The sequence below is a fragment of the Artemia franciscana genome, chromosome 5 (assembly GCF_032884065.1).
Source record: "Artemia franciscana chromosome 5, ASM3288406v1, whole genome shotgun sequence".
Taxonomy (NCBI): Eukaryota; Metazoa; Arthropoda; class Branchiopoda; order Anostraca; family Artemiidae; genus Artemia; species Artemia franciscana.
The window spans coordinates 54213034-54357212 of NC_088867.1; the positions used below are offsets into that span (position 1 = coordinate 54213034).

A 144179-nucleotide genomic window follows, 5' to 3' on the forward strand; every position below is an offset into this window, starting at 1 on the left:
CCTGAACGTTTTTGAATTAATGCATGTTTGATTGTGGCTCTCCACACATAAATTATTAAAATGAAATTGGCACATTAATTCCGTTTTTGGCTAAATGGCTTTCTCTTAGTTTTGATCAGACGATTTTGAGAAATAAGGGGTGGGGAAAGCCTAGTTGCCCTGCAATTTTTCGGTTACATAAAAAGGCAACTATAAATTTTAATTTTTAACGAATGTTTTTTTAGTAAAAAATATACATAACTTGAGAATTAGCTTACGTAACAAACTTTTATATTCTTAAATTTTTATTATGTATATGAGGGGGTTTGTACCCTCGTTAATACCTCGCTCTTTGCACAAAATCGTAAGTTTTGTCCCAATTCTTTAAGAAGAACCCCTGAATCCGAAAGGCCGTAGAATAAATAGTTGAAATTATTAAAAAAATACTATAGCATAAAGAGCGAGGTGTTTATCTCCTCCTAAATACCTCGCTCTTTATGCTAAAGTATTTTTAGAACCCCTCATATGCGTAATAATCTCTTTTCCTTTTAAGTTTCAATGCTACTCCTTACTTTCAATTGAAAAAACTTTTCCATGTTTAGTTTTTCATTGTTTTTTTATAGTAATTTTAGAAAATCCTGTGCCCTTTTCATTGAATTTCTGTTCCCCCAAGACATATTTCTCCAAGGAAAGATCCTCCCACATAGCTCCCTCCCCTCAACCCCACCCCCAAAACCAAAAAAAAATCCCCTGAAAACGCTGTACACTTCCCAATAACCATTATTATATGTAAACACTAGCCGAAGTTTGTAACTTGCAGCCCCTCCCCCAGGGACAATTCATCTCCAAAGACACAGTTATTATGGTTTTCGACTATGCGGAACAAAATGGCTATCTCAAAATTTGATCCGTTGACTTTGGGAAAAAAATGAGCGTGGGAGCGGGCCTAGGTGCCCTCCAATTTTTTTGGTCACTTAAAAAGGGCACTAGAACTTTTCATTTCCGTTAGAATGAACCCTCTTGCGACATTCCAGGACCACTTGGTCGATACGATGACCCCTGGGGAAAAAAAACAAAAAAACAAACAAATAAACACGCACCCGTGATTTGTCTTCCGGCAAAAAATACGAAATTCGGCATTTTTGTAGATAGGAGCTTGAAACTTTTACAATAGAGTTCTCTGATACGCTGAATCTGATGGTGTGATTTTCGTTAAGATTCTATGACTTTTAGGGGTTGTTTCCCCCTATTTATTAAAATAGGGCAAATTTTCTCAGGCTCGTAACTTTTGATGGGTAAGACTAAACTTGATTAAACTTGTATATTTAAAATCAGCATTAAAATGCGATTCTTTTGATGTACCTATTGGTATCAAAACCCCATTTTTTAGAGTTTTGATTGCTATTGAGCCGGGTCGCTTCTTGCTACAGTTCGTTACCACGAACTGTTTGATAAACGTAAATTCAGTGTGTTTTAGTTGCTGATGGATATTCTGAGTGTTTTAGTTGTCGGTTGAATAAGAAAAATTTAATGAACGCACTTTCGAGTAAAAAACTCAGCAAGTGGATCAATTCCAAGTTTTTTAGTTGCAGAATGAGTATAAAAAAAATCAATAAAGCCTTCTTGACTGCAATAAACTCAAGTATTTCATAGGTCCCGATTGTTTTACTTGGTTACTGAGTACCAAAAAAAATAATAAGAGTATTTTCGACAACTTGGTAAATTTCAAGTCTTTTAATTGGCAACTGAATATGAAAAAAATTAATTAAAAAGTACCGTTGAATAATAAAAACTCAATAGTAGTTCTTTCCCATTGAATTAGAATACTATTAAGAAAAATAGAACTCTAGCCTACTAAATTTAAAAAAAAACAAGTTGAAAAAAATTCCTTAGTTAAAACAAATTGGGGGATGAAAAAAGTTTGGGAAGGGTATTGGGGGCCCTTGGTGCAGGGATACGGGTAACCGTATGATCCCACTAAAAAAAAGCCATAGTGATTGGTTCGTTGGTGACATAAGTTTGCTGGTTTAGATTACCAAAGCATATGTCATAAAAAAGGGGGAGCAGATTTGTCGCTTTTCGATTCATTAAAATTCGGTTTCTATCATAAACTGTGTCCTGTTTACTTTACCCAAGCACGTTTCAAAACCAGTTTTATACAACCCAAATAAAAAATTTATTCATATAATTGTCGTGACCTGAATATGTCGGTCAAAGGCTCATGGTATATGCAATGAGGTTTTGGGTCTATTCTCTAGAGCTTCAGACCTAAGGTCTTGATTGTGATATACACCACTTTTATATTCTCAGGAAATCTGCCCCTTCCCCTCCACACAGAAATATTCTCCCCACAGAAATATCTTCTAGACAATTTAATCTCATTGAAAATTGACCCTGGACAATTACCTAACAACTCCACGCCCAAAATTGAGACGGGAAAGGGAATGCTAGACATAAAAAAATTTGCATTTCGCGCAAATTCTTCAATTGTATAATTTCCATTGAAAAGCTCACCAACTAAAAGTTCACCACCTGAAAACTTCCCTCCCCACGGAAAACTCCCCGTAGAAAAACCTCCAGCAGAAATTTTGTCCTATCCCACCCGAAAATGTACGCATGCTTGCCGTAACAAATACTACACGTGAAAAATCGTTGTACATTTTTAACTTAATGACCTTTTTCCTGGGGCTGTGGGGGTCATGCTATATCCAAAGGCAAAGTTATTGAGCCTTCCAACTATGACGAAAAAATGGCTATCTTCTAATTTGTTTCGACGATTTTTGGGGAAAGGGGCGGGGGAGGGAGCCTAAGGGGCGGGGGAGGGAGCCTAATTGCCCTTCAGTTTCTTTGGTTATTTAAAATGGCACTGCAACTTTTAATTTTCTTCTGAATGAGTCCTCTCGCGAAATTCTAGGATTCCTGGGTTGATACGATCACATCTGAGAAAAAAAAACAAATAAACACGCATCTTCTGGCAAAAAAATAAAAATTCTACAGTTTCACAGATAGTAGCTTGAAACCTCTTCAGTAGAGTTTTCTGTTACGCTGAATTTGATGGTGTGATTTTCATTAAGATTCTATAACTTTTAAAGGGTGATTTTCCCTTTTTTCAAAAATCAGGCAAAATTTTCTTTGGCTCTTTAAGTAAAACTAAACTTAATGATACATATATATGTATTTCAAATCAGCATAATAAGCCAATTCTTTTGACATATCAATTGGTCTCAAAATTCTGTTTTCTAGAGTTTCGGTTACTATGATGATGATGATTTTATTAAGTGATTAAACCTTTACAAGTATTTCACTGCTAAATGTCTACAAACTAACGCTACAAAGGAAGAAAAAAAAAACAAAAAACAATAGAATAAATGAAACTAATAAATGCTACAATCAAAGACAACAATCAGGTATAAATATCAAATATTAACATCAAACCAGTCTTCTAGTCGAATACAAAAATCTGTTCAAGCATTTCCTTAATACTTTATCAGAAATTACTGAGCCAGGACAAAATGGGAAATTAATTCCTAAAGAACGGAATTCTAGTTCCATACCAAAACGTTGTAAGAAATAAACAGGACAAGCAAACAGGAAGTGGCTACAAGTTTCACTTTCACCACAAATGCACTCTCCGCTTCTAGCTTTTCCAATTTTACTTAAGAAATAATTTAACCGACAATGTCCTGTTATAATTTGCGTTAGCTGGTGTGTAATATTCATTTTAGAAGCAGCTATTAAATGGTCTTTTGATGGAAAGAATTGTATGGGCCATGAACTCACTCTATTAGTGAAACCTTGATACCAATTTTCATAAAGAGCAATTTTCAGTTTACGTCTATCTAAGGGAAAGGGAGGTGAGCTATCATCGGATTGAATATCCAAATTTTTTTTCATAATCTCATCTGTGCATACACAATGTGATTTTGTTCTGCTGGATATTGGGATACCCGGTTTAGAAAATTCTGGCCAGATATTGATCCTTACTTACAGTTTGTTATCACGAATTCTTTGATTACAGATGCCTATCACTGCTAGTTCAAGTCACGCTGGCATTATATCTGAAAGCAAGGCAAGATCAAAAATATAAAGATCAGTCTGAAAACATAAGACAATTAGGTTTATTTTACTAATTAGGTTTAATTAGGTTTATTTACACAGAAATCGAAATTTTATGACAGTAGTGGTCCAAACTTATGAGTTTCAGAGAGTAGTGACTGTAGTTCGGTTTTTGTCGAGAACAGTAGATGAGGGTGGTAAGAAAGATCTTTAACGCGAATAAGAGTTTTCGGACACATTTTTTCGCCTTCAGATGTGACTTAACATCTACGTAAAGCGTAAGAAAACAAAACCTACGACTTGTTCACTTTACATATACTCAAGTCATACCTGAGCTTTGGCGCAGTGCAGGAAGGATTTTTCATTATATTTGTTTCCACAATGATCTTTAATGCCTTTTAATTGATTGGACTGCGTCTACTAAGACGCTTGGTTACGACAACGTCTTACATAGCTATATTTGAAAATATCCGGAGATAAAACAAAGCCAATCTAGTATCAAGGCAAACATCATTATCCTTAATGAATGGACCTTTCACAATTGAACAGACAAAACCTTCACTCTCTAAAAGCGTATACGGAGCTTAGATAACACCTGAGTACAAATAGAAAGCCTAATTAGTCCTAGCTTGACTAATGATCATTCCTTGGAGCTCCACTATTAATTAGCGCATTGATTAGTTAAGTTACTTAGACTGCAAACTGATGTCTCCAGATGCTCTTATTGCCAACCGTAACAGATTGATTGTAATGTCTTATTGAGAAAACGCCAACAAACCTAAACTAATTGCCTCGTAAATTTTAAATGGATTTATGCTACTGAAAGCATCACAGTGTGTTGCGACAAAATGGCTTTTGCTGTGTTGCGGGAGTAACAGTTTAGTTGTATATGCTGAATTTTTCATCTCCCACCAAGTTCAATTGATAGAGAGAAGTGGAGAGAGACTAAATTTTTTGGTTTTGTTGAAAGTGTGAATTGATGAAAAAGACGTCTTCTTTCAGGAAAGCTATATAAAATTTCTGTTTGGAGACAAGAAGAATGGTTTTTGGCCAGTGCCGTAACTAGGGGATGCGGACCGCCCCACGTGGAGCTTTCTAGAGGGTGACGCGGAGAGAAGAGAAGAGAACAAATAAAGTGAAAGACAACTTTTAAAATATATTACGACCACGGATGATCAAGCTTCTTTTTGTTAAGATATTGAAACAACAGTCAGAAACATTGTGGAAGAGCGTGGTCTGAACTTAGAACTGGAAGTTTTTGGTATCAAGGTCAAAATCTGGTATTGTGCAATCTTCAACCTTTCCTGATCAAACTTTTTGTAAAAAGTATCTGTTAAGATATTAAAACTACCTAATAATATCAATGTAACTCTATTTACTTATATATGTTACAGTAAAATAACTCTTGCTGTGTTGCGGGAGCACAGGAGCAAGCACATATGTTGATTATTCCCTGTCCCACCAATTTCAATTCACAGAGAGACGTGGGGAGAGACTAAAGCTTATGATTTTATTGGAAGTGTGAAATGATGAATAAGATGTTATTTTCCAGGAAATTTTTATAAAATTCCTGTTTGGAGACAAAAAGAATGGTTTTTGGCCAATGCAGTAACTAGGGCGTGAGGGCCGCTCCGGTTCGCACTTTCAAGTGGGTGATGCGGAGAAAAGTGAAGAAGAAGAGAGAAGATCACGGAAGATCAAGCACCTATTTACGAAGATATCGAAACAACAGTCAGAAACGTTGTGGTAGAGCGCGGTCTGAATTTACAAGTGGAAATTGTTGGTACCAAGGTCAAAATGTGCTACTGTCGAATCTTCAACTTTTCCTGACCCAAATTCCTAGCAAAAAAATCTATTAAGAAATTAAAATCACCTAATAATCCCAATGTAACTCTATTTACTTGTGAGTGTTACGACAAAATAAATCTTACTGTGGTGCGGGAGCAACAGTTTGGTTTTATCTGTTGATTTTTTCACACACCACAGATTTTGGTTCACTACGAGAAGTGGCGAGAAACTGACGCTCGGGCCGCATTATGCTCACGATTATTGGCATTCTTCGGTCCCAAATAGCCCAAAACGAAATTCTGAAAATGGTCCTCTAGGTTTTGTTGAGAAGCGTGGCCCTCTTTTGAAAGATGATCTAAAAAATAAAAAACCTCATGGACGTTGTTCCTGCCCTCAGTGAGGTTTGATTGGATCTTGAAAGGCATAACCAGAATATTACCTCTTACTTTCCACCAGGATTGGTCATAAGCCATTTTGGTCTATATTTTATGACCACGCACCATTTTCTCCTTCTTCTTCCCTTTCCCTCGCTAAAGCCAAATAAAGTTCAGCCACCACTAAACACTCGCTTTTAATTCAAATCAAGTTATGGTTGAGACCCGACAGCCACTTCTGGTACATGTGCAAGTTCCAGAAGCCTCCTTTTCTTGTCCTGCCCTGTGTAGCCATATATTTCGCTGTATTACTAGGTCTTTTATTTGCGTATACAAAAAGTTCAGAAATTTGTAACACAGTTCCAAATTTGGGAAAGCTCAAAAATCAAGTTTTGACTTCACAGAGACTGTATCAATTTTTGTTAGGGATACAAAGGAGTCCAAAGACCTGTGTATGCTTTTTTATAATCATGAGAAATATTTCCCTGATTGCTGCAATGATGTTGAACATTTTTTTTGATCGTTTTTCTCCTTCCATTTTCATTTACTCTAGTTTCCTTTTAGATTCTCTTCTGCTCGCCAGACAGTAAGTTTTTTTTCCTCGATTTAAATTGTGTTCTAGAGGTTTTTCAATATGGAAATATTTAACGAGTATCCCCAGGTTGCGTTTGAGCCTAATTATTGCTTTTCAGAAAACTACGAGCAGAAGTGTAAGAGTTTGTTTTTGACGTTATAATGACGTTTGACGTTTTTGACGTTTCACTATGCTTAGTGTTTAGACTTTTATTACTTGATGTATTAAATTATTTTTTAATTAAAAACTATGGCATATGAAACGTAAATGAACAGAAGAGCAAAGAAAAAACAACACTCTCGACAACAAAGAAATAAATGTAGGAATTACTTCATTAGAGAACAAGAAGAAGATGAAAAATGAAGTACACCTACTGGGTCAGTATTGAAGACCAAGGATGGCTTAAATTCAAAAATTAGAATTGTGAACAGATACTTGTTGTCAACAGAAACAAAGGGATCAGTAGTACTATACTTTCTTAAACAGAGTTATGTGTCCATGGGGGATGCCGTAGAAGATATTTTCCGACGGAAAAAAATACGATTGATGTTTTTGATTTGCCCGAATAATGCAATAAACTCCTGAACTTATTTATAATATATTTTATTTATTATTTTATCATTATATTTATTGTATTAAATTAATTTAATACTTTCCAGAACGGTGCTATACCGGGTACGAGTAATGTAGGAGAACTAATAAATTGGAAAACTTTAAAAGAATATTACATTTGAATGTGGCTTATTTTTAACAAAAGCCCAACATGCTCCATAAATATTTTCTGATTACCAATGCTAGTGATTAAAGCGCTTCCTTCAAGTTACTTTTTAAAAAGTAAAAAAAAACAAAATAAAAAATAAAAAAAAGACTCACACTGCGTACTCTTCAATAGCCTGCTGTTTCAAATATTATGAAATCCTCTATTGTTTGCGGTGACGAGAATATTCTGGTTGAGCAGTATTTTCACAAGCAGTGTTTCTCAAAAAATCTTAAATTTTCAAAAAATCTAAAACGTCAGTGGCATCGGGAATTAAACAAGCTTATATTAGGGATTGCTTAATTTAACTGCTCTGTCCTACTTCAAAGTAAGATGCTGGAAAACTCACCACCCAAATCAAAACCTTCCGGGATAGGTGGGCCATCAGATATAAAGAAAAAAAGGACGCCAACATCCTCTCTCAATATTCAACTTTCTGCAACGATTATGCCTCCATAAAGATGATAGGGATTTAACCATGTTTACCTTCCCACTTATTTATATTTTTACCATCACATCTCCATTCTTTGATACAACTGTTGGGTATTCTTTTATTTTTAGACAACTTCTGAGTGTAACTTTCAGTACTGCTACTGCTCTCCTATTTCAGAGCAAGACACTAAGAAATTTACTACCCAAATCAAGATTCACTAAGATAGGTAGGCCAAAACACTATACAAAAAAAAATGCCCGCTTAATATTCAACTTCCTTCCAGCAATTTTACTAATTTCAATGAAAAATCCTTCTTCTACTTTTAATGACAAATTCTTCTGCTAATTTGAATGAAATATTTTAATGAAATTTCTTTGTGCTAATTTCAATGATGAATCCTTCGGCTGCTTACAGTGATGAATCATTGTACTAATTTCAATGACAAATCTTTCTGTTAATTTCAATGAGGGATCCTTCTGCTAATTTCAATGAAAAATCCTTTTGCTATTTCCAGTGAAAAATCCTTCTGCTACTATTAATGACGAATCCTTCGGCTATTTTCAGCGAGAACTTCTATTAATTTTAATTAAAAATCCTCGTGCTAATTTCAATGATGAAACCTTTAACTACTTACGATGATGAATCCTCGAGCTAATTTCAATGAAAAATACTTCTGCTAATGTCAATACATAATCCTTCTGCGACTTTCAATGACGAATCCTTCTGCTAATTTTAATGAAAAAATCTTTCTGCTAATTTCAAAGACGAATCTTTCTGCTATTTTCAACGACAATCCCTTCTGCTGATTTTAAGTAGAAGTCCCTATACTAATTTCAATGATGAGTTCTTCAGCTGCTTAAAATGATGAATCCTTGTGCTAATTTCAATTATGAGTCCTCCTGCTACTTTCAACGACAAACCCTTCTGCTAATTTTGATGAAAAATCATTGTGCAAATTTCAATGCTGAGTCCTTCTGCTACTTTCAATGACAAATTCTTCCGCTACTTCCAATGAAAAATCCTTCTCCTAATTTTAATGACAAATTGTTCTGCTACTCTCAACGGCAAACCCCTCTACTAATTTTAAAGAAAAAACCTTGTGCTATTTTAAATGATGATCTTCTGCTACTTTCAACGACAAATCCTTCCCTTGCTTCCGATAAAAAATTCTTCTGTTATTTTCAATGATGAATCTTTCGGCTGTTTACAATGACGAATGCTTCTGCTTATCTCAATGAAAAATAACTCTGCTAATTTCAATGAAAAACCTTTCTGCTACTTTCAATGACAAATCCTTCTGCTGCTTCCAATAAAACATTCTTTTACCAGTTTCAATGAAGAATCCTTTGGCTGCTTTCATTGACAAATCCTTTTGCTAATTTCAAAGAAAAATCTTTCTGCCACTTTCAATGACTCATCCTTTTGCTATTTCCATTAACAAATACTGCTGCTAATTTCAATAAAAATTCTTCTCCTAATTTCAATTTAAAATCTCTCTACTAATTTCAATGATGAATCCTCCTACTTATTATAATGTGACGAATCCTTATGCTAATTTCAATAAAATATCCCTCTAATACTTCCAATGAAAATGGTAGAATAATTAGTAGCAACAATCTTCTCCCTTGTTGGGTTTTACTATGGCGTCTTCATTCTTTGATGTAGAAAAAAAGAATTTTTCCACTGAAAGTAAAGAGTTGCATTAAAACTTAAAACAAACAGAAAATATTCTTTATATGGGATGGGTTACCCCGCCTCAATACCCTTTTCTTTACGCCAAAGTTTTTAAAATACTTTTAAAAAAAGGTTTGATTTCTAATTACATGGCGATTGTGTTTCAGAAATCGTGGAAGAATTGGCACGAATGTTCACGCCTTAGCGGAAAGAGTGGGGTATTGTGAAGGGGACAGTCCCACCTATATATGCAATAACTTCTGTCCGTTTTAAGTTTTTATGTTGGTCCTTACTTTCACTAGAATAAACTTATTTTTTTAATTTACTTTTTTTTATCTTTTTCGAATAATTTCAGGAAATTCACCCCCTCTGTGGAAAATTCCCCAAGAAAAATTCCCCAAAAGAAAGCTCCCCCTATAAATTTCTTCCCGAGGAATTTACCATTGGACTATTCTATCCTCCCTGCGAATCCCCCCAGAAATTCTCTTGGATTCCACTTGAAAATACTCCTAAGCATACTTTTATTTGAAGAAAGACTTGTTTTTTATTCAATTTCTGAAAGTTTTTCAAGTCATGGTAGGTATTTCCTCATGGTATTCCCTCAGCGTGGAAAATATTTATCGAAAGCCCCCCCTCCCCCTTGGAAAGTGTTTCTCTTGAAAGATTTCCTTATGGAGATTTTCTTATGATGATAATTCTCCCATGGAGAATTTTTTCCGTGGGAACCCCCCAAAGTCGAAATGTCAAATTTGACAAAATCGTGAAATTCTTTATTTTTAATCCCAAACCCTCTGAAAATTTCCCTTGGATAATTCCCCGCAGAGCATCTTTGCATGTGACATGGAGTCACCAACGAGACAGTAAGACAAATAAAACGAATTTCGTTTATAAATTCTGGCAAACTCTCCCTGCATAAGATTTCCTCTGGAAAGTTTACCCCGGAAACTTCCATCCCGATGGGAAATTCTCCCCGTAGATCCGTCCCCAGAATTCCCCACCCCCTGAAAAATGTCTGTACTTCCTGATTGCAAATGCTATATTATTACAAATGCTATAGGTACATAGTTACTGAACCTTTTAACTATACTAAACAAAATGGTATTTTAAAATTTTGATTAGACAATTCTGGAGAAAACAGGGCATGGGAGGGGGCCTTCTTGCCCCCCAGTTTTTACGTCACGAAAGAAGGGAACTAGAACTTTTAATTTTCGTTCAAACGATCCCTCTTCAGTTTCATACAATCACCCCTTTGAAGAACGAAGAAATAAAATACAAATGAACACGCATCGTGATTTTTTTTCTGGCAAAACATACAAAATTCCAAACTTTTAAGGTGGGAGCTTGTAAACTCTAGGGCGGGGTTTTCTGTTACGCTCAATCTAATGGTAAAAATTCCCATTAGATTCCCTGACTTTCGGGAAAGTTTTTCGAAAATCAGGCGAATTCTATCTGACGCTTAAATTTTGAAGGGCAAAAATAAACTCGATAAATTTTACATTCTTGGAATCAATATAAAAATCCAATTTTTTTTATGTATATACTATTATCAAAATCTTTATTTCCAGTTTCGCTTAATGTTGGGCCAAGTCGCTCCTTACCTACAGTTCGTTGCCCCAAACTGTTTGATAGTGTTGGTTTAATTATTACTGTTTGGTATTATTGGTATTAAAAGTGTCCTTATAAGGACACTTTTAATAGTGTAAAAATAAAGCATTTTTAGATTGTTGCTTCACTTTTTTTTGCTTAATTTGGCATCACTTCTGCACAATGAGTTTAGTTCAATGATTGACTGTTGTTTTTGACCTGAAAAGGACATTTCATGATTATTTTATAGACAAGTTCAAAGTGATCTTTATTAGTACTAGGACTACAGACTCTCTTTGAAAAAACTGGATTTCCAGAGTTCATATTACGGTAGATATGTTCTTCATTTCGAATAATGCTTGGTGAGAGCAAGATGTTACCTGATAAATCAATTCATTATTTTATATTCTGTGTAATGACTTTAAACTTATTATTTTTAGGCCTAAGTTTTTAAGATAGTTTTAATAGTAGACTGAAAGTTACTGATATCACAGCTCCAGTAGAACTATGAAAAGCATTATAAATTAGTTTATTATCGTGAGGCTACGTATTTACTTTTGACTTCTAAATCAATATTCTTGTTTTTTATGCTAGAGTTTTATGTTTTCAATAAAGCGCTAGTTTTCTATAATGCTAAAAGCATAGGGAATTATCAACAGTCGGTTTATTTACACGTGTTTTATTGATATATGTTAGATAGGCTGTGGAGATAATTTTTTTTGTTCTAAGTTTCTACTTTGCTCTCTACTGACCTTGGGAAAACCTTGTTTTTTAAAATTACTCTGTGCTCGTTTTTGATTAAAATTTAGTTTAGAAACAGAAATGCTATGACCTTTTTTATTCATACAGAATAATTTCCGTTCGTTTTAAGTTTTAATGTTGGTCATTATTTTTAGCTGAAAACTTATTTTTGTTATATAATTCCTAGTCACCTCCAATCTAAGGGAAATAATGCATCTCAACTCTTATTAAGCAGTTGAACTAAGAAGTCATGCAAGAATTGAAAGGAAAAATAAGCTTAGAGTGGGAAAAAAATGAAAACATAGCTTCGTTTCTTTTTATAAAAAAAAAAAAGGAAAAAAGAAGAAATAGATCCTTAGTTCTTTGTTTACAAAAATTTAATTTCGTCTCAATTAAGAAAGTAGCTCCAGGCGAGTAGCTTCAGCAGACAGGTTTCTATATTGACACACTTGCAGAAATTTTGGTAGCTCATCAAAAATGTGACTTTATGCTTAGTGATTCAATTGACCTGTCCCTAAATAAAAAGCCACTCATTACTCAGAAATGATTGTATTTTTCAATAAAAAGACCCTTTCTTGTTTACGTACGACAAATGGTATTATAAACTAAGTTCGTTTTCATTTCAAATTTTGGGAAGAATTAACTGAATTCACCTACAGAACTGTTATCATTTGTCGTTCTTCCTCTTTGGATGCACATTCTTACATATGGAGAGAATATTACGGTAAAATTGTCAGGGAAATAGTTCGAATAAGTAAGTATAACAACAAGTAATCCTTCTTTTAATATACAACTTTGAGTGGTTCTAGAACCACATGCCTACACTTCTCCAACCACCAAGTGGCAAGGCGTTAGGGTCAGGGGTGTAATTTGCTATGGGGCAGTGGAGGCAGCTTCCCATTCCAGAACTCATTTGTCCTCTAGACCCCAGTATGCCCTCCTCCCAGCTGAAATTTGATTTCTCCAAAACGTTGTCAAAACTAACATAAGCCTGCATAATTCAAGCATCCCCTGAAACAGGTCCGTTTTTTTTTTAGCACATCCTTGCCTTTTGTATTACTATGCGACTAGTTTTTTAGTTTTCTCTGTCATTTTCACTTGATGTGGTAAAATTGGTTTCATCTTTAACCACCCCCACAGGATTTTGACAAAATCATTCTTTGGGGTATGAATTTAGTAATCTACTCAAAATGTCGTTGAAACCATGAACTGAATGACCTCTACCGTTTTGAGTCAAAATGCTTGACCAAAGAGCTTGCTGTGACATGCTTTAAAATATAAGTGTATCACATTTACAAAACTGTGTAAATGTGGTTACAACCGTGGTAACAAAAAAAATAAAGCAGGAATTGAACGCAAGATACTCTAATTCGGAGTCGCCGCCTCTAATAACCTATATATTAGAATTTGTGCCTTAATCGCATAGCTTATTAAGGGGGCTTGGAAGAGAAATATATGACAAGTGTCCCTGCAAACCTCCATTTAAGGGTTTTGTACCATAATTATTATAATGATGGTATTGTTTTATACTTCCAAGCTTTTCTGCTTAAGGAGTGACATCAAAAGTGTTGTTTTTAGTGCTATATCACAATTACGAATGGTATAATTCATAAACATCACGCAGATCTGAGCATTATCTTCAAATGAGCCATTAAAAGTCACTAAAAGTTCTGGTAGCCCAATAGCCCCAGCTTTTCCACTTGAGAAATCGCACCAAAAGTGCCGTCTTTAGTGCAAATTGGAACTTGCTGATGTTTTGAATTTATAGGAAAGACGTAGATATGAGCAATTTATTTTATATGAACTATCAAAAATCTATCTAGATACCGTACCTGCGATACGCCCAATAACAATACGCCAATACTTATGCGTATGATATCAGTGCGTACGGTACCGATACAGTGTGCAGCCCTTTCCCAAGGGACTATGGAGGGTCATATGATCATAAAAGCCAAAGATTGTTGACCTTTAAACTGTTTTGAACGAAATGGCTATCTAAAATTGTGATTGGATGACTTTGGGGAGGGGTTCCTTAAGTAGGGGGGCTAGTTGTCCTCCAATCTTTCTGGTCACTTAAAAAGGGCACTACAAAATTTAATTTTCGCTCGAATGATAATGTTTGGTCAACCCCTTGCCTAATTAAAAAAAAAAAAAAAAAATGGGAGACAGATCAGTCCTGCCAATGAAAAAAAAAGCTATTTTCCTTGTTGTTCAAGGAGGGGGGTTGTGATTTCCCATAGCTAGGTTTTCGATTGTGTTGATTCTAATTGTGGACTTTCATTTTGATGTGACACCATTTCTGAGGGGTTTCATACTTCCTTTCGAAATCACCATTAATTTCTTTTCGCAATGAACTTTTACTTTTGAGACGAGCCGAAATATTAGTTACCAATCTCAGTGTTAGATGGCATTTTTTTACTTGGCTTTTTTTCTAAGCGCATTTCTTAACTTTTGGTTACTATGGGCTGTGGATCACTTCATTTCATAGGGGATCTTGGGCAAACTTGTTTTCTAATATTGGGAAACCATAGAAAGCGTTAGAAATATTGGATAACCATGATCTTAAAAAATACCGGTACTGACATGCCCGATCACGATACCTGCGATATCAATACACCCAATAACAATACGGCCGTACCGATACGTTTGATATCGATACACCCGATACCGATTCAGCATACAGCATTTTCCCCAGGGACTATGGAGGGTCATAGTATCACCAAAAACATACATACTGACCTTTGAACTAAGTGAAACAAAATGGCTATCACAAAACTTTGATTGGATGACTTTGGGGGAGGGGGCCTTAATGGAGGGGTGCTAGTCGCCCTCCATTCTTTTCGGTCACTTAAAAAGGGCACTATAAAATTTAATTTCCATTCAAATGAGCTATTAAACACTTCTCTATGATGCTCTGGTCAATCCATAGCCCTGCTAGAAAAAAAAAAACACAAGAAAACGGGAAACAGATCAGAGCTACCCATACAAAAAAGTGATTTTCCTTGTTGTTACAGGAGGGGGACTGTAGTTTCCGTTTACAATGTTTTCGACCATGCTAATGTCAATGGTACCATTTTCATTTTGATCTGATGCCATTTTTGAGGAGTTTCAGGCTTTTTTTGAAATCATCATAAATTTGTTTTTGCAATAAACTCTTACTTTAAGACAAACCGAAATAATAGTTACCATTCCTGAATCAGTGTCACATGGCAATTTTTTCACAGGGTAGTTTTTTCTAAACACTTTTTTCAATTTTTGGTTACTATGGACTGGGGTTCGCTCTTTACTAGGTTGCAGCTACGGCTGCAACAATGATGCAACTCCATTTGGTTCTACACGTCTTCTTCGACTCTGCAGAAGGGCAAATTCCTTTTCTACTTGAAATATATTTAGATCGCTAGTCTCCGGATAGATCTATAGAAATAGACTATAAAGATAATTATTTCTTTATCCCTTATATTGACGCAGATACAAGCAAGTGGATAATTGGCCAACATCTGTTCAACTACAAGGTTCTTTCATTTTCCTCTTTATAACCATTTACTAAACATCCCCTACATCTTTGTATCCCTGACAGAGGTTCATAGCCTGCCGTGCAAGCGTATTTCGACCATAAAATTGGAGCCTATTATCGTCACATTAGAAGAGAAAAGGCGCACGGATTGTAGATCTAGTATTTTTTAACAATCATCGTTGCTACTGACAACTGAGGAGACTTACTAAATAGCCTAATTAACCTGTCTTATTAAAAATAAGAAAAGTATAAGCCTGAATTGGAAAATATATAGGACATAAATTACATAAAAAGTAACTTTTTCGTTCTAGCTGACGTTTCATAGCAGCTGAAACAACAGAAAAGTAACTTTGAACTTATTTTTTTAGTAACTTTTACTAAAGATAGTTAACGGCCAACGTTAGTGAAGTAACTGTGCATCATTATCGTCATTGCTATTCATACCAGTCTAAAACATACTGAAAGCATCATTAGACTAAATTATCTGAAAGAGTAATGAAAACAATAAAAACTAATGAAGTTTAAACTCTTAAAAACCTAACAAGCCAGTAATAACTTTACAACCAATCCCCATGGACGTCATTTTAAGTTACTACTATAGTTAAAAAAGACGGTTTACAACCTGGAATACAGCCTGGAAAATAACACTTGACCTTGTGTCTCGGGCTTGACCCTTTTTTATATTGTGTGTGTTGTACAGAAGTTTAAATTAAAAAAAAATCTTGAAGCTTGAACAGGGAGCAAAATTTTTCGTACATTGGCCTAATCAAAATTACACAGCTCTTGGGAGAGGAGGTGGACGAAAAAAGTTAATATTTGGAGGTGACATTTAGACAACAAAACTTACCCCTACTCCATTTTCAAAGAATACATACTTGCTTTAAATGCCAAAATTAAATCAGCTTTAGAGGGAGTCAATTTTTTTGTTTAGTTATGTCAATGTTTGTATGCATTCCTCTACTATTTAAACAAAGCAAGGCACGATCAGCATCAAATTTTAATTGAATGGTCTTATTGCTACTTTTTGGATTAAATGAAAAAACAAGTCTTTTTTTTAATTTAAAGTAAGGAGTGACACCAAAACTTAAACGAACAGAAATTATTCTGGATATAAAAGGCGCTGTAACCTCCTTAACACCCCGCTCTTTACGCTAAAGTATTGAGAAACAGAATTGAGATAAAGAGTTAAACTTTAGCGTAAAGAGCGAGGTGATGAGGAGGGGACAGCTCCTTCCATATATGGAATAATTTCTATTCGTTTCAATTTCTGTCGCTCCTTACCTGCGGTTAAAAAAAAATTCTTAATATAATTTCTGAACGTTTTGAATTAATGCAGATCTTGATTGCGGCTCACTGTACATGAATAATTAAAACAAAATTTGCATATTAATTTTGTTTGTTCTAAATGGGTTTCGGAAAATTTCGATCGGACGATTTTGAGAAAGGGGGGTCTGAGAGGGAGCCTCCAATCTTTCCTGTAAGTGCACTAGAACTTTTAATTTTATTTACGAACGTTTTTATTAATAATAAATATACATGACTTTTAAATTGACTTACGTAACGAAATTCTATATTCTTATATTTTAATTACGTATATCAGGGGGTTTGACCCATTGTCAATACCTGGCTCTTTACGCTAAAGCTCAAATTTTGTGCCAATTCTTAGAGGAAGCTCCCTAAATCACAGAGCACATTAGAATGAATAGCTCTTATGAAAATACTAAAAAAAAACTTTAGTGTAAAGAAAGAGGTATTAACGAGGGGCCGAGCACCCGCATGTACATAATAATTTCTCTTCGTTTTAATTTCTAATTTTGCTCCTTCCTTTCAGTTAAAGAATTTTTTTTATTAATTCTTGATCGGTTTTTAAATAATGCCGGGAAATCTGGCAACCCCTTGATAGAAAATTCCCTTCCCCATGAAAAAATCATCTATGGAAAGATCCTCCCACGTAACCTTCTCTCCAATACCCCCCACCAAAAATTCCCCCTGAAAATGTCTGTATACTTCCTAATAATCAATACTAAATATAAACAATGGCCAGGATTCACAACTTGCAGCCCTCCCCCAGGGGGCTGCGGGGGATCAAGTCATCCTCAAGGACATAGTTATTTGATTTTTCGACTACGCTGAACAAAATGGTCATCTTAAAATTTTAATCCGGTGACTCCGGAAACAAATGAGCGTGGGAGGGGGTCTAGTTGCCCTCCAATTTCTTAAAGGGCACTAGAACTTTTAATTTTCGTTCGAATAATTCCTCTCGCGAGATTCTAGGCCCACTGGATAGATAAGATCACCTATGGAAAAAAAACACGCATCCATGATGTTTCTTGTGGCAAAAAATTCAAAATTTCACATTTTACAGATAGTAGCTGGAAACCTCTACGGTAAAGTTCTCTGATACACTAAATCTGATGGGGTGACTTTCATTAAGATTCTATGACTTTTAGTTTTTTTTTCTCCTTCTTAGAAAATCAGACAAATATTCTCAGGCGCGTAACTTCTGATGAGTAACACTAGACTTGGTTAAACTTATATGTTTTGAAATCAGTATAAAAATCCGAGTCTTTTGATGTATCTATTGATACCAAACTTCCGTGTTTTAGAGTTTCGGTTACTAGTGAGCCGGGTCGCTCCTTACTTACAGCCTGTTACCACGCCCTGTTTTATGTAGGCTATAAGATGTGATGTCTCTACAAGCCTAAAAACCCGAAAAATATTATCAAGCAATTTCTTTATAGGCTAATAAGGAAAACCACTTAGGATATGTATACTAATCTAGCGAGCATACTGGCTCAGACGGATACTTATGTAAGAACGTTAGATAAGCCACTAGGGACTGCAAAGACTAGTGGTAAAAGTACATGGCCGTAAAAATACGGCATCTTTTTTTGTTGCAATCGCTTACAGGTACAAGATTCGAATTCCACCCAGATATGAAACTTTTTTCTCTTTTGCTGACCAATAAGGTTCTTCAACATTTCTTTTTTGGTAAGGGCACTTTCCTCTTTCTGTCATTTCTATGGTGGTTGCTTTTGCAAAACATCAGAACTTGATTTTTCGGCTATATCAATTATCGACTCTTCAATTAATTTAAAAAAACAAAGTTTTCTGAGGGAAGCAAAGAGCGAAGTTGAAAATAATTCGAACAAAACTATTCCCTGACTGTCTATCTATCATATATCAATAAGACCAGTGCAAACACACCAACTAATTATATTTTCCCTATATTTGACGGATTATAGAAAACCAGGGCTTTACTGAAAACACAAAAGCCAAGTATTAAAAAACAAAAACATTGAATTTGGAGTCAAAAGTGAGTACGTAGCCTGACAAGAACAAACTAATCTACACAGCCTTTAACAGTCTTAAACCAGCTGTGTTATTAGTGATATAACTTGTGTGTATGGTATATTTTTCTGTATACAATTGAAATTATAGTAAAAACTTAAACATAAAAATTAACGTTTTTTGTAGTTGTTAACTTTTTTTTAAATTAACAACAGCAAAGTCATAGAACAGCATACAGAAACATTGGATTGAATTATCAGGTAATATTTGGTCTTACCAGCTGTAATGCCAATAGTGAGTAAAATAAAATATTAAATTTTAAGAAATACGCTTTAGAAATTCGGTTATTTCTCTCTATACCACAGAGAATTTCAAGATAGATTGTGAAGCAATATTTTTTGTTGGTCTTAAGTTTCAACTTCGCTCTTTACTTCCTACAGAAAAACTTTTTCAACTAATATTTGCCCATTTTTAATTTAAATTTAATGTAGAAGCAATATTGCAATGATTCGGAGGAGGGGGAGGAGGTCATCCATCTCATATACGAAATAATTTCTGTTGAAGTTTTAATATCACCTGTTTCATTCAATTGAAAAACTTATTTTTATTTTTTTAATTTCTGATCATTTTTCAAATAATCCCGAGAAATCGTTGTTACACAAAATGGTGTACACGATTTTTGAAGGTGGACAACCTCGACAGTTAGGAAAGAGTAACCATCTTTCAAAAGAAAATTTTTAAGGTTTTCCAATGTTTGTATGTCTAACTTATTTCACTAAGCATCTCCCCCCTCCTAGTAAACACACATTTTTTCGATATACAGGTAAAAAATAGCAATAAACAAGAAAAAATTGGAAAGTAATGAGACAACTAGAAAATTGTCACAGAAAGAAAAATGCAAACAGGGTTTTGGTACTATGATTTCTATACATTACAAATAATTTGAATAAGTAAATATAGCCTAATAATGGGTAGCCCTTCTTTTAATGCACAACCTCGAATGGTTCCAGAACCAATGCAAACACTTCTCCAACCCCTAAGTGGCAAGGCATTGGGGTATGGATTTAGTATTCTACTAAGCATGTCGTTGCAAACCATCAAACAGAATGACCTCTATTCCCTTTTGAATGAAAAGGCTTGACAAGTTTAAAAATAAGTGCATCACATTTACAAAATAGTGAATTACCAGAAAAATAATTATATATAAGGCAAAAGACCATGATACTTATTGATAATTTAATCTAACCTATTGGTTTCTCTAGGACCATAAATGAGTAATATACAGCCCTTTCCCAGGAACTATGGAGTGTCCTGTCATCACCAAAAGCATAGTTATTGGATTTTATTCAACAAATACATTTGTAATTGGCCATAATAAAACATCGAGTTAATTAAAGTTTCTATTGTAAAGAGTGTGAATATAATACCGAATAGCGTCACCGAATATAATACTATATTCGGTGACGCTAACTTTTGCGAACAGGAGGAAGGGAGGAGATACGACAATAAATATTCATTTAGAATTTCGAAATCCAATTATTTATTCTGTTCTTCAGAAGCCATGTGAGATGTTATTCCTACTCTTGTTAGTTTCTGCTCGTTTTGAGTTTGACTCGGTTTTTTGTTGTACATTCTGTTCGCTTTTGGGTGTCATTTATTTATTGTTGGTGATTTTAGTAGTTTTACGCTTGGAAAATTATTTGACTTAATTTCTGTTCATTTTTGGTTTAACATAACTCTTTAATTTCTTTGAGAAACACACTTTAAGGAAAAAGTTTTAAATTAATTTTTGTTTTATTTTTAACTGATATTAAACAAAAAAAAACAAGTTTGTTTTTAAATGGAAGTAAGGAGCGACATTAAAACTTAAAACGAACAGAAATTACTCTGTATATGAAAGGGGCTTTTCGTCCTCAACGCCTGGCTCTTCACGATAAAGTTTGACTCTTTCTCTTAACTCGACTTCTTAAAAATTTAAAAAAAACTTTAGCGTAGGAGCGAGGCGTTGAAGACGAAAAGCCCCATTCATATACGGAGGCAATTTCTGTTCGTTTTAAGTTTTAATGTCGCTCCTTACTTTCATTTAAAAAAAAAACCTGTTTTTTTTTTTGTTTAATTTCTGGACGTTTTTAAGTTAATGCATTTTTTTATCTTGGCTCTCCGCGCATAAATAATTAAAACGAAATATGCATATTAATTTTTTTGGGCTAATTGGGTTTTTCATAGTTATAATTGGAAGATTTTGAGAAAAAAGGAGCGAGAGAGGAGGCCTAGTTGCCCTCCAGTTTTTTGATTACATAAAAAGGCAACTATAACTTTTAATTTTTTACTAACATTTTCATAATTAAAAAATATACGTAACTTACGAATTAACTTACGTAGCAAACTTCTATATTCGTATGTTTTATTGCGTATATGAGGGGGCTCACCCCTCGTCGATGCCACGCTCTTTACACTAAAGCTTAAATTTTGCCCCAATTCCTTAAGAATGACCCCTGAATCACAAAGGCCGTAGAATAAATAGTTGAAATTACTAAAAATAATTTAGCGTAAAGAGTGAGGTATTACGAGGAGGTAAACCCCTCATATGCGTAATAATTTCTGTTCATTTTAAGTATTAATGCTTCTCCTCACTTTCAGTAGAAAAAACTTTTCATATTTATTTTTTCATTGTTTTTTTAAATATTGCTAGAAAATCCTGCGCCCCCTCCATTGAAAGTCTCTTCCCCCATGAGAAGTTCCTCCATGGAAAGATCCTCCCACATAACCCCCCCTCAACTCTCCCCCCAAGCCAAAAAATCCCCCTGAAAACGTCTGTACACTTCCCAGTATCCATTACTATATGTAAACACTGGTCAAAGTTTGTAACTTGCAGCCCCTCCCACGGGGAATGGGGGGAGCAAGTCGTCCCCAAAGACATAGTTATTAGGTTTTTCGACTATGGTGAATAAAATGGCTATCTCTGAATTTTGATCCGATGACTTTCGGGGGAAAATGAGCGTGGGAGGGGGCCTAGGTGCCCTCCAGTTTTTTGGTCACTTAAAAAGGGCACTAGAACTTTTAATTTCCGATAGAATGAGCCCTTTCGCGGCGTTCTAGGACCACAGAGTCGATACGATCACCCCTGGGGAAAAGAAAAAAAAAATAAATAAACACACATCCGTGATTTGTCTTGTGGCAAAAAATGCGAAATTCCACCTTTTTTTGATAAAGGCTTGAAACTTTTACAATAAGGTTCTCTGATACGCTGAATCTGACGGTGTGATTTTCGTTAAGATCGTATGACTTTTAGGGGGTATTTCCCCCTATTTTCTAAAATGAGGCAAATTTTCTCAGGCTCGTAACTTTTGACGGGTAGGACTAATCTTGATGAAATTTATATATTTAAAATCAGTATTAAAATGCGATTCTTTTGATGTAATTACTCGCATCAAAATTCCATTTTTTAGAGTTTTGGTTACTATTGAGCCGGGTCGCTCCTTACTACAGTTCGTTACCACGAACTGTTTGATAGTCTTTTTTATGGAAAACTAATAATTTTACATCTTTTGCCTTTTTTCTGTAAGAATCTATAGTTTGGCTTTCTATTTGTAGGTCGGAGAGATTTTTCAACAATGTTTAACAACATACGCTCTGGACACATATAATATTGTTTAATTTAGGTTTATACTTCAATTTGACCTGAAAAATAAAACTTATTAGCATTTCTAAAACATTGTACCTAATCTCTTTGACATCCTGGATACTCGTAAATTCTTTTACTACTATACTACTACTAATAACCCACCACGGCACCAAGCCATCTGAGGCCAACACAGCTAAGCACGCTTCTCCTCCATCCCACTCTATTCAAAGCCTCCCTCTTTACACCCTCCGATACATTTTCATTTCCCTTAAATCTTTCTTTATGACATCCTCCCACTACCCCCTCCGGATGGGGGGATCACAATTTTAACTGTGAAAAAAACACCCTGAGCCTTGGCTATTCTACTTTTAACATCTTCGCTGCTCCCACCGTCTCTACTATTAATTACATAAAAAAAACTAGTTTTTTTTAACTGAAAGTAAGGAGCGACATTAAAACTTAAAACGAACAGAAATTACTCCGTATATGAAATGGGTTGTCCCCTCCGCAATCCCTCGCTCTTTACGCTAAAGCTTTTAATTGTTTTAAAAAGGAGAATTGTGACAAAGAATTAAACTTTAGCGTAAAGAGCGAGGGATTGCGGAGGGGACAACCCATTTCATATACGGAGTAATTTCTGTTCGTTTTAAGTTTTAATGTCGCTCCTTACTTTCAGTTAAAAAACTAGTTTTTTTTTATGTAATTTCTGAACGTTTTTGAATTAATGCATGTTTGATTTTGACTCTCCACACGTAAATTATTAAAATGAAATTTGCATATTAATTCCTTTTTTGGCTAAATGACTTTCTCTTAGTTTTGATCAGACGATTTTGAGAAATAAGGGATGGAGAAGGAGGCCTAGTTGTCATGCAATTTTTTGGTTACATAAAAAGGCAACTATTAATTTTAATTTTTAACGAATTTTTTTATTAGCAAAAAATATACGTAACTTTAGAATTAACTTACGTAACAAACTTTTATATTCTTTAATTTTTATTATGTATATGAGGGGGTTTGTACCCTCGTTAATACCTCGTTCTTTACACTAAATCGTAAGTTTTGTCCCAATTCTTTAAGAATGACCCCTGAATCAGAAAGGCCGTAGAATAAATAACAGAGAACCTTTTTGTAGAGATTTAGACCTTACTTTTAAGCGTTTTTTTTTTACCGTGAAAATTCGTATTTATCCGAGAAGAAAGATAATAAATGCGTGTTTAATTGTTTGTTTATTGGTTTTTTCTTTGTAGTTTTCTTTCAGGAGTAATCGTATCAAACCGATGATCCTAGAAGATCAGGAGAAGGCTCATATAAGTCCTAGTTTCTTTAAAGTTCTAGTGCCCTGTTTAAGAGTCAAAAGCTATTGGAGAGCAAACAACTCTCCTCCCAAGCCCATTAATTCTCCAAATAAATTTAATCAAAAATTTAAGATAGCCATTTTGTTCAGCCTAGTTAAACAGTTTAGCAACTGTGTCTCTAGGGATATTGAGTATGTCAAGCCCCCACAGTTATGCAATTTGCCCATTATACTTTAAAACTAAATGTGACTTAAAACTAAATAAAAAGGCACAGCGTGTATCCTGGTTGATAATAAGACGTCTAAGCATTAGACGTCTTATATAGACGTCTTATATAGTCTATTAGTGTAATTGCCATTCAGGTCACTTTCTTTTAGAGGGTGTTTCCCCACATACCAAAATCAGGCACATTTCTCCAGGCTTGTTATTTTGATGAGTACGAAAAGCCAATCCTTTTCATGTATTAAATAAAAAAAAACTAGTTTTTTTTAACTGAAAGTAAGGAGCGACATTAAAACTTGAAACGAACAGAAATTACTCCGTATATGAAATGGGTTGTCCCCTCCGCAATCCGTCACTCTTTACGCTAAAGTTTTTAACTGTTTTAAAAAGTAGAATTGCGGCAAATAGTCAAACTTTAGCGTAAAGAGCGAGAGATTGCGGAGGGGGCAACCCATTTCATATACGGAGTAATTTCTGTTCGTTTTAAGTTTTAATGTCGCTCTTTACTTTCAGTTAAAAAAACTAGTTTTTTTATTTAATTTCTGAACATTTTTGAATTAATGCATGTTTGATTTTGGCTCTCCGTACATAAATTATTAAAATGAAATTTGCATATTAATTCTTTTTTTTTTGGCTAAATGGCTTGCTCTTAGTTTTGATCAGACGATTTTGAGAAATAAGGGATGGGGAAGGAGGCCTAGTTGCCCTCCAATTTTTTGGTTACTTAAAAAGGCAACTAGAACTTTTAATTTTTAACGAACGTTTTTATTAGTAAAAAATATACGTAACTTAAGAATTAACTTACGTAACAAACTTTTATATTCTTATATTTTTTATTATATATATGAGGGGGTTTGTCCCCTCGTTAATACCTTGCTCTTCCCATTAAATCTTAAGTTTTGTCCTAATTCTTTAAGAATGACCCCTGAATCAGAAAGGCCGTAGAATAAATAGTTGAAATTACTAAAAATATTTTAGCATAAAGAGCGAAGTATTTATCTCCTCCTAAATACCTCGCTCTTTATGCTAAAGTATTTTTAGAACTCCTCATATGCGTAATAGCCTCTGTTCGTTTTAAGTTTTCATACTACTCCTTACATTCAATTGAAAAAACTTTTTCATGTTTATATTTTCATTGTTTTTTTTTTTTTAATAGTAATGCTAGAAAATCCTGCACCGTTTTCATTGAATTTCTCTTCGCCCATGAAACATTCCTCCAAGGAAAGATCCTCCCACATAGCCCCCTTCCCTCAACCCCACACCCAAACCAAAAAAATCCCCCTGAAAACGTCGGTACACTTCGCAATAACCATTACTGTATGTAAACATTGGTCAAAGTTTGTAAATTGCAGCCCCTCCCCCTGGGACTGTGGGGGAGAAAGTCATTCCCAAAGACATAGTTATTATAGTTTTCGACTATGCGGAACAAAATGGCTATCTCAAAATTCTGATCTGTTGACTTTGAGAAAAAATGAGCGTGGGAGGGGGCCTAGGTGCACTCCAATTTTTTGGTCCTTTAAAAAGGGCACTAGAACTTTTCATTTCCGTTAGAATGAGCCCTCTTGCAACACTATAGGACCACTTGGTCGATACGATAACACGCACCCGTGATCTGTCTTCTGGCAAAAAATACGAAATTCCACATTTTTGTAGATTGGACCTTGAAATTTTTTTCTATAGGGTTCTCTGATACGCTGAATGCATTGGCGCGATTTTCGTTAAGATCCTATGACTCTTAGGGGGTGTTTCCCCCTATTTTCCAAAATAAGGCAAATTTTCTCAGGCTTGTAACTTTTGATGACAAAGACTACATACATTTGATGAAACTTATATATTTGAAATCAGCATAAAAATTCGATTCTTTTTATATATCTTTTAGCATCTAAGTTCCAATTTTTAGAGTTTCGTTTACTATTGAGCCGGGTCGCTCCTTACTACAGTTCATTACCACGAACTGTTTGATTAATAGTTAATAAAATTCCTTTTTGAGAGTTCTAGCTACTATGGGCCCGAATCGTTCGAAAATTAGAGTCGGTTGAAAATTATAAGTTCTTGGGTCTTTTAAAGGCCAAGAAACACTCGAGGACAACCAGCCTCCCTCTTGGTTCCTTTTCTGCTATTTGGCCTTCCTCTAGCCTCTATGATATCGAATCAAATTTTGTGACGTATTTTTTGTTCAAAACTTCCAAAATATGTAATAATCTTGCCTTCGGGGTTGAATTATCCCTATAGCCCCAATGCTAACCTTTATCTTACTATGCTATGTAACTCAACCCCAGAATCAAAATAAAATAGAAGTGCAAGAATTAACACGACAAGATATTTTACACCAAATATTCTGCCTACGTTTTGAAATTCTTCTAGAAAATCCAAAAATTGCTTCTTTCTTCCTTATTTTATCCGTTATACTTTCTCTGTGGTTTTTTCAATTTTGTATGTTGGGGGAATTTTCCATGGGGGAGGGGGAGAATTTTCCGGGGGGATTTTCTACAAGATGAGGGGATATCCATGGATGAGGGGTAACTTTCTAATGGGGAACCTTTTTGTTTTTTTGGAGGGGGGTGGAAGATTATCGACTGGGAGTGTCTCAGGGGAAGAATAAGCCTAACATCTCCAAACATTTAGACTCAAATTTTTTAACCAGCTGTGGCCTTTTTTCTATGAAATCACGACGTTCCCAGCTTGAAAAACTATGTTAAAATGATACATATACACCTGCGGATCCAAAAAAATTGAAAAGATACTTATGTGATACGATACCTATTCAAAATGATACCCTCGCTCTTTATACTAAAGTTTGACTTTTTCATCACAATTCTTTAGGAACTGCACAAAAACAAAGGGCGTGCTTTTTTTAAAAGAATTTCATACCTTAATCGTAAAGAGCGACGGTTGAGGAAGCAACAACCCCTCTCACATACGGAATAATTTATATTCGTTTGAAGTTTAATGTTGCTCCTTACTTTCAATTGAAAAAAAAACTTGTTTGTTTTAATTAATACCAAGAAGAAATCATCAATGAGCACAATCGTCTTCTGGTGCAGTCATCCAGGTTGAACCATCTATTGGTGCAATAGTCCTGGAGCCGCCTAGGAACCAACTGAAGATGATAGGAAATAACCGAAACTACTACTACTACTACTACTAATAACTCACTGCAGCACCAAGCCGCCTGAGGCCAACACAGCTACGCACACTCCTCCTCCAACCTAATCTATTTAAAGCCTCCCTCTTTACACCCTCCCAGGAAGTTCCCATTTCCTTTAAATCTTTATTTATGACATCCTTCCAACCCAGACAAGGACGACCTGCTTTCCGTGTAGCCCCAGACGGTTGGCCAAAAAGGACAAAAATCCTCATAAATAGAAAATAGAGGCACTGTAATACAATATTTGAATCAAACAAAATAAAAATATCAATATATTAAAATAAAAATTTATAAGTAGCTTATAATTAAAATAATTGAACTAACAGTATATTACAAATAAATTAGCAAAAAAATTTAACAAAACCTGACTTTCTCATAACTTTGGTTTCCAGCCACCGCCTTATATGAGCATGAAAAAAGTTAGTTTCACGTGAAAAATGATTCTAATTGGTTGTCACTTTCCATTGATTGAAAATACTACAAATTTTGGATTAGGTTTAAATTTATTTAGTGGTACCAGTTCTAAAGCAATGTAGGGGAAGGGACGAAGATTCTTTTAAGTTTTCTAATGAGAATGAAAAATAAGTTTATCTTCAAATCTAGGAGGGATATTGGTTTTCTCGATTTTTAAATAAAAAACAAAAAGTGCATTTTCCGAATCTTGACGGCTTTCTTATAACACCCCCCTCCAAAATTTAGCGTCCTTGAGTTCATACTAAATCATCTTTTTTTTACAGCTAATGAATGTTTAGGCCTACGCGACAAAATCAAGTAAAGAAAAAAAAAACAAAAAAACAAAAAAAACAGAGAAGCATTAAAATCGAAGTCTCTGTTCATTTTGTTCCTATAATTATCTTTATCTCTTTTTAATTTCTTTTCTTTTACGCAAATTTTATATGGTTAGAATCAGTCAATCAAACCTTATTAAGATACGGGTCATTAATCATCATTTTAAATATGGAAAAAACTTTGAGTTGATAGAAAACTAAACCTAAATCAAAAACAACTTCAAAGTCTAAACTTCGACACTAATCAGATTATCTCCAGTGTTCCGTTTGAAGTTTATTAGAAAAGAAACCATTCATTACTAACACGTTTCACATAAATCTTTTGACAAATTTTCAGTCATTTACCAATATTCATACCGTGGAAAATAGTGAATTCATTTACTGTCCCATTTATATGAACTGAGTAAATTAAATGAGCGATTCAAGTGATTAATGAGCTACTGCTTATCTAAAATAGCCACAAAGAAACGACTTGAGTTTGAGCTCTTGTCCAAATTAATTCTCTATTCCCCTGTTCAAACAAAGAGGGGATAAGAACGTCCGTCATACATTAGCAGGAGTATTATGATCCTATTGACAAGCGGAAAAAACAAATTTAGAGTGTTTTCTTTGCTTAAGTCATTTGTGTATGTGCCAAAAATCTAAATAATTACTGTCAACAAAAAAGTCGCGTCTAAATAAAACTGAGAATAACAATGAAATAACAGTGAGAAATAATTTTTTTTTTGTCTGGCTCGAGGGCTGAAATGTACGATTCCAAAAATTCGAGGGTACTTACGTGATATACCAACCTCAATCAAGAAATGACTTAGGTTAATCATAATAAAATGTTCCAACTTCCGATGAAAACTTAATACTTTAGTAAAAAAATTATGGAAATCATAACAGAGAATTATGGAAAGCAAGCCGCCCGGAACGCATTATATTAAATACCTTACCTAGCCAGCTCTATATATTAAATATTTAATTAAGATATAACTGCATAGTGGTTTATCACACTCAGGCTAAGCTAATTATGTCTGAATGCAGACAGGAGCACTAGTTTTACTCAGATCAAGAACTTGAGTGTGCCCGGGATAACACGTAAGTCCCAAATCGACTTTAGTTTACTATCTACGGTTTCTGCAAACTAATTTCTTATGATTTTTACTGAATTTGTCAAGGATATATAAATTGTTGGGACAAAATTGTAAATGAATCTTTTACGTTCTATATAATATGAAACAAGGCTAGTAGCAACAACAATCCTAATGTTTTGGTTTCTTTCATTTCTTACGTTCCAGAACAAAAAAGAATCACAAATTTGAATAGAAACAGTATAAAAAATATAACTACATATTTTTTTTCTCCAGAATAAAAAAATATGCGTTGGGGATTCTTAAAGCGATTAAAATATTCCACGTAAGTAGCCTATTGAGGAAAAAAGTAAAGCTTTAGCTTTTGCCCAAAATTGCTTCGAGAAAAAAACTTCTCTAATGAATTTGAATTTCAGTTAAACATATATATATATATATATATATATATATATATATATATATATATATATATATATATATATATGTGTGTGTGTGTGTGTGTGTTTATCAGGCACGTACGCATGAATGTTACCATGAATTTCCGCAATTTGCTCAACGTTGGCATTCACCGGAGAATGTCGGAAATAGCTTTTTTCTCCCTGGAATTAGTCAGTGTTGCCGGTCAACTTTTTCAATTTAATGCAAGGTTTGATGATGACTAGCTAGGTTAGGTGAGGCTAGATGGGGTTACCTTAGTTTAGGTTTTTCTGATATTACCCATTTCTGATATTTACAACCAAATTTAACCTAATCTAACCTTACCTAAACTAATATAATCTAACTTAACTCTAACTTTTACCATCACAGCTTGCATAAGACTGAAAAAGCTGACTCGTAAAGCTAATTGAATCCAAGCAGAGAAATAGGAATTTCGCAACATTCACCGGTGAATGTCGACATTAACCAGAATTCGGACATTCATGTTAACAAATATATGTTATGGCGGAAGACCAAAGTTTACTGAATGTTGACATTCGACAGTCAATATCATCAAAAAATCGTCGCTTGGTGTTAGTCAGAAATATTTGTTAAATACCCCTGTTTCGGACCTTCCCGGTGAATTTCGACATTCATCATGCACTAATGGCGAATATTGAGCATTTCTGAGAATTATATTTTTCTTCCCATAATTCAGATTCGATAGATTTTTGCTGCTCTTTCTCCGTGGAATGACTAAGAATGTAAAACATATAGTACATTCAACGTGAGCAAGGGAAATAATTGTAATAAAATCCTTACTAAATTGTGTGTTACAAATCTTATTTATTGCAACAACTTAAACTATTTTTAATTACTTTTGATTGCAAAGAAAGCCATTGTTCTTACAACTGTAGCAGTTAAAGTTGACATTCTCAGGTTTCGCTCTTTCACGGTAAAATTAAATAAAAAACAAGTTTTTTCCACTGAAAGTAAGGAAAAATATTAAAACTTAAATCGAACAGAAATAATTGCGTATATGAGGGAGTTACTCCTCCACAACACTTCGCTCTTTACGTTAAAGTTTTTGAGTACTTTGGAAAAAAAGGTTCTTGTTAAACGAATACAGTGTTTTAGGAGCCGTTCTTAAAGGGTCGGCACAGAATTCAAACTTTATCGTAAAGAGCGAACTGTTGTGGAGAAGTAACCCCCTCATATACGTAATAATTTCTGCTCCTTTTAAGTTTAAATGTTGCTCCTTACTTTCAGTTGAAAAAAACTTTTTTTTTTGTTCAATTTCTGATCGTTTTTTAAATAATACCAGGAAATCTGGCTACTCCTCTCCTGAAAAATCCCCCCTCTCAAAGCATTTATTCTCTATTCTCTACCCCGGACAATTACCCTTAGCATCTCCAGGTCTACAATTGAGATGGAAAAGAGAAAGCAAGACATAAGAGAAGTTTCATATAGGAATTCTGACAAATTCCGTGAAAAGTTACCCTAAAAAAATCAACCCCTGAAAACTTCCCTCCCCATGGAAAATTATTCCCGAGGAAAATCCCACCCACATAGAAGCTTCCCCCCCCCAAAAAAAATGTATGCACACTTCCCAGTAACAAATACTATACGTAAACAATTGTCTAATTTTGTAACTTAAGGACCAATCCCCAGGGGCTATGGGAGGGTGATGATATCCCCAAAGGTATTGTTATTCAGCCTTTCAACTATGCTGAACAAAATGGCTATCTCAAAATTTTGATGGCAAAATTTTTAGAAAAAAGGGCATGGGAGGGGGCCTAGTTACCCTCCAATTTTTGGTAGGTGAAACGGGGTATTAAAACTTTAATTTAAGTTCGAATGAGCCCTCTTACATTATTCTAGGACAACTGGGTCGATACGATCACCCCTGGAAAAAAATGAAAAAAATAAACACGCATCCGTGATCTTTCTTCTGGCAGAAAATGCAAAATCTTATATTTTTTCAGATAAGCGCTTGAAACTTTTACGGCAGGGTTGTCTGATATGCTGAATCTGATGGTGCGATTTTCATTAAAAACAAATCCACAAATTTTAGGGGGTGTTTTCCCTTTTTTAATAATCAGAAATTTTCTCAGGCTTGTAACCTTTAATGGGTACGATTAAACCTAATGAAACCTATATATTTGAAACTAGCATAAAACCCCGATATTTATTGGCATCAAAATTCCAATTTTTAAACTTTCGGTTACTTTTGAGCCGGGTCACTCCTTACTTACAGCTCCTTCGTTACTTACAGAGGCCAACACACCCGCGCACGCTCCTGCTCCATCCTAATACATTGAAATGCTCCCACTTTAAGCCCTCCCAGTCATTGGTATCGCAGATGCCACGTTTTATTAAATCAGGGTCACCAAAAGGTTTTCAGCATCAACAACTGAGTGGGTCTAAACTGATGCTTTTGAGAGCTATGTCACTCTCCGACAAGCTACTGTCTCCAATTCCACCCATATAGAGCAGCTGCATCTGTTTTACTTACGGCAGCTACATCTGTTGACTTACACAAAATTATTTTGAGTATTGTTCAATTTCATTCAATTTCATTCATTGATAATAACTAATTTTGAATCACATCATTCCACAAGAAATTACACATACTTTTTCCATCAAAGTTTGTATTAAAGACTTTCTGGCCCAGCTGTTAATCCGGGACTAATTAAATAAAAAGCGAGTTTAAAAAAAAGTTAGGAGCAACATTAGAACTTAAAATGAAGAGAAATTATTTCGTATATAATAATTTATTGTTATCCTCCGTACACAACAAAAATGCACTAAAGAGGAGTTTAAGGAAAAGAAAAACAAAAGGGTCACTTCAGCTACCCCCCGCTAAAAAAAAAACTGGACACGGGGTATCCTAAACCAAAACAAAGTGCATATTTAGATTTTGGGCCAAAAGAACAGTCCTTAATTCCTACAACAGATGGTAGTTCAAGGTTATTGACCTTACTGATTACAAATCTGACTCTATGGCATTATAGAAGTTGAAAATCAAATAATATTTAGTAGATATTAGATAGACAAATAAATACGTATCCATGATCTTTGTTCTAGAAAAAAAATACTAATTTCACATTTTTTGCAAGCATCTAATTTTTACAAAAGCAGCTGTTTGAGGATTTGTGAGACTGTTGATTACAAACCTGAGTGTAATCGTAATATAGAAGTAAAAGATTCAAACAAAATTGTTATATTTATTAGAAAAAATGAAAAAAGAAAAAAGAACATGAATTTCCAAATAGTGGAAATTTCCAAATTACGCTAGTTTTGATACTAGCGTAAATTTCCCTCTCTACAGAAGGAGAAGTTTAAAAGTGTAGCCAGAATTATGAATCACCTATTGTTTTGTTCAATATCCTTTTAAATTTTGTTCCCCAAAATTTAAGAGTTTATAAGCTAAAAGTAAAATTAATAGAGCTGAAATAACCAATTCCACACATATAGAAATGACGCATCTGTTTGACTTACGATCTGCCCAAAATTATTTGAGTATTGTTCATTATCTTTCAACTTCAATCATTGAGAATAACTAATTTCGTATTAAATCTTTCCACAATAAATTTAGTAGCCTATACTTTTTCCATCTAGTTTCCATCAAAGTTTCTATTAAAGAATTACTGGCCTAGCTGTTAATGTGAAACGAATTAAATAAAAAACAAGTTTTATAAACATAAAGTTAGGAGCAATATTAAAACTTAAAACGAAGAAAAAATATATTAATTATTTGTATTGTATTATTATATATTAATTATACACAACAAAAATGCACTAAAGAGGAGTATAAGAAAAAGATCAACAATAAGGATACAGACAAAAATTAAACACAATTACAAATATGACGCACAATTATTGACAACTTTAACTTTTAAACACTCATTCAGCATGGATCAAATACTATAAGCTTCCACAACTAGCGACGCTAGGCATTTGATAAAAGGCAATTCAGAGGAAAATCGACATTTCTGTTGCAGTGGTCAGCAAACCTAGGTGACAGTTCGTACATTTTTTGACACATCTCAAAAACACCGAACCGTCGAGAAATGTAACTATTGCGAGTCCAAATGAGAAAAAATTTCAAAAAGATGTCAAAAACAATATAGAAGGGACCCTCGCCCCTCGCGCATCACACTGAAGTCTTAAAGTTCTTGAAATGCTTCTCATTCAAACTTAACCACCCTCGGGTTTGAGCAGTATGTTTCAAAGAATTATGACAAAAAGAATAGCTTTAGCGTAAACAGCAAGGGCTGAGGATTGAATAGCCCCGATCATAAATGAGATAATTTCTGTTGGTTTTAAGTTTCAATGTAGCTCCTTACTTTCAGTTGAAAAAAAAACTTTTTTTTCTCACCTTCTTATAGTTTTTCAAATCATTCCAAGGAATCCACTTTCCTCCCCTCCCGTGTAAAATTTCCGCTGGAGACTTCCCTCACTACAAAAAATTCTCCTCGAGGAAAATCTCACCCCGGAAAAACTCCCCAAGAATTCCCTAATAACAAACACTATATGTGAGCTATGGGCAAATTGCGTAACCTAAAGTTTTCGCCCCATTGACTATGGGGGAGGGAGCATTTAATCCCCAAAGACATATTTATTGGGATTTTCAACTATACCGAATCAAATGGCTACCTCATAATTTTGATCGGCTGCCTTTGGGGGAAAAAACGTATGGAGGGTGGGCTAGTTACCCTCCAATCTTTGTAGTCACTTAAAAAAGGCACTGCGACTTTTAATTTCCCTTCAAATATGCCCTCTCCTGATCCTATAGAACCATTGGTTCGGTAGTTCGGTATGATCACCCGTGGGGAGAAAACCAAATACACAAGAATCCGTTATCTTTCTTCTGGTAAAATACAAAATACAATATTTTTTTATATAGGAGCTTTGAATCTCTGAAATAATGTTCTCTGATATGCTGAATTGGATGTTGAACATTTCATTAAAATCACTTGACTTTTTAGGGGTGTTTCCCCCATTTTTTTCAAAAAGCAAGCAAATTTTGTCAGGCCCCTAGCTTTTAATTGGTTACATTAAACTTAATAGATTTCATATATTTTAAAACAGCATAGGCAGCCAATACTTTGTACGTATTGGTTTCTATCAGAATTCTTTTTGTTAGAGTTTCGGTTACTATTAAGCCGGGTCACTCCTTACTTACAGTTTGTTAACACGAAGTGTTCTATAGGTGGGATCAAGACACGCCAGTCGCACGTGTTACATATTTAAAAAACTTCGAACGCATGAAACCTTTCTGAATCATACAAGAATTATTAGGTTGTATGACCGGAATCTTGGGTCTTTATAAACAAACCAACAGCCCCCCCCCCCTCTCACCCAAAAAAAATCATGTATATAGAAATATGTTTACCTCTTTTGACTCTCGCAAATTCTAAATGAGACAATATTAGTCGGAAAAAATTATCATGATTGTAGCGAGACCAAGATTGTATCCAAGGGGCAATGGTTTGAGCCCCCCCCCCTCTGTCGAAGTTTTTTCTACTACTACTAGCAAGAAATCACTGAAGCACCAAGCCGCGTGAGGCCAGCACAGCTACGCACGCTCCAACTACATCGCTATATGTTCAAAGGCTCCCTCTTTACACCTTTCCAGGAGATTCCAATTCCCCTTAAATCTTTCGATAAGATATCCCCTCTTCTAATATTCAGACGACCTACTTTTCGTTTGACCCGAGATGGTTGGCTGATGAAGACGATATTTGGCAATCTGTCATCTTTCATCCGCAGATATAATCACATTTTTCAATATCTATTGTTTTGTTTAATTTCCTTTTACATTTTGTGCCCTCAGAATTCGAGTTTTTATAAGCTAAAAATAAAATGAGAAGAGTTGAAATAATCCCCTTTAAAAAAAAGCACTATTTTTGGAAGTTCCAGTTATTCCAGATTTTTCTAGTTTTAGTTTTTAAGCTGCGAAACTTAATTAATTAAGAAAAAGAAAACTACTTTGAGTCATGTAAAGGGTTTAATCCTAATAGAAAAAAAGATTTTTTTACGGAATTTCTTTTAAGCTAGCACTGGTAATCTAATGACTTCTAGAATAGACTAGTATCAATAAACTTGGGCTTGTTTTATTCCTAGCCTCCCGAGTGAGACGTTCTGAGGAGCAATTTTTCAGCCGACTGCGTCCATTCTTTTCTGTTTAGGATTTAGTCTAGTTTAATGACCCTTGTTATTGGCAACGGGTATTAAAGCACTAATCGCAATCCCTGATTCTAGAGAAAGGCCGTCCTGCCTCATTCCGATAAAAAGGGGGGTAATCGTTTCTAAATTAGAACAGTTTTCTTGCAGGGGATTTACCGAAACGAATCTGTATGTGACTAGAAAGAAAGCTGGCTAATGGGATTCTATAATTTGTTAAAATGAGCAGACGATTGGGAGCAACAGGCGGAAAATTAGCTCAATATAACCTTCATTACGTTTGCAAAGTCAATTCAAAAATTAACATGAGAAGTAATTGGCATTTCTTTTAATTTAACTTCGAAAGTTTAATTTGAATATGTATCTCTCAAAAATACGAATCTAGATTTGCAAAGAAGTACATACGGACTTAGTCATAATTTTGATCAAGAAGTGGGGGGGCATAAGAAAAGCAAAACTATCCTCCAGTGCCATTAATGGTGCATATGGCCGCCAAGCAGCATACCAGTTTCCTGCTTTTTTTTTTTTTTTTTTCTTTTTTTTTTTTTAACAACACGTCGACAGCTGGTCGTCCAACCTTGCGGTAGCTAGAACCAAGCTTTGAGTCCTATATTACCCAGTAGAACGCCAATTCACCGTCGTGCAGCGTAAAATTCACCGTATAGGAGTAGGAAGGGGAAAAGCTCATATATTCCTTGAAGATAAAACAAGACTATGAAATACTTAATGCCCAATTTTCAAAGAAATTGCTTCTTTTTAAAATGATCTAGAAAACATCTAAAAACTGCAGTACATTCTTTCTACTTTCTACTATTCTTTCTAAATGTTTCCTTTCTCTCCTAGTCACTTTCAAGTATACTTTTAAATGCTCAGTCTACAGAAATTATGATCAATGATGCCATTGGAGAGAAGACCAGGACAAGTTTAGATGTCGGCGTCAGGGGGGGGGAGGCTCAGGCTTGTGTTTTCTTCTTCTTATGTACATATCAGTTTGAAACTGTATCCCATTTTTTTTCATTTAGGCCTAATTTTCGTATTAAGGGGCGCCAAACTATGAAAAAAGAAAGCGTGGCTGGTAAATCAGCAATGAATATGCTTAAAAAATATTGTAAAAAACAGCTTAAGCAGGTGTGGCTTTCCTTCGAAGCGGATTTGCTTCGAGAATCAACATATTATTAATGTTAGAATTTTCCCTGGCGAAAATCACTACCAAACTAGTTTTGTTATTTTGAAGGTTCAACGTGGAAACACTGGCGAAAATAAGATAATACCCAAAAAATTTACAATTTAAAAGAATTTTTCAAATATTTTTAAAGAAAAATTTTAAAAACGGCTGTTTCAAGGTAAGACCAGACCTTGAGCGGGCTCAGGGCAAAAATAATTTTTAATATATTTTTATATTCTTAGTACCTTCAACGAAATGAGTGCCACGGCCCCGTGGTGTGGGACTAGAGATAACCAAACTTGTAAATGAATTTTAGAAATAAGAAAATCCGACAAATATTTTCCCCTGAAGGGAAACTATTGGGATTCAAAAATTAAACAAAAAACGCGGATTGACTTTTCTTAGTTTTCCGATATTTGACTTACAATATTCAGACCATACCTAGCATGAATCAAGTCACCAGCCAAGGCCAGGAGAACTTGATAGAAAAGAAAAAATCAGCCTGAATTGTACTCATTATTGTAACAACTTACCTTTTCTCAAAACATCATCTTCTTCCCGAACCCTTTACTGCCCAATAATGAGAGTTTTCACGTAACCACCAATATCTTCTTACCAAGTATATATATATATATATATATATATATATATATATATATATATATATATATATATATATATATATATATATATATATATATATATATATATATATATATATATATATATATATATATATATTTACTGAAATAGAATATGTATTTAGTTACTTGTATAGCTTGCAATTGTAATTGTGTCCTAAAACTTGGATCTTCTGCTTTCTCAACCCTTGGACCATTATTTCTTCCTTTCCTTAGTAAGGCTTAGATTAGTATGAATTAGTTGTTGGCTAACAATTTTTTTTGCAAAACAATCTTAAGGCCTGCAATCAAACAGTTCGTAGTAACGAACTGTAGTAAGGAGCAACCCGGCTCAATAGTAAACAAAACTCTAAAAAACGGAATTTTGATGCAAAAGACACATGAAAAGAATCGAATTTTCATGCTGATTTTAAATATATAAATTTTATCAAATTTAGTCTTTGTCGTCAAAAGTTACGAGTCTGAGAAAATTTGCCTTATTTTGGCAAATAGGGTTAAACACCCCTTAAAAGTCATGAAATCTTAACGAAAATCACACCATCGCATTCAGCATATCAGAAAACCCCATAGCAAAAAGCTCCTATTTACAAAAATGTGGAATTTCGTATTTTTTGCAAGAAGACAGATCACGGGTGCGTGTTTATTTGTTTTGTTTCTTTTCCCCAGGGGTCGTCGTATCGACCAAGTGGTCCTAGAATGTCGCAAGAGGGCTCATTCTACCGGAAATTAACATTTCGAGTGCCTTTTTTAAGTGACCAAAAAATTGGAGGGCACCTAGGCCCCCTCCCATGCTCATTTCTTTCCAAAAGTCAACAGATCAAAATTTTTAGATAGCCATTTTGTTCCGCATAGTCAAAACCATAATAACTATGTCTTTGGGGATGCCTTACTCCCCCAGAGTCCGTGGGGGAGGGGCTGCAAGTTACAAACTTTGTCCAGTGTTTACATACAGTAATGGTTGTTGGGCAGTGTACAGACGTTTCCAGGGGATTTTTTTGGTTTGGGGTGGGGTTGAGGGGAGGGGGCTATGTAGGAGGATCTTTCCTTGAAGGAATATGTCATGGGGGAAGAGAAACACAATGAAGAGGGCGCAGGATTTTCTAGCATTACTATAAAGAAAACAATGAAAAAATAAACATGAAAAAGTTTTTTCAATTGAAAGTAAGGAATAGCATTAAAACTTAAAACGAACAGCAATTATTACGCATATGAGGGGCTCTAAAAATACTTTAGCATAAAAAGCGAGGTATTTAGGAGGAGATAAATACCTCGCTCTTTATGCTAAAGAATTTTTTTTGTAATTTTAACTATTTATTCTACGGCCATTCTGAGTCAGGGGTCATTCTTAAAGAATTGGGATAAAACTTAAGATTTAGTGTAAAGAGCGAGGTATTCACGAGGGGACAAACACCATCATAAACACAATAAGAATATAAGAATATAAAAGTTTGTTACGTAAGTTAATTCTCAAGTTACGTATATTTTTTACTAATAAAAACATTCGTGAAAAATTAAAAGTTCTAGTTGCCTTTTTAAGTAACCGAAAAATTGGAGGGCAACTAGGCCTCCTTCCCCACCCCTTATTTCTCAAAATCGTCCGAACAAAACTAAGAGAAAGCCATTTAGCCGAAAAAAAAATTATATGCAAATTTCATTTTAATAATTTATGTGCGGAGAGCCAAAATCAAACATTCATTAATTCAAAAACGTTCAGAAATTAAATTTAAAGAAAAACTGTTTTTTTAATTGAAAGTAAGGAGCGACATCAAAACTTAAAACGAACAGAAATTACTCCGTATATGAAATGGGTTGTCCCCTCCGCAATCCCTCGGTCTTCACGCTAAAGTTTGACTCTTTGCCACAATTCTACTTTTTAAAACAATTAAAACAATTGGTCACTTAAAAAGGGCACTAGAACTTTTCATTTCCGTTAGAATGAGCCCTCTTGCAATATTCTAGGACCACTTGGTCGATACGATGACCCCTGAAAAAAAAAACAAATAAACACGCTCCCGTGATTTGTCTTCTGGCAAAAAATACGAAATTCCACATTTTTGTAGATTGGACCTTGAAATTTTTTCTACAGGGTTCTCTGATACGCTGAATGTGATGGTGTAATTTTCGTTAAGACTCTATGACTTTTAGGGGGTGTTTCCCCCTATTTTCCAAAAAAAGGTAAATTTTCTCAGGCTCATAACTTTTGATGACAAAGACTAAATTTGATGAAACTTATATATTTAAAATCAGCATAAAAATCCGATTTTTGTTATGCATCTTTTAGCATCGAAATTCCGTTTTTTGGTGTTTCGTTTACTATTGAGCCGGGTCGCTCCTTATTACAGTTCGTTACCACGAACTGTTTGAAAAATAAGAAGATGCTAGATCTAGCAGTTGTTGTAAATGTTCTTTGCTTTCTGCTACTAATGCTATGTTTTCCGCAAAAGTAATGCCATAAAGTTTGCACTTGAAAGCTTAATTTTTGGGGCGCCTCTGCCTATCAAATGTTCTTCAAAATCATTAATATACAATGAAAATAGCCTTTGGGAAAATGTACATCCCTGCTTAGCACCAAGTCTACTCCTAATAGCCCTAGAGAAATCCTTGCCTACTCTTACTACAATCTTAACTATATTACACATAGATACTATAATCTTAACAAATGCGCTTGGTAGTCCTAGTGCTAACAACGACTCTATCATTAAACTTCTATCCACTCCATTAAACGCCCCTTTTAAATCCAAAAATGCAACAAATAGCCTGTCCTCTTTTCTCCTAACCTGTTTCCTAATCATCCCCAATAAAATAAAAATCTTATCTATAGGACTATAGCCTTTTCTGAACCCTACCTGCGAATCTGATAGAATTCTTATTTGGTCTATCCAATTATCTGTCCTATAGCCGTCCCCACTTCCAAAGTGCGATTGGTATTCCATCTATACCTGGAGCAGACCCGCCTCTCATTCCTTTCATTGTCTCCCAAACTTCACTTACTTGGATGGGAGCAACCAAATCATAATCACATTCTTGCATTGGCCTATCAACTACATCACGTAAAGCAGATACCAGATCTACGCTTAAACTACTTTCTCCTTGGTCCCTAATCACTTCGTTTTCTCTCTCCTCTAAATATGTAGGCCAAGAATCTACTGCTGGAATACCATCACAAACCTCTGTTCCTCCTATAGAATTTTCAACTATACGCCAAAAAGTTCTAATATCTCCTTCTCTTTAATCTTTTTTCAGTTGCTCTCCTGTCCTAATTTCATGCTCTTTTTTCTTAATCTTCCACATTTTCTTATACTTATTCCAAATCAACTTATAATGCATATATAATCTAGTATTTCCCCTACTACCTATGCTATCCCTCGCTTTCCGCAGTGCCTCTAAAACTTCCTGGCGTTTTCTTTCACAATCGTCATCAATAAAGCCATTCTTAATATCATTCTTAACTCTGCAATTTAACTTTGAACCTACCTTATATACAACATCATTTACTAATGCTAACGGCTCCTCTATTTTTCCATCACCTAGTAAAACCAAACATTTCTCTAATTCCTGCTGAACTTCTTCACTCGTCATCATACTCATACTGAGGAAAATTTCATCATACTGAGGAAAATTTTCCTCATTCTCTCCTGTTACTTTCAGTGCCTTTCTAATCCCTAATCCTCAGTTTCTCTGCGTTTTTTCTTCCTATCACTATTAGTCGCTAGTTTCTTAGAACTAACCAACTCAAAAGTAGACCTAACAGGCAAGTGATCTGAACCTACACCTCCCATCACCTCGAAATCCGCACATAGATGTCAAAGAAGAGTATCCACCAAAATATAATCAATTACACTTGGAGAAGTCCCAGAAAAACAAGTGAAATTTCCCACACCTCCATCCTTTCCAACTCTTCCATTCAAAATAACAAAATTTTCCTTACCACAAAAATCCAAAATTTTACGACCCCAATTATTCTTTCGTCTACTATGGTCCGTACTTACCCTCAGAGGGAGATGGATTACAAAATCATCCCAAACCTCCTAAGCAGCTTCATCCGTACAGGCATGAGGTGATAAAACGTTTTCTATTTAGGAAAAAAACATTTTTATAAAACGTAAAATTTACGTTTTCTAAATTTACGGAGGATACACCAAGTATCCTCCTCGATGTACGAGCTCGACTCTGGAGGGATATAAATTGCGCAAAAAATAATAAACCGTCAATCGGCTTTGACTCTTACCCAATCAAATTATCAAATTACAAGAAACACTCTTCAGCCGTTGGACTTTATGCTGAGACAAAAAATTTTCAGATACAAAAATTGCAACTCCACCATAAGTTCGTTCATTCTTAGATTTTTTTTCGATGGACACCGAAATACTGAAGCCTTTCAAACTGAATTTCTTTTTCCAAACAAGTTTCAGATGATGCTACAATATCAAACATACACTGCAATACCAATAGACTATTAATTTTCATTTCACTCCACCCTTGAATGTTCCAATGCACTATATTTATTCTTTCCTGTACAACACAAGGGCCCTAGTCTCCCTATTCTTTCGGCCGATTACTTTGATCTTGGAAAGATAGCTTATGAGGTGCGATCTGCCTTTCATTTATTGTGGCCCTACCTTTAAGAAAGGGTGGCTGTGTTGTAATTCGCGCACTATCATTCGGGCTAATAATTTCAGAATTTCCTCTCTTTGGAGCGCCCCTTTCAACTTGTGGCGCAGCAACAGACAAGGGTGTTTTATGTACTTCGATTTCATTCTGCGATTTTACAGGATCACTAAATGCGCTACCGAATGACTGCATAGATATGACGCTTGAATTTGATAACTGCGAATCCGCTCTTGGTCTTCCACCATCTTTCAACGTTATGTTTGACCCACCAACAGCCAATACCTGGTACGCACTAGCAACTCCCCATCTATATTCATCACCAGGTACTGTGCGCTCCTCTATCGCATCAGTTTCGAAATTGTATATATAACCATTGTTCTCTACAAACAATTTCATACCACGCAACTTCGCCTCTTTTCCCGCTGATTTCGCTGCCTCAAGGGTAAATTTGCATTTTCTTTCTTGCAAGTAATTCTCGTGTTGTGTAGTCAGGTGTAATCCAAATTTTTGCGTGTCTAAAATGTTGACCTGATCAAACAGTTCGTGGTAACGAACTGTAGTAAGGAGCAATCCGGCTCAATAGTAACCGAAACTCTAAAAAATGGAATTTTGATACCAATAGTTACATCAAAATAATCGCACTTTGATGCTGATTTTAAATATATAAGTTTCATCAAGGTCGGTTATACCCATCGAAAGTTACGAGCCTGAGAAACTTTGCCTCATTTTAGAAAATAGGGGGAAACACCCCCTAAAAGTCATACAATCTTAACGAAAATCATACCATCAGATTCAGCGTATCAGAGAACCTTATTATAGAAGTTTCAAGCTTCTTCAATGCGAAATGTGGAATTTCGCATTTTTTGCCAGAAGACAAGATCACGGATGCGTGTTTATTTGTTGTTTTTTTTTGTTTTGTTTTTCCCAGGGGTGATTTTATCGACTAAGTGGTCCTAGAATGTCGCGAGAGGGCTCATTGTAACAGAAATGAGAAGTTCTAGTGCCCTTTTTAAGTGACCCAAAAAATTGGAGGGCACCATGGCCCCCTCCCACGCTCATGTTTCCCAAAAGTCACTGGATCAAAATTCTGAGATAGCCATTTTTTTCACCATAGTCAAAAAACCTAATAACTATATCTTTAGGGACGACTTACTCCCCCTCAGTGCCCGTGGGAGGGGCTGCAAGTTACAAACTTTGACCTGTGTTTACATATAGTAATGGTTACTGGGAAGTGTACAGACGTTTTCAGGGGTATTTTTTTGGTTTAGGGGGAGAGTTGAGGGGGGTTACGTGGGAGGATATTTCCATGAGGGAAGGGAATTTCAATGAAGGGACGCGGGATTTTCTTGCATTATTTGAACAAACAATGAAAAAATAAATATGAAAAGTTTTTTCTACTGAAAGTAAGGAGCAGCATTAATACTTAAAACGAACAAAAATTATTACGCATATGAGGGGTTTACCTCCTCGTTATAACTCACTCTTTACGCTAAAGCATTTTTAGTAATTTCTACTATTTATTCTATGGCCTTTGTGACTCAGAGGTCATTCTTAAGGAATTGGGACATTTAAGCTTTAGTGAAAAGAGCGAGGTATCGACGAGGGTTGAACCCCCTCATTTACGCAATAAAACATACGAATATAGAAGTTCGTCACGTAAGTTAATTTGTAAGTTACGTATAATTTTTACCAATGAAAACGTTTGTAAAAAATTAAAAGTTCTACTTGCCTTTTTAAGTAATCAAAAAATTGGAGGGGAACTAGGCCTCCTCCTTCACTCCTTTTTTCTCAAAGTCTCCCAATAATTGCAATTAATTAATATGCAAATTTTTGTTTTAATTATTTATGCGCGGAGAGCCAAGATCAAAACATGCATTAATTGAAAAACATTCAGAAATTAAATAGAAAAAAACAAGTGTTTTTTAAATGAAAGTAAGGAGCAACATTAAAACTTAAAAAAACTCCGAAACATTAAAAAATTTTCAACATTAAAACAGAAATTACTCCGTATATGAAAGGGGCTTTTCCTCCTCAACGCCACGCTCTTTGTGCTAAAGTTTCTTACTGTTTTAAAAAGAAGAGTTAAGAGAAAGGGTCAAACCTTAGCGTAAAGAGCGGGGCGTTGAGGAGGAAAAGCCCCTTTCATAAAGCGAGAAGTAGATTCTCTGAAAACTGAACTGGAGAAGATGCGAGTTAAAATGAGTAATATGGAGGCTGATTCAAAACGAACAAATGTAATTTTGCATAACTTTGATCCGACAAGACGAGAAGAGACATTACTTGAAGATGTAGTTGCCACTTTTAACCAATTTATACCGAATGCCTCGATACATCTTAGCGACATAAAAGACGTTTTCCGTATTAAGTGTAATCAAAACCCCCGCCCCGTTTTGGTTAAATTTACGAGCGCTCTTTGCCGCGATCTTGTTCTGAAATTAAATAGAAAAAACAAGTTTTTTTTAAATGAAAGTAAGGAGCAACATTAAAACCTAAAACGAACAGAAATTACTCCGTAACATATTTATATTTTCTGCCTTAACTTCAGCGATCGCTCCCTCCAACTTAATTGATAACTGGGCCAGTCCCCCATTTATTCCCGCTATTTATGATGAAATTGGGTCTATTTTTGCTAACTGACCATTTATTAGGGTGAGCATTGCCATTATTCGAGATTCTGCATCATTAGAGATATGGCTATCCCCTGAATTCTGGCCTTGTGTAAACATTCCTTGGAATGAAATGAACAAATTCAAAGCTCTACTTTCCACAGGTCTTGCCAATACGGATACAATCTTGGGCCACTATAATCCTTATTATTGCCAAACTGGCACACCGCTCTTTGATTTTATATGAAACTAGCTGTTGGGGTGGCGCGAACCACCACCTAGTTGGTGGGGGCGATTCGCCCCCCCCGCGCGCGTAAGTCGTTACGCGCCATATTAGTTACGTGCCATTGTAGTTGTGTCCCTATGTCCCACCTGTGAATATAGATATATATATATATATATATATATATATATATATATATATATATATATATATATATATATATATATGTGTGTGTGTGTGTGTTACTACGTAAAACTTGCGAATATACAACATTCTTTGCTGTCCCATTGTCTGTGCATATAAATAGATTGTCAGGTTTACCGACTCTTGAACATGCAACATATAATGGTCCATGGGCAAACAATCCGTATTCAGATCTATACCTCATGATTCTAATGATTGCCCTTGAGCTTTGTTGATGATGATTGCTAATCGACCATTCCCTGTGTCGCCGTCGTCATTTATATATCCCCCTGTGCCCCCCGACGTCCCCGTTGTAGTTGTGCCCCTGTGTCCCGGTCGTCATTTATATTCCCTGTGTCCCGGTCGTCATTTGTGTCCCAGTGTCCCAGTCTGTGATTTCTCTTTGAGTGTCCCGGGCGTCATTTATATTCCTTGTGTCCCAGTCGTCATTTGTGTCCCGGTGTCCCGGTCTGTATATACATTCGTTTTTGAATTGGTCTTTTTTTTAGTTTTTTACCTTTTTTTAGTTTTTTTTAGTTATACCTCATGATTCTAATGATTGCCCTTGAGCTTTGTTGATGATGATTGCTAATCGAACATTCCCTGTGTCCCCGTCGTCATTTATATATCCCCCTGTGCCCCCGTCGTCCCCGTTGTAATTGTGTCCCTGTGTCCCGGTCGTCATTTATATTCCCTGTGTCCCGGTCGTCATTTGTATCCCGGTGTCCCGGTCTGTATATTCATTCGTTTTTGAAATGGTATATGATGAAATAAATCTTTGTATTTTTCCCCTTTTTTCTTTTTAGTTTTTTTATTTTAATTTTTTTTAGTTTTGTTTTTCTACTGTATTTTTCATTTTTTTTTCCTTTTTTTATTTTTTTTTCTCTTTTAGTTTTTTTAGTTTTTTAGTTTTTTTATTAGTTTTTAGTTTTTTTTTCTTTTTAGTTTTTTTGTAGTTTTTACCTTTTTTTTTAGTTTTTTTTTTTACTTATGTCCTGGTCGTCATTTATACTCCCTGTGTCCCGGTCGTCATTTGTGTCCCGGTCTGTAATTTCGTCAGTCGAAAACATGACGTCAGTTGACACACAAACATGACGTCACTCGACAGACACACACACACGAGAAAGAGAAAGCGACCGGGACAAAGGGAATGTTCGATTAGCAATCAACAAAGCACCGGGACACAGGGAGTATAAATAACGACGACCAGGACACAGGGACATAACTACAAAGGGGACGCCGGGGTGCACAGGGGGATATATAAATGACGATGGCGACTCAGGGAATGGTCGATTAGCAATCACCATCAACAAAGCTCAAGGGCAATCATTAGAATCATGAGGTACAGATCTGAATACGGATTGTTTTCCCATGGACCATTATATGTTGCATGTTCAAGAGTCGGTAAACCTGACAATCTATTTATATGCACAGACAATGGGACAGCAAAGAATGTTGTATATTCGCAAGTTTTACGTAGTTAAAAACATATATATATATATATATATATACATATATATATATATATATATATATATATATATATATATATATATATATATATCTATATTCACAGGTGGGACATAGGGACACAACTACAATGGCGCGTAACTAATATGGCGCGTAACGACTTACGCGCGCGGGGGGGGGCTTGGGGGGGGGGCGCGAAGCGCCCCCACCAACTAGGTGTTGGGGTGGCGCGAAGCGCCACCCCAACAGCTAGTAGTTTATAAGACTTAAAAATGTTCTCACTATTTCGTAACTACTGAAGCAATTCAGTGTCTAATTAAATCAGAATAAAAGTCCTTTACCACAACCGGTTTGAAACTGAGACTAATCCTTTTTAAAAGAATATATAGATCTTAAATGTTCAACGATTGACTGATATACACATTTGAGGCAACTGGTAACTGATTTGAGGGTAACTGGCCCCCTCATATTCCCTTTTTCTCTAAAGTTATCTCACCAAAATTTTGAGATAGCCATTTCTTTCAGTATAATTGAAAGATCAAAAAACTATTATTTAGTTTTTAGTTTTTAGTAGTTTATTATTAGGAAGTATAGACATTTTTCAGAGGAGGGAAATTTTGTACCTGGGGTGGGTTCCATAGGGAAAATTTTCCTTGGGGAGGGAAATTTTCGGAGGGTGAATTTTTCAGGAAAAACTTTAGACCGGGGAGATTTGACCAAATTCCAAGACAAAAATCTTCCTAATTGTCTTAAATTATCTTTGCCAACTTAATTTTCACGTGGGGATTATCCGAGGGATTTGTCCGGGAGGTATAGATCGCGTGTTTTGATTTCCTTGAAAAAAATTTCACGGAAGGATGCATTTTCAGAAACCGATAAGAAATAAAAAAATTTTTCAAATGTAAGTACGCTAAGGAGAATTTTTCAGGCTGTTACGTCCGCAAAAATTTTACGGCAGGGAAGCGGGATTTTTCAGCGAGGATGAAATTTTCTGGAGAGAATTCACACTTTACATGCGATGAAATTTTCACGGAGGAGTTCCCGTGAGGGAAAGGGGAATTTTTCATGGAAGGTGAGCCAGATTTACCGGCATTATTTGAAAAAACAATCCAAGATTATATTTAAAAAACAATTGTTTTAACTTAAAGCAAAGAGCAGGTTTGAAAATTGCCATGTAGCATTGATACTTTGTTACCCCATTTTTTCCATGGCGGTGTAAGCGGTCAGAATAGGCTGTCGCCGCGCGTGTAATTCTTTGTTTTCGACTTGCACTCTTTGAGTGAAGATTCCCCTTTCCTTTGCCTTGGTTTATACCCTTTTTAGAAAATCGCATCTGGCAACTTTGGTAATATGCTAAAAGCATGGAACAAAACATTACAGAGTTGAATTTTTTGTGTCTTATTTGTAACTTAATCATTTGGGTGCGGTAAATCCGGAATCTATGGTATGATATAATACTTATTACGTCACCTCATAACACCTTGTGTGTACAACCATCATTACATAAGGTCATGCCACCTTGGGTGTACAGGCCGTCATTACACAAGGTCATAACGCCTTGGACATAAGGCCGTCATTAAATAGTCACGACGCTTTGGGCGTAGAGACCGTCATTACATAGTGTTATAACGTCTACAGCGTTGCCCTAAAGGTCTGTTCTGATGGTAGCAGCCGAACTTAGTTCCAGCGTCTCATTATAAATATTTTATAGTTGGATAAAAAGTATATACGTATAATACTGAAGAACATGTCATTTCAAAACACGGTACTTTCTTTGACCCTCTCAGGATCCCAGGCCGAGCGAGAGCTTATAAATATCACGACGCACCTTTAGCTTCACTGGCGCCACGTGTCAACCCAAAATTTAGTTTGTTGTTACCAACTTAACAAGTTTAGGACAGAAAGTTCTTATTAGTTGACAGAGTCATTCTTGGCCTTGGAGTCTTCTACACGAGTGGCTCTGAGCATGCTGTCAGACAGTGACCTCATGTTAGGCTCTGTCATAAAAATGTTAAAGGCAGAGAACATCTATCCTGGCACTATCCCAAAACTGATGTAGTTCTTGGAATCTCAATAGATATCAGCAACATCTTTAAAATATTCTTTCTATAATGTACTCAAATTTGATGCTCATGAGAAGAGATATTATCTTGAAATCTATTCGTGACTTGGCTCAGGAGATTACAAATGAAATGAGATCATCATCTCTGGAAAGTGAGTTCATGTTTTTCGCCAATCTTAAGGACCTAACTAACAAAATGAGGTGGCTGCAACGGCTACATGTTGTAGATGATGATAAAAATGAACTGCAACTTGACCATCGAGAATGTCGTGGTCCAATCCAAAGTTATGAAGAAAAAAAGCCATTTCTTTCGCAGCAAGGAAGGGAAGGCTTTAGCAAAAAACAAAAGGTAGTACCTACACTTCAGCCACAAAAACTGGAGGAAGGAAACAGTCAAATACTCAATGACTTGTTCCTGGTGCCAACTCAAGACCCTCTTCCCGGAGGACATCGTTCATCTCACTTTGTTGAAAGCTGGAAAAGCATAACAGACAACAAGTTCGTCATCAACGTCATCAAAGAGGGCTACCGTCTGAGCTTCAAAAAAAAATACACCCTCCCCTAGTATGCAATCAAATCAAAGGATCAAATATGTCAAGCAACCAATTGCTAATTTTAGAATCAAAAATTGTCATAATGCTCGAGAAAAGTGTAATAAAAGAAATCCAAACTCAGTCATCTCCAGGATTTTACAGTCGGAATTTTCTGGTTCCGAAGAAGTGAAACAAGGTTTGGCACCCAGTAATAGATTTATCTTGCCTAAACAAATCCTTGGAGGTGACAACTTTCAAAATGGAGAACCAGGCCAAAATATTACCTGCATAGCAGGAACCAAATTGGGCAGTGCCAATAGATTTGAAAGACGCCTACTGGCATATGGACATTCACAAGAGCCACTGGAAATACCTAAGGTTCACCTTCAAAACCAACCGATCAGTTCACAGCAGAATTCCATAAGCAAGTTGCGTTGCAAAGCCGTGACCGAGTATTATAACATGGTTTCAAGAAAACAAAGGTAATATAAAAAAAACATGGAATGTTATACGCGAATGTATTGGTGGAAATAAAAACAATAGAAATGAACTAATCCAACTTGATGGTTGTGATAGACATGATGAAGAGGGAACTGTAAATAAGTTCGTAGTTTTTTTTTTTTCTATTATTGGTTTAAATGTTCAAAATAGTATAAAAGACAGATGTGAAGAGCCTGATGATTCTGGAATTGATGACCGATGCAAACGACCTGATTTTAAATTTGAACCCTGTACTAGTGAAGAGCTTCTGAAAATTGTTAAATCTTTGAAATCAAATTCTGCTGGAGTTAATGGATTGTCTCTTAGTGCATTCAAAGTTGCTGCCGGGTATTTACTTCCTTGTCTACTTTTAATTATTAATCTGTAACTAGAAATAGGAAAATTTCCAGAGCAACTAAAGACAACAAAGGTAATACCACTACATAAAGGTGGTTGCAAAAAAGAAATCGAAAACAAGAGGCCGATGTCTATTTTTCCCTTATTCTCAAAGTTACTGGAGAAAGTAGTACACAGTCGGCTTTATACTTTCCTTTAAAATAATTGATTATTAAGTGAAAGTCAGTTTAGCTTCCGTAAAGGGCATTCTGCAACGCATGCTTTGCAACACCTTGTTGATTTTTTGAAAAATGTGGTTGAGAGAGAGGATATACCAATGTCTGTTTTTATTGATGTCCGTAAAGCGTTTGATACTGTGGATTTTACAGTGTTGATTTTACAGTGAATCACTAGGTATTCGTGGAAATGATTTACAACGGTTTAAAAACAACCTAATAGGGAGATCGCTTAGAGTTGTAATTAATAATGTTATGTCTTCGGCGTTTTCGGTTAGGTGTGGAGTACCTCAAGGGTCAGTGCTCGGTCCAATATTATATTGAGTTATGCTGATTCCATGCGTTTTTACCTCAAGGATGCCTGCACTATATCGTTTGCTGATGACACTGCTTCGATTTTATTTGGAAATTCTATAGATGAGTTGGTAAGTAAAGCAAATCGTGTACTGGAAAGACTCAAAATGTTCATGAATTTAAGCTTTCTATGTGATAATGTGAGTAAGACATTTTTGGTGACTTACAGTAGAGTGGGCTCTACTGTTGATCTAAATGACCTCGTTACACTACACAGAAAGCCTGTTTATCAGGTTGGTAAACTGCGTTACCTAGGATTCATACTGGGTTGTCATCTGTCGTGGAGAAATCATAGTGAAGATATTTTTGCTAAAATTGTCCATGGTGTAGGCATACTTCGACGTTTTTAACATTTCCTGTGACAGAAGATTCTTCTTACACTTTATTATTCATTAATTTACCTATATATATAGCTTATGATTTCTTTATATGGAGAAACAATTTTTTTTAATAATTATAAGCGAGTTCAAGATCTTCAGAATAAAGCGATTAGGATTATTGATAAATATATTCAAGAGGTCCACGAAAATAGTGCTTGTTATAAATTCCTGAATCTGTACAATGCTGGACAAATTAGAGATTTTCAAGCTTCTACATTTGTTACTCAGTGTATGAATGACCTAGTCCCTACAATTTTTAAGAAGTTTTATTGTTTGAATAGCCAAGTGCACGATTATGAAACGAGAAATAGAGATGATATACCTATTGAGTCAACAGGTACATTTAGATCAGCATTTACGGTAAGATATATGGCCCCGCTTATTTGGAATAAATTGCCAGTGAGTGTTAAGATGGCTGAACACCTGCTTTCATTTAAGAGAAAATAAAAGATCATTTGTTAGAAAGTAATTATTTTTTTTAGGTAGGAGGGCAGAGAAGGGTTCTGTGGTATAGGGTGATTTTTGGGGCTGCTAAGTGTTTTTTGTTGGGGGGGTGGGGATGGATGTTGTGTTGTTTGTTTAAATGAGAGAGATTGATTTAAAGTTTGAGTTGATTATGTTGTGATTTGTAGTGGAATATATATTTTTACTTTTTACTGCCATACGTCTACAAAACTGTAAAGTTTTTTTTAGTGCGGCAGCATTTTGTAAAAGATGTGTTTTGGTTTTGTATGTGAAGAAAATAAAATAAAAATTAATAAAAAAAAGTGCTCCCCTTTCGGCCAGCCTAATGTCCGGCCGTTTTCTTGTCGCGTGATCGGTGCCATCGGGAGCTACTGCCTCCTTCAAGCCATCCAACCTGCATGCTTACATGAACAACTGGCTTCGGCATATCTACCAAAAGTCTGTAATACGGAACAATGTAAGGACTATTATAATCCTCCTGCACTGACTTGGGTTCATGGTCAGCGAGAATTCAGAATTGCAACATATGTGACGGATAGTATTTATCGAGTTCTGGTGGACCTGGAGGTAAAGAGGGTGTACCTAACTAAGAAAAAGATTCAGAACTTGATCTATGCAATCATGACAGCTTTAGATAAATCGCATACCTCAATAATACAACTGATGAAGATAATTGGACTCATCAATGAAGCCTCGAGAGTAGTCCGTTTCAACAGACTGCATCTCAGTAAATGTCAGTTACTAATGCTCTGGTTGTGGGAAACGTCTAAGAACAAAAAACATTTAAACATTCTGATTACGACAGTGAAGGAAGAGGGATTTTCACTACAGCTGAACAAAGATTGGCTTAGTTATGGCCTTCCTCTGAAGCTCCTATTGTTTCCAAAAAATAATTCACCGACAGCTCAACTTACAGTTGGAGTGGCTATCTAAAGAACCCAACTCAAGACACTTCGGAGACTTGGTCTCCAGAAGAGAAATTTTTTCCTATAAATTGCCTCAAGACGAGAGCCGTAACCAACACAATCAAAACCTTTACGGAGAAGCTAAGAAACGAGGTAGTCATGGTAGAGACAGACAACTCGACAGTAGTTAATTACATAAAAAAAAGGGTGGAACCCATTCTGTCTCTCTAGGAGTAGGATTCCATAAAGCGCCTTAATAATTATGATGGCACCGAACGTTCAGTTGTGGGCAAGATACATTACCGGGTATACTCATTCTAGTAGTCAACACACTGACATGAGAAGGAAAAGGTCTGCCCACGGAATGAAGCCTCAACAAGAGCGTCTTCAGAGCCCTGTCAAAAGAATGCGAATTGCCAGAAGTCGATCTATTCGCGATTAAATTAACACAGGATATCAAGTTATATTTCTCACTAGTTCCAGATTCTCCGGCGATCGGCAGATGCCCTAGTCCACGATTGGTCGAACAAATATAGCTATAGCTTTCCTCAATTCACACTTATCTTAAATGTTTAGAAGAAGGTTCAAAAGTCTGTGAACTACCAAATAACACGAATTGATCCAAGACGGCCTCGCGAAGCACAGTACACGAACCTTATCAACCTGCTAATAGACTTGCTATACCCCTTGGGGATCAGACAGATCTTCTCCAGCAAGGTCGACTCCCCTACTCAACACTAAGCAATCAAAATTTAAACAGCAAGAAGGTCTCGAGTGTGAACTCAAAATAAAGAGGATTTCTAAGAAATCCGCCTGTGCAATTACCCGGCCCCAGCGAAAATATGACATTGAATTGTACATTGGAAAACGTCCAGGGTTCGTGGGTTGGTGCAGTGAAAATGAAATTAATCTGCTCCAAGCCAATGCTCAGACAGTAGCAGAATTCATAATATATCTCAAGACTAGTCGAAACCTTGCCCCATCAACAATAGAAGGATATAAAGCAGCAATATGCGGAACGCTAGCTCTAGCTACAGGCCATTTTTTGTGGAGTTCCCCAAGGGACCACTTTTGTTTCTTGTCATGATAAATGATTTGGCAACAACACGGGGTGACCGCTGGAAGCATGTTGACGATCTGTCACTCATTGAATGTTGTCGAAAAAACCTCCCAAGCAGAGCAGGTTCACTAATGAATGATATATGTCAAGAGGCAAAGGGGGACAAAATGAGTGTCAATTTTGACAAATCTATAATTTTAACCATTTCTTTTGTAAATTCTACACCAGTTTTTAACCTACTTATTCCCAGCACTAGTCACGTGACCGAAATTAAACTGCTTGCTGTTCAGATTACTTCGGATCTGAAGAGGAACAAACATGTTGATGGCATGTTAAAAAAAGCTAATTTAACCATCAGGTTCTCTGAAGTTGTTGGCTCGCCATGGAATCCCTGCACCACCCCTCTTACGCATCTATTTCTCTTTCATTCGTTCCACTCTTGAGTACTGTTGCCTTGTATGGCATTTCGGGCTGACTAAGAAACAGTCGGACCGAGTTGAGAGGGTGCAATACCGTGTCCTCCTAGTAATCTCAAAACCCCAAAATTACCGTACATGTCCCTCCTTAATCAGTTTCAACTTCAAATCCTTCACTCCCGTCATTTAAAACTAGCCCCATCCTTTGGTAATAAAATACTGCCCAGCTCTATACACCGAAATATCCTCCAGCCCCAACATCAACCGGCACGGGTAAGGTCAATCAGGTCCGTTGCAGAGCCTGTACCGAAACTTGAACCTGTGACTGTGTCACATGTTCGTTTTGAGCTTATTTTTTTGCCCTTGTTTGTTAATTTGCTTAGTGCCGGGTCGACTTTTTAATCCGGATTACTGTTGTTAATTGTATATATTATAATTTTGTGTATGTTAATTTTTACTTGTCGACTGGTTTTCGTTTGTATATGACAACAAAAAATAATAATCGGCTCTGTCCGTCGCATGTTTTTTGAATAAAGTGAATTGAATGAAATGAATAAAGATACTTGTTGGACTAAAATGATCAATAATTTTTTTGCACGAGTCACTAATGACTCAATAGGTCTTCCTGTCTGGGATCTTGGCCTTGCTCTAAGGTTTTTAATATCTTAAGGATTTCTTGGCGTGTAGGGCATCAGTGTTGAAAGATCTTGCTCTTAAGGCGGTATTAATTACTACCATAGCATCCGGTCGTCCAAGGAGTGAAATTCATGCCTTGTTCTTCAGAGCAGCACAATTTTTAGATAATTTAATGCCTCTCTGATTTCTCCCTTTGTTAAGACCCCCCCCCCCAAAAAAAAAAAAAAAAAAAAAAAAAAACAAGTGAAGCCTCATGAGAAGCCTTCTCCAATCATTTTGTCCATGCTAGATGTGGATCCAGCCTTGTTCCCAGTAGGATAATATCAACCTACGCACAGCGAACGGCTAACATGGCGATCAGAAATGGGAGAAAAAGGTTCTTCATTTCTTTTTTCAAAAGATAACACTACGAGAGGTGGCAACGGGAATTTTCTCTTCTTCAATATAACAAGCCATAACTGGAATATGATCCAGCAAGAGAAGATGCACAAGACACAAGATCCATGGCGGCGTCATAATGCTATCAAAATCAGTATCACTTGCTGATATAAAGAGTGCTGCTGGCTGACCTTCTGAGACTACTCCCAGACAACACTATCTTCATGAAATGGAAGATCGAACCGATACTATATTTTTGTCGTAGTTCAGACAATTATGTAGTTTATGCATTTGAATATTTGAGTTTGAATATAAAATATATTTTAGCTGATCTAGGAACACCCCATCAAATCGGTTGGAATCTAAGCTTTTGTTAATAAATGTACCAGCGTTTGAGGTAAGGTGACGGCAAAAACGAACTTTCGAATGAAAGTTCAGTTTAGCTAGTGAATACTTACCTCAAAATAGGTACATAGAGTCCCTCCCTCCAATGGTACATAGAGAGCCATGGAGTTATAAGGGACTTGGCTCAAAACACAAACTGGCTTAATCATGTCATGTGAGTATAGTTTTTGGCCGTAGAAACGTTTTTCGTAGAATTTTGTGGTATGTTTAACTTCGCCTTCGTATTACGAAACCAAAGAAAGCTTTTGTAAATAAATATAACAAAGTTTGAGGTAAGTATTGGCTAGCTAAACTGAACTTTCATTCGAAAGTTCGGTTTTACTTAGGCAGCATCACGCGGCCAGTGATATTTCATATTTTCCATTTACCTACATGCTTTTCAAATTTTCCCCCATCCCCAGAATACATTTGTGAACACGTGCCAAATCAGAGCCAATGAACAAATGATTTGCAGAAAAATATGACAAAGCTGCCATTGGCTATTAGTTACATTTTCTCCTGTCAGTAGACAGTGAAAAGAGGGATACAGTCCTTTCTCGACTTCACCTTACACTCTCTTGGGCCCAGTTTTGCTCATGATGTATGCCAAATAAACTGATCTCATACAATTAGTCAATTTACTTAAAATCCTTCATTAGATGCACAAACTTACCAAGAGAGATTAAGCATAATTTATTCAAGCGAAAAAGTACAATCAAACAACCAACAAAAACTGTGAGCAAAATGAAAATCTATAAACTTTTTTTTTTTATATATCTACAACCATAAATAATCATTCCATATAAACTTAGAAGTTAAAAACGAATAGTATAACAGAAACACGTGGAATACTCTGGAACTCGATACCTGACTTGATAAATTTTGGGTACTCGATGCCTTTTACCCCTTTTTAGACTTTAGCGTCAAAAAGCTTGAGTGAAGCTCACCCTTATATTTTTTCAATGATACACCTCAAACATTAGGAACAATATTTAAAAAAAGGACACAAAATTGGGCTGTCGAATGTTAAATAACTTTTTTAAAGAAGCAAATTTCAACAAGTACATCCTTAATATGCATTGAAACCCGTCATCAACTTAAGACACAAATGCAAACATCCAAAATCAGTAATTTTTATTTATTTCATTATTCTAAAAAAAAAGATTGTGGCTTTCAGATGGATAATAAATCTTCTCTTTTTTACCTTTTTGGAAAAACAAAAAAAGAAAATGGGAACTAGCATACAGAAAGAGAATAAAGACAGTGTAAAGTTTTTTGCTCTTGTTTTGTATTTATCTTTAGCTTCACATTCCTCTGAAAGCGAGCCCGCATTCAGGATTTTAACTGAAAGGGGGGTGAATAAATAGTGAATAGCAATTAAATATCAAAAAAGTATATTTAGAGATGGGGTTAATTTAGTCTCCCCCTGAGTAACAAGGTATTGTTCGTTAGACCATGAGCATTTAGTTTGTCTTCCTAAAAATGTACGAGGCTCATAAGAGAATTTACCAGAGCAAAAAAAAAAGAGAAAAAAAGGTTAAACTTTAAAAAAATTTTAAACACAAATAACAAGATTAAGCATATAAAAAACGAAAAGAGAGTAGAACAGTAAAATTATATAAAATATAAATTATGACCAATATATTATATATATATAATATATATAATTATGACCAAGACAACCGGCTACTGAATATTAGTTTTTCAGATATTCAGGCATGCGTTTTACAGATATTCAGGAAAGCTCTCATTGTTAGTTAATAATGACGCAAGACCCACGATGAGAAAAAACAAGCACTTAATCAAATTCATAAACATATTAATACCACTGATGAATTTGCACTTATTTTGTAATTATTTGGTTAACAGAATCACTTAGCGATTTATTTTCATATTTGCAGCTAATATTTTACAACTAATAGTTTTAAAATATTAACTAAAATAGTTTTAATCACATTTTAACATATTTTAAAACTAATAGTCAACTACATGCTTGCAACACCGGCTACCATGTCACCGGCAATATCTCGTTTGTTGGGTTGCCACCTAGTGACGAAAATACTCTAGATTTGGTGATTTTTTGGTTGATTTAGCGTTTTTCTTCAATAATCGAGCGATTTATGTATGATATTTTTGTTAAGGGAGTATAAAGAATCATTAGAAATAGTGCTAAATCACTAAAGGGGGCAAGCCTACTCATCTGCGCCTTTTACAGTCACTTACTGGTAAAATACCATCGTTTCTTGATAGTTTTGAGGGTTTAAAACCCAGATAGCAATATTTTTAATATCAAAATTCCAAATTATCGGAATCTCTAACGCTTTGCGTAACAATAGGATAAACTTAAAAGAAAAACAAAGAAAACCGAGGGCAATTCGGTCTACTTCGGGGAAGTTGGAAATTAGCTGCCCTCAGACCTTTAGAATGTTCATATTTTAGACAGTCTCTGTTGGCCATAAGTACTTGATTCACCAAAAGAAAAATGTTAGCATAAGAAGCAAATTTAACCGAAGCTTTCTTTTCCAAAGAGATTGTAGATAGTAAACTATGTGGTAATTTTGATAATACAATAAGAAAAAATACCTACAAAAGACTACGATGAAATATTGAAATGATCCATAAGCAACTTTTTTTATTACGCACAAAAAAGCAACAATCTACTGCGAAAAAAGAGATTCCACAAAAAGTTAAAACAAAAGCTTTTGACAATATAGCCTTTCCGTGACTAGCTGAAAAATTCTTTGGGTCTACTTTTAAAGAAACCCTGAGCAACATGAGTAATATAAGTTCCCCCAATATCTACAAAAAACTTCCAAGACCAAAAAAAACTACCACATTACAACAAATACAGCACATCTCTAGTTCCATTTCTTCCTAATTTGGGTAGTGGGTTGATGTTGACAACTTTCTCGTGGCACAAATATAGGCTACTACTACGAATTTCAGTCACTGTCCACCAACTGAAAGTTTTCCCAGTATTCGACCATGCAGCAAGCTATTTTTTGGAAAACTTAAGGGGTCAATCACCCTGGATATGTAAAGCGCCAACCGTGGCGCAAGAAAGGATTCCTGGAAAATGAATTTGAAGTAGGAGAACGAAGTTCTCTTGCTCGTGCCAGTTCTGAGAGTCTGGTACCATTCGGTGCTGACGAATGAGTGATGGATGATCTACACCTCCCTTTGAGGGGCAAGAGATGCCTGCCCAAAGAAATCTAAATCTAGTGGGTGCAGTTCTCGTGATGGGGGAAAACAAAGAAGGCGACCATGACACTAACAAGGAAAGCTCTTCAACAAAAGGGAAAAGGAGATGGGTAAGTCTTTCTCAAAATACCGTGTCCGAGGGGGCACCAATAACACAACGGTAATTGGTCCTATATTATTTTGTAGGGGGCTGGGGGCAATACACCATTGTAGCCAGAGACTTCACTTAGTTTTAAAGTCCTCCCAAAATATCCTAATATGAATAATAATTCATAATTTCTATTCGTTTTTCAGGAAATGAGATACCTGGTACTATACAGTAAGAGCCAATGACAATTCGAGTTCTGCCACTGACTAATCCCCCCTCAAAAAAAGTCCTATCATCCTCTGAAGCTCCTCCTGCCACTTCATACCATTTTCTGCCACACAAAAATATATCCTTTATGGTCAGAATGACATAGGGTAGAGCCAATTTTAAGTTTAGGTGTTAATGCACACAATAAAATCAACAAAGATAGTTAAGTATCAGCTCCCCAGGAATCTCTCTTGCTTCCTATGGGGTTTTTGATGGAGGATTTTCACTATTTCCACTGACACTCCATAGCTTCAGACAAGTTTTTTGAGCACTTTTACAACAAAATACCGTATTTGTTAGTCACTTCTACTACATGACGAATTCTAGCGGTCGATCTTTAGGACCAAATAATTGGCTACAAACTATTGTCTATAGTGACAACCTATTTCTTCATCAGAGATTACCCCCCCCCCAAAAAAAAAAAAAAGATTGATACAATTAAAGAATTTCCCATCATCAAAATAGCGTATCGTAGCCTCAGGCTATTCTGATGATACTCAACAATAGTGAAGAATTCTTGAGTTACGAATTTTGGAATTCTGTAAGAAACGTTATAATCAAAGTTAATATTTTCGTAACGTTCATCTTTAATATTTAGGGTTCATTTTAAAATACACTGAATGGAGATGGTGACAAAAAACGTCTATGTTTGAAAAGAAGAAACAACAACACAAATACATCCATGTTTTTGGACACTGTCCTCACAATTTATAACTGGTTAAAAAGCGAGGGTGAGAGACATCTAGAATAAACATGTGTTAGAACACGAATATAAATTTGAAGATTTTTAAAAATACACAGAGATGGGATCTTCAGATGGATTTGCAGAAAATTGACGACAGAAATGTGATTTACGATGTTATTAAGGTGAAGATGTTGATTCTCACTTCAACTCCTGTAATTCCGAATTGCCCGACTCCAATTACTTTAAATTTCGAAGATACAGCTCTCTCCTCAAGTTCCAAGTCTTTTTTGTCAACACAGGTGAATAGGTTGTTTCGTTTGTCAGAGGTCGAGATGTCACGACAATAACAAACCATTAAGCGTAAGAGATTGAGAAGGTACTACAGTTGGGGAGGTTTTGTTTCCAGCTCTGACTCCACGGCTTTGAAGTCGGGCAACTCCTGCTCCCAAGCCTTAGTTGGCAACGACTGAAACATATTCAGCAGTGTGTTATTACTAAATCAATTTAGTAAATCATCATTAAATTGAGGGTCTTTTCTCTTATTTTATAAGATGCTCACAAAGCTGAAGTCATTTTTGTATGGAAGATGTTGATGAAAGACGACAAAAGGCGAAAACAATGAATGTAAAAGCTTGAATAGGTATTAGAGTCGGGAGATTTTTTTCTCAGAAAGGGAAGGAGATCAGGTAATAAATCTACTCCCTTAAGATACAAGTCTGAAGACACACCTAACTTTTAGCAAAAATAAACCGAGAAAACTTAAATTTTATATTACGCATGGGATTGAACTTGCTTGCCTCAAGCGGGGGTCACATACACATTCTAGTAGAACTTAACATATTTGTATAGACGTCAACATCCGAGCAGTCAAGGTTCACAAGTAAAATTCTTTAATTGGCGGTAACAAGACACTGCTCGGCATTCAGTTTTACTGTCATGATTTTCATAGCTGGTGAGTTGAAACCTTTTTTTAAATGTGGATATTGCCAATCGCTATTTACTGCTTATTCACATGGTCAAAACAGGAAAGAAAACAGACAATATGCCCAATAAGCGATTTCAACAATTTCATATAGTTCTAAACTGATTTCACAAGAAGTTCTTGGAGAGGGCTTCTAAGAAAAACTTTGTCGGTGAAATTTTGTTTTGCTTTATTTATATTTTTCTATATCTATCTCAAATGAAAAAAATTAAAAACTTGCCCTCCCTTTATTTAAAAAAAAAGATTTGCCCCTCTCCTAAATTTGAATGAATTAACACCACTGCTTAGAAACGCCATCTAGGAAAAGAATAAGGAAATATTTTCTCTATATTAGATTTCAAAGGATAAGTAAGTTTGAATCACTTCTCATATAGTAAAACTGTCATAAAGCTGTTTAACTATGTGGACATCTAGGACATGGGTATTACTGATTCATATTGTACTGAACTCGTATTTTTTGTATTTTCAGACTTGTAAATAATTGCAACGCGTTAAGCATAACACCTCTCTGGATGGTCTGGAGACTGAACCCTACATTTATGTAGATAAAATGTTTTGAACGACAATCCGACTTTACCTTTGCAGGGGAGTTGTTCACTTCCCCCTCCCCATATTATTCTAAAGGAACAAATCCTCCAGGAAAAATGGAAAAAACGGCAGAAACGTGAGTTTTTTCTGCAGTTCAGATCCTCTCCCCAAAGGAATTCCCCTCTACAGCACTTATACAACAGAATACAATAAGCATATAGTGTCTCATTCTTTTAATAAAAAGTCCATGGAATGGTCTTTTAGAAAGAAACTTTCATCTATACGATTCAATTCTGTTTTTCCTGTATATAACCTTTAACAGGATCTAAGTAAGTTCCAATAATTTATGGTGCATTAAAATTGCGGTGATTTCCCTAGCATCTATTCAGTGCCTTTCTAGTTCTACTTAATCGAATATATATATCGACGAAAAAAATGGATAGTCCATCCAATAAGTGATTTCACCAAAGAATATGGTGCTGAAAAAATTTGAGGGAAACTGCTCAGAAGGGCCTTCTAGGGAAAAAGTTCATCTGTGAAATTTCAGTCCGCTTCTCCCACATTCTTTCTATATCAGCTTTAACAGGATTTAAATAAGTTTCAATTACTTCTGTTATGGTAAAGTTGTCGTAAATCTTTTCCAACGATGTAGTAATTTCACTATGAATACTCTCAGCATCTATACGGTTAGAATTTATTTCGCCGATAAAACGATCCAGAATTGCAGGACTCGAGTATTTGTGATTCATATTGTATTCAGACAGCCAGCCACGCAGACCTTGAATTTCTTTCATATTAGAGTAGCGTCGCTTGAGAATCAGTAACTTCTGCATCACAGAATAAACATCTGAGCCAGGGAAACTGCAGCGACTTACCAAATCACTTAGATAAAAAGGGCCAACATCTAAGACGAGAGGTCCATCACAGTCTAATACCAATCCGGCATGTTCAACAATTGCAATATCTGTTAGCGTATAATTGTCAATTAGAATCAAGCTTGCTGTAAGAGACGGGAGTCCAACGGGTAAAAGCTCACATAAAACGGAAAAATGGTCATACCTCTGCCATCCAGTGAGCACAATTCCTGAAAAGTGAACTTGATTGGAGTAGCTTAGAGCTAAGTCTGACCAAGATCTGTGGTTTGCTAAGTGATGACCCACTGGTGTCAGGAAGCTATCTGCCCCTGTGGCACCTTTAAAAGCAGAAGCAGCCCAAATTTTTTTGAAAGCATTTGAGTATTTGACAAAAAGGTCAGGTCTGAGATAATCCAGAACATTTCTGGAATATTGCCAAACAACAATTTCAACAATATCTCCAAGACCAGAAGCTTTTATATCTTCTTCTGTTAGCACCCGAAACTCATCATCCCACATCATTGGGGAAAGACCTAATTTAGTTTTAGCATAACTTGCCACATCAAAAACATGACTAAGGAAGAGATTCATTTTGGTCCATCTATTCTTCTGCAATTTAATAGCACAGTCATTACACTCTCCAAAATTGTACACTTCATCCGACCCAATGTGGATCCTTTTTGACTTAGGGTGGAGATCTTTAACCTGCTTTAACATTGCAAATATCAATTCTTTGCTTACATTCCGACTTGGACATATAACTTGATGCCAGTTTGGCACTTCTCTAAGCAGAACATATTCTTCCAATTTTAGCACAAATTCGAGATGTCCAAAAGTTTGAACTAACGGTATAAGTTCAAGGTCATTCTTTTCAGCCAATAATACTAATTCTTTAATATCACTGACTGAATAAGCATTTTTAGCAGGGATATTGCCCAGCTTACCGCTATATGGAAACATGTCTTCATATTCAACAAGAAGCCCAGTTGCGCCAATGTTCTTTACAAATGGAATAAATTCTCTAAGGTAAGCGAGACTAGGAGGAGCACCTTTGAGATCGAGATGTACGATCTTCTCTTTAAAAATGACTGGCTTGTTTTCAAACATATCTCCTGAAAAGGTTCGGCTCATCTCAGCTGCCACAGAAGCCTTAGGAAATTGATTATACATGTAAACAGTAACAGATAGACCGAGTGCAGTCAATATTACTATAAGTTTGGAAATAGTTTTCTTGATTGTCAGGTTTTTGACCGTTGCAACCATTGCCACCTTCAATCAGAAGGGCGATGAGATGACTGCCCTGAAAAAGAAATAGCAAATTCATTTGTCTATGAAGGTAATTTGAGTCTCATCACACTAAGATGATTCTCAAAATCAATCAACAATAAAATTTAATATTATTATAATATTTAATATTAATAATCTTAAATTAATAATATTAATAATTTAATATAATGTCTAATATTATTATAAGTTTGGAAATAGTTTTCTTGATGTCAAATTTTACAATAAAACTTTTATGGGAAAATATTCCTATAAAACTTTTCATTTAACAATGAAGGTTAACATATAATATGATTACTTAAAATCACTCTACATGTTATAAAGCAAGAATTATATTGTTTAACTGTTTTTAAGTATTGGGCATTGTGCAAACATATATCCTAAGGCTATATATGGGACCATCAGGGGGGGGGGCATTATACTATTTGGAAAGAACATTAAAAAAGAGGCACCAAGTGGGTATTATGTTCACCTTGTCCCTGTGTCAGTAATAAAATCATGTATATATTTCCTAGGGCCCAACCAATATATAAGCAGCTGATATTGGGGCCAGTGTCATTTTTGGATATCAGAAAAAAAATATCTATTTTCGACCGTTTTTTATGTGCGACTTATCCAGAAGATGGTGCCATATTTTCGCAAGTAATTTTGGCTTATCCAGTTTTTGGGAATGGAGCCAATAGCTATGTCTGACCACGGTGGAGAGAGCAGCCGAGGTTAGTCAAATGAAATCAAAGTGTATTTGTTGTAAATACTTGTTAACACACCTGGTATAGATATGTTCAAAATGCATGGTAAGTTTAAGAACGTACGACCAGAGAAATTGTTCTTGCTTGTCTCCTGGATCCCAGACACAACCACCAGCCACTAAATCGAGGCACTCAGTAATGCTAAAACGCATACAACTCTAAAAAGAACTTATGCTAGATTTGCCTCTCACCTGGACTATCTTTCTTGGATTTTCTACAGTTAGCCAAGGCTAGATGCCCGCTTGAACTACTTAATTTAATTAAATACAGGAAGAAACATAGAATCAGACATAAGAATAAACAAAATTAGCCACTTCAAGAGAAGAAAAGGAAAACACAAAACAAAGGAGAGAAGGCACAGCAAGTTGGATTGACTGTCTATTCAATAATATGCTTGCAACTTAAACATTTGAGGAAGAAGAGTCAACATATAATATTGATCAGGAATTGGAAACGGACGCGAGTCAGGCTGTCATTGACAGGAAAAAAAGCTGTCCGTCAGAGTGGTGACAAAATAACAGCAAACGTTTCAAGAGACTGACATTGCTTACTCAGAAGTATCTCTACTTTTCACCTTCTTCTGTCCCAAGTGACAGAGTTTTCAGCACAGTTGAGAACATTTATGATGACAAACAAAGGTCATTGAAAGGAGAAAATGCTAAAATTTTTTGCTTTCTACTTTACAACTAGCCCAAGTTGGACTAGACTAATTTAAGCACTGTCCAGACTAGAACTTGATTTTGTTTAAATGTATTTCTAAATCTTTATTGTATTATTTGGAATACATAGTAAATTATTCAAGCTGTTCTTTAGTGTGTAAAAACCAGGGAAAATATGTGAGTATGAATATGACCAGAGAAAGCAGGGTTTAAACTTTAGGTAAGTTTAAACCCTGTAAGTTTTATTGGACAAAGCCCAACGAAACTTATACTTTATGTGCGCAAAGTCAGCAAGAGAACTATTGACCCCCCTAAAACGAATAATCGAGGGGAGTAAAATTTGGTATTGTTTTGGTCCAATGTAATTTCATAGCAGACTTTCGCCAGGGAAAGAAAAACAAAACTTACTGTTTCATCCACGCAAAGTAGACGGAAGCCGAATTGCCCCACTAGAAAACGACTTGTTGAGCAGAGCCCTACAAAACTTGATATACAGTCAGTCCAATCTAATGTCATTAAAGACTTCCGTCGGGATGAGGACTACGAAATTTGCTGCTTAATCTGCACAAAGTCGACGGAAGCCGAATTGCCCCACTAGAAAACGACTTGTTGAGTGGACCCCTACAAAACTTGATATACAGTCAGTCCATTCTAATGTCATTAAAGATTCCCGTTGAGATGAGGACTACAAATTTGCTGCTTAATCTGCGCAAAGTCAACAAAACTTAATATTTTGTTGGTCCATTACTGTCATAAAAGCCTTCCGACGGAAAAAGACGACGGAAGTGACTGCTCCTTCTGCGCGAAGGTGACAGAGACCAACTTTCGACCTAGAAAACGACTTGTCAGGTGGAGCCTTACAAAACTAGATATTTTTCAACACGTCGATTAGCCAGGACAATTCTAGTGGCATTATTGACAGAAAAAAACTTGTTTGGGAAATATTGTTGTTTCTTTGCAAAATATCGAAAACAGCTGACATATTTCGATAATAAATGAGCCCATAGAATTGCAAGGTTGTACTAAACTTATTTAGAACTAGACCTCTTCCACTGTTTCTCAAAAGCCTTATAACAAATCATATAACCGAGGGTATGACAAATTAAAACTGCAAAAGAAAGAAACAATTTTTAAGTCCAGATTCTTATTTGTTTCTTTTTTGCGACATTATACTTATTTTTAAGACTTTATTTTTTTTTTAAATGAAAAAAAGGAAGCCCAGTAACCTGGGTTGTACTGCTACTCCGAAAGAAAATTCCGTAATACATACACATCGAAATAAATTGATCCCAAGCTGTAAAATACAGAATATTCTCTCAGAACCCCGCCCTAATTAGAGTGGAATTTCTCAAGGAACCTTGTTAGGACCAATCATGTACTTTTGAGTGATGAAATTGGTAAGATTCCCTCAAAGGTGTAAATATATAGATGTCCTGCTTATCCTTGAAGTGTGTCATAGAACTATCAAAAATGACCCCATCAAAATCCTAAGCAGGTTTAGGACAAAGCTATGAATTTACATATGAAAGTAAATTCCACTAAGTCAAATATAATGACTTTAAACTTCTTAAAATCCTTGATATCACTCCCGTTTTCTTAGACCCTATCCCATCCAAAATGCTAACGAAACATGTCAAACTCATTAGTGTCACAAACTAGTAATCATTTTAAATAGGGCATGCATATTTCACGAATTCTGGATTTTCCAGACAAAGAATAGTCGAAACTAAAATTTTATAAAGTGGAATAAAATGGAAGATCAACTTTGAGATGGCCAAATATTGACAACACTTTCACTGTGAACAACAAAGAAATCTTTGCTGGACCATTAAAGCTGAGAGGAAGCAGGCCATTTCAGATAGTGATTAGAGAAAGACCTACATCAAACTACTATAACACACATTATATTATAGAGACCTAGGTCACATGATTCCACTCCATATGATTATCTAATTTCATCCCTATACTTGAGGCATTTTTTTCAGTTTTTTGCTTCAACTATCTGAAATAGTGTTTTATACATTTACACATCAAAATAAGTTGAAGAGAAACAAAGAAATAAAGTAAAAGGAATAGGCATGTCAAATGCACCAGGATCAACTTGCAAGTATTCCCCAAGTATTTTGACATGTGTCGAATTGGGTTTCAACTTACATCAAAAACAGGTAACTTTTTTGTTCTGTCCAGTTTGTAGGTGAAAACGGTCCGATTTCAGAAAATCAGAGTTTTATACTCTTTTCTGATAGAACTTCAATCTCTAATCAAACAGTTAGAATTGTAGATGTTTTTCCTATATATTAAAACCCTTTTCAAGGCAAATTTTTTAAAATTAAGCCTTCCAGAGTAGAAAAAGTGTTTTTTACAGAAGTATCAAATCATCAGTAGCCTACCTTTACCCAACCTATTATAACATTGAAATTGAACATAAAAATTACAGTCCAATTAAATTTTGAACTAACGAGCTTTAAGCAATTAATATCATTATAGCTCACATATTTAGTATAGTTTTATTAGTTATTTCCAAGACTATTCAAGACAAATATTGACAAAATGGTACAAAACTATATAGACGAAATGGTACAAGATAGAATAGTCTGCAGAATACTGAGCCCACATATCAGAGAGCACCTGCTTGTACAAGGGGATGCCCTAACCCTTAAAACAACTATAGAGAAATGTTGCATGTTTGAAACAACCTAGGTACAGTTAGAACGTTTGATGAAAATAGCATAAAAAAAAGAAGTTGATTCCATCCACAAAATCAACCACTACCCAAGCTGAAGAAATTACAAGTTCAAGACCACTACCCCAAGATCTAAAGAATGATACTTCTATCATGGCAGCTACAGCCTTACTCATGCATGTCCTACAAAAGGAAAGACATGTGTCAAGTGCTGCGGCTAACCATTTTGCATGTGTCTGCAGAAGCAACAAGGTTGAAAATCTAGTTTCAAGCACGAACAACACACTTGAAAACCCTGATGATTAGGATGAGATATTTCTGCATAAAGTCTCCAGAACGAATAATAAGGAAGAAGCCATAGTCTCCCACACAATAGAAGCCCAGTAGTGCCATTTTTACTTGAAGAATGGAGCCATCCTTAAGGTTCATGCTGCAAGGAAAATTCCATTTGCTCTTTGCAACAAACTGAAAGCAGACCTTGATAAAATGGAGAAAGACAGCATCATTGAGAAGGTGAGGATCCCTACTAAACGTGTCAACTCCATGGTGGCAGTCCAAAAGAAAGACGGCACTCTCTGCCTCTGTATTTCCCTGTGGATCTTAATAAATCCATCAGAAGACCCCACTACCCTATTCCAACATTAGATGACTCTACATCCAACCTGCATGGAGCAAAGTGCTTCACAAATCTAGACGTGCATTCAGGATACTGGTTGTTGTTACTTGACAAGGAATCCTCAGACCTAACTACTTTCAACACTATCTTTGGAAAATACTGTTTCAAGCATATGCTCTTCAGTATTATACTGGTACAGGACAGGTTCTAGAAAAACATTGAGGAAATTTTTGAAGGTTATGCTGGCTTTATAGTTATCACAGACGATCTGCTAGTTTTTGGTCCAACCCTGGAAGAGCATAATCAGTGTCTTGTGCCACCTTAAGGAGGGCATGAGCAAAAGGGGTGAGGTTCAACCTCAACAAATGTAAATTTGGCATATGAATATACAACAAATGTACATTTGGCATATGGCAACATACTTTGGCCACATGATTGGCAAAAAAAAGGGATGAATCCAGATCCAGAGAAGCTACATGCAATTAACACAATTCCTAAACCAGTGAACAAAGAAGAGCTGGCCCCTCACCTAGGAATGCTGAATTACTTAGCCAGATACATCCCTAATCTGTCAACAAAGTATAAGGATCATCATGATGTCTGCAAAGACAAAGACTTTCTTTGGGAAACGAAGCATGATGTTGCCTTAAAAGAAATAAAGGGCTCCTGGGTATCACAACTTCATCTCTTCTATCACTGAAGTACATCAATCAACCTGACAGTTGATGCCTTGTCACACAGCCTACAAGCATACATCTCAACAAACAGACAGGCAGTAGCCTACACTTTACAAACCCTTATGCCTACTGAGCCAAGATATTCACAGCTAGAAAAAGAGCTTTATGCCATTGTATTTGGCTGCCAATATTTCCACCACTACATCTATGGAAGGTAAGCCAATGTATTCAGAGACCATTGCCCTCTCAAAAACATCTTACAATAGCCTTGCATAAGGCCCCAGAAGGACTACAGAGGATAATGCTCCAGATTCAGCCATACAAATCAAGTTTCACTTACCAGCCTGGTGCTGAAATACTAGTTGCTAATGCATTATCAAGGCTCCACCAGCCAGAGGTCAACAAGCCTACACAGAGAGAACTCAAAGAATATGTACACCAAGTTGTCAAGCTACTTCCAGTGAGTAATTGAAAACTGCAAGATATCCACAAACAATCTGAAGAGGATCGCCAGCTAGTTACACTCAGACAATCGCCAGCTAGTTGCATGTCCTAATCATGTCCTGCCATTTTGGGGAGTCTGACATGATCTGTACATCCATGACAAAATCATCTTCAAGGGAGACAGGATAGTGGTACAAGTATGTTTGAGATCTGAAACATTAAAACAGCTACATGTTTCCCATCTAGGGGTGGAGAAAACAAAACAGGGAGCCAGGATGCTCATCTACTGGCCTTGACTGAATGCAGACAGAAAATCTGATTGTCAGCTGTTACACATACCAAAAAATAACAGGAGTCTACAAAAAGAGCCACTAATCTGCTCACCAGTATCAGTTCTCCCATGGCAACAAGTTGCCTATTATTACCTGGATTGGAGCCAGCTACCTCCTAGTGGTGGACTACCATAGCCCCATTTATCTAAACTGATCTCTTGGGTAATTAATGTCAGCAGAAGCCATTTTAAAACTGACGTCACATTTTGCCCATCATAGCATACCATGTTTAATAATGGTAGCCAATTTGTGTCCCAAGAATTCAAGAGGTTTGCCAGAGACTGGGGATTTGAGCTAAAAATTTTTAGTCTAATATACCCCAGTCAAATGGATTAGCGGAAAAGGCTATTCACACTTGCAAGAGCATCATGACCAAGGCAAGTGAAAATGGATCAGAGTCATGCCTCAGAATTATGCCATAATAACCTGATTGACAAATTAGCTTCCCCCCACAAATACTCATGAGCCACCAGCTCTGCTTGAAACTGCCATGCATGGAAAAGCACCTGGAAAAGAGAATGGTTCAGACTTCTGATATTCACAAGTTCAGAAGTTGATAGACAAGCTAGCCTCCCCCTCACAAACACTCATGAGCCACCAGCTCTGCTTGAAACTGCTATGCATGGAAAAGCACCTGGAAAAGAGAATGGTTCAGACTGTTAAAATTTTGGCCAGCTCAACACAGGCAGAAATCTTATCATGACCAGCATGCTAGAGAACATCCCAAACTCAGAGGAGGCAACCAGGTTTTCTTCAGAAAAAAAGCCAGAAGTGCCATAGAAAAGTGGGGAAATAATAAAAGATGCAGATGAGCCTAGATTATTCTATTTGCCATCTAAAGATGGTTTGATGCTTTTCTGGAACAAAAGACACTTAATCAAAGCAACTTCTCATTCCATGCCTGATGCTAAACCTGCCATGGACTAACCCCTCTAAGGGCTATAGCAAGGTCACTAAGCCTGAGTTGAGCTATGGATTGCCTGTACACCACTGTAAGCATGAGTCTGCATAGATCATTGCAGGGATTCTTGACCACTGTCACCAAGCCTGGTATGGCCATAGCCCCATCTACCAGCAGGTGAACCATCTAGCACAATTCCAGCACAAGCCACAGCTGCTCAGGCTACAAGATCTGGCAGAGTGGTGAAGCCACCAGAGAGACTAAACCTATAAGGAATAACCAAGTGACAGTGTGGCATTCATGTCTAGTGTTGTTCTGCCAAAACCCATTGGCAGCTGATGGGAGCTAGCCTTGTGCCTCCCATTTTAGTGTTCTGTTGTGCCCTGCAGTGAGTGATAATTTGCCAAGTCATTGGCAGTTAGTAGAGTAAGCCTTGCAAGACGTAAAAGGTGCTCATCCTTTTGGAAATAGCTGAAGGAGGATGTAGCATTATGTGATGCCTTGCTCTCATGCTTGTGGTTAAAAAACCAGCTTGCTATTATGTGCTTATGCTTATTTGCCTTAATGCTTATGCTTGCTTTGCTTATAATGGTTTTTATTGAAAATTCCTGGGTTTTAAATAAAGATTTATCTACCAAACATTGCAATGTATAGTTTCCAGTAGAGTGTGAATTATGCTGAAGGTTTTAGACTTTTATAGTGAGAGAAGGAGGCAAAACCCAAACTCTTGTTTGCAGTGATTTTTTTTTTTTCATTTCCAGCTTGATTTGCATAATCAATCTAAGTTTTTGCTCATTTTGAGATTTATTTATTCATTTATATTTGTACCTATTAAATGTTTGTTTGCTATGATTGTTTATTTAAATTCGACTTATTTTGGGTTTCATTTATTCTTTAATAGTAATTCTGGCTGTTCTGAGTTTTAGTTATTGTAGTTATTTATTTTTAAGTTTAGTTATTGTTACTTATTGATATAATTTTCATTATATTTTGACTGCTCTTCTGACAATAATAATATAGGGGAGGGGGGTCTCCCCACCCCTCCCCTATATTATTAAGATATAGTCTTAATAATATATTTCTCCATTGACTAATTCTTGTAATCAGAGGCAACAATGGCCAAAATTTTAGGGGGGGAGCTAAAGGACTTTACTGACTGGCTAATCATTTTTACCAGCTATTTTGGATCATTTACTATTATAAATGCTTTAGTTTTTTTCTATTGACTGAGACCAATTATTTTCCATTATTCACTTCTATTTACCTAATAACAAAAACATGACCCAGTAAATAGTGGTGCATTGAACTATTATACCAATTGAATTTGGTAAACTTCCAGACATGCTACTTTTTGCTACCTTGGAAAGGTGTTAGTTTAGGAAAAGGAAACTTTCAGTAATGAATCCAGGGCTAAAAACCTACTCCAAGAAGGTATTACCAAGCTACTAGGCTATGTTGACCTTCTTCTGATTTCTAAGTTTCAGAAATTTGCCTATTAGACCTGTTGGAATTTTGACAATCAAACATTTTAGCTTAATTTTCAGTTTCTTTGGTTTTAGCTTTGAATTTATTTGAGTAGAATTTTAAGCCATATCAATGGTTTTCTTATCTAAATTTAGGAAATGTATTAAACGATTTTTGAAACCTCACAAATTGGGATCAGGCAAAGCTAAAAATGCTTTGATTATATTTCATTTCCACAGAAGATCTATTTTCTAAAGTTTCACTTTTATTATAGAAGAATCTGTAAAGTTAATCAAAGGTCAGTGCCCTCAAAAAAAGTGGAGGTAGGTACTTAAAAACACCTACCCAGGACATGCTTTATTCAGTAGATTCATCCCATAAAATTTCACTTTCCCAACCTAACCCCTTGAACAGAAAGAAAAAGGGTAAAATTCTAGTTAATTGACTTCTTGCTATCTCAGAAAGGGTTTAGGTTAGGATAATGAAACTTTCAGGGATGAATCTACATACCAAAGTGTGTCCTGGGAAGGTATTTTAAAGTACCCACCTCCACTCCTTCTTGCTCTAGAGGGCCCTGACCTTTGATGACCTTTAAAAATATGGGTGTTATAAAAGTGAAACCTTGCAGAATACAACTTCTGCTCAATTGAAGTACAACAAAATTGTTTTCAGCTTCATAACTTTGCTCAATTACATTTTATAAGGTTTTAAAGATATGCAAATACGTTTCCTGAATTTTGAAAAAAAAAACATTGATATGCCTTAAAATTCTACTCAAATTGGCCTAACACAAATTGCATTTTTCAGAACTAAAGGCAGAGAAAAAGCAACTAGTAACTGAAAATTAAGTTAAAATGTTGTTTTGCCAAAATTTCAATATGTTAGAGGGAGAAGGAGTAGAGGTGGGTACTTTAAAATACCTTTCTGGGACATACTTTAGCCTGTAGACACATCCCTGAAAGTTTTATTTTCCTAACCTAAACCCTTTACAAGACAGCAAGAAGTCAATTAACTAGAATTTTACCCATGCTTTATTCAGTGGATTCATCCCAGAAAATTTCATTTTCTTAACCTAACCCCTTGAAAAGGTAGCAAAAAGAAGCTTGACTAGAATTTTACCCTGATTTTTTTACTATCTGCCTGAAAGAATCAAAGAGTGACAGCCTTACTCTCCCCCTCCCTCATCTGTGATACCTCTGCTTGTGATAGGCTACAACATTTGTTCAAATGAGTCTCTGTAGGCCTAGTCTTAACTTAACAAATATAGCTTTACCAGAATAATTGCAACAAAACGTGAACAAAATATTATTTGAATGGACAGAAACATGACAATCTGATTAACAGGCTAGCCTATAAACATCCTACAAAGGCCTATTATAGTTTGATTTTTATTGTTTTAGTACCTCCTTTAACTTTTTTTTGTCAATTTTAAGGGCTATATCTTGGAACACCAGGGGAAATAGGGTGAATTGGCAGAAAAACAACCATGATAGCCTACATGAAAAATCACAGCCTAAATAAAGAATCTACCTGTGCTATTTTTATGGCAGACTCACTTCATGTGCAGCCAACCATTCTGTGTTTACCTAATTTTCTATAATGGCACTCTAGCTACACAATATAAGACAGCGTCATGTGATTTCAAATTTGTTGCCATATTTATGTCAGTGAGGAGACAAAAGATTAAAGTGAAAAATTAGATTATAAATTAAAAAATAATATTAAAAGAAGTAAAGATCAAAATGAAAACCTACAAAAAATATTACTCCATAGCATATCTAACATATACTAATTAAAATAGTTCAAATAAACCAACTGATAATAATTTCCTATGTTTGCAGGATTATAGAAAACTAGCGCTTTACTGAAAACACTAAAGCAAAGCTTAAAAACAAGAATTTTGACTTAAGATCCAAAAATAAGTATGTAGTATGACAACAACAAATTATAGTACTTTTTATAGTCTCACACCAGCTGTGATATCAGTATCTTTCAGCATACAATCAAAATTATTTAAAAAACTTAAGCAAAAAAATAAATATTACCTTAATTACTGTAAAGTCATTGAACAGCATACAAAAAAAATGGGTTGATTTATCTGTAATCATTTTGGCTCGTCAGCTATAATCCCTATAGCGAGTAATATATAATTCTAAATTTAAAAACACGCTTCAAAATTACTCGAAATAAAAACCATAATATGAACTCTAGAAATCAAATTATTTCTCACTGTAAAACAAAGAATTTGAGGATATGACGCAAATTCTAAAGCTATTATGTATAATTTATGCTATCAAATTCCTTCACCTCGAATTCACCAACAAAATAATCATGAAATGTCCTTTTCAAATGACAGCCAATCATTGAACAGTAAAGAACGAAGTGAAAACTAAAACTTAATTCGTACTTCACAAAACATTTACCTGAACAATTCTTCCAAATAGACTCACTTGTGATATTGTCCTGTATTATAACAATCTTATAAAATTCGCACTTTCCTGAAAACTGAGTTTGCTTTAGTTTTTAAAAGAATTTAATCTGTATGCTGAATTGTTTTCTAACCCTTTGTTTTAGAATAGAGTAGAATATATTTATTTCACTACAATAGCCAGAGCTAGCATTAGCATGTCATGACAAAAATAATTTATACCTTCAAAAACACCCACAGGAAAATTTACTCAAACATCATATTAATCAAACACATATTAATCAACATTAAATATTAGTCAAGTCAATACTATTAAAATGACAGGTAAAATATGGGACAAATGATTTGCGATATCTCTCAGTACTATAGGCTGAGCAAATCAGTAACTGTGGACAATTCTTTTTTATTTGTCGGAGTATAGTAACTGGCCCTTCAGTGGGAGGGCTCTCGAGGGTGAGTAGTAGAAGACAATGAGTTGGGGAATTCAAACAATTTAGTCCAAATCTATATGTTAAATCATGTAATGTCTAAGACTATCAAGTGAGTCCAGATTGAGGTGTTTCAGTGCATCCTCGTATGCTGAGTCGTTTTGTCTAAGTATAATTTTTCAGCTCTTTTTTGTATCGTCTCAAATCTATCTGTTTGATCTTTTGTTAATCCCAGATGCCAAGCAGGACTTGCATAATCAAGAGGGGGTCTAACATAGCTGCAGTATACAGACTTTAAAACCTCAGTTTGTATACCAAATCTTTTTAGGTTGAAAAATGAATGTAAAAGTGAGGCGCCTTTTTTAGTCAGATAGTCAACGTGCGGATTTCATCTTAAATCATCGTCCAAAAGTAACAATTATTTATACAGTTTCCTTTGTCGGCAGTATGGAATTATGAGAAGAGTGGTTGTTACCCTTTAGGAAGGAAAACGTCATATAAGAGCTTTTAGTTTCACTGACCGTCAGTTTTACCTTTCCTAATTCAGCTTTTAGATCATAATAGATTTCGATCAAGTCAGACTGTTCAGTAGTCGGAGGGCTTAGTCGCAGTGATAAAACGGTTAAATCATCAGCAAACTTAAGACGCTCACGAATTTTTGTTAAAATACGGTTAAAAACAATAAGAAAAGAAAGCGGCCCTAATTTAGGCCCTTGAGGCGAACCACAAAAAATATTTACAAATTCAGATGGCTCATGATCAGGAAGTTGGACACACTGAGATGTTTTAAAAACAAAACTAGCAAGTATTCGCACAACAAATGGATGGGCACCCATAGCCTTTGCTTCTTCCACAACTACATTATGATCAAGACTATCAAAAGCCTTAACTATGTCTGCAAATAATGCATCAACATAGGCCCCATTATTTTCTAAGTGCTTAAGGATAGAATCCAACAATCCAATAAAATAATGAACAGTACTATGCCCGGATCTAAATCCAAATTGTTGGGAATCAATATTATCATTTATGTCCTCAAATAAACAATCAAAAATAAAACTTTCAAATACTTTTGAAAGAGCTGGTGTGCTTAGTCGCAGTGATAAAACAGTTAAATCATCAGCAAACTTAAGACGCTCACGAATTTTTGTTAAAATACGGTTAAAAACAATAAGAAAAGAAAGCGGCCCTAATTTAGGCCCTTGAGGCGAACCACAAAAAATATTTACAAATTCAGATGGCTCATGATCAGGAAGTTGGACACACTGAGATGTTTTAAAAACAAAACTAGCAAGTATTCGTACAACAAATGGATGGGCACCCATAGCCTTTGCTTCTTCCACAACTACATTATGATCAAGACTATCAAAAGCCTTAACTATGTCTGCAAATAATGCATCAACATAGGCCCCATTATTTTCTAAGTGCTTAAGGATAGTATCCAACAATGCAATAAAATAATGAACAGTACTATGCCCGGATCTAAATCCAAATTGTTGGGAATCAATATTATCATTTATGTCCTCAAATAAACAATTAAAAATAAAACTTTCAAATACTTTTGAAAGAGCTGGTGTTTTCGAAATTGGCCTCATATCGGTAATATCTTTAGTTGCCTTGCATTTGGGGATTGGCGTTACATACGCCTGTTTAAAAATACATGGGAAAATACCATCAACAAAAAATTGCTTAAAAATTACCGTTACAGGAGTAGATAAAAGATTAGCACACTCAATAATCAATTTAATCGGTATCTCAATAGGATAACTAGATTTACAAGAATCAAGTGCCTTCAACTTTTTAGCAACTGAACAAATCTCTAGTATAGGGATATTTGTATTCGGTGGTAATTTTATTAGTTGCGGATGAATTTTACAAATTGATGCAAAAAAGTCATTAATTTCACTAGGTAACAGGGGTTTACCATTGACATCTCTCACTTCAACTTTGGTTACTTTTTTGCCGATAATGTTCTGAACTAAATCATGGAACTTCCATGGATTGGATTTATATATTTTGCTTATTATTTTAGACCCATACTGCTTATGTGAACATCTTATTTTATATATAATTAAATTTCTTACTCTTTTGAAATCTTTTACAGGCCCAGTTAAATGCAATTCGTTTCTCACTTTTATCAGATTCCGAATCTCTTGAGTAATCCATGGTTTATCATTAGATTTCACATATATTTTTTTGCGGGAAAATTTCACAGTATTTTTCGAACAGTTCCTTACAGAATAAACTTGCCATTTTGTCACCTTGACACAAGTCACGATCTGTGAGCCATTTCTTGTAGATATTTACTAGTTCAGGTGTGAAAGGCCTGTAGACCACACTATTTTTTTTGTCTATTTGAGATAAAATGATTGGGTGTCCAAGCAACGCTTAGATGATCACTCAAACCTAAGGGGGGTAATGTAACGGGAGTATTATAATATTCAGGACAGTTGCTAAAAATGACATCCAACATACGGTTACCTCTTGTTGGCATGTTGACAAACTGCTTATATCATAGTGAATTGCTTAGCCATTTGGCATCTAAGTCACTAAAGTCACCACACATATGATACCAGCGTTAGGATACAAGGATCGTACATTGTCAGTGCAATTCTGTAAGTAATTCACAAGGTCTTTACAATAGAGGCCACGGGGAAGATAGTATACAACACATAACACCAGTGATGCTACTTCCTTGGGAAGCTTCTTAGGCCTGCACCACAACCATAATATTTCAAAACCATGCTTATTTGGTATATTACTGAAGGTGAGAACTCGATTTCTTATAGACGATTGACAAATAATACCAACACCACCACCATGTGTTACTGTAGTGTCATTGGGTGTCATTCTAGGTTTGAAATAGGTATCATATCCCTCAAATGCTATATCCTCTTCAGTCGTGGACCATGATTCACAGATACAAGCAATATCAACCAGTTCATTCTTCAAGCAAAGTTCAACCTCTTCTAATTTGTTCATAAGTGACCGGACATTTGATAATAGTATTTTCCGAAATATTTAGGGGTGAAAGAGGGGCTCTAAACTGCGGTCTCGAATCTCCTTGCAAGTACATAGAATCGGTTCCAAGTTGGGATACTCGGAAGACATGGTTTTACATCTTTGAAATTCCAAACTGGTTGGTTGTTAGTACCGGATATATTGTCGGAAGGCTGACAGATGTTGGTTCTTGCCAGTTTTTCCAAGGTTTCACGAGGAGTGGCTGGTATGTGGGGGGAGGGATCTGCATTGGCTGATTTAAGACAGGTCGTTGGAGCTTCAAGCTCATAAGCGGGACTGTAAATGGGACTATAAAAAATTACTTTTTATTAAAATTATATCATTTCAATAACGTTATCAAAAACGCTGTCTTATTCACCATTTGTATCTTATAGAAGAATCTATCCATGCTTAAATTTGAGATATTCCCATTGAGAAGGCAAATATTAAGCAAACCAAAATCATTTGATAATTAAATCTGGATAGTGTTTTCTATTAAAATAGGAAAATGGATCTGTTAGGCTCGATACTCAGTTCTATGGATAAGCCTCCTTCAATCAGTTCCAATGAAAAGCAACTCATGAAAAGTAGGTTCAAATGTTTGGCATAAGAAATGTATTTATCTGCCATCAAGCGAAAATATAGGTTATAGTTTACAATTATTCCTCCTTATTATTAAATATTATATCCAAAAACAACTTAAAGAAATTCTGAAATACTAAGGCTAGCCTAGCTATAGGCCTAGCTATCATTCCTAAAGGCATTTTGCTCTATTTTATTTCCACAACCCCCATATTTTCAAATATGTAGCCCTCCTTTGGCTACATCTAGGATCAGTGGGGAATAGGATTCATTGTCAGAATTAGGATTAGGCTAGCCTATTAGGGTAGGCTTTAGGCTATATAAAAAAATATTTGGTAAAATTCTAGTTAATTGACTTCTTGTTATGTTGGAAAGGGTTTAGGTTAGGAAAATGAAACTTCCAGGGATGGGTGTATGGGCTAAAGTATGTCCTGGAAAGGTATTTTGAAGTACCCACCTCCACTCCTTCTCCCTCTAGAGGGCCCTGAAATTTGCCTACATGACAATAAATCCTATTGAAATTTTGACAAAACAACATTTTACCTTAATTTTCAGTTACTAGTTGCTTTTTCTCTACCTTTAGTTCTGAAAATGCAATTCCTGTTATTTGAGTAGAATTTTGAGCCATATCAATGTTTTTTTTTTCAAAATTTAGGAAACATATTTGCATATCTTTAAAACCTTATAAAATGGAATTGAGCAAAGTTATGAAGCTGAAAACAATTTTGTTGTACTTCAATTAAGCAGAAGATCTATTTTGCAAGGTTTCACTTTTATAACACACATATTTTTAAAGGTCATCAAAGGTCAGGGCCATCTAGAGGGAGAAATAGTGGAGGTAGTTGCTTCAAAATACCTTCCTGAGACATACTTTTGTCTGTAGATTCATCCCTGAAAGTTTCATTTTCCTAACCTAAACCCTTTCTCAGATAGCAAGAAGTCAATTAACTAGAATTTTACCAAATATTCAATTAGAGAATCAATTCATACTCCCCTTTTTTATTGTTTGCCATTTCCTTCAGAAGAGTTATTAATCTAAGATGTTGCCCAGGTTTGATTAGGGGAGGGGGTTAGGATGCTTTTATGATGGCATTGATATATTTTTTTTTTAGTAGGCTATCAAACAGAGAATATAATGATTTTCAAGTAAAATTATAGCAGTCCATATAACTGGCTTAACAATAAAGTGAATATACCACTCTATGCCTTCTTTTATGTTCTTCATGAATATAATGATTGCTTCTATTGTAAATTCAAATTTATGCATTTTTTGAGGTCTTACTAATGATGAATTTTCAACAAATTATGACAGTTCATATAACTGACTTACCAATAAAGTGAACATTCCACTTGATTCCTTTTTTTATGTTTTTTACAAATATAATAATCACTTCTACTGCAAATTCAAATTTAAGCACCTTTTGAGCTCTTTAAAATGATGAATTTTCAGTTAGAGTATGACTCATCACTCATTTTCCACAAAAATACTATTTTTTCTCTGTGCCATCTTTTCCATTGTTTTGAAAAAATAATGCTACATTTTCTCAATGCTAAAATCTATATATATATATATATATAAATGTAGTGTCTGTCTGTTCATCTGTCCATCTGTCTGTCTGTCACTAAGTATGACATCAACATATAAAAAAACTAACTAAAAAAATTAAAAGAATTAAAAACTATCTTCTATAAAAAAAAAACTGAAAAAGAAAAAAAACTAAATGAAAACTAAAAAAGGAAAAAGACTAAAAATAAGAAACAAAAAAAAATTAAAAAAGAAAAAAAGAAAAAAATAAAAAAGAAAAAGAAAGAAAAAAAGGAAACTAAAAAAAGAAAAAACTAAAAAAGAAAAGAAACTAAAAATAAGGAGAAATTAAAAAACAATAAAAAAAGGAAAAACTAAAAAAGTAAAAACTAAAAAAAAGAAAAAGGCAAAAGTTAAAGAAAAAGAAACAAACTAAAAAAAGAAAAAGACTAAAAGAGAAAAAAAGAATAAGAAAAAAATTAAAATTTTTTTTTAAAAAGGTAAAAAACTAAAAAGAAAAAAACAAATAAAAAAGAAAAAACTAAAAAAAAAGAAAAAAACTAAAAAAGAACTATACATGAAAAAAAAAAAAATAATAAAACTAAAAAAGAACTATACATGAAAAAAAAAATAATAAAAAAAAAAACTGAAAAAGATAAAAATTTATAAATGACATCATGTTTGCAACACAAAACCGGGCTTGCAGCTGTTAGAGATAGTAAAAAAAAGAAGGTGTGTTGCTGTATTACAAAAGCAATGCATGTATTATAATTATCCTACATTGTCACAAAAAAGAGAACACCATGAGAAAACACCAGAGCAATGCAAAACCGGGCTTGCGGCTCAAAGAGAAAGAACAATATTAGGAATGTCCAATTTACATCATCAATTCAATCCAAAAATGACATAGCATTGACCCTTGTGTCATCCAGAATAGCTGCAACATTGCTGTTTTGTGAAAGAATTGCTCATTCTGCTTTTAAATTGCCTCTGAATATGCAGTCTACAGAAACTCCCATGTGCAACATTTCCAAATCATCTGGGATGGGTAAAGTATTGTGGCAATACAAACTTATTGTTTGGGACAAGTGCACAATGGCACACAAAAATTGCTCAAGGCTCTTGACTGATCATTTCAAGATTTGCAAGGAAATTCCAAACCCTTTGGCAGCACATTAATTTTGCTTATGGGAAATTTCAGACAAACAATACCTGTTATTCCTAGATCAACACCTGCAGACAAAATGAATGCTTGCCTTAAAATTCTAATTTATGTGTACATGTAAAGACATCAAAATTAACTATAAATATGTATGTCTAATTGCAAAACAATCACTCTGCTGAAATATTTTCAGATTAATTGCTGGCAATTGGAAAGCTCCCAGTTGACTTAATTTCAGGACATATACAACTGCCTCCTGAATTCTGTAATTTTGTGACATCAAAAAATGATTTGGTTGAAAAGGTGTTTCCAAATATTCTAACCAATTATAAAAATCATAAATGGCCAAGTAAACAAGCAATTCTGGCTTTAGGGGGAGGGGGACTAGGCTTGCAGCTCATAGAGAAATTACCAAAGGAAAACTTGTCAATGTATTAAAAGAGCAAGGCAATACCTGGCTTCCAGTTGAAAGAGAAAGTAAAAAAAGAATGCATGTCAAGGAATTACCAGTTTTGTATCTGCAAGTTTTATGCAGTTAAAAATTAGCACTTTGCACACATGTTGCTGGGGCATGTTCCAGAAAAAACTAAAAAATAAAGAAGAAAAATAAAATAAAGAAAGAAGAAAAAACTAAAAAAAAGGTAAACAACTAAAAAAAACTAAAAAGAAAAAAAAGAAAAAAAAAATTAAAAAACAAGGGATTACAAGAATTGGAAAACCTTAAAAAAGAAAACCAAAACTTTGAAGCTTAGTAGGTATCATTGTTAGAAATTGGACTTGCTTTAATAATCAGATATCTTTGAAAAAACTGCAAAAGAACACAAGGGACAGTGATAATCCATATATAGAAGCCTGTTGTGTGCTGTGCTGGGGCCCAGCAGCAAAGCAGCCAGAACCCAGCTATGTATACTGTCTGTGGTTAGAAAAGAAGGGACAATGAGAATCCATATATAGAAGCCTGCCACATGCTGTGCTGGGGCCCAGCAGCAAAGCCACCAGGACCCAGCTAGTTATTTAATTAATAAATAATAATAATTTGTTTATAACCCACAAAGTACATTAAACTGTGGAGTAAACACACAAAAAAACAAGACAAAAAACATAACAACATAAATAACATAGCAGCATAACAACTTAAGTAAATTACCTCAATTCAAAAAATGGCCAAAGGGGGTGAAAAGCACCAATCATTTGCCGAGTTTTAAGACATATATCTTTAGATAAATGTTTCAGTCATGAGGCGCATCAATGATGTCAAATTTAGAAATGACTGTATGATTCTGATACCACCAAGGCAGACGCAGCAAATACTTGCAATATTTGAAATATCCTGAGTGTATTTTCTTTGTATCCTTCTTGTGAAGGAGGAAAGCAAAACCAGAAAGATAAAAAACAGCAGGGGCGCAAAAACTAGAATAAAGACAGCATAGTCCTTTTCAGTTATACTGACCACAATTTGGTGAAATTTTTGCATATCCAACCCGCATACTTTTCAGTACGCTGGACATAATAGTAGAGCAAGTAGACAAAAGTGACATGGAAAAAGAGAGACCCAACCATTTAATACTTGCTGAACATGGTATAGTTGAAGAACCAAGCAAAGAGGTGATGCTGATGGAGGACTCCCAAAACACAAAACTCACATTTGGAGGCATTAACTGAAAGGCCTACTGTGGATAGTGTGGCTGAAAGCCGGTAAAAGTTGGTAATTAGACTATGTTTTGTCCAGCTAAGAAGCAGAACATCATCAGCATATGCAACATGACTAATGCCTAAATTATCATTGTAAAAAATTGATGGTTGAAGACATTGGAGACATGAAGCTTAAATACATTTAAATATGCTCTGGGATAACATGACACCTTGCCTAACGCCTTTTTTAACATGAATATACTCCCCTACAGTACCATTCCACTTCACCCTAACTGAAGAATTAGCATACCAATACTTAAGCATAGAAACAATTGAAAGGTTTATAATTTATAATAAGGTTAGGTTATAAAGTGCTTAAATTTGAATTTATAATAGAAGCAATTATAATATTCAAAAAGAACATAAAAAAAGCGTCAAGGGGTATATTCACTTTATTGGTAAGCCAGTTATATGAACTGCTATAATTTTACCAATTTACTTTTCTTATCTGATTGCTGCCTTCTACTATACCTTTACCAAAGTAGTCTATCTACCTCTACTCTTTTTTTTCTCCCAAAGGCACCAATTTTAAATGGTTGACTGACATTACACATTGGTTTTAAATATATTTTATTTGTAGTTAAGGCCCATCTTCTATGTTTTCCTATTTGACAAAAACACTCATGCTTCCCAAGTATGGCTTACAAAATATGGATCAGTTGTTGCAGTCCATTGCAAATAATATGAAAAAAACTTCGTTTTCTTAAAGAGTTAAAGAGGCTGCGTCCCAAAGTCGAACCTTAAAACGTACAGGAATTAGGAGAGGCAGTTGGGGGCTGCTGCCCCCCAAACCCCCCACTTTTGAAGACTCTTTTGTACATGTTTTTTGTTGTGGGGGGCTGCCGCCCCCCTAAACCCCCGCTCTTGGCTTCGGAAAGGCCCTCTTTTAATTAACAAAACAAAAAATCTGTACAAAAGAGTCTTTAAAAGTGGGGGGTTTGGGGGGCGGTGGCCCCCCAACTGCCTCTCCTAATTCCTGTACGTTTTAAGGTTCGACTTTGGGACGCAGCCTCTTTAACTCTTTAAGAAAACGAAGTTTTTTTCATATTATTTCTGTACGTTTTTCTACAATCCATGGTGGATGTAATTTAATAATTCCTGTACTCCTCATACAGGAATTAGGACTGCCTCTCCTAATTCCTGTACGTTTTAAGGTTCGACTTTGGGACGCAGCCTCTTTAACTCTTTAAGAAAACGAATTTTTTTTCATATTTTGTGATATGACGCTCTATATGTGATATGTGATTGTATGCTCTACCGACTGAGCTAACCGGGCATGTTTGAAGTCGAAATACCTGCATGTGTATAAATATAACTTTTAAATAACTTTTAAGAATTTCAAAAATTAATTTCTAAGCTAGAAAATCGGGGGGTTAAGATTTTCCGACGAAACTTTCCAGAAAAATTACTCGGAGAATTCCGCGTCGAATGAGTCTTTGTACACCCAGATCCGATGTCGGCTGTGACCTGTAGGCGTGGCAGAAAAAAAGGGTTTCTGTCATTTTTCTCAAATAAAAATTTTACGGATTAAGACATAATTTTTTGAAGCTTTCAGTCAGTCTCACCATGTCGAGCTGATCATTTTGATGTACTTGAATGTTGAAATTTGTAACTTTTAACAACAAAAAACTTAACATGGGCTCTTATGGGGAAATGGGGTTTTTCTAAGCTAGAAAATCGGGGGGTTAAGATGTTCCGACGAAACTTTCAAGCAAAATTACTCGGAGAATTCCGCGTCGAATGAGTCTTCGTACACCCAGATCCGATGTCGGCTGTGACCTGTAGGCGTGGCGAAAAAAAAAAGGAGAACATGAACATTAAGTGGCTATGCGTGGTTTCTGGAAAACAGGGAAGGAGTTATCATATCGAGCTGAAATTTCGCGGATAAGCTCCTGGGCCCTAGGGGACCTTAACTTGTGAATTTCAGCCCGATCGGACAACGTTAAAGGGGGGGGGGTGGGGTTGGGGGGTAGAAACTTTCGGCCAGATTTTCCCCATGAAGGAAAAGTCGGAGGGGGATGGAATTTGGCAGGTTTCTTAGTTGGAGCTCAGGCTACAAAATGCATCCCTCCCCATCCCTCTGCGACCACTGGAACCAAAGATCGCTTAACATTGTCGTGGTTTGCCTCTTTAAAGAGGCACAAGTGTGCCTCCTTGATCTAAACTTGCCATTTGGTGGGAATACTTTAGTTACTGGAGGTGATTTCCAACAGTGTTTCCCAGTTCAACCCTGAAGCAACCACAGTGAAACACTTGACTTATCAATAAAGAAAAAGTTGACAAGAACTATCTAAATAGGTCAGGACTTTAAGGAAGTCTTTAAACTTTAAGGAAGTCATATTGTTCCCACAACAAACCTGTATTGCCATCATGACATAAAAAGAGGATCACATCTGCAGTTAGAAGACAAGTGTCAATGAGAATCCATATATAAAACCCTGCCAGGGCCTGGTGGCAAAGCTGCCAGCCTCTCAGTACTGTATATATAAATGTTACAGTGAATGTCTGAAATACCTTTTTTTTCTCCTTGTATTTGATCAGTGTTGCCAGTCGATTTTTCAGTTTTATGCGAGGTTTGATTGTGACTGGTTATTTTAGGTCTTAACCTGTTTCTGAGATTTATAACCTTACTTTAACATTGACCATCAAAGTTTGTATAACACTAAAAAAGCTGATTTGCAAAGTTAATTGAATCCAACCAGAGAAAAAAGAATTTTAGATATTTACAGTAACCTATATATATATATATATATATATATATATATATATATATATATATATATATATATATATATATATATATATATATATATATATATATATATATATATATATATATATATATATATATATATATATATATATATATATATATATATATATATATATATATATATATATATATATATATATATATATATATATATATATATATATATATATATATATATATATATATATATATATATATATATATATATATATATATATATATATATATATATATATATATATATATATATATATATATATATATATATATATATATATATATATATATATATATATATATATATATATATATATATATATATATATATATATATATATATATATATATATATATATATATATATATATATATATATATATATATATATATATATGTATGTATATATATATATATATATATAGATATATATATATATATATATATATATATATATATATATATATATATATATATATATATATATATATATATATATATATATATATACTACTGACATAGAATGTGTATTTAGTTAACTTGTATAGCTTGCAATTGCTATTTTAATAAAAGTATAATTTTACTGAACAATTTTCTGTTGTGTTTTCACCTTTGGTTGTAGAAATTGTACCCTGAAATTTGAATCTTCTATATTTTCTCAACCCTTGGACCATTCCCTCATCCTTTCCTTACTAAGGCTTATTTTAGTATGATTTAATTGTTGGCAGTCTATTTTTTTGCAAACCAATCTTTGGGCCTGCAATTTTATTTAAGACCAATCACATGCAATGTCTTTTACTTTTTTGGCCTTATATTTTACTATATTTTATTACAAATAATCTGTTGATTAAGCTTCGTTAATATATATAAATAGTTTTGGTCAAAAAGTTTTTTATTAATTCCTTTTTGCCCTTTTTTGGCCTGGTGTTTCTTTTTTTTTTTTTATTTGAATTACTACCCTTTGATTAATAATTATTCATAGTTAATTATTTTTGTACTTTCTTTTTATTCTTGAAGAACAACAAGAAGAAGCACAAAGAAAAAAGGAACAAGAGAGGAAAGAGCTACTGAAATTCAGGACTCAGGTATAGTTATAAGTGAACCCTTAATTTTATTGTACTATACATCCTTTTTCTGTTGTACTTCTGTTTCAGTGCTGTTATTAGGCTGTTTTACAGGGTTGCACTACTTTCTGTCTGAATTTTTCCCTCCTGGTCAGATGTGTGTAGCTTGGAAACAGTAAGAGATAAAATTTGAACTCCTTTCCAGCATAGAGATTTTTAAGCAGAGACATTATTGAAGTTAGCAAAGTACCTAATTAAAGGATGAGAAGGAAATAAAAATCTTAGCCTTTCAAATAGCACACTAAAGTAATAATAAAATCATCTTAGCTCAAAATGTGAATTTTTCACAGTATTGAACTAGAAAAACATGAAATACTGGGCTAAAGAGATCTTAATTTACCAAAAAAAAATTGGATTGGGTAAAGACAACAAACAGGAAATTTTGTAGGTCAATGTTGGGAAGGTCAATGGTAGGTCAAGGAATGAAATACTTAATTAGAATTCTAACATGACATCATAAAAATCAAGTGGCTTTTCCCATGCTTCCTCATGTTATAGTATTAATTTGCTCAAACTCTATGAGTAAAAATACAACCTTCAAGTTCTGGCCTATGTAGAGATGCTAGGGACAGGAACTTTTTGGACAAAGTCCCCCTCTTACTTTTATTATTTGGGCTATCCTGGAAAGCATTATAGTTATTATTCATGTTTCTTTTCTTTTGGAATTCCATTGGTTTAAGCTAATACTGAGGTAACATTGTACATGTTTTCTTTGACTGTGTCCATGTTTCAAACTTTTGTCAAAGACTATATAAAAAACCAATGGGTGTGATGGGGTTAGAGAATCCCTACTATAAAAGTAGAGATCCCCTGTTCTTTCGAAACATTTGAAACAGCTGCCAAAGACCTGTTTAAAAAACCAAGGGTGGGAGGGGGCTACAGAACCTCTACTATAAAAGTATGATAATTTTTGCTTCACATATCCTCATGCTCTTCTCTTTTTTCTTGATTTGAACCCCTGTCACTGATATTATTTTCAAAAAACATGTGGCTTTTTTCTTAAATTTTTTTCCCATACCCCACCCTACAGGGAGAAAAGTTTGTGGGAGCTGAAGGTTTAGCTGCAATTCAGGACATCTTTATTTTCTCTTTTTTCTTAATTTGAACCTCTGTCACTGATATTATTTTCAAAAAACATGTGGCTTTTTTCTTCAATTTTTTTTCCCATACCCCACCCTACAGTGAGAAAAGTTTGTGGGAGCTGAAGGTTTAGCTGCAATTCAGGACATCTCTATTTTCTCTTTTTTCTTAATTTGAACCTCTGTCACTGATATTATTTTCAAAAAGCATGTGGCTTTTTTCTTCAATTTTTTTTCTATACCCCACCCTACAGTGAGAAAAGTTTGTGGGAGCTGAAGGTTTAGCTGCAATTCAGGACATCTCTATTTTCTCTTTTTTCTTAATTTGAACCTCTGTCACTGATATTATTTTCAAAAAGCATGTGGCTTTTTTCTTCAATTTTTTTTTCTATACCCCACCCTACAGTGAGAAAAGTTTGTGGGAGCTGAAGGTTTAGCTGCAATTCAGGACATCTCTATTTTCTCTTTTTTCTTAATTTGAACCTCTGTCACTGATATTATTTTCAAAAAGCATGTGGCTTTTTTCTTCAATTTTTTTTCTATACCCCACCCTACAGTGAGAAAAGTTTGTGGGAGCTGAAGGTTTAGCTGCAATTCAGGACATATCTATTTTCTCTTTTTTCTTAATTTGAACCTCTGTCACTGATATTATTTTCAAAAAGCATGTGGCTTTTTTCTTCAATTTTTTTTCTATACCCCACCCTACAGTGAGAAAAGTTTGTGGGAGCTGAAGGTTTAGCTGCAATTCAGGACATCTCTATTTTCTCTTTTTTCTTAATTTGAACCTCTGTCACTGATATTATTTTCAAAAAGCATGTGGCTTTTTTCTTCAATTTTTTTTCTATACCCCACCCTACAGTGAGAAAAGTTTGTGGGAGCTGAAGGTTTAGCTGCAATTCAGGACATCTCTATTTTCTCTTTTTTCTTAATTTGAACCTCTGTCACTGATATTATTTTCAAAAAGCATGTGGCTTTTTCTTCAATTTTTTTTCTATACCCCACCCTACAGTGAGAAAAGTTTGTGGGAGCTGAAGGTTTAGCTGCAATTCAGGACATCTCTATTTTCTCTTTTTTCTTAATTTGAACCTCTGTCACTGATATTATTTTCAAAAAGCATGTGGCTTTTTTCTTCAATTTTTTTTCTATACCCCACCCTACAGTGAGAAAAGTTTGTGGGAGCTGAAGGTTTAGCTGCAATTCAGGACATCTCTATTTTCTCTTTTTTCTTAATTTGAACCTCTGTCACTGATATTATTTTCAAAAAAACATGTGGCTTTTTTGTTCAATTTTTTTTTCCTTACCCCACCCTACAGTTAGAAAAATTTGTGGGCATTGAAGGTTTATCTGCAATTCAGGACGTATCTGTTTTCTTAATTCAGGACGTCTCTTCTCTTTTTTCTTAATTTGAACCGCCTGTAACTGATATTATGTTCAAAAAACCCCATATGTTACCATACCCCACCCTACAGTCAGAAAAATGTGTGGGCACTGAAGATTTAGCTGCAATTCACAACATCCTCTTGTTCTTAGTCAATAATCTTTGTCTATTTTAATTATGTGATAATTTCGTCATATTATTCTTTCTCTGTGCTCAAATTCTCCTTTTGTGTAAAGAAAAAGAAATTAAACAAACCTTACATTCTTTCAATATGTATGCATTAATTTTGTCCTAAAAATTACAGTCAGTAAAGTTGTTTTGTTTCAGTTCAGCATGAGAAACAGCAGAAATAAAACTGTTGCTAAGTTACATCTCAAAAAGAGTGCTTTTTTCTGTCAGTGCTCATTGTCTTTGTTTTCAATTTAATTCCATGATGTCAAGGTTCTTGACACTTTGTTGTGGCCTACATAAGTTCTGTGACATCAATGTATATCAAATCTATATATATTTTTACCTTTGATAGTTTAGAAATAAAAATTTAGATATTCCATTTTATTTTCCTGTTGTGTTATTCATAAAAGTAACAAGGACATTAAAGTGAAGTCTGATATAGATTAAGCGGATACCTGCACAACCATATGCATTTTGAAAAATTATGGAAACCCAAGGACACAATTTTTTATGCAAAATGTGTTTGGTGCAGCTATGCAGTTTTAATGCTTAGTGGGTGCCAAGTTTAAAAATAAATAAACCAGTGAAAAAAAACCAGAAAGTGGGCAAAAATATTATCATGAAGCTGTAGAAAGTAACTTTTCTGATTGTTGTTGCATAAGACAAACTGTCATTAATTGCCAGTAAACTGGGTAAAAGAAAACAAAACAAATAATCATTGAGTGGTTGAAAGTATATAAGAACAGATAGGATAGGATTTTATTTCAAAAGCCTGTGGGCCATAGCAACACACAAATTTATATAAAGCACAAATAGCAAACCACAACTTAAAATAATGCAAGCAAAAAAAAATCTCACCATAACACCTTGTTATCAAATACAAATTGAAAATGAATGTATGCATCATTGAGCAGGTACAAATCTAAGCTTATTTTAAAACGTTAGAATTTTAACAATTTCTGCTGAACAATTTTTAATACAGATGATGTTCAGTGCAGCTACGCAATTTTAACACTTAACGGGCGCCAAGTTTAAAAACAAAAACACATGTGTGAAAGACCAACAGGAAGTGGGTGAAAATGTTATTATTAAGCTCTAGAAAGTAACTTTTTGTTTACTGTTGCAAAAGACAAACTGCCATTAATCAGAAGTAAATTGGGTAAAAGAAAACAAAATAATGACTGAATGGTTTAAATTATATTAGAATAGATAAAGTACAATTTTATTTCAAAAGCCTATGGGCCATAGCAACACACAAATTTATATAAAGCCCAAAGAGCAAAACACCACTAATAAAAACACAATCTTGTTGCCAAGTCATATTGAAAATAAATTTTGTATTACTGAGCAGCTAAAAATCTAAGCTCATCTTAAAACGTTTGAAATAGCTTAAAATTTAATCATTTTGTTTGTTTTAGTGCTATACTATAAAAAATATAGATATGTTTATAGATGGCTGACGAAACTTAATTTTTATAATCTCTATTGTGATTAGCTTTTTCTTTCTCTCATTCTTTGCTCTTCTCTCCCTCCCTCTTTGTTCTGTTTGCCTTTATCCGTCTATCATCTCCACATTAACTCTTTAGGTGTAAAAATCGCTCATTGTAGATGAATTTGAAATATTTTTTATGGCCAACCATAGTGCTGACCTGAAATATTTTCCAGGTTGAAGAAAAAATGAAAAGTCTAGTTCATGATGAGAGTAAGAAGAGTGAAGAATTTCCCCCAGGTGATAAAGTATACAGAAGCATTATGTAAGCATTTATAAAGTATTCTATTTACGAAAAATTAAAAAGAGAAAAATATTGGATGAAAAAATTATGGCTTTTTTGGAATATTCAGCATCTACTAAGAATGCAAGTAGGCTAGCTTGTTTCTTTGTAATTCTTTTGTCTTGAAAAGATTAATTCCAGTTACTAGCCAAATTATTAATTGTTTCAGTCACTATTTCATATGAGCAAAAATGAATGGTGTGCTAAATTTTTTGTTTGTTTTTAGTATGTTTAAAATATAATTTGTCAATCAATTATGTCAAATCAAATCTTAATTTGTCAAATCTATTTTGATTTCCCTTTTTCATATATTTGCAAACAAAGCCATTTTAAAACAGTGCCCAGTGCTTGTGCATTTTCGTTTCACGTACCTGAGTTTTAATTATTCGTTATAGTTTTGATCAATGGGATTTTTGTTCTATTTTTTTGCTTTATTAATCTTAGAACAGTTTTTTTTTATAACAAATGTTTTCTATGTAATATGTATTTATTTTTAGGTCAAGACCTATTAACTTTTTTTTGCTCGAATTTTTAGTTCTAGTAATGTTAATTTATTAAAAGTAATTTTCAAAGTTTGATATTAAAAAAAGAATAATTAGAAACAAAAAAAAATAATCGAGAATAAAAAAATAAGGAAGAAAACCAAATCTAAAACAGTAAAAATAAAAATGAAGAAGTATTCTCTCTCTCTCTCTCTGCCTTTATATATATATATATATATATATATATATATATATATATATATATATATATATATATATATATATACCCTGAAGTACCAAATTTAATGGCAGTTAACAACCAAATGTGAAATTTCTACTTATTACCTTTTGATCTACAGAACGTGTTTGCCGTTCTCTCTCTCTCTCTCTCTCTCTATATATATATATATATATATATATATATATATATATATATATATATATATATATATATATATATATATATATATATATATATATATATATATATATATATATATATATATATATATATATATATATATATATATATATATATATATATATATATATATATATATATATCTCTATATCTATTTATCTATTCCTCTCTTTTTTACTTGTTTATTTTCGTTTTCTGTTGTTGTTAACAGATTCCATATATGAAATTATTACGCTTTGACTTTTTTTTATTCACTGTCTTAGTTAAAAGTTTTACCAATTATTTTATACAGCTCCTATATTTTGAATTTAATTATCAACAAGAGACTATAATTGGTACCTAGTATACCATGAAGTTTTACCCATTTTGACCATGATGAGTGTATATATCTGCCATCAGTGTACGGTTACGAAACCTCACATAATAACGTAATCGTGAAAGTTCAACAAAGGTCACGACTTTGCTAAAGCCTGGCTTTGTTATGATATCTCTAATTGTACCTCTTATGTTTCGGGGAAGACAGGATCTCTATCCCCCCTTGAGCTTAGCTCAGGGTTTTTTAGTTGTTTTTTTCTTTTGCTTTTTTTTCTTAATGTACTTAGTCGTTAAAAATGGTATTGCATTTTTTTTTAACGAATTAAATGAAAGCTTCTCAGCCATATATTCCTTAAAAAATTAGGAAGAACCAGGAATTCTATTGTTAAGGAAAAAAGCTTCATTTGCACGTATGCAATTTTTGGTAGTAGGGTGTGTTATACTTAAAAATAAAGCTAGATGAAAAATAAGTTAAAAACATGTACCAAACTGCTTACTTTAGATGTCTTTGAGAGTCGATTTTTGAATTCTTACGGTCGAAATACCGTATCAAATGTCACTGATTAGTTTGCCGGTTTAACATGACAACGCTGACGAAAATCTGATAATGCCATGAAAACTTTATAATTTATTAACAGGCTAACGAAAAACCTTAGAATAAATCTTAGAATAATTGTGTGGTATTCAAATGTGAATAGACGTAAGATCAGTCCTTGGGGCAAATTATGTTTTCATTTAGATATCATTTGTCTGTCTTCATTCTTCTTTTTTACAGGTTTTCGGCTATGAAAAGACCTAAGATGGGTCTAGGGGGCAAAAAGCGTTTCCATTTTGACGTCCTTAAAACTAACTGATTTGATGTATTTGCAGCCTTTTTTTTTACAGACACGAAGCAGCTGAAATAGCCGGCCTTGTGGCACACAGTTTTGGCATAGAAGGCGAAACAAGGCATGTAGTAGTTTACAAAAAAGAGCATTCTCCATCTCTGGATGAACTAGCAGCCTTGCGGAGAGGCGAAAAGTGGGATCCAGATAAGGCTAAAGAAGAAGCGCTTAAGGTTAGTCTTTTTTTTGTTGAAAAGTACACTTATTAAAGAACATCTTTATCAGAGTGGCTCTGTAGTTGTGATTTCCCTTCAATCAATCAACTTTTTCCCGTGGTGATGCTTAAGTGGGTTTGATCTCAGCTTTTTAATATGGGACCCAGAGTTGGAATTCAGCTGTATACTTCAACAAGTATGTGGTACTACATACTACATACAAGTATATAGTACTACATACTTCAACAAGTATGTAGTACTACATACTACATACAAGCATGTACAATGTACATACTTGTATCTACATACAAGTACTACATTTTGCATAAAATATATAGTTCTACATTCTACATACAAGTATGTAGTACTACATACTACATACAAGCACGTACAATCTACATACTTGTATCTACATACAAGTATGTAGTTCTACATAATTAAACTAGTATGTAGTACTACATAGTTCATACTTCAGAGCCGACTCGATCTTGATCTTTTGTGAATTTTAAGAGCTTGCATTGGTTTCCTGGGAGACACTTTCTTCTTTGACCTTCTATTTTTAAATTTTGATTCTGTGAATTCTTTCTAAATTTCCATTCATGTAGATATTTCTTGTGGCAATAGTAAAGAAACGGTTCCTCCCTTACTGGACTTCTTCTATAACTAAAAGTTCTAGCTGTTTTCATGTTACTTGTAATGACTGCTCTTTTCCATTTCCTACTATGGAGAATTGCTTTTTATTTCTTCTTTTTTTCACGTTTTACGTGTAAAACTTGTGAAAAAAATATAAATTCCAGAAATAGAATTTCATATAAATTCCGAAAACGGAAAAGAAACTCCTCCTTGTCATCTTCAAATCTTATTCAGCCAGGAAGGTGTGGTAAGATTCACCTAAAGTGGAACATGCAGGGGATAGTAAAATGTGGAGATCTTGTTGGTTTGCCAATTCGTCGTAAGGATCCGATTTCAGACTTTTTTGCGATATGGCTTCTTGGCAGAGCGGATATGGTTGAGATTTTGCTCTGACTAGCAGAATTTCAACCATATTTCGGTTTAAAATATTTTTTCTCAGCTGCATTTATGAAAATAAGGCTGATCTTCCTATAACCAAGATTGGGTACCAGCCAGTGGTTGTCCACTCTCCCTCTAACCCAGCAGTAGTGGAAGAACCCATGAAGACTCAGTAAAAATGTCAGAGAACTAGGACTGAGTTTCCGCTGTTATCACATGTGACCAGGCTGTATACAAAATTGTACATACTGTGAGAGCTCCGGCAGCATATTCTGACGTCCTCAGAATGGGTGGTCTCAATATTGCAATGGACTTTATGGGTACAATTGTTTATATAATAACGTGCTCTGATTTATTGACCAACTGATCGGTACTATAACTTTTCCTCAAAGTACTATTTTGGAACCTCTGGATTGGTGACATTAGGAGTTTAAGCACCCATGCCAAAAGCGGTTATCCGCTGAAATCACATGCAACCAGGCTGTATACAAAATTGTACATGCTGTGAGAGCTCCGGCAACATATTCTGCCGTTGTCCTCAGAATGGGTGGTCTCAATATTGGGTACAATTGGTTATATAATAACGTGCTCTGATTTAGAAGAGCTGGTTGTTGAGGCTGAAATTTCACTGAACGGGACCACAAAAAAGTGATTTTTTTTTATTTTGGGATTTTGAATTATCTGTTGAAACGTTTCATTATTTCTACAGATTTTACAGATCCTGAACAAATAAATGCTTTCTACAATTCCTTCTTGACATTTATTTACAACAGTGTTTAATGCTTCGGTCCTATTTGGGTCACCCAGACGTTACATAACTTCAAACTTGCAGTTAGCTCAGAAATCACATCGTGCTTACTGATCACATGTTCTTCCATTTGAATTTGTAAAAAAAATCTTGACTGTTTTATTTGCTAAATTCCGTGTTCTAGTTATCGTTTTAGCAGTTATAAGATTTTATACACTTAAACTTTCGAAAAATGTAGAATGTTGGTTCAAAGCGAAGTGGTCTGCTTAAAGTGAAGAGGCGAAATGCCGAGTTCAACTCATATCGTCTGATCATGGGATAGAATCCACTGTTACTTTGGATGCAAAGACATAGGGTGGAATGACAGAGATTAACATGAATTAACCGGGATATGTGAAGTAGACTTAACTCTTCCTTTGTGTGCCTCAGTCTCAACTAAATTCAGTGAAATGCTACGTATCGACCTCAAAGTGAGTTTTACACTGCTTACCACGAATATCACCCTCCTTAAGAGCACATAGCTGTTGTTAATGTTTAGTGTGCTCTGGAATTCAGGCTTAAACCTTTTTTAATGCAGTGATGAAGATTTTCTAAATATTCATACTCTTAGACTGTCGGTAATGAGATTGCTGACAGTCTTCTCGATGTGTGATTTATTGGATTCAGAGCACTTGAGTTGCGGAGATAAAGCTTTCTTCGGCGAAGTGAAGGTAATAAGTAATGAACTGGCGAACCAGAAAAAACAAACCCGGACTTTTAGTGCTTTGAATAGTTTTATCAATGTTGAAACTGAAACTGTCAAAGGGTATTGGTTACTGTTGACATTACTAGCGACGCAGGGCTTCACCTTCTGAAAAATGTTGTTTTATATGCTGCTTCCATATGCACCTTCTATATTTGAGAAAAGCATCGTTTCTGGGAAGACTGTAGTTCGGTCAGCTCTTTGGTAGCAAGTCAGCTCGTTGGAGTGTATGGAAACAAAAGATAATTATAATGAGTAGCCTGTTACCGTCGAGATTAACAGGGAATCAACTCAATCAAGCGTGGTAGACTTAATGCCTTACTTCAGAAGCCCTTGAGTGCCCAGAAACCCTCGAGAGCTGTGCAAAACGGACACTTGACTTGTATATGACCTGCTCGAGGGACTGGGATGGTTGCCATGAGAACGAGGATCTCCAAATTTTTAGCATTTCTAGATAGACACTCAAATCTAGACGATTGGTACTCGATACTATCAAATTCTAAGGCAAGTAAACTTTCATTTGATGAATTTTGAAGACTTATTTCTTTTGCTGAAAACAGCTTTAAATGTCTGCCACTCTGGAGGCTGACCGGAAGAAAATTCGGACGTTTAGCAGAAGTGGATGTATCGATACTGGCTTTGAATAGCGTTTGAATTGTACCAGAAAAGGCCGATACTATAGTCGCGTTGCTCATTGACTGCTAGAAGATGGGTATCGGTGTTGTATATGTTGATGGGAATAACACAGACATTGTTGCTTTATCATTATAGGCTATTCCTTGGATACCGCTCAAATTGGGAAAAATTCAAAGTCTATATCCGATTCCATGAATATCCACTGCCTGTGCATCAACTTTGCTGTATTTTACAAAACGATCTAGATCTTTTTTCATCTACCCTTTTTATGCACTTTCGGCCTGTAATGTAGCTGGTTTTATGTTTTCTAAGAGAATAAAAGTATTGGCTAATTGAGAAGCAGGGATTGCTGAAACGGGGGGATTGCTGAATTGAGGGGATTACTTTACTTGCGGAAGAGTTAGAAAGGTATAGGCTTGATTCTTCTGTGCAAGAAAACTTTCTTTGTATGTTGAGGCAAATCTTTGTCGTCGTCTGTGGTAAAAATCTACACCCCCTTGCACCTCCTTACGACTTTTGAATATTTTTGTACCCTCGAGAGCCGGAGCTCAAATATTTGCCGCCATCTGACGCTACCTTTGAGAGCAATGTTGTACGTGTTTACCTCCAGTCAGACTTTTTTTTCTTTGAAGCGAACTAACCAAAGCCACAGTATCTAGATCCCTTAGATGTTCGGATGGACTCTCCAGGAAAGTAAGGTTAGCTCAGTTGTGTCTACCCTCAAGGCATTCCTAGATAGTGTGGCCCCGGAGTACCGGTCGTGCAAGCACTGTATAGAAAATCGCTCAAGTGAGGGAGGTAGACCGCGCGGTTTATTTTGTGGCTAGGATGGGAAATTTTTGAATGATTCTTTTATGCTGTATAATTAATTTTTCTATTTCTGTAGTTTTCGAAGTTTCTTATATCTATCATTTAGCCTCGGGTGTACGATATTGAGATGCTGAGCTGGTATCTTTTAAAGTTTGTTTGTTAAAAAGTACATTATACTAACTTTCCGTTATAGTATAACTTTCTTTTATTCGTCAAATGCTCGAATATCTGAGCGATTTTTTTTTTTGGACAAGCGCAAACAATGAAATTGCCTGTTTCAAGGTCATCAGAATCGTAGGGTACTCGTAATCAGTGTTATCCATTGCCTTAGGCTGCGTGATTATTGTTGAAAGTTTTTGCAAAACGTATATTTTAAGAGCAAAAATACGTGATTTTTTTCAAATTTCGAAGACAAGCACCCCAGGTCGAATACATAACGCTCATATCCGTAATCAGCGATATTGACTACCCCATATTCCTTAGTCAAACCTGCCGCTTAATGATCACCTACTAGTCATATTTTTGGCAAGTGGCTCCCTGACTATTATATTGCTGCTCAAACTATAATACATTACTATAAATATACTAAAATAAGTGTAGTGTAATTTGGAAACATATATTTAACAAAGCGAAATTATAAAACGGCTTGTTATTTTAACTATTACTTTAACAGTCTACAACGTAAAAGCAAGCTACTCTGAATCAAGAACCCTTTCATGAATTAAAAAATATATCTTATGACTGCAATATGTTTATGAAATTTCAAGACTCACTTAGAGGTTGTGTTTAAGAAATTGTTAACTTTTACTCACAGGAATTAGAATCTTGAAAAGTAAACAGCTGAGAAAAATAATCTTATTTTATACAATATTTTTCAGACACGTTCTGGGCATTCTTTTTTGTGATATTTATGAGACATACTTGTATGATAAAGCTGTATTACTGTTCAGAAACTACCGAGTAACTTTTTGGTCATTTTTAACTGCTAAGCAACTAACATTTTTTATGACATTTTATGAATCAGTTGGGAATGTGCTCCATAAATTTTAACGTCTAAGCACAAGAAGGAAGGTTCTAAAACATTAATAATTGGAAAAAAAGAAGTTACGTTGATTTACATCAAACTTGTTTGTCAGCATTTCTCGGATACATCCTATGCACCTTTTTTGTGACGTTTTATAGGACATATTTATGTGCGAAAGGTGGATTGGTGTTCCGAAAATACTAAGAAACTTTTTGACATTTTTAGTAGCTAAGCAACTAACATTTTTTATGACATTTTATGAATCAATTGGGAATGTGCTCCATAAATTTTAACGTCTAAGCACAGGAATGAAGGTTCTAAAACATTAATAATTGGAAAAAAAGAAGTTACGTTGATTTACAATAAACTTGTTTGTCAGCATTTCTCGGATACATCCTATGCACCTTTTTTTGTGACGATTTATAGGACATATTTATGTGCGAAAGGTGGATTGGTGTTCCGAAAATACTAAGAAACCTTTTGACATTTTTCATAGCTAAGCAATTAACATTTTTTATGACATTTTATGACTCAATTGAGAATGTGCTCTGTAAATTTTAACGCTTAAACACCGGAATAAAGGTTCTAAAAGATTAATAACTTGAAGGAAAAATGAAGTTACGTTGATTTACAGCAAACTTGCTTGTCAATATTTCTCGGGTACGTCCTATGCACCTTTTTTGTGACGTTTTATAGGACATATTTATAAGCGAAAGCTGGATTGGTGTTCCAAAAGTACTAAGAAGCTTTTTGGACATTTTTAACTGCTAAGTTTTAAGGGAAGAACAATGCGGTTATAGGAAAGGTAGAGGATGTGTCGACCATGTTTTCACTCTTAGGTTAATAATTGAGAAGTCCCTTCGTTGTCAAACACCTTTGGTCCTCAGTTTTATCGATTATGAGCAAGCTTTCGATTCTGTTGATAGAACAGCGTTAACAAAGGTCTTATCGTTTTATGGTATACCTGAAAAATACATTAAAGTGATTTGCGCTGTGTACGAGAATAATACTGCTGCGGTTAAGGTAGGAAATGAGGTTAGCAACTGGTTTTGTATTAAATCAGGAGTTAAGCAGGGTTGTGTTCTATCCCCCTTTATATGGATCATTTTGATGGACTTCGTCTTGAATAGCACAGGAAAGGCAATTGGAGACCATAGAATCAAATGGGGAGGAAGAACGCTCCTGGACTTAGATTATGCTGATGATTTAAGCATATTAGATGAAAGTGTGAGCAAAATGAATGAATTTTTAGAGGTTTTACGAGTTCAGGGTGCTAAAATAAGCTTGAAAATTAATGTTAAGAAGACTAAGTCACTAAGGCTAGGAATAAGTGAAGATGAACAGGTGACATTAGGTAAGAGTTACCTTGGTAGTATTATTAGTAAAGATAGTGGGAGCAGTGAAGATGTTAAAAGTAGAATAGCTAAGGCTCAGGGTGTTTTTTCACAGTTAAAAAAAGTTTGGAAGAATAGAAAGATAAGTCTACAAACCAAGATTAGAATATTGGAAGCTACAGTGATGACAGTGGTCAAATATGGCTCTGAAGCATGGGCACTCCGAAAAGCAGATGAAAATGTACTAGATGTTTTCCAGAGAAATTGCCTACGGATTGTTCTGGGTACCCGGCTAACTGACCATATTTCAAACAGTAGATTGTACGAAAAGTGTGGTTCAATCCCGCTTTCTGGGGCTATAATGAAAGAGTGGTTGAGATGGCTAGGCCACGTTCTACGGATGAAGGATGACAGATTACCGAAGATTGTCCTTTTTGGCCAACCGTCTGGGGCTACACGGAAAGCAGGTCGTCCTTGTCTGGGTTGGGAGGATGTCATAAATAAAGGTCTAAAGGAAATGGGAACTTCCTGGGAGGGTGTAAAGAGGGAGGCTTTTAATAGATTAGGTTGGATTAGGAGCGTGCGTAGCTGTGTTGGCCTCAGGCGGCTTGGTGCTGCAGTGAGTTATTAGTAGTAGTAGTAGTATGCATGAGAATAGAATTCTTTACATTTGATAGGATATGTTCATATGACACAGTTGTATTAGTGTTCCAAAATTCCTTAGTAAGTAGCTCTATGGGGTTCTGCGTGCAGAACCTCAAAGAATAAAAGGAGGTCCAACACTGTCTTTCTTGATAAATTTGACCCCCGAGTGTCATTTTTTTTTACAAAGACTGTTTTGCCTTGGTTAGCTTCTGATGGTGCTTATTCCATGGGTATATCTCCATATTGATTGCTTCTATTAAATTTGTTTAAATTTATATTTCAAACAACGATAGAAGCTTAAAATGAAAACATTATTGACAGAAAGAAAAGACTAAAAAAAATAAAATTTTTGTTAGATTTTATTTGACTGGAAATCTGATTTAATTTATAGACTATTAAATGCGTTACAATTTTTTTATTCTTAAAGAAAACATCCCTTCAAAAGCTACAAATCAAGATATCATTGGCAATTAATTAAGATATCATAATTAATTTAATTAAGTTTATTAATAATCTAAATTATTATCAAATAACTATTTATCATTAAATAAATGGCAATTAATTATTTTTCTTTTAATTATTAATATAAGATTGTTAACTTAAATAGTAAAATAAAGTTATTCAAGAAAAGAGATAGTTGCTTTAAATGAAGACATCATTTGCAGAAAGAAAAATTACCTGAAAAAACTAAAACACTTAATTTGATTATATTTCATTTTATGTTACTGGATATCCGATAGACTATTAATTGTGCCTTAAGTTTTCATTTTTGAGAGCAACAGCTTCTAAAGCTACAAATGAACATGTAATTAATGGAAAGAAAAATTATTAATTAAAATATTATATATAATTGACCTTTTAGGTTGATTTTAAATGTTTATCTGCTTCAAATAAAGACATCATTGGTAAGATTATGACATTCCTAACTTTCATTTTTTTTACTAATATAAATTAATTAACTTAAATGTTATTAATTGTTTATTAGTAAATAAATAATGAATAAATATATATCTTGCAATCTATATATATAAAAATAAGTTGTCTGTGTGTGTGTCGTGTGACGTCATGTTTGTGTGTCGACTGACGTCATGTTTGTCGACTGACGAGATTAAAGACCGGGACATCGGGACACAAATGACGACCGGGACACCGGGACATAGGGAATATAAATGACGACCGGGACACTCAAAGAGAAAGCGACCGGGACACAAGGAATGTTCGATTAGCAATCACCATCAACAAAGCACCGGGACACAAATGACGACCGGGACACAGGGAATATAAATGACGACCAGGGCACTCAAAAAGAAATTACAGACTGGGACACCGGGACACAAATGACGACCGGGACACAGGGAAACAACAACAACAACGGGGACGCCGGGGGGGGCACAGGGGGATATATAAATGACGACGGGGACACAAGGAATGTTCGATTAGCAATCACCATCAACAAAGCTCAAGGGCAATCATTAGAATAATGAGTTATAGATCTGAATACAGATTGTTTTCCCATGGACAATTATATGTTGCATGTTCAAGAGTCGGTAAGCCTGACAATCTATTTATATGCACAGACAGTGGGACAGCCAAGAATGTTGTATATTCGCAAGTTTTACGTAGTTAAAAATATATTTATATCTATCTATATTCACAGGTGGGACACAGGGACACAACTACAATGGCGCGTAACCAATATGGCGCGTAACGACTTACGCGCGCGGGGGGGCTTGGGGGGGGGCGAAGCGCCCCCACCAACTAGGTGTTGGGGTGGCGCGCGCCACCCCAACAGCTAGTTATAAATGTAAGTTTATTAATTGAATAAACAAGCGCCCCCACCAACTAGGTGTTGGGGTGGCGCGCGCCACCCCAACAGCTAGTTATAAATGTAAGTTTATTAATTTGAATATTAACACAAGGCCTATTTTTGTATTTCAGAAAGAGATAGCAGCTTTAAACAAAGACATCATTGGAAGGAAGAAAGAGAGATGTAATCAAAATGACAATAAAATCACTTCAAAGTAAGATTCCAACCCATTATGCTTTGTAGGAATTACTTAGTGCCTAAAAGGTTGTCTATAGTTTGTATATATTACGTATATAGTTAATATAAATTCAGATGTTAACTGAAAGTTAGAAGACTCAAAATTGTATATTTTAATAAAGTATAGACGCATTTTAAGAATGAGATGATCGTCAAAAAAACAGTTGAGAAAAATTCTACGTCATACATTATGTTCGTGTAAAAAAAAAGTTTTAAATGATGCTTACTTTCCTCATAATTATTCTAATTGACACCAGGGTCTAAAAAGTTAGTCCGTGAATTCGTCATCCTAGTAGTAGCAGTATATTACGTTAGGCGATATTATATGATCGGTATCCTTTCTGATAGTTTGTTGAAGGTATTTTAAGCAACTGCCGATATTATTTTAAATTTCCTGATGGCTGAACTATTTTATTTTTGAGAAATTTTAACCTTGAGCTTTTTAGCTCGTACCCTTACTGTGTAACTCAGTATTGACTTCTTACGTAATATATTGAAATACACTCATGGTCGTGGCGTAAAACGCAACCTAGTAAAGAACCAACTCTTGTCCATAGTATCAAAAATGCGCTTTGTTTTTAAAAATGAAAAGCTCGCCAAAACGCTGACTGGAAAAAACTCTATGTCAAATTGTATCTTCGTTTAAGAAAAGCAGCTAAAATGTTTAATAAACTATAAATTTATAACTCGAAATAACACTAGCATTCCTTGTTAAGATTCTAATTAACATCGACATAAAAAAAAATAGCTCCCGACCCAGTGACAAGGGAAGCTGGATTCTAGAAAATTATCCTAGCAGTAGGAACATTAAAGGGTATTTTAAGTTTACTGATGCCTTAGCTATTTTAAGCTTACTGTGAAAATATGTATTGACTCTTTACGTAAGATTTTGAAATACAATAATAGTTGCAGCGTCAGACGCAACCTAGTAAAGAATGAAGTCGTGTCTATGGTAACCGAAAAACTCGCTTTAACCGGAAGCTGTCAAATGATGGAGAAGCCCATATTAAGCTGATTTAGCAGTGATTACTACTATCTCGATTTATTTTAATGATAAAAGTTTAGTAGATTTATTGAAATTCCGCAAAATAGCCTCGAACCCCTCAAAATTGGCTTTGGATTGAAATGAAAACTTCACTTTTTGAATCAACGTAGCCAAAAAGTCTTTCATATGAGAATAACAGTCCCCTATCCGAAGCAGCAAAGAAAACCATTTTTGTGCATGGTAAGCAGTGGTTTTTATTTTTTATTTTGTTTTGATAAGAAGAGCTCAAGCGAATAGTAAGTAAGGGCCTTTGTGTTTCCTTAAAACTAATGCAGTTGAATGCATCGACTTAGAACTGAGTACCAGAGATTCTATTCCGTTAATTCAAAATAATTATATCTACTACTGCTACTAACAATTTACGGCAGCACCAAGCCGCTTAAGGTCAATAAAGATGCGTACGCTCCTCCTTCGTCCCAATTAGTTCAAAATCTTTCCTTACGACCTCCTCCCACGCCATTCGGAGACGACCAGGTTTTCATTTGGTCGTAGATTATTGACTGACCAGGACTATGTTTGACAATCTGTCGTCCTTCATCCGCAGACCGTGTCCCAGCCATCACAACCCCTCTCTCAATATAATCTTAGAAAGCGAGATTCGACCACGTGTTTTGTACAGCCTACTGTTTGAAATACGGTCAGTCATCCGGGTACCCAAAGCAATGCGTAGGCGATTTCTCTGGTAAACATCTAGCAAATCTTCCTTTGTTTTTCGTAACACCTATGCTTTGGAATCATATTTGACCACTGTAGCTTCCAATATTCTAATCTTGGTTTGCAGACTTAGCTTCCTATTCTTCCATACTTTTTTCAACTGTGAAAAAACGCCCTGGGCCTTGGCTATTTCTACTTTTAACATCTTCATCGCAGCACCACCTTTACTTGTAATACTGCATAAGTAATAGATAGTAATAAGAAACTATCCACTTGATCGATCTACTTGTTATCCAGCATTACCTCTTTACCTTCACTTGATCCTAGTCTTAGCAACTTAGTCTTCTGAACAATAATTTTTAAACTTATTGTCGATCCCTAAACTCACAACTCCTCCAAAAAATCATTTATTTTGCTAACATTTCCATCTAGGATGCTCAAACCATCAACAAAACTCAGTCTAGGAAAGTTTTACTTCCAGTTTTTGATAAAAATGCCTTTATTCAACTCAAAAGACTTAACGTTCCAATGACTTATTTAAGTATTATTTATTGTTGATATTCTTGGCACTCATTGCTTAACGTTTTGTTTCGTTTGACATCAATATCTCGTCAAAGATTAGCTATGTCTAATCTTCCTTTATATTTTTTTAAAAATATTATTAAACTTTTATTATAAATATTATTATTATTAAATATTATTATTATTAAATAATTATTTTATTATTAAATAATTATTAAATTTATTATTAAATAATTGTTAAATAATTTTTTAATATTATTATTAAATATTATTAAATATTATTAAACTTTTATTTTTAAAAGTTCTTTAGTTTCTTTAGCACCTGTTGGCCAATAGCTAAATTGAAAAGTATAATGCGTTTCTATAGAATGGGTGTAAGTTTCTACGAAGATCAAATCAGGGTCATTATAAGAGGAAGAATCCTACGCGTTGTTTCTTAATCATGCTCTATTTTGTCTCACGGTGTGGGAGAGGGGTTAGAACTCTCAGAAATAGTCTTTATTTCCTTTTTTGGGGGGTGGGGCTTAGGGGCTATGGCTAATTGACAATGTTCAAAAAAGGGCTTTTCAGTTTCAAAAGAAATTTTTTGTTTCATCAGTTTCGTTTATGATGATGTTTCACATCAGTTTCGTCTGAAAACCATATAAATGAGTGGATAAAATTTTACCATGGACTTCCGAGTGAAATGCTTTTAGTTTAATTTCACTAGCACATTCTTTGTCCCTACCTAGACAACTTGTAAAATAAAATCTATGCTAAACTAATTTTAAAGAATGCTAGGTGCCTCGAACTTCAGGAAAATTCCACATCGGTTTTGAAAAGATGCCACAATTCCTTTGAGCAGTTGATTCTTTTTTGGCAGTTGTTTGTGCTTTGTGCAGTTGTTGTCATTTTAAGTAGTGATTACCACACCATTTAAAACACCGGATTCTTCTGCCGGTGGAAGTAATCTCCTGAATTGGCCAGGCAATTAGTACCTTCAACAGGCTAAAAGTTTTGAGATTGACTCTCTCTCTTCGACTCAAGCCTCGCATATTTAATAATATTGTTCAGCCTGTCATACTATTGGCATCAGACATCTAAATGAAGAGCCCGAGAGGAGAATCCAATTTTTGGAAAACATTTGTTTCCCAAACTATTTAGTATCGACTGTATTCAGAACGTTATGAATGAATAAGTAAGGAACGTAATAGCCGCTACTCGTCGAGACCTTCTGAAGGTGAGGAGGGAGCTACCTTGAGGATGGGTTGTGAATGAGCGAGTTGAGAACGCCAAGTCGACTTTCTTTCTGTCATCCGCGGTAAACGCTGCACATAGTCGTTTTAGCAGTAATCTAGTGAATTAAATAAAGCTATTCCATACGCATTTTGAAAGATTTTCTTTTATTAGGTATTTAGAAAAATATGAGCATCTTATCGGCCGAGAATCTGCTAAAGAAGCGGCTAGAAAAACGGAAGTCAAACAACAGTATGGTTTTGTGCCGAGCGAAAATAAGAAGGATGTCAGGTCAATCGAGCAGACCCTCAATGATATTCGGGCACGAAAGAAATTAAAGACCAGTTCAGGACAGGCAGATTCTCTTTGACGCATTTTTATTTGTAGACGTTTTTTATAGGTAAGTATCTAATGAAGGGTTTTTCCTTATCCTGGTTTCTTTTTATTATTTATTTCTGTTTTAGGCGAGGGTCAGGCTGTTGCTTTCGAGACTTGACTGATTTCGGAAAAGTGGCTTATGAAAAAATCTATTAGATCCCTGAAATGCTTTTTGTTATTTTTTATATAGATCTTATTATAAAGAAATGTCCTTGTGAAGTTTGAGAGTTAATTAAATATTTTGAAGCTTAAACCTGAAATGTCTATTTAATCGTTTGTGTATATTTGGCTTCTTTCAACTATGAAACGGTTTTTTATGAAAGTTAAAAGTCAATGAAATACTTTGAAGCTAAAATCTAAAAAGTTGGAATTCATCGATTTGGGTTTCTAGCTGCCAATTCGAAAAATAACTTTAGTTTTAAAGCTTATAGTATTTACCAAAATGATTGGTATTTATAACACTTATTTTTTCAGATTGTGCAGAAAATTAAAAAAAAAAAAAATGTTTATAGCCCTAATTTTCATACTAGCTGGGAAACATTAGCCGCTGTGGTATTGGTGGCTATTTTTGTTTGAAGTGTTAAAAAATCTTGTAATATATATATATATATATATATATATATACTAGCTGTTGGGGTGGCGCTTCGCGCCACCCCAACACCTAGTTGGTGGGGGCGCTTCGCGCCCCCCCCAAGCCCCCCCGCGCGCGTAAGTCGTTACGCGCCATAATAGTTACGCGCCATTGTAGTTGTGTCCCTATGTCCCACCTGTGAATATAGAAATATATATATATATATGGTTTTAACTACGTAAAACTTGCGAATATACAACATTCTTTGCTGTCCCATTGTCTTTGCATATAAATAGATTGTCAGGTTATCCCCCTGTTTCCCCCGGTGTCCCCGTTGTAGTTGTGTCCCTGTGTCCCGGTCGTCATTTATATTCCCTGTGTCCCGGGTCCCGGTCATCATTTGTATCCCGGTGTCCCGGTCTGTATATACATTCGTTTTTTAGTTTTGTTTTTCTCCTTTATTTTTTTCCTTTTTTTTTCTTTTTTAGCTTATTTAGATTTTTAGATTTTTTAGTTTTTTTTATTAGTTTTTAGTTTTTATTTCTTTTTAGTTTTTTTGTCCCGGTCGTCATTTATATCCCCCTGTTTCCCCCGGTGTCCCCGTTGTAGTTGTGTCCCTGTGTCCCGGTCGTTATTTATTTTTTAGTTTTTTACCTTTTTTTAGTTTTTTTAGTTTTTTAGCTTTTTTATTTTTTTTATTAGTTTTTAGTTTTTTTGTAGTTTTTGCCTTTTTTTTAGTTTTTTTAGTTTTTTAGCTTTTTTATTAGTTTTTAGTTTTTTTTGTAGTTTTTGCCTTTTTTTAGTTTTTTTAGTTTTTTAGCTTTTTTATTTTTTTTATTAGTTTTTAGTTTTTTTTGTAGTTTTTGCCTTTTTTTAGTTTTTTCAGTTTTGACGTCACCTGATCCAGTTTTTTCAGGTGACGTCACCTGATCCACGATCCACAGATCCACAGACAACTTATTTTTATATATATAGATAGTTTTTTTTTTTTTACTTATGTCCTGGTCGTCATTTATACTCCCTGTGTCCCGGTGCTTTGTTGATTGCTAATCGAACATTCCTTTTGTCCTGGTCGCTTTCTCTTTGAGTGTCGTCATTTATTAGTTTTTTCCTTTTTTTTTTAGTTTTTTATTGGTTTTTACCTTTATTTTAGCTTATTTTTCAGTTTTTTCCTTTTTTTTAGTTTTTTTTTATTTTTTATTTTTTTTAGTTTTTTACCTTTTTTTAGTTTTTTTAGTTTTTTTAGTTTTTTAGCTTTTTTACTTTTTTTATTAGTTTTTAGTTTTTTTTTGTAGTTTTTGCCTTTTTTTAGTTTTTTCAGTTTTTTTTTTAGTTTTTTATTGGTTTTTACCTTTATAGTTTTTTTAGTTTTTTAGCTTTTTTATTTTTTTTATTAGTTTTTAGTTTTTTTTTGTAGTTTTTGCCTTTTTTTAGTTTTTTCAGTTTTGACGTCACCTAATCCAGTTTTTTCAGGTGACGTCACCTGACACATCCATCCACACATCCACAGACAGACAGACAACTTATTTTTATATATATAGAAGATATATATATATATATATATATATATATATATATATATATATATATATATATATATATATATATATATATATATATATATATATATATATATATATGATATAATTATCTATTCGCTTCATAACTTTTATAAAATTTGTTTTCTAGGTCGTTACCATTTGTTGTATTCAGTCCTGAATTTAGTCCTGTTCATTAGAATTGTATAATCATAGTTATTATATTGAGTTATTGTATAGTTATATTATAGAATTGTATAGAATTATAAGGTAGTAAGTTCTGCATAAGCTCAGTTTTTTCTTGCTTTTGTCCATGATGGGAACAGGATTGAACTCCATGGACCTTAATGATAGACACTCAATAACCATACATTCTCTATTAAATGCATCGCGTTCATAGAATATTACCATTTATCCATCCTGTTCTTTAAGTCTAACCCAATGTCTGAGAACGCATTCGTATTTGACGTCTCATCAATTATGATAGCCATCCAGGTCAGTGTCATTGATCTGGCGTATTAATATCCATTAGGCTTATATTCCGAAGGTTTTGGGCTTATATTGGTTGTATATGTAGGTTATTAGGCTTATATAGGTTTTGTAGTCGGAACCTGGTTTGGATTCATTATATCTGGCGTTAAAACACTGAAAAGAAAACAATCCTTTTTAGAGTCTGTTCGGCATCACTAACTGTAATCTGCAATTTTCTGTTGGTTCGCAGAAACAATTTGCGAAAACATTGACTGGATGGGGAGCTTTAAAATTGGACATTCAAATGTAAGCAAAGATTTATCAATGGCACCAATTCAGGAAAATGTAGAGAGGGTGCAAAATCTTCGTGATTTTTAAAGAAAGATTAAAAAAGTATCTGTTCAAAATCTAGGAATGGCCTTTTGTGGCATTATAGCATTTGAAGTTTTAATCTGTACTGTTGGCAGCAGTCAATAGCAGAGCTGTTTCTTTTGTAATAGGGAATTTTAATTGCCACTAATTTATCATGTTTCCATAGCATTTTAGTGGAAAACTGAATCGCCAAGCAGAAATCAATCTATAATGCCACCAAAGGCCATCCCTAGATTTAAAGTAACTGCTTTTCCTAGCTGCCACCAAAGCTGTTGCTGTACTACTATATAGCTATGTACCTATATAGCTGTTGAAGTAAACAACATGGTTTTTAGTAAAAAACTAAAATTATGAGAAAACTAAAGAAAACTAAAACATAGAACAAACTAAAAAGAAAAAAGGAAAACTAAAAAAAATAAACTAAAAAAGAAAAAACTAAAAAAAATTAAAAAAAGATAAAAGAAAAAACTAAAAAAGAAAGAAAAACTAAAAAAGAAAAAACTAAAAAAAGAAAAACTAAAAAAACTAAAAAATAAAAAAAACTAAATTAAAAAATTAAAAAAAAGAAAAAAACACTAATTTATGTGTTGCCAGGATCTTTTTTTTTTTTTTGTGTGTGTGTGTGTGTGTGTGTGTGTGTGTGTGTGTGTGTGTGTGTGTGTGTCAAAACGTAAAATTAGAATAGGAAAAAAGGCATTTTAAACTACCGCTATTCAAGCGGTAGTTAATAAAAGTAACGATTTTAACAAACTTCTTACTTGGTAAATTTAAAAACATTACGCTATATATTATAAATGATAAACACACATTAAACAATCATAAATTTAAGTGCTGGTTATTGGCTTTTACTGAAATTGTCAGCAATGAGCTGCTGTAGACCACAGCAGAATAAAGTAACCAAGCTTTTGGGTTCGCGAAGGTAAATGTCGTATGCACTCGGCCTTTTTTCAGCCAGATTCACTACTAATGCTGCAGTATATATCCCACTCCAATTCCCACGACCCCCACGCCCAAATGTAGAGAGGGTGCGCGATTTTTAAAGAAAGATAAAAAAAATATTTTTTTAAAAATTTAGGGATGGTTTTTGGTAGCATTATAGATTGATCTCTGCTTGGCGATTTGGTTTTCCACTAAAATGTTATGGAAAGATGATAAATTGGTGGCAACTTAGCTATAGGATTATCAAATGTAAACCGAAATTTAAGATGGGTTTTTTATTTCAAAACAACTATCACGATCAAGAATGCCGAATTTTTGTCTTTAGTCAATAAAAAGAAAAAAGAAAAATAGAAGATCAATGTAAATCAACAAAAGTCAAGTGGGCAAGTAATACAATAAAACAAACATGTAGAAAATATCCACAACATCAAAAAAGAAGCTCAAGATAGCTAGAGAAAAAGAAGTATGAAATATATATAAAATAAAAACAAGTTCTAAATGAAGGCCTGGAGGATAAATGAGTTTGGTAAGTGAAGCTTCCAAGAATGAATCCGTGGCCTAAAATACACTCTGGGAAGATGTTTTCTCTGATGCTATAGTCTTGGAATTTGCTGTCTCTTTTTTTCCGTATTTCCAGGGATTAGAAAACTGTATGGAAGACATATTCAAATTTCTACAAAAAAATACCTTAATTTGGGGTTTTAGTCTCTCTATGAAACTTGGTATTAACCATGTGACATATAGCAATCGCCAATTCTGTCGGTCTGTCTGTCTGTCGGTCCCGGTTTTGCTACTTTAGGCACTTCCAGGTAAGCTAGGACGATGAAATTTGGCAAGCCTATCAGGGACCGGACCAGATTAAATTAGAAATAATCGTTTTCCCGATTTGACCATCTGGGGGGGGGGAGTGGGGGGCCGGTTAATTCGCAAAAAATAGAAAAAATGAAGTATTTTTAACTTATGAGCGGGTGATTGGATCTTAATGAAATTTGATGTTTGGAATGATATTGTGTCTCAGAGCCCTTATTTTAAATCCCGACCGGATCTGATGGCATTGGGGGGAGTTGGAGGGGGGGGGGAACCTAAAATCTTGGAAAACACTTAGAGTGGAGGGATCGGGATGAAACTTGATGGGAAAAATAAGCGCAAGTCCCAGATACATGATTGACATAATCTGAACTGATTCGCTCTCTTTGGGGTAGTTGGGGGGGGGAGTAATTCTTAGAATTTAGAAAAAATGAGGTATTTTCAACTTACGAACGGGTGATCGGATCTCAATGAAATTTGATGTTTAGAAGGATATCGTGTCTTAGAGCTCTTATTTTAAATCCCGACCGGATCTGGTGACGGGGGCGGGGAGTTGGGAGGGGGAAACCTAAAACTTGGAAAACACTTAGAATGGAGGGATCGGGATGAAACATGGTGGGAAAAATAAACACAAGTCCTAGATAGATGATTGACATAAACGGAACGGATCCGCTCTCTTTGGGGTAGTTGGGGGGGGGGGGGTGTTTCTGAAAAATTAAAAAATGAGGTATTTTTAACTTACGAACGGGTGATCGGATCTCAATGAAATTTGATATTTTGAAGAATATCGTGGCTCAGAGCTCTTATTTTAAACCCGACCGGATCTGGTGACATTGGGGGGGGGGGAGTTGGGAGGGGGAAACCTAAAGCTTGGAAAACACTTAGAGTGGAGGGATCGGGATGAAACTTGGTGGGAAAAAAAACACGAGTCCTAGATACATGATTGACATAACCAGAACGGATCCGCTCTCTTTGGCGTAGCTGGGGGGGGGGGGGTTAATTCTGAAAAATTAGAAAAAATGAGGTATTTTTAACTTACGAACGGGTGATTGGATCTCCATGAAATTTGATATTTAGAAGGATATCGTGTCTCAAAGCTCTTATTTTAAATCCTGACCGGATCTGGTGACATTGGGGGAAGTTTGGGGTGGGGAAACCTAAAATGATGGAAAACGCTTAGAGGATTGGGATGAAACTTGGTTGAAAAAATAAGCAGAAGTCTTGCATACGTGATTTACATAATTGGAACGGATCCGCTCAATTGGGGGGGGGGGGTAATTCTGAAAAATAAGAAAAAATGACGTATTTTTAACATACGAAAGAGTGATCGGATCTTCATGAAACTTCATATTTAGAAGGACATCGTAACTCAGATATCTTATTTTAAATCTCAACCGGATCAAGCGTAATTGGGGGGGGCAGTTGGGGGGGACCGGAAATCTTAGAAAATACTTAAAGCGGTGAGATCAGGATGAAACTGGATGAGAAGAATAGAAACCTGTCTAAAATACGTGACTGACATAACTGGACTGGATCTGCTCTCTTTGGTGGAATTGGGGGGGGAGGGCGGGGTAATTTTGAAAATTGAGGTATTTGTAACTTACGAAAGGGTGACCAGATCTTAATGAAATTTGATATTTAGAAGGATCTTGTGCTTTAAAGTTGTAATTTCAAATTCCGACCAGATCCTGTAACATTCGGGGGAGTTGGAGGGGGAAACCGGAATTCTTGGAAATCATGAAAATTGGGGTATTTTTATTTTACGAATAGATGATCGGATCGTAATGAAATTTGATGTTTAGAAGGAATTCATGTTTCAGAGCTCTTATTTCAAATCCCGACCAGATCTGTTGATATTGGGGGGAGTTGGATGGGGAAATCGTGGAAAAACACTTGGAGTGGAGGAATCGGGATGAAGCTTGGTGGATAGAATAAACAAATGTCCTTGATACGTGATTGACAAAATCGTACTGGATTCGCTCTCTTTGGGGGAGTTGGGGGGAGGGTTCAGTGATTTGGCGAGTTTGGTGCTTCTGGACGTGCTAGGGCGATGAAAATTGGTAGGCGTGTCAGGGAGCTGCACAATTTGACTTGATAAAGTCGTTTTCCCAGATTCGACCATCTGGAAGGCAAAAGGGAGAGGAAAAACTAGAAAAAATTAGGGATTTATAAGTTACGAGTGGGTGATCGAATCTTAATGAATTTTAATATTTAGAAGGACTTTGTGACTCAGAGCTCTTATTTTAAATCTTGACCGGCATTAAGCCTCTTATTTTCCTTTTTAAATCAATCTATTGATTCATAGAATTTTGTTAGAGCTCATACCGTATGATCTCTTGGCTCTTAGCTCTTCTCGCCTCGTTAAGAGTGCCATATGAGCTCTTAGCTCTTGTTTTCTTTGGCTCTTGTCTAGATTTTGAAACCTCAAAAATCAGGATCGAGCAGCCAAGTCAACTACTTTTCAAGATAACAAAAAGCTCCTCATCTAGAAATCTAACGATAAAAAGAAAGTCAAAGAAAAACAATCATTACATAAAATTCAACTAATTTGATGGAGGAGGTGAGAGGAGGGGAAACCCAATCGAGGTGGAGTTAAACTCCTGTTGTACCTCAAGTATAATATGTTGTGCTAAAACAGCCCAATATCCAGCTTTTCACCTTTTCACTGTAAAGTGGATAAGCTACAAGAGTGCTAATTCAGAGAGAGTGTTAATCTGCTTAGATTGTTTTTGCCCCCTCCCTCGATTTTGATAAATTGTTTTTCTGGTATTCTTATATTTCTTTTTTGGAAGAAAGTGAAAATAACAAAATTGGCCCCCTCCCTCCATAGTTAGAAGAAAAAAACATTTTCCCTTCCCGACATTTTTGTGAATTAGCACCCACTGATAAAGCCATGCCCCCTACTAGGGGGACTGTGGTCCCCCCTAGCCATTAAAAGCCAGTCAGTATTTTTTTTTCTAAAAATTGGCATACTAACATTTTGGGGTTTGTAAAAATGATCTAAGTGCGTCACGACTTTTGGAAAATTCTTTTCTCTGTCCCAGCACCTTTAATATATTTTTCAAAAATCTTCTGCTACCTGAAATTAGAGGCGATACCACCAAAAACAACTGCTAAACTGAAGATTGACAGTTGGACAAGGGTGAGTGAATAGCACCGTCATTACTATTTTTAAACCTTCTGATATGGGTTATAACTGCATACAAGAGAATTCACATATTAGATTTTTTGACGAAATTTTTTTGCGGACAATTGTAATTTCAGCAGTGATTATTTTTCGGCGTGGAAGAATGATCTAGACAGGTCTCGACTTAGGGAAAATCCGTTTAGAGCCTTAATTTTGGAGAGAGAAAAATCAAGTTAAATTCGAAGAGACGCACATTCTAATATGCCGAATTCGAATTTTCGTTAAGTTGGTGGAAAGGGGTTTTTAAATATCAAATATGAGCGGGTTATTTTCATTAAGTCTCCATTTAGCTTTGAAATACTTTGTTTTTAGTTCCAAGTCATGTTGAGGTATCGACAGCTCTTTAAATTTTATGGTTGTTTTCGAAATAATTCTGTTATGTTGTTAAAGCGCTCTTTTCATTCTCCCTTTCAAGTAAAGAGCATTTTGATTTTTATGTGGTATTTGGTACACTAACATTTTTGATTGTGTTCATTTTTTTGGTAGTCTTCGAATCTGCACCATGGGTCTGATTGATTCTATCAGTTCTAAATATTAATAATGTATTAATTGTTACTATTGTTGCTCATTCATTCTAAAAATATTTAGAATGAGCTATTTAGCTATTTATTTATTTTTTAATATTTGAAAGTGCGCTCTCCAGTCCCTTCCTTCGAACGATTTCCTGTTTGCTTATATACAAGCGCTTAATTTATATTGATTACATTAATTTTAACTTATTCGTAATTTATTAATTCTTACTCCTTTATTTTAACGGTTTTGGCTTACACTTCTTGATGCAAGGAGCTTTCTATTTTTGTGAATATCTAGAAATCATGCACTTTATTAAAACACACTCTTTCCTTCAAATCCCTAATTAGCTAATTTACCATTGATTAATATTTCGAATATGTGACTAGCTACGACTTTTCCTATAGAAAAATGTCGCCAAAAATTTTTTCAACTATGTTGTCTAGTAGGGTACTTTTTAAAATTACTCCCAAATATTCCATTGGCACGAAAAGACTCACATATATTTGATAGGGAAATGGGATACCCTTAGGAATTAACTCCTAGATAGTTAATTAATTCTTATGTATATATAATAATTAATTATAATAATATAAATATAATAATATAAATATAAATATAATAATATTATATAATTCACATACTCAGAAACTCATACACATTACTGAATGCTCCCAAACTTCTGTCTGAATTCTTGATTAGCTAATTTACCATTAATGAATCTTTAGAATCCGTGACTGTCTATGAATATGCCAGTAGAAAAACGTAGGCGAAAAACTTTTCAACCCTATTACCTAATATTGTAAGTACTAAAATCAATACAAAAATTGTCTAACGGTCCGAAAGGGCTTACTTAGACTTAGACTTAGGTCCTCCCACGCCTGAGGGCGTATAAGGCAGCAACAGTGGTTCGCCACGACGACCTGTCCTGAGCCTTCGACCAAAGCTCCTCCATCGAAGACCTCGCCAGCTTCGCCTCCTTCTCTAACATCCTGCCAACTGTCATTTTGGGTCTCCCTGACTTGCGGAGGCCGGGGGGTTATCCAACACCATATGTCATGAGGTAGCCTTCCATCACCCATTCGCACCATGTGCCCCCAATACATCCATCGTCGCTTTCTAATGGTATCAAGGATGGGGGTATGATTTGTTATGGTATAAATCTCATCATTTCTTATTCTCTCAGTCCAATGTATATTCAAAATATATCTTAGGCAGTTATTATCGAATGCCCATAGTCGTTTTCCTAGTTGCGCAGTGATACTCCAAGTTTCACAACCATATGTAAAGACGGAGAGGACATTGCTATAATAAATTCTGAGTTTTAGCTTCTGGGAATATTTACTATTTCTCCAAACATTTCTGAGACAATTGAAGGCAGAGCCAGCCAATGCTATTCGGCACAAAATTTCTCTTTCAGGATTGGCATCTTGCGGAAGAATGCTGCCTAGATATTTGAACTCTCTCACTACTTCAATTTCCTCATTGTTGACCAAAAGTCCCTCAGCTAAGTCAGGAATGACTGCATTTGACATTGATTTAGTCTTGTTAGCGTTTATGGAGAGTCCAACAGCATTTGCCACACGCTCAAGTTCATTTATATCGTGTTGTATATCTTCTGATTCGTGAGCGAAGAGTGCAATATCGTCCGCAAAAACACCATCATGGAGGGTTCTTAGTGGGTTTAATTGTAGACCCTCACTGAAGCTACATCCACGAAGCACAAAATCTATGACTATGGCAAATAACAGTGGCGATAGAATGCAGCCCTGCCTTACACCCGACTGAACGGTAAACCAGTCCCTTAGGCCACCCTCGGTTTGTACTGCACACTTAATATCGAGGTAAAGCGCTTTAATTATATTTACGATTTTAATCGGGATCCCGTAATGTATTAAGATTTTCCACATGGTCTCGCGGTGTATCGAGTCGAAGGCCTTGAGAAAGTCAATAAATACTACGAGTAATTGAACCTGCCATTCGTTAGATTCTTCGAGCAGGATTCTCAGGCTAAATATTAGGTCACAACACGATCTGTTTTGGCGGAATCCATGTTGTTCATCTCATCAGAACTTTCTCCACTTTACTTTGAATTCTATTGAGAATAATTTGGCACAAAACCTTGCTGCCTACTGATTGTAAAGCGATGCCTCTCCAATTGTCACATTTAGTCTTTTGTCCTTTTTTGAAGAGTTTTATAATTACTGCCTTTGACCATTCACTTGGGACTTTTTCATCTTCCTAAATACGTGACAAACGTTCAAACATGGGCACTGCTAGGGCGTTTCTACCACATTTCAACAGTTCTGGGGGTATGCCATCGTTACCGGCTGCCTTTCTGTTTTTCAAAGTCATTAGAGCATCTTTTACTTCACTCAGCAAGAGAGCCCGAAAGGGCTTAGCGATTATAAAGCTCCATTCCCGTGTATGAATATTTATTAATAAAATAAAAATGGCCTTCGTAATCAATTCTTTTCCCCAGGAACTTTATTTGCTTTAATTTACCTGATTTAGAGCTTTATTTAACTGATTTAACTAAATTTCTTTTTGTGATTTCTTTTTCAACTTGAACAAGTGTCTAGACGAAATATTTTCCTCTGTGGTGGTATTTAAGTAATAAGCTTAGACTTTTTGAAAATTTAAGATATACAACCTGGGTACATCGGGAACTTAGGCTGGGGAGGAAGTTGTTCAAATGCAATAATTTTTCGTGGAAAAATCCTGGAAAAGGCTATGCCAGATTCGCCCTAAACTCAGACTATCTGTCTTGACTATTTGGCTTTTCTCCAATTAGCCATGACTTGATGGCAACTCGATTTTAATTCAAAATCAACACTCAGTCTCGGCCTTCGGCATCGGCATTGTTCTGCCTCTATCGGCCATTAGGTTTTTGCATAATTTAATTCAATTTTCGTTCATTTAATTTTCCTTTTTTAATTACAGTTAAAGAACTATTTTCAGGCAACGTAGTGTTTAGAGCCGTAACAGCCCTCGGGAGACCACTCAAAATTGAGTTGCAGCTTCATATGAAACTGTTCTCCAATTATCAAAATACGTCGTTTTTTTTTAATTTAGTAACAAAATGCATCTGAATTCGATTCGTATATATTTGGAAAATGCTTTCCAAATATATATGTATTTATTTTTAAGACTTCGCTAACAATTTTTTGTTAAGCAGAAGTTTTTTCAAGTTTTTAAAAAAAGTTGTTTTTTTATTTGGTTCTATCACTCAAAGCGGGCTAATTTCAAGAATTACTCAATTGGATTTCTTTTTCAGTTATTTTCGACACCTCGTTGTCCAGCCAATCATCCGGGTCTTTCGATCGTAATTAACTTATGAAAAGAAACAGCAAATGGAGTGTTCCTAGCAATATCATTTTATTTTTCTGCTTAATAAAACGTTCGTTACAGTTGATTTTTTCAAGTTGAACTTCTTTAGCTCTGTGAACAGCTATATACGCACACTAACTGTTGCGTCGTTATTAGGGTTGCCACCACGGTCAGTTCTTAAAGTGCTACAGTTGCCCAAATTTGCGTGTTACACAGCAATTTCGGTGCTATAGTAAAAAAATTGAATGTAATGATGCTAAAATAGTGCTAGAATAGTGCTTTCGTGCTACAAATGGCAACCCTGTTCACGTGTTGCTGTGCTACACATAATGGAATAGTGCTAAAACAGCACTTGCGTGCAACAGTTAGCAACCCTGGTTGCAAAACTTCTGATGGTACTACTTATGCAGTTCATTTCTTAAATAATTTATTAGACCAAACTGCCACTCCATTTACAATTGAAACAAAAATATATTAAAAATGTTTAAATTTTTTTAATGAGACAGTAAAAAAACTTATTTATACAGAATTAATGGAAATAAACTTCGACTTACTTGACTAAAGGACTTATTAGGAGTTTCTGAAACTTGTATCCCAGGGGTAAGAAGCAAGAAATTAGGCTATATAGAATTTATTGACTCAGGCAGGAAGGATAGGATACATAGACAGGGACTAGGGTTCATAATGAATAAGGAAGCTGTCAAGTCCGGTTTAGGATGGCAAGGAATTAATAACGTGATTCTAATCGATCATTTTATGACTAAAAAATTCAGGGTGTCAGTTATAGTGGTATACGCCCCTGTTGAACCGGCTCATGGAGATACTAGTGACTTAGATGAATTTTACTTACAGTTACAGGAGCAAATAGACAGGGCCTCAGGTAGATATCTGGTGTTTCTATTAGGAGATTTCAATTCCCATGTCGGTAGAAATAGGGATAGATGGTACCCTAGCCTAGGTAAATTTGGTGTAGGTAATTGAAACAGTAATGGCTACAGACTGCTGCAGTTTTGCGGTATACCAATCTAGTCATAACTTATATGATATTTGATCATAAAATGGCCCAAAAGTTGACATGGTGTTCACGCGATGGTAAAACAGCAAACCTTATTGATTATGTTGTTGTAAACCAAAGACTGGCAGCATCAATACAAGATACTAGGGTATAGGAATATAGGGTGTAGGAGTGCTGTTATTAGTGTTATAAGTAAAGGTCACAATCTAGTAGTGTCTAGGGTTAATTTAAAGCTGAAATTTCGGAAGGGTAACTACCTACTACTACTACTACTACTAATAACTCACTGCAGCACCAAGCCGCCTGAGGCCAACACAGCTACGCACGCTCCTCCTCCAACCTAATCTATTTAAAGCCTCCCTCTTTACACCCTCCCAGGAAGTTCCCATTTCCTTTAAATCCTTATTTATGACATCCTCCCAACCCAGACAAGGACGACCTGCTTTCCGTGTAGCCCCAGACGGTTGGCCAAAAAGGACAATCTTCGGTAATCTATCATCCTTCATCCGTAGAACGTGGCCTAGCCATCTCAACCTTTCTTTCATTATAGCCCCAGAAAGCGGGATTGAACCACACTTTTCGTACAACCTACTGTTTGAAATACGGTCAGTCAGCCGGGTACCCAGAACAATCCGTAGGCAATTTCTCTGGAAAACATCTAGTAAATTTTCATCTGCTTTTCGGAGTGCCCATGCTTCAGAGCCATATTTGACCACTGTCATCACTGTAGCTTCCAATATTCTAATCTTGGTTTGTAGGCTTCCCGGGAAGTAATGATGTTGGTAGACTCCATGATGAAAATTTGAGAGAAACTTTCTAGGAACAGTTGAATGCTAAATTGGAGAGTTAAAAGTTTTACAATGTGGAAGATAGATGGAATGATCTTAGGAAAACAATCTGTTAAGTTGCTTAGGGTATCTAAGGGAAGAAAGTTAAGAGCACAACTAGGAATATTAGTGAAAAAGCTTCTTGTTTAATAGACAGGAGAAGGGGTTTGTACAGGTGTACAAAGAATTCCAAAGCTGCCAGTAGCAGAATTCCAAAAGCTGCCGACACTTTAGCATAACAACTTGCCTTTTGACAGCTGTGCTTTGAGCAGAAAGTATTTTTATGCTTAAAAAATGCAGAAAAATAATAAATGTAATTTAGCTTAGCTTGGAATTAGGAATATCAATAGTTTTCTGAATCACAATTAACGATGTAAATCTAATTCAGTGACAAGCCATATACTAGCCATAAATATCATACTCCATAATTTTATATGTACCACTTCATTAAAAGTATTATATCATATTTGCTCTAATACTGCTAGTGGAGTATAGTACTCAAAGTCTGAAGAATAATGTATATAACTTATTCGTCTTACTTTATGGATGGAGTTGTACAGCCCAATCCTATTATATAATTATAATAATGTATTATTTATAATTATGTATAATATGTTATAATATGTATTATAAAATAGTTATAATATGTATTATAAAATAAGGCATACCCAACTGAATGCTTGGTACTCATTCATCACTATACTATAACTAGAAAAAGCTCATTTGATTTGCAGCCTGTCTGTGAAGCTGTGATTAGGCCCTAATTTAATCGTTAGGGCCTAAGTTAGGCCCTAATTTAATCGCTAAAATAAATAGGAAATGGCTGCTACATTGTAGTGTTGGCTCTTTTAGGCTAATAATCTTCCACGTTCCAGTTTTCCCATTACCTGCTTTAACTGTATTTACACCTTAATAGCTACCTGCCCTTTTAAGACTCGTTCAACTGACGAATAAATAATTTTGAGAGAAATTGGCTATTTGTGCGAGATTTGGACAAATATTCACTTTCAGGTGGAGAAGTGGAGTAAGTAAAAACTTGTCTACAAGGACGAACGATAACGATTTAAAAGTAACTTTTCACATACCCACGTTGAAACTCAATGAGCTTTTAGTTTGAACATATTAAAAAGCATCAGAGTGAGAAGAGATACATTTTTCTTGCAGAAGCGAAGAGATACATATATCTCGTGAGGAGAGATATTTCAGAAAAGATACATCTCCTGGTAAAAAAAACGGCTCTTTTTGTTTTGTAGTGGTTCTTTTTTAGAGTTTTGGCTCCTGTTGGGTCAAGTTACTTACAGTTGACCCAACCGTAACATTTACATGAACTGATTGATCAAGTCTTCATATACAGATATCAGATAGCAGGGTACGAAATAAATACCAACCGTTTGCAAAAAAAAAAAAAAAATCTGAAAATAAAATAAAACTTTACAGTAAAACAATCTGGATATAATTAAACAAAAAAAACAAGTTTTTTTTTAACAGGAAGTAAGGAGCGACATTAAAACTTAAAACGAACAGAAATTACTCCGTATATGAAATGGGTTGTCCCCTCCGCAATCCCTCGCTCTTTACGCTAAAGTTTGACTCTTTGCCACAATTCTACTTTTTAAAACAATTAAAAGCTTTAGCGTAAAGAGCGAGGGATTGCGGAGGGGACAACCCATTTCATATACGGAGTAATTTCTGTTCGTCTTAAGTTTTAATGTCGCTCCTTACTTTCAGTTAAAAAAAACTAGTTTTTTTTATTTAATTATGTTTTAGGATCGCTTCTGTTTTAAACAGCTATTCCCCGAGTTTGAATATGATTTGCAGCTTTTTTTTTCTCATTAAGAGGGGAGGGCTGCAATTTCTATGGTAAAAATATTATATTAAGGAAAAGTTTTGAATGACATATCTAATTCTGCCACATTTTTTTTCAATTCTATTGTTTTCATCTCAGGATTAGACAGGTCTAATAGTTGCTCAAGTATTAGAAGTTGATGAGATAGGCTTAGGAATTCTAGTCCTAATTTGAGCAGAATATCTCAAATTATAGTAATGCCTTAATTTGAGCAGAATATCTATTCCGTAAAATTTTATTCACTTACTTAACAACTTTCCTAGACCGTAAAAAGATCCTAGACTACAGTTAATCCACTCAATCAACCCTGGACGCCCACCAAAAATATTGCAGGGGGAAGGGCACCAGAGTAGCAATGGTGAGGGGAGGAGGAGGAGGGGATTGTACTTGAAGATAAAAGATTATATGCAAAGTACAACTGTCAAGGAAAAAAGAAGTTCGGTTAATCCTAATGAAGAATACCCAAACATGATGAAAATATGGTACTTCAGAAAGAAATTTGAGCTATATACTTGCACATTAGAGGGTGGGAGGGATTTGGGGGGGGGGGCAACTTGACCTAATCTAACCTAACCCCCCCCCCCCCCTAGTGTGCAAATATATAGCCTAAGCTGTGAAATTTCAATATATTCTGTCACCCACCACTTGTTTTCTACTAAGTGTAAGCTAATAGTTTTTTAACACAGACAGATAAAACCGGAGAACGAAAGGCAACCATGAACGAAAGAGGATTTTTGAGGAATCGATTTATTTTCGAGAAGACAGAGCTTTGGGGGAATCTCCAAAATTGGAGGATAGCGGAAGCACTGGTATTTTCAGACAAAATCTGCCAACAAATTTTACTAGGCCTTGAAAACTGCCAAGTAGCATTGTTACTATGCTACCTCACTTTTTGCACGGCAGGGTTTGTACAAGACTTATCTGAGCTATTGATCATATGAAAACAAAAGGAATGAAAAGAAATCGGAGAAAGCATTAAAATATGAACTAAGAAGGTGTGAAGTGCAGACCATGGATAAAATTGCTGAGGATCTGGAAGGTGTAGCTAGACGGCATAATAGTAAAATATTGTACTGGCATGTTAATGAATTGAGGGACTAGTTAATCCGGACTTGTCCCAGTTAAAGATAGGAACGGGGCCACAATTAGTGAAAAGGAAAGAGTTAAAGCTAGAAGGAGGGGGGGGACATTTTGAGATTTTGCTAAACCGAGATGGAGTAGCAGGAAAAGATATTGAGGGAAAGCTTTTTATACCGTGGAGGTGAAGGAAGATTTGTTCCGTGAGGAAGGCTTAGTGACCGTCCTGAAAAGACTTAACAATGATAAGAATCCAGATGCTGATAGTATTGTAAATGAGTTTCTTAAATATGGTAGCTCTGAGGTTGGAAATAAAATACTGAAGATTATTACCAAGATTTTTGAGAAAAATGGAAGTACCTAGCAATTTTAGGGAAACCTTCATTAAAACACTATATAAGAAAGGTGATAAAAGTGAAAGTGTTAATTATCGAGGCATTAGTCCGTATCTGTAAGTAGCAAATTACTTATTTATATGATACTTTTAGACTGAGAGATGCTGTAGACCAAGTTTTAAGAGAAGAACAGTGCGGTTTTAGAAAAGGTAGAGGGTGTGTCGATCAAATTTTCTCTTTTAGGTTAATAATTGAGAAGAGCCTGAGTTATCAAAAACATTTGGTCCTCAGTTTTATATATTATGAGCAAACGTTATATTCTGTTGATAGAAGTGCTTTAGCGACGATTTTATCCTTGTATGGTATATACATTAAAGTTATTAGTACTATGTATGAGAATAACATTGCTGTGGTTAAGGTAGGAAATGAGGCTAGCAGGTGGTTTGATATAAGTCAGGAGTTAAGCAGGGTCGTTTTCTATCCCCTTTTATATGGATCATTTTGATGGGTTTTGTCTTAACGAGAATGGGAAGGGCAATGGAAGACCACGGAACCATATGGGGAAGAAAACTCTCTTGGACTTAGATTATGCTGATGATTTAAGCATCCTAGATGAAATTTTGAGCAAAATGAATGAACTTTTAAAGGTTTTGCGTGTTGGGGATGCTAGAAATGGCTTAAAAAATTAATGCTAAAAAGACTAATTCACTAAGGATAGGAATAAGTACAGATGAAAAGGTGTCGTTGGGTAACGAAAAGACTGATCAGGTGGACAGCTTCACTTACCTTGTTAGTATTATTAGTATAGACGGTGGGAGCAGTGAAGATGTTATAAATAGAATAGCCAAGGCTCAGTGTGTTTTTTTTTCACAGTTACAAAGGTTTGGAAGAATAGGAAGATAAGTCTGCAAATTAAAATTAGAATTTTGGAAGCTACAGTGATGATAGTGGCAAATATGGCTTTGAAGCATGGGCGCAATGAATTAAATTCACATTGCACTTCCTGGCTGAAGGGTCAAGAAACGGAGATCAGCACCGCCGGTAGGGACTGTAAAGTCTAATGCCGTATTCTTTACCTATCTTACCTTTTTTTTATATAAATACTCGACGGTTTCCAGGGGCTATATTTATGCTCTACGGATCATTGACTAGTCCTTGGAGTTGTGTTTAATTTGTGTGTTTATATTCAATAAAGTCAGAGTCACTTATAAACTATCGGACATCTCCCAAAAACGGCATATGGGAGCTCGATATCACCTCTTTCTTTCATTACATTTCTCAAGGAAATACGACTCATCCTAGCTATCTTTCGGATTCACTAATATTATTAACGATACAGTGAAAAGCCAATATGTTTTGTTGTGTTCCAAAGTTTTGGCTGCTGATAGTATCAGGCCCGTTAAATTGAAACGGTACCTTGAAACTATTCATTCTGAATACGTTGGTAAGCACCAAGAGTTTGTTTTTGAAGAAAATTGGATGAGATATCTAAAAACAAGCAAATTTTCAGAAAAAAACCTGTTCATGTTCCATCAAATGCATTACTAGCATCACAACTATTGTTGTACAAAATTGCGCAACGTAAAGAACCCCACACAATAGCAGAAACCTTAGATTTTCTAGCAGCTATTGATATGTCAAAACAACGTTTAGCCAATCTTATTCGAAACAGCTTCGAAAAATACCGCTTGCTGTTAATACAAGTGGCAGAAGAATTGATGATATATCTGGAAATCTTTGTAACCAATTAAATAAAAAAAAAACAAGTTTTTTTAACTGAAAGTAAGGAGCGACATTAAAACTTAAAACGAACAGAAATTACTTCGTATATGAAAGGGGCTGCTTCCTCATCAACGCCCCGCTCTTTACGCTAAAGTTTGACTCTTTCTCTCAATTCTTCTTTTTAAAACAATAAAAAACTTTAGCGTAAAGAGCGGGGCGTTGATAAGGAAGCAGCCCCTTTCATATGCGAAGTAATTTCTGTTCGTTTTAAGTTTTAATGTCGCTCCTTACTTTCAGTTAAAAAAACTTGTTTTTTTTTTATTTAATTTCTGAACGTTTTTGAATCAATGCATGTTTTGATTTTGGCTCTCCGCAGAGGAATAATTAAAACGAAATTTGCAATTTATTTTTTTTTTGGCTAAATGGCTTTCTCATAATTTTGATCGAATGATTTTGAGAAAAAAAGAGCGGGGGAGGAAGCCTAGTTGCCCTCCGATTTTCGGTTAATTAAAAAGGCAACTAGAACTTTTAATTTTTTACGAATCTTTTTATTAGTAAAAGATATACGTAACTTATAAATTAGCTTACGTAAAGAACTTTTGTATTCTCATGTTTTTATTACATATATGAGGGGGTTCGCCCCCTCGTCAGTACCTCGCTCTTTACACTAAAGCTTAAATTTTGTCCCAATTCATTAAGAATGAGCCCTGAATCACAAAAGCCGCAAAATAAATGGTTGAAATTACTAAAAAAAAATTAGCGTAAAGAGCGAGGTATTAGGAGGAGGTGAGCCCCTCATATGGGTAATAATTTCTGTTCGTTTTAAGTTTTAATGCTGCCTTTTACTTCCAGCTGAAAAAAACTTTTTCATATTTATTTTTTCATTGTTTTTTTTTTTAAGCAATGCTAGTAAATCCTGCACTCCCTTCATGGAAATTTTCTTCCCCCAGGACAAATTCCTCGATGGAAAATTCCCCCAGCATATCCCCCTCTTCTCAACCCCTCCCTCCAACCAAAAAATCGTCCTGAAAACGCCTGTACACTTCCCAATAACCATTACTATATGTAAGCACTAGTCAAAGTTTGTAACTTGTAGCCCCTCCCACGGGGACTGTGGGGGAGTAATTCGTCCCCAAAGACATAGTTATAAAGTTTTTCGACTACACTGAATAAAATGGCTATCTCAGAATTTTGATCCGTTGACTTTGGGAAAATAATTAGCGTGGGAGGGGGCCTAGGTGTCGTCCAATTTTTTTGGTCACTTAAAAAGGGCACTAGAACTTTTCATTTCCGTTAGAATGAGCCCTCTCGCAACATTCTAGGACAAGTGGGTCGATACGATCACCCCTGGGAAAAAAAAAACAAACAAACAAATAAACACGCATCCGTGATCTGACTTCTGGCAAAAAATACAAAATTCCACATTTTTGTAGATAGGAGCTTGAAACTTCTTCAGTAGGGTTCTTTGGTACGCTGAATCTGATGGTGTGATTTTTGTTAAGATTCAATGACTTTTTGGGGGTGTTTCCCCCTATTTTCTAAAATAACGCAAATTTTCTCAGGCTCGTAACTTTTGATGGGCAAGACTAAACTTGATGAAACTTATATATTTAAAATCAGCATTAAAACGCGATTCTTTTGATGTAGCTATTGGTATAAAAATTCCATTTGTTAGAGTTTTGGTTACTATTGAGCCGGGTCGCTCCTTACTACAGTTCGTTACCACGAACTGTTTGATTAGTTTCTCGGATGCTTTCTTCAAAATTCTCCATACAAGTAAATGAAGCTAATGATGTAGCTAATTTGTCATCCATTATCCGCCGAACGCGCCCTAGCCATCTCAACCTTCCTCTCACTATAGCCCTAAAAAGCAGGATTGAACTTGTAAAGTGTCTACTTCTCTGTTAAATGTGACTTTTTCTCTGTGCTCTCTTCTTTGGAGTCAGATGGTAGCGTTGGCTTCCAATATGGGGTTCCACCGGTGGAGTATGTAATGGTTGTGGTCCATAACCCTTAGCGGTAGGTTAACAACCACCCCTCACATATACTCATCCTCCCAGCCCCCTTAGTAAATTTTATAGGTCTTCTGCTCGTCAGCAGGCTACCACATCATCGAAGAGAGATCTTTGATGGCTAATTTAAAAGCTATTGCTCATCTCTGTAGGCTTTTTTTTTTTTTTTTTTTTTTTTACAAATTCTACTATCGGTAAGTGCCATCATCTTGTAGCAGTAGTAGCAATCTAGTAAAGAGCGAACCACAGTTAAAAGTAACCAAATATGGATAAAGGCATTTAAAAAAAAAAAATCTGCCTAATGAGGAAAATTTGTCTTCTGACACTCACTCATTCAGGAATGACAACTATTATTTTGGTTAATCTTAGTAATTCGAAAACCTTAAAACAGATACTTAAAATTTGAGGTTTATTATAAATTGTTGAGCTTTAGCAAGCTTGGCACGTGAAGATTTTTCCAACTGTCAATGTTATAGAATGTTACCAAAAAGCAAAACCAGGCTTGCGGTTCAAAGAGAAAGGGCCAGATTAGGAATGTGCAATTTACGTCAACGAAGGCGTGTCGAGGAACTACCAGAGCAACGCGAAACCAGACTTGCTGCTGAAAGAGAAAGTAAAAAAAGAAGGCATGTCGAGGAATCACAAGAGCAACGTGAAAACAGGCTTGCGGCTTCAAGAGATAATGCCAGATTAGGAATGTGCAATTTACGTCAACGAAGGCGTGTCGAGGAATCACAAGAGCAACGTGAAAACAGGCTTGCGGCTTCAAGAGATAATGCCAAAAGAAAGCGTGCCGAGGAATCACAAGAGTAACGTGAAAATTATCGCCGGCATTCAGGTACAGCCCAGTCGATGATTATAGTAGATGTGTTCAAATCGGGACTATGTCTAAAATTTGTCCCTACTGCAAGGCTTTGAAATTTAATGGTGAAACAATGGGAATATGTTGCGCCTCAGGAAAAGTTAAACTTCCTCAACTGGCTGCACCCCCAGAGCCATTGAAGACTTTGCTTACTGGAACTACGTCAGAATCTAAGCGTTTCTTATCAAACATCAGAAAATATAACTCATGTTTCCAAATGACGTCGTTTGGTGCCCAAATCGAAAATCAAGATCAATTTATGCATACTTTCAAAGTAAAAGGGCAAATTTATCATAGAGCAGGGTCTCTTCTACCATTCTCAGATGAGGATCATAAATTTTTACAACTGTACTTTATCAGTGATAGCAATTCTGAATTGAATGCACGTTGCGAAATGTTTCCCGACGTTGAAAGGACTATCGTTTCCGAATTGCAACTTCTTTTCCACGAAAATAATGATTTAGTGTATCTGTTCAAAACAGCTGTCGATTTGATGCCTACTGATACGCATAAAATTATTATTTCTGCTGACAAAACGCCTACTGGCGAACATGTGCGTAGATACAGTGCTCCAACTATCGACGAAGTGGCAATCGTTATGGTGGGTGATCAGTTTTTACCTCGAGATATTATTCTTCATAAGCGAAACGCTCAGTTGGTAAGAACTGCTGAAACTCATCGATGCTACGATGCCTTAGAATATCCTATCATTTTTTGGGATGGAGCCGACGGCTATCACTTTAATAATAAATTGATAGATCCATCCAGTAATAAACAAACGGATAAGAAATGCAGCGCAATGAATTATTATTCCTATAGACTAATGATTCGTCACAATGAAGATAATTATATTTTAAAATGCGGTCAATTGTTTCACCAATACATCGTTGATATGTATGCAAAGATTGAATCAGAACGTTTGCTATTTATCCGTCTGAATCAGACCAAGCTCCGCTGTGAACAATACATTCATTTGCGAGATGCAGTTGTAAATGACAGTAATACCACTAACTTTGGAAGATTAACGATTTTACCTTCGTCATATGCTGGCAGTCCCCGTCATATGCATGAATATACTCAAGATGCTATTGAGTATGTTCGTCTCTATGGTCGTCCAGATTTATTTGTTACATTTACATGTAATCAATCTTGGGACGAGATACAGCAGCTTTTACTTCAAGGAGAATCGGTGGTTCATAGACATGACATTACGGCCCGTGTCTTCCGGCAAAAGTTGAAATCACTGATAAACTACATAGTAAAACTTAAAGTGTTTGGGTCAGTGCGATGCTGGGTGTACTCAGTGGAATGGCAAAAACGAAGATTGCCACACGCACATATACTAATCTGGCTACATGATAAAATTACTTCTAATGAAATTCATGATGTGATTTCCGCTGAAATACCTGATGAAAATGTCGATGAGGGCTTATATGGTATTGTGGTAAAAAAATATGATACACGGACCTTGCGGTGCACTGAACGAAAAATCACCATGCATGGGCAAAGGAAGGTGCACAAAGCAATATCCTCGACTTTTAGTACCCAACACAATTACCGGCAATGATTTGTTACCCACAATATAGAAGAATATCTACTGAAGATGGTGGTAAGATAGCAATAATAAAGAAGCGTAACAGTACCACCATCGAAGTAGATAACCAGTAGGTTGTTCCATATTCCCCTTTATTATCAAAAACATTTAATGCACACATAAACGTTGAATATTGTAACTCCGTGAAGGCAATCAAATAAATATGTAAATACGTCAACAAAGGCAGTGACATGGCAGTTTTTGGCTTGCAGTCCAAAATCAGTGATATCGATGAAATCGTACAATATCAGGCTGGAAGAAACATAAGCAGTAATGAAGCTGTTTGGTGAATTCTTTCATTTCCGATACATGAACGAAGTCCAGCTGTTGTTCACTTAGCGGTACATTCACAGAATGGTCAACGTCTTTATTTTTCGGAATCCAACGTGCAACAAAGAGCCCTGAATCCACCGGATACAACGTTAACTGCTTTCTTTCCGTTATGCCAAAATGATTCTTTTGCAAAAAAAATACTGTATACTGAAGTGCCTTCGTATTACACGTGGAATACTAAAAGTAAATCATTTGAACGTCGAAAACAGGCTAAGTCAGTCGAAAGCCAACCTACCATCTTCAAAGATACCACGATAGATACCAGGTTAGGTAGATACCAGGAAGACTCTACACCATTCACCCCAATCAACATGAATGCTTCTTTTTACGCCTGCTTTTGGTGAATATACCCGGTCCGACGTCCTTTGAGTATTTCAGAAATGTAAACGGTACTATGACACTTACCGTAGTGCATGCCAAGCTCTGAATTTATTGGAGAATGACAAACACTGGGATAACTGCATCAATGACGCGTGCGAAACGTCAACTCCAAGTCAAATTTGTGCATTGTTTGGAATCATACTAACAACTTGCTCTCCTTCAGCTCCTACAGAGTTATGGGAAAAATTTAAATCGAAAATGTCCGAAGATACACTCCATCGAAAACGGTTAGAGACGTCAGATATGACTTTTGATTTTACATCAGAAATTTATAACTACACTTTAGTTATTATTGAAGATTTGTGCTTATGTATGGCAAACAAACCTCTTCAGGATTTGGAAATGCCTTCACCTAATCGTACCGCTGCTGTTTCGACATGTGTAGAATTGGATCGAAAACAAAGTTACAACACGAGTGATCTGTTGTCTTACGTACAAAATAATATTTCTAAATTAACGTCTGAGCTAAAAGACATTTATGATACGATAATGCATTGTGTCGTTAACAACGTTGGAGAAATCTTCTTTTTGGACACCAGGTGGTACTGTTAAAACGTTTGTGATAAAACTGATTCTGGCATCAGTTCGATCAAAAGATGATATAGCGTTGGCAATCGCGTCGTCCGGAATAGCTGCAATGTTGCTGCCTGGTGGAAGAACTGCTCATTCCGCTTTGAAATTGCCTCTGAATTTGCATTCTACAGAAACTCCCACGTGCAATATTTCAAAATCATCTGGGATGGGTAAAGTATTGCAGCAATGCAAACTTATTATTTGGTAAGAGTGCACAATGGCACACAAAATTTCGCTCGAGGCTCTGGAGCAATCATTGCGAGATTTGAGAGGAAATTCGAAACCCTTTGGCAGCACATTAATATTGCTTGCGGGAGATTTCAGGTAAACATTACCTATAATACCTAGATCAAACCCTGCAGACGAAATGAATGCTTGCCTGAAAAATTCTAATTTATGGGCACACGTAAAGACATTAGAATTAACTACAAATATGCGTGTCCGATTGCAAAACGATGACTCTGGTCAAACAGTTTCAGATCAATTGCTGGCAATTGGAAACGAGAAGCTCCCAGTACACTCAATTTCAGTACGTATACAACTACCCGCTGAATTCTGTAATTTAGTGACGTCCAAAAATGAATTGGTTGAAAAAGTATTTCAGAATATTCTAACCAATTATAAAAATCATAAATGGCTAAGTGAACGAGCGATTCTGGCAGCCAAAAATAAAGACGTCCACGAAATCAACAATATTGTTTTTGACAATTTTGTCAAACAGTTTCAGATCAATTGCTGGCAATTGGAAACGAGAAGCTCCCAGTACACTCAATTTCAGTACGTATACAACTACCCGCTGAATTCTGTAATTTAGTGACGTCCAAAAATGAATTGGTTGAAAAAGTATTTCAGAATATTCTAACCAATTATAAAAATCATAAATGGCTAAGTGAACGAGCGATTCTGGCAGCCAAAAATAAAGACGTCCACGAAATCAACAATATTGTTTTGACCAAGATTCGAGACCAGGCAGTCCTTTTCAAGTCAGTCGACACAGTTCTGGAACCAAATGGAGCGGTTAATCATCCGTCTGAATTTTTAAATTCCCTGGATCTCCCAGGGTTTCCACCACACGTGCAAGAACTAAAAATAGGCGAACCAATAATATTGTTACGAAATATCAACCCACCAAAGCTTTGTAATGGCACGCGACTTGCCGTAAAAAAAAACAATGGAAAACGTAATAGAGGCAACGGTCTCGACAGGGCCTTTTGAGGGTGAGGCTGTTCTCATTCCTCGCATTCCCATGATTCCAACGGATCTGCCTTTTCAATTTAAAAGATTGCAATTCCCAATTCGATTAGCATTTGCGATCATCATCAACAAAGCTCAAGGTCAATCATTAGAAAAATGCGGTATAGATCTTAATACAGATTGTTTTTCCCATGGACAATTGTACGTTGCATGTTCGAGGGGCGGTAAACCTGACAATCTATTTATATGCACCGACAATGGGACAGCGAAGAATGTTGTTTATTCGCAAGTTTTACGTAGTTAATTTGTATATATCTATATATATCTGTCTATATATATATAAAATAATGTTGTTTGTCTGTCTGTCGACTGACGTCACTGTCCGCATATGACGTCTGAATTATTTCATCATATACCAATTCAGAAACAAATGGATTCAAGCCGAAGTAGCTGAGTTGGTAAAGCGTTATGTTCCAGGTTCGGTTAGTAATCACCATCAACAAAGCTCAAGGACAATCATTAGAATAATGAGGTATATATCTGAATACGGATTGTTTTTCCCATGGACAATTATATGTTGCATGTTCAAGAGTCGGTAAACCTGACAATCTATTTATATGTACAGACAATGGGACAGTGAAGAATATTGTATATTCGCAAGTTTTACGTAGCTAAAAACATGTATATATATATATATATATATATATATATATATATATATATATATATATATATATATCTATATATATATATATAAAAATAAGTTGTTTGTCTGTCTGTCGACTGACGTCATGTTTGTGTGTCGACTGACGTCATGTTTGTCGACTGACGTCATTATAAGGATTGAGCTGTATGTCGTCATAAAGTTGTTTGTCGTCTGACGTCATGTTTGTCGACTAACGAAACTACTGACCGGGACCCAAACGACGTGTTATGTCTGTTATAACGTAATAGAGGCAACAATCTTGACAGGGCCTTTTGAGGATGAGGCTTTTCTTATTCCACGCATTCTCATGATTCCAATGGATCTGCCTTTTCAACCTAAAAGATTGCAATTCCCAATTTGATTAGCATATTTAGTTTTCAGTCCAGAACCACTAAAGCTATTATGTAAATATCAAAAATATTTATGTTGTCTGAGTAATAATTTTTAGTTTTTATTTCAAAATAGAAAATTACCTGATTATTTTAGAATTATATCTATCTATATATATAAAAATAAGTTGTCTGTCTGTGGATCAGGTGACGTCATGTTTCTGTGTCGACTGGCGTCATGAAGTTAGTTGTCGTCATTTTTGCTATGACGGTGACGTCATTAAAGATATTTAAGACATATATGTTCACGTAGAAATCTATTAATGTTTAAGCTTAAAATGACTGATGAACTTACAATGGCAAAAGCCGATGAAGATGCTCAAAGAGTCTATGCCAAAAAACTTGCTGCCGATAGAGAAAGTCAGAAAAGAAAGCGTGCCGAGGAATCAAAAGAACAGCAAGGAAACAGGCTTGAGGCTAAAGAACGCAAAACCGCGCAGTTAGATGAAGATCCACCTGGACAGCGAGAGTCAAAACATATCAAAACTGAAAATGATAGCGATGATGATTGGGTTTGGGATCTTGACTTGGATAAGGTCATCAATGCCTACCAGATTTTAGTTAAAAAACAAAGGTTCGGCGATATGTATTTCATAGTGAAGCTGAAAAATAAAGAAGAAAAAGAAAACTGAAAAAAGAAAAAAATGTAAAAAACTAAAAAATACTAAAAAGAAAAAACACTCAAAGAGAAATTACAGACCGGGACACAAATGACGACCGGGACAGAGGGAATATAAATAACGACCGGGACACTCAAGGAGAAATTACAGACTGGGATACCGGGACACAAATGACGACCGGGACACAGGCAATATGGCAACACCCGAGGAAGCTGCTCAAAACGAATGTATTCACGCCGAAGTAGCTGAGTTGGTAAAGCGTTATGTTTCAGGTTCTAGGTCCGAGAGGCTCCAGGTTTGAACCTTGGCTTTAGCATTAATACAAAAGAAGAAAAAAACTAAAAAAGGTAAAAACTACAAAAAAACTAAAAAGAAAATATATATATATATATTTATATATATCATCTTTTCCACAAAAATAATAATTTAGTGCTTCTGCTTAAAAACAGCAATCGAATTGATGCCTCCTGATACGCAACTATCAACAAAGTGGCAATCGTTGTGGTCGGTGATCAGTTCTTACCTCGAGATAATATTCTTTATAGGCGAAACAATCAGTTGACAAGAATTGCTTAAACTCATCGATGCTACGATGCCCTACAATATCCTGACGAATATAAATGACGCCCGGGACACTCAAATAGAAATCACAGACTGGGACACCGGGACACAAATGACGACGGGGACACAGGGAATATAAATGACGACCCGGACACAGGGACACAACTACAACGGGGACGCCGGGGGGCACAGGGGGATATATAAATGACGACGGCAACAAAGGAAATGGTCGATTAACATCACCATCAACAAAGCTCAAGGGCAGTCAATAGAATCATGAGGTATAGATCTGAATACGGATTGTTTTCCCATGGACCATTATGCGTTGCATGTTCAAGAGTCGGTAAACCTGACAATCTATTTATATGCACAGACGATGGGACAGCAAAGAATGTTGTATATTCGCAAGTTTTACGTAGTTAAAAATATATATATATATATATATATATATATATATATATATATATATATATATATATATATATATATATATATATATATATATATATATATATATATATATATATATATATATATATATATATATATATATATATATATATATATATATATTATATATATATATATATATATATATATATATATATATATATATATATATATATATATATATATATATATATATATATATATATATATATATATATATATATATATATATATATATATATATATATATATATATATATATATATATATATATATATATATATATATATACATATATATATATATATATATATATATATATATATATATATATATATATATATATATATATATATATATATATATATATACTAGCTGTTGGGGTGGCGCTTCGCGCCACCCCAACACCTAGTTGGTGGGGCGCTTCGCGCCCCCCCAAGCCCCCCCGCGCGCGTAAGTCGTTACGCGCCATATTGGTTATGCGCCATAATTTTTTAGAATATTCGGAAATACTTTTTCAATCAATTCATTTTTGGACGTCACTAAATTACAGAAATCAGCAGGTAGTTGTATACGTCCTGAAATTGAGTCTACTGTTTGACCAGAGTCATCGTTTTGCAATCGGACACGCATATTTGTAGTTAATTTTAATATTTTTACGTGTGCCTATAAATTAGAATTTTTTAGGCAAGTATTCATTTCGTCTGCAGGAGTTAAACTACGTAAAAATTGCGAATATACAACATTCTTGGCTTTCCCATTGTCTCTGCATATACAAAGCCGTATGTACTAATAATGACATCATATGCAAACGCTCTTTTTACAAACAAACAAACATGCATACATACAACTCGTTTTTATATACATAGATAGATAGATAGATAGATAAAATACAAATTAACTGCGTAAAACTTGCGAATATACAACATTCTTCGCTGTCCAATTGTCGCTGCATATAAATAGATTGTCAGGTTTACCGACCCTCGAACATGCAACGTACAATTGTCAATGGGAAAAACAATCAGTATTAAGATCTATACCACATTTTTCTAATGATTGACCTTGAGCTTTGTTAATGGTGATTGCAAATGCTAATCGAATTGGGAATTGCAATCTTTTAAATTGAAAAGGCAGATCCGTTGGAATCTTGGGAATGCGAGGAATAAGAACAGCCTCACCCTCAAAAGGCCCTGTCAAGATTGTGGCCTCTATTAGGTTTTCCATTGTTTTTTTTACGGCAGGTCGAGTGCCATAGCAAAGCTTTGGTGGGTTTATATTTCTTAAAAGTATTATTGGTAGGCCTATTTTTAGTTGTAGCACGTGTGGTGGAAACCCTGAGAATAATATCTCGAGGTAAAAACTGATCACCGACCATAACGATGGCCACTTCGTCGATAGTTGGAGCATTGTATCTACGCACATGTTGGCCAGGAGGCGTTTTGTCAGCGGAAATAACAATTTTATGCGTATAAGTAGGCATCAAATCGATGGCTGTTTTGAACAGACGCACTAAATTATTATTTTCGTGGAAAAGATGTTGTAATTGGGAAACGATTGTCCTTTCAATGTTGGGAGAAATTTCGCAACGTGCATTCAATTCAGAATTTCTATCACTGATGAAGTACAATTGTAAAAATTTATGATTCTCGCCTGAGAATGGTAGAAGAGACCCTGCTCTATGATAAATTTGCCCTTTTACTTTGAAAGTAGACATAAATTGATCTGGATTTTCAATTTGGGCTCCAAACGACGTCATTTGGAAACATGAGTTGTATTTTCTGATTCATTTATATTCCTTATGTCCCGGTGTCCCGGTCGTCATTTATATCCCCCTGTTTTATATCCCGCTTATTTTTCAGTTTTTTCCTTTTTTTAGTTTTTTTTTTTACTTTTTTAGTTCTTTTAGTTTTTACGTTTTTTAGTTTTTTTTAGTTTTTTAGATAAATTTTTTTTTTAGTTTTTTACCTTTTTTCTTTTTAGTTTTTATTGGTTTTTACCTTTTTTTAGCTTTTTATCTTTTTTATTTTTTTTTATTTTTATTTTTAATTTTATTAGTATTCTTTTTCTCTTCTATTTTTCATTTTTCCTTTTTTTTAGTTTTTTTTAGTTTTTAGTTTTTTAAGTTTTTTCCTTTTTTTAGTTTCTTTAGTTTTTTAGTTTTTCGGCTTTTTTATTTTTTTATTAGTTTTTAGTTTTTTTTGTAGTTTTTGCCTTTTTTTAGTTTTTTTCAGTTTTTTTTTTTAGTTTTTAGTTTTTTACCTTTTTTAGCCTAACCAGGATTTGAACCTGGGACCTTCATTCTCCGTTCTGACACCCTCTCTCACCGAGTGACTACTCCAGCATGTTCATTTTGGTGTTTTAAATGGTATATTATTAACCAAATTAATGTGTTTTACAATATACTAAGCATCGTCATAACAAAAATGACGGCAACTAATTTCATGACGTCAGCCGAAACATGACGTCACCTGATCCACAGATCCACAGACCCACAGACAGACAGACAACTTATTTTTATATATATATATATATATATATATATATATATATATATATATATATATATATATATATATATATATATATATATATATATATATATATATATATATATATATATATATATATATATATCTATTTTCACAGATGGGACACAGGGACATAACTACAATGGCGCGTAACTACTACGGCTCGTAACGACTTACACGCGCAGGGGGCTTGGGGGGGGGGTTGCGAAGCGCCTCCACCAACTAGGTGTTAGTGTGGCGCGAAGCGCCACACCAACAGCTAGTTATTGTTATAAATTAGATTTGCTTTAATAATCAAATATCTTCGAAAAAACTGCAATATGAAAAGATTGGCTGAGTTAGAACACAAGGGACAATGAGAATTCATATATAGAAGCCTGCCGCGTGCCGCTATTTATCGTAAAAAATAAAAATATCATGGTCGTTTAGATTTTACATTAAATTCAAATTAAACTCAGGCAAATATTAATAATAAAAAAATAGTTAAAAGAAAAAACTGCAATATGAAAAGACAGCAAATTGGCTGCGGTTAGAATACAAGGGACAATGAGAATCCATATATAGAAGCCTGCTACGTGCCGCTAAATATCGTAAAAAATAAAAATGTCATGGCTGTTTTGCTTCTACATTAAATTTAAATTAAACTCGGGCAAAGATTAATAATAATAAAAAAGTTAAAAGAAAAAACTGCAATATGAAAAGACAGCAAATTGGCTGCGGTTAGAATACAAGGGACAATGAGAATCCATATATAGAAGCCTGCCGCGTGCCGCTAAATATCGTAAAAAATAAAAATATCATGGCTGTTTTGCTTCTACATTCAATTTAAATTAAACTCGGGCAAAGATTAATAATAATAAAAAAGTTAAAAGAAAAAACTGCAATATGAAAAGACAGCAAATTGGCTGCGGTTAGAATACAAGGGCAATGAGAATCCATATATTGAAGCCTGCTGCGTGCCGCTAAATATAGTAAAAAATAAAAATATCATGGCTGTTTTGCTTCTACATTAAATTCAAATTAAACTCGGGCAAATATTAATAATAAAAAAAAAGTTAAAAGAAAAAACTGCAATATGAAAAGACAGCAAATTGGCTGCGGTTAGAATACAAGGGACAATGAGAATCCATATATAGAAGCCTGCCGCGTGCCGCTAAATATCGTAAAAAATAAAAATATCATGGCTGTTTTGCTTCTACATTCAATTTAAATTAAACTCGGGCAAAGATTAATAATAAAAAAAAAGTTAAAAGAAAAAACTGCAATATGAAAAGACAGCAAATTCGCTGCGGTTAGAATACAAGGGCAATGAGAATCCATATATTGAAGCCTGCTGCGTGCCGCTAAATATAGTAAAAAATAAAAATATCATGGCTGTTTTGCTACTACATTAAATTCAAATTAAACTCGGCCAAATATTAATAATAAAAAAAAAGTTAAAAGAAAAAACTGCAATATGAAAAGACAGCAAATTGGCTGCGGTTAGAATACAAGGGACAATGAGAATCCATATATTGAAGCCTGCTGCGTGCCGCTAAATATCGTAAAAAATAAAAATATCATGGCTGTTTTGCTTCTACATTAAATTTAAATTAAACTCGGGCAAAGATTAATAATAAAAAAAAAGTTTCTCTGAGGAAAGTAAAGAAAAAAGCTAAAATAAAAAAAGGGATAATTATTGCTTCACAGTCTATATCGATAAGACTAGTGCAAACAAATATCAATAAGAATAGTGCAAATAAGTCAACTGATGATAGTTCCCTATTTTTATAAGATTATAGAAAACTAGTGCTCTACTGAAAACACAAAATCCAAGCATAAGAAAAAAAAATACTGATTTAGGAGTCAAAAGTGAGTACATAGCCTCAAAACAACAAACTAATCTACAGCGCTTTTCATGGTCTTACACTAGCTGCGATATTACTAATTTTTGGTATATAATTAAAATATCTTAAAAACAGAAGCAGAAAAATAAATCATATCAATAACCGCAAATTCACTGAACACTACACAAAAATATTGTGTTGATTTATCAGGTACCATCTTGGCAAGGGCAAAGCTAGGGTTTTGAGTTTGGGGGGGGGGCAAAGAATCTGCCGACAAAATCGTCCAATGTGTTGACAAATGCGGACACATAAGCTGAGTTAAGACACCCGAAGTTCCAAGACGTCCGTATTGCGTGCTGACGCCTAGGAACTTTGTGTGAGGGGGCACCCCCCCCTTCTTAATTGTGCCCATACATTTTGGTCTCGCCAGCTGTTATACCAATAGGGAGTAATATTCAATTGTAAATTGCGAAAAACACGCTTTAGTATTATTCGAAATGAAGATGAAATAAAACATAATATGAACCCTAGAAATCCGGTTATTTCTCCTTATACAACGAAGAATTTAAAGCTGTGATACAAATTCTAAAGCTAGTCTGTAGTCCTAATGCTATAAAGATGGCTTCATTTGACAAGCTAATCGTAAAATGTCCTTTTCAGAAACAAAACAAGATCCAATCATTGGACTGAGCTCATTGTGCAGAAGTAATACTGAAGTAAACGAAAAAAGAGTAAAGCAACAATCCTAAGATGCTGTATTTTCTTCCAAAAGTGTTCTTAATCGGTTTGCTTTTATTGTACCAACAATTCTATATTTGTTTTGTGTTTTCATTACAGTGCTAGTTTTCTATAATCATACAAACATAGGGAAATATTGTCAGTTGGTTCATTTGCACTAGTTCTATCGATATGTATTAGATAGACTGAGACACAATAATTTTGCTCATTTTAAGTTTCAACTTCGCTCTCAGTCAAACTTTTTTTTTTAGCTAATAAAATATAAAAAGGGAATGTTTCATCTTGGGTGTCCGAAAAGAATAAAGGTATTACATTGAAATCCCAGAGGGAATTAATAGGCGTAGGAGGGGGATGGTCAACCTCCAATCACTTTTGACACTTCAAAATGGGCACTAGAACTTTCAATTTCCAATCGAATGACCTCCTTTCGAAGTCTCTATGACAACTTCTATAAGAAGTGCCTTGGTGAAAAAGAAATAATTAAGAATACATGATGCCCACTTCTCCCTTTACTTACGCAGCGGTATTGCGATGCCTAGGAAAAAACGAACTCTAGCCCCCCATTAATCGAAATATTAAAATAAAATGTTATTTTAGACAAAATTGAATCATCATAAGCATTTTTTGAAAAGTTGCTTCTCTACAGAAACCTAGCTAATGCCTCTATAATAACCACACACACTCTTATAACCTTTTATTATAGCTGTTTAATTAAAGTTTTCATAAGCACTTCTTTTTGGGGCATTCTGCAGATAAGGTATAATTTTTAATCGGTGAAACACTAATAAGCTTTACCGTAGAGGTGGGACCCTGAAGCTGAGGGCAGGGCCATATCCAGTATTTTTTTTCGTGGAGGGGGCAGTCACAAAAGGATTCTTTTCAGGGAGGTGTTTACAAAAAACAACTAAAAAAAAGCATCAAAAATTTGTCAAATATTCATTTTTATTACGTTTTTACGAGTCGGAAAAACATTTCGCGGGGGTTTCAAACCCCATAGCTGCTCCCCCTAGATACGGCCTTGGCTGAAGGGGTGGTAAAACTCCTCATTTGCAGAATAAGTTTATGATTGCTTCATGTTCTAATGTCTCTCTTCACTTTCACTTTGAAAATTCACAATTTGAAAGAATGTGTTTTTCTTTGTTTAAAAGTGAAAAGAATTTGTAGATCGCCTCTTCAACCATTCGATCTCCAAATCTCCAATCCGGAATTCAACCTTCAATCTCCAAGCATCGTGTGAGCTTCAATAAAGTTAGTTCGTAAATGACTTAAAAAGGGTAAACTGTTTTTCATTCCGTAGCGTATTTCCTTAAGTCATATACAAATCTGACACTTAATTGGTCGATTTGTGTGGTAATTTGACACGATGTTTACCTTCACTTGATAAGATAAGGGTAGAAGGTCCTCACGTACAGGGAAATTGAACATGTAAACACAGCAAGTTTTAGCCATTGGGAAGAAAGCAACTTAAAACTCCAGACAATAAAATGCAGATATAGCGTTCCGATTTGCAATTTCTCATATAAAAGTAAACGCAGAAATTCTCATCGTATCAGAAACGTCTTTACTTTATCGAATAACAGTTTCATAGCAGTTTTCCTATTGCTCTTTATTTCCAGACTTGAATTTTGCACAGAACTCTTGAACATTCCTCATTGAGCAGGTCTCTCAATGAAGTCTCTTGACTTCTCCGTGTTCCCTAAACCGTAAAAAGGTATCCCATATTCAGCCATAAGAACCAAAAACACAAAAGCTTTCAAAAGCCACTGTCTATCATCAGCACTAAGTCCAGTACAACGAAGGAACTCAGAAGAATCAAAATTTCAATTTCAACTTTAAATTCAAACATAGCTAAAACACTTCGTTAGCCAGTTTAATACTAGGAACGTTGCTTGAAATTCTTCACTATTGGTTGAAATCTTTTATGTTTTTTTTTAGAAGAACTTTCAGCTCTTTAATTTCACTCGTTTAAAAGTAGAATTTTAATAAACATAAAGTAACTCGAATATTCTAAGGCAGTTTAAGAAAATATAAACTGCAGACTGATGTGAATGGCGCTTTACGAAACGTCCATTTTGATGTAGGAGTCGAGTTCTTTGTCCAGCTGTTCAGCCGTGAGAGGCTTTCTTCCTCCACAACCGCCTCCCCAAGAACCTCGACCACGTAAACGAGCTCTGCCTCTTCCATCCATGTGACTTTGACCTCTGTTGTCACTCCTATATCCCCTAAATCGTCCAGATGAGATTCTTAGAGATCCTAATCTCATAGTCCGTGCCACAGCAGGTATCTCAGACAAGCTGATCTCAATTTTCATCTTTCGACCATCAAGGGGGATATCATTATACTGTTTCATAGCCTGTATAGCATCCATTCTTCGTTCGTAAATAACATTAGCTGTACCCAATGATCTTACATTCCTATCATAGTGGACTGCTGCTGACTTTATTGGACCAAATTCTGAAAACAGGTCACGAATATCTTTGTCATTCACTCGAAAATCGAGATTAGATATGAATAGTTTTGTTCTGCCACCACCGAACTCTTCCCTTACAGATGGCCATCTTAACTCAGCTGACTTAAAGAATTTTCTTCTGCCACTTAGTCCTCCTCGTTCACGCCAATAACCTCTTCTCATGTGAAGATTTCTGCGCTTTATGACTGAACCACCACTAAATTTCCTTCCATTTAGTTTTCTGGCTTTAATAATCTCTTCCAAGGACTGATCCATTCTTAATTTTATAACTTCTGAGTTTTAAGTTCACACCAAAATGGCGTTGCACAGAATGTATTGGTTGAAACCTTTACCTGGAGTAAAAAAAAAGTTATGCTTACCGATAAACAAAATTCTAAATTCGCAACTGGTCTTATCTAAGACAATTTTTTTTGCTATTTTAAAGTTGTTACAAGACCTTGGTAAATTGTCAAAACTACTTGGGACTAAGTTTAAAAGCTTGTTACCCAAAAACAGTAGTATGTCTACGTCATTTAGTATGTCCTTCATAGAATTTTCTTGTACAATAGTAAATGTTTCGATATCTTCTGTTTTGATATTCAATTGTCTTTGAATGATTATAAGCAAACAAAAGTGTGTTCAGGTATCAAATTCCAAATCGAAGCTTACAAGTGGACATAATTTTAAGCTGAACGAGAAATGTAAAAAAAATTAATTCGTAAATTATTATCCTATTGAGTCTTACGATGACGCAATGGCTTTGACCTCAGCCTTATAGGCGCCATATTAGTTACGCGCCATTGTAGTTGTGTCCCTGAGTCCCACCTATGAATATAGATTGATCTATATATATAAAAATAAGTTGTCTGTGTGTGGATCTGTGGATGGATCAGGTGACGTCATGTTTGTCCGCATATGACGTCTGAATTATTTCACACTAATACAAAAGAAGAAAAAAACTAAAAAAGGTAAAAACTACAAAAAAAACTAAAAAGAAAAAAAAAACTAAAAAGCTAAAAAACTAAAAAAAACTAAAAAAAAGGTAAAAATCTAATAACTAAAAAAAAACTGAAAAAAATAAAAAAAGGCAAAAACTAGAAAAAAAATAAAAACTAATAAAAAAACTAAAAAAGCTAAAAAACTAAAAAAACTAAAAAAAACTAAAAAAAGGTAAAAAACTAAAAAAAACTAAAAACTAAAAAAAAAAAAACTAAAAAAAAGGAAAAAACTGAAAAATAAATGAGAAAAAGAAAACTAAAAAAATATGAATAAATATATATAAAAATAAGTTGTTTTCTGGGTTATGTCTGTCTGTCTGTCTGTCGAGTGACGTCGTGTTTGTCCGCATATGACGTCTGAATTATTTCACACTAATACAAAAGAAGAAAAAAAACTAAAAAAGGTAAAAACTACAAAAAAAACTAAAAAGAAAAAAACTAAAAAAGCTAAAAAACTAAAAAAAAACTAAAAAAAGGTAAAAAACAAAAAACTAAAAAAAACTGAAAAAACTAAAAAAAGGCAAAAACTAAAAAAAAAACTAAAAACTAATAAAAAAAACTAAAAAAGCTAAAAAACTAAAAAAACTAAAAAAAGGTAAAAAACTAAAAAAAACTAAAAACTAAAAAAGAAAAAACTAAAAAAAAGGAAAAAACTGAAAAATAAGAGAAAAAGAAAACTAAAAAAATATTAATAAATATAAAAAATATAAATATAAATATAATATAAATTAGCAATCAACAAAGCACCGAGACACAAATGACGACCGGGACACAGGTAGTATAAATGACGACCAGGACATAAGTAAAAAAAAAACTAAAAAAACTAAAAAAAAGGGTAAAAACTACAAAAAAAACTAAAAACTAATAAAAAAACTAAAAAATCATGTTTGTCCGCATATGACGTCTGAATTATTTCACACTAATACAAAAGAAGAAAAAAACTAAAAAAGGTAAAAACTACAAAAAAAACTAAAAAGAAAAAAAAACTAAAAAGCTAAAAAACTAAAAAAAACTAAAAAAAGGTAAAAATCTAATAACTAAAAAAAAAACTGAAAAAAATAAAAAAAGGCAAAAACTAGAAAAAAAATAAAAACTAATAAAAAAACTAAAAAAGCTAAAAAACTAAAAAAACTAAAAAAAACTAAAAAAAGGTAAAAAACTAAAAAAAACTAAAAACTAAAAAAGAAAAAAACTAAAAAAAAGGAAAAAACTGAAAAAAAAAAAAAAAGAGAAAAAGAAAACTAAAAAAATATGAATAAATATATATAAAAATAAGTTGTTTTCTGGGTTATGTCTGTCTGTCTGTCTGTCGAGTGACGTCGTGTTTGTCCGCATATGACGTCTGAATTATTTCACACTAATACAAAAGAAGAAAAAAAACTAAAAAAGGTAAAAACTACAAAAAAAACTAAAAAGAAAAAAATTAAAAAAGCTAAAAAACTAAAAAAAACTAAAAAAAGGTTAAAAAACAAAAAACTAAAAAAAACTGAAAAAACTAAAAAAAGGCAAAAACTAAAAAAAAAACTAAAAACTAATAAAAAAGCTAAAAAAGCTAAAAAACTAAAAAAACTAAAAAAACTAAAAAAAGGTAAAAAACTAAAAAAAACTAAAAACTAAAAAAGAAAAAACTAACAAAAAGGAAAAAACTGAAAAATAAGAGAAAAAGAAAACTAAAAAAATATTAATAAATATGAAAAATATAAATATAAATATAATATAAATTAGCAATCAACAAAGCACCGAGACACAAATGACGACCGGGACACAGGGAGTATAAAT

The 144179-nt window shown here is 34.9% G+C and overlaps 3 protein-coding genes across 5 annotated transcripts; 1 reads left to right on the forward strand and 2 right to left on the reverse strand.

Moving 5' to 3' along the window:
* Nucleotides 1-55726: 55726 nt before the first annotated feature.
* On the reverse strand, nucleotides 55727-73125 carry LOC136027607 (hexosaminidase D-like). Of its 3 annotated transcripts, none has more exons than XM_065705022.1 (2): nucleotides 73050-73125; nucleotides 55727-62954 (listed from the first exon to the last, which is right to left on the reverse strand). In XM_065705022.1, the coding sequence occupies exon 2, from the start codon at nucleotides 62915-62917 to the stop codon at nucleotides 61304-61306; it is 1614 nt and encodes a 537-aa protein (XP_065561094.1). In that variant the 5' UTR covers nucleotides 62918-62954; nucleotides 73050-73125; the 3' UTR covers nucleotides 55727-61303. The 3 variants fall into 3 exon arrangements, with proteins under 3 accessions (XP_065561094.1, XP_065561093.1, XP_065561092.1); XM_065705021.1 differs by having other exon boundaries at nucleotides 73020-73114; XM_065705020.1 differs by having other exon boundaries at nucleotides 72994-73113.
* Nucleotides 73126-77704: 4579 nt separating this feature from the next.
* LOC136027608 (sperm-associated antigen 7 homolog) lies at nucleotides 77705-117449 on the forward strand. The gene is made up of 7 exons (XM_065705024.1): nucleotides 77705-77906; nucleotides 86068-86135; nucleotides 90468-90556; nucleotides 92678-92849; nucleotides 101720-101802; nucleotides 105436-105661; nucleotides 117312-117449. Exons 1-6 carry the CDS (start codon nucleotides 77828-77830, stop codon nucleotides 105629-105631), a joined length of 687 nt encoding a protein of 228 aa, XP_065561096.1. The 5' UTR covers nucleotides 77705-77827; the 3' UTR covers nucleotides 105632-105661; nucleotides 117312-117449.
* A 23560-nt stretch (nucleotides 117450-141009) lies between these two features.
* LOC136027767 (aly/REF export factor 2-like) lies at nucleotides 141010-141678 on the reverse strand. Its single transcript, XM_065705228.1, has one exon. It carries the CDS (start codon nucleotides 141676-141678, stop codon nucleotides 141010-141012), a length of 669 nt encoding a protein of 222 aa, XP_065561300.1.
* Between the last annotated feature and the right edge of the window lie 2501 nt (nucleotides 141679-144179).

Bases quoted from the DNA above. Each gene is read 5' to 3' on its own strand.
- LOC136027767 (XM_065705228.1), bottom strand. From the start codon at position 141,678: ATGGATCAGTCCTTGGAAGAGATTATTAAAGCCAGAAAACTAAATGGA.
- LOC136027608 (XM_065705024.1), top strand. From the start codon at position 77,828: ATGGATCTGTTAGGCTCGATACTCAGTTCTATGGATAAGCCTCCTTCA. The intron at 77,907-86,067 runs GTAGGTTCAAAT...TTATTCTTGAAG, and splicing joins TGAAAAGCAACTCATGAAAA to AACAACAAGAAGAAGCACAA. The intron at 92,850-101,719 runs GTTAGTCTTTTT...TTTGTATTTCAG, and splicing joins CTAAAGAAGAAGCGCTTAAG to AAAGAGATAGCAGCTTTAAA.
- LOC136027607 (XM_065705022.1), bottom strand. From the start codon at position 62,917: ATGGTTGCAACGGTCAAAAACCTGACAATCAAGAAAACTATTTCCAAA.